The sequence below is a fragment of the Ornithorhynchus anatinus genome, chromosome 20, assembly GCF_004115215.2.
Source record: "Ornithorhynchus anatinus isolate Pmale09 chromosome 20, mOrnAna1.pri.v4, whole genome shotgun sequence".
Lineage (NCBI taxonomy): Eukaryota > Metazoa > Chordata > Mammalia > Monotremata > Ornithorhynchidae > Ornithorhynchus > Ornithorhynchus anatinus.
In genome coordinates this window covers 26,773,502-26,892,969 of record NC_041747.1, presented here as the reverse complement: position 1 = coordinate 26,892,969, position 119,468 = coordinate 26,773,502, and the positions used below count along the sequence as shown (strand labels likewise).

Here is a 119,468-nt window from a genome sequence, read left to right as displayed (position 1 = left end):
TCTTGAGGAAAGATCTGTCCTATTAATTTGAAACATTCTTTTCCTGGATAATACCCTAAGAAGCATCCTTGAAATTCTAGTCAGAGGATACCTTTCGGTCCTAGTGATTGATACATTAGTTACGGTTTTTATTAAACACCTGGCCAGTACTAAATGCTCAGATCAGTCCAAGACGATCAAATTAAACCCAGCCCCCCTCCCACAGGGAGCTCAAGATCTAAGAGGTGGGATCTTATCTCTATTTTACCGATGAGGAAAATGAGGCTCAGAGAGGTTAAGTGTTTTGCCCAAAGCCACAGAGCTGACCTAGGATTAGAACCCTGACTTCCAGTCCCACTGAGCAACACTCCCCTCCTTCCTTGAGGACTGTTGTATCCTTTCCCTAGTTGTCAGCCCCCTGTGGATGTTGCTCTTGCAGAGAGCAAGAAAGTAACCCCTTTACCCCAAATTACACATTTAGGATTACCTGGCTATCTCATTCAACTCCAATCACTATTGTGTTCTGCAGCTTTGTTTATAGCGTTATTCCTTCAGATTCCTTTATTTCCAGAACAGATCGCTCGCCTCACTGCCTCTCTGAACTGTGTTTGTCAGGGAGAAAATGAGCAGATGCCAATCTCTTTGTTCCACCTTCTGGATCTTGTCGAAATTTTAATTTTAGTTCCCGCCCTCTCCAGCAAGTCTGATGTGTCATTTGCCGTCTGTGCGAACAGCTCAGCCCTGCATATGAGAAGTTTGGAAGCAGCGTGGCTCAGTGGAAAGAGCACGGGCTTGGGAGTCAGAGGTCATGGGTTCGAATCCCTGCTCTGCCATTTGTCAGCTGTGTGACTGTGGGCAAGTCACTTCACTGCACATAGTAAGCGCTTAACAAATACCAACATTAGTTCTCTGTGCTTTAGTTACCTCCTCTAGAAAATGGAGATTAACACTGTGAGCCTCACGTGGGACAACCTGATTACGCCGCATCTCTCCCAGCGCTCGGAACAGTGCTCTGCACATAGTAAGCGCTTAACAAATACCAACATTATTATTATAATCATTATTATTAAACCTCCCTCTCTGAGCAGCAGACCTCTGGCTGTGCTGGAGGCAGATTCAAAGTCATCTTTCCTTGTTTCCAAGGACTGAGTTCTAGAGACGATCTCTTTCGTTCCTTGTGCAAACTCTCAAGACTGATTTAGAGCTGGCTTGCTGTGCGGCCTTTAGCAAGTGGCTTATTTCCAATTTAAAGGTGAGGCTCAGAGCAATGAGGAAGCAGTGTGTCCTAGTAATACTATTACTGCTAATAATTATGGTACCTGTTTAGCGCTTACTGTGTGCTAAGCACTGTTCTAGGCACTGGGGTAGATAGAAGTTAATCAGGTTGGACACATTCCCTGTCCAACAGTCCAACGCTGGGGGTCACACTCAGTCCCCATTTTCCCAGTGAGGTAACTGAGGCACAGAGAGGTTAAGTGACTTGTCCAAGGTCACACAGAAGACGTGGTGGAGTCGGGGATAGCCCTGGGAGTCAGAGAAGCTGGATTCTAATCCCCGCTCTGCCACTTAACTGCTGGGTGGCCTCGGGAAAGTCACTCAACTTCTCACATGGAGCTCACGGACTCAATCCCCATTTTCCCAATGAGGTAACTGAGGCACAGAGAAGTGAAAAGACTTGCCCCAGGTCACACAGCAGACAAGCGGTGGAGTCAAGATTAGAACTCAGGTCGTCAAAAGTGCTCCTATTTTTGAAAGGAACAGAAATTCCTAATACTCGCCCAGACTTGCAGGTATCAAGTTTCACAGGTGGCTACCCAACCCACCCACTCTCCTCCGTAGCCTCCCTGCACTGTAGGTCCGCTTGACTGAATCTGACACCGCTCTGGGGGAGGATGAGGCAGAGGGGATTTGGGAGGAATCAGCTTCAGCTGCCTTGGGAAAGGAGGGTGGCTGGGTGGGGGTGGAAGGAGTGGAGAAGGTAAATGCAGGTTGTGTTAGTTGTGGCCCGTGTAGACCTGTGTAAAAATGGTCCAAGAGGCAGGTTGCCTATCTCTGCCCTTCCGTTGCCCCCACCTCGACTCGGGAGCCGATGCCCTTTCCCAAGAATGGTCTTCTCTCCTAGCCGGTCCCCGAGGTCTATACCACCCACCCAACCTCTCAGGTCGCCCTCACGCTCCCGTCCATAGCTGACGGACTCTGCGGCCGCTCTGCTCCTTCTCTGCCGCGGGGTGGTCTCTGAGGGCGGGCAGGGGTTGACCCTAGGCACGAGGGTCTTCATCTTCCCCTCAAACCCAAATGAGGAACCCGACCGCCAGCAGCACCAGGTTGTGACGACGTTCCCCAAGACCGTGTTTGGGTCGAAGAAGGGGTTTGGACCCTACGGCCACTATGAGGGAGGACCAGGGGTGAGTGTCAACGTTTCCTTTTGGGTAGGTGGGAAATATGCAGTTTGACGTTTAGGGGGTGAGGAAAAGAGGGGTGGGGGAAGTGAGGGGAGAGGGAGAAGTAAAGGTCGGTGAGTGGAAAACAGAGGATGAAGGGTTGGGGAGAGGAAGAAGCAGTGTGCTCTAGTGAATAGAACATGGAGCTGGGAGAAGGACCTGGATTCTAATCCCGGATCTGCTTCTTGTCCGCTCTGTGACCTTGGGCAAGTCACTTCACTTCTCTGTTCCTCAGTTACTTCATCTGTCAAATGGGGATGAAAACTGTGAGCCCCAAGTGACACCTGGACTGTGTCCAACCTATCTTCTATCTACCCCAGCACTTAGTATAGTGCCTGACCTAACAAATACCACTAAGAAATACAAAAAAAAAGGAATCAGATAATTTACCCTTCACTGCTCAGGCTGCCTCCTCCTCCTTTCCCTCCTCCACTGACACTGCTGCCTGAGGAGTGGAGTTGAAGCAGCATAGCCTAGTGGAAAAAGCACAGGCCTGGGAGGCAGAGGACCTGGGTTCTAACCCCAGCTCCAATACTTGTCTGCTAGTGAGTTTGCTGTCCTCTCTCTGTATTCAAACTCACTTGACTGTACAGCTTGGCTGCTGGAGAAATCTACCCAGTGACTTCCCTCCATTGGAGAAGGGCGGCTTCTGTCAACCTCCCCCATCCTCAGTCCAGAAAGCATCCCAATGAGTGATAAAAGTGAAACTTACTAGAGTCGTCTAGAGTCAAACTAGAGTCTTCTGAATCAATAATTGAATGTATGAAGGAACTAAATATATACACAAGAGTACTGAGGATGGGTATAAATTCTTGTTTATCAAAGGCTAGAAATAGTCTATACTTCAGATAACTAACAGATTTCTTATATATTACATTGTCTCGTGAAAGGAGAAATCCTTTTGCATATCATTAAAACTAGTCTCAGGACATTTTTGATATTGGTACAATAAATATGAATGAGAGAGGCCTTGTAATTCCAAAGATCACCCATTCCCCTCTTCAGGCAAGCCAATAAAATCTTATTTGTTTTCTTCCACCACTGACTGTTATCGAGCTCTTTTACAGCAATAACCTCGACCGGGTCCCTTCACTCATGTCCCTATTTTCGACGGAGTAACGAATCCCCGAGGAGACCTGAAGAACCTGCATGTCTGGTCTTCTCGAGTGTATATTTCGGTGGGAGTCCTCACAAGGAAAAAGGAAGTGGAGCTTTGGGGACAGGATAGCTCAACATGGGAGGAAGGCTTGGAAAGAAATGGGGCGGAGATGATCTACTAATCTCAAAAGTAAGTGAAATGACTACAGATTTAGGGGAGGGGTGGAAGTCTGAATTCTAAAGGGGACTTGAAGAATTGTAATGAGATTGATCATGTGACACAGAGGACGGTAATAATAATAATGGTGATGGGAATTAATTAAGCTCTGCCTACAGGCCAATCCCTGTATTAATCCCTGGGAAAGACACAAGATCACCACATAGGATGCAGTCCAACAGAAAGGCCAACCTGGCGGGATTGAAACATCGGTTTGCAAATTTAACCTGTGATACAAGTGTATGCAATAATAATAATAAGAATGATGGTATTTGTTAAGCGCTTACTATGTTCCAAGCACTGTTCTAAGTGCTGGCGTAGATACAAGGTGATCAGGTTGCCCCAAGTGGGGCTCAAAGTCTCAATCCCCATTTTACAGATGAGCTAACTGAGGCACAGAGAAGTTAAGTGATTTGCCCAAGTTCACACAGCAGACAAGTGGCAGAGACGGGATTAGAAAACGCCCGATATGTTGTTGGGGTTTGTGCACGGTGGAAGCAAATTTTTGTCTGGCTGGTTTCACGGGCCACATCGGGATAATGTTCAAGTATATTGGTCACCAGGTTTGAGAAAGTTTTTCACCAGTGTCTCTTTAGTCCGCCAGGCTGTTTCTCCATTTTGATGGACTTTTCTCACTTTCAACGGAAGAAAAATCAAAAGGTCCTAGTTTTCCACAATCAATCAACCAATCGTACTTTAAGCACCTATGTGCCAAGCACCATACCGACAGCTATGATCGAGATATAAGGTACGATCCCTAGCCTCAAAGAACTTACGATCAAAATGAGAGAGAACAATCCAAAACCTTATCAAACACTCCCTCAGAATTTGCCTTTTCAATCTCTTAAATAAGTGGAACCATTGCAGATCACCAGTCAACCCCGGAGCTGGGAACACATTGATTCCCCAGATCCATACAGCTACGACGAGTGACCCAAGTTTCCCTCTAGTTGTCAGTGCGAGTCAGTGAGTCATGACTCACAACAGTAAAAATGACAATAGCGTACCTTGCGGCCTTACGCATCCGAAAATGTCTGTTTATTGTTATATTGTGCTCTCTCACGCTCTTAGTACAGTGTTCTGCACACAGTAAGCGCTCAACTACGATTGAATGACTAACCCAGCGACCCTGTGATCAGGGTGGTTGACCCAAAGAAGCAGCCACTCTATTATCCCTGGATATGAGCAATCTAATCCCGAGAAGCACACCATAATGATGGTGCCCAGGGAAATCTGGGTGAAACAAAAATGGAAAAAGCCAGACTCACATAAGCCACGATGAGGTGATGATACATCTGCATATATTTACATATTTATATAGGTATACAGCCATAATAAATGCATGTTGCTTACTCAAATCCTCTGCAAAGTCTTGAATGCATTATCTCTGACATCCAATCTTAAATAGCTCAAGCAGTACATCTAAAACCTCAGGTTTCTTCTCACTCAAGTGTTTCTACTGGGATCAATCAACAGTACTTATTAAGTACCTACTGTGTGCAAAACACTTGTCCCATTTTACAAAGTTGGGAACACACCAGTCAGTACCTTTGTCAAAGACAATATTTTAAAGTATATATTAACTTTATCTTCTTCTCTACCCCACTGTATACATCTGTCCCAGAAAGCATCTTATCTAAAATCTGAAATTGAAAAAGGACACTATTTCACTCCTTTTGGCAGAGATTACTATTAGCATAGGGATATTCTGCTCACTTAGTTGTCCCTAATTTGTCTGTTCAGGGCCTAATTTTAACTTCCTCTGTTTTACCATTAATGCCTGCTTCAGAGTAACCGAGACTAGCAATTCGGCAGTCTTTAGCTAGGAACGTCTCTGGGCAATAGCCGGAAACAGTTCTTGAAGTTATTTCACACGGCGCTATGGGTCACTCTGCCTCCAGCCAAAAAAACAGAAAAAATGCTATAGGAACTGCCGGGAGGCAGGAGACTGGGTTCTGATCCCATCCCTGCCACTTTTCTGTGCCTTAGTTGCTTCATCTGTAAATATACCTTTTCTCTCTCTTCTTTATAGTGTGAGCCTCATAATGGATAGGCACTAGGCCTGATCTGCTTCTACTGTAGCCCCCTTCTCCCCCCCCCCCCCCAGCTCTTAGTACAGAGCTTAGCACCAAGCAGGCACTTAAACACCATAGTAGTAATTCTCATTATTGGGTTTCATGCCCTTTGGGGGTACATCTGTTTGCATGTCATTTTTTAATTCAAAAGTCCAGCATTCTCCTGAGAGAGTAGCATCACAGAAACAGTTGCTGTGTTATTAACAAGAACACCTTGTCTGTTTGGAAGCAATGCGGCCTAGTGGACTGAACACGGGCCTGGGTGTCAGAAGGATCTGGTTTCTAATACTGGCTCTGCCACTTGTCTGCTGTGTGACCTTGGACAAGTCACTTCACTTCTCTGAGCCTCAGTTACCTCATCTGTAAAATGGAGATGAAGGCTGTGAGCCCCATATGGGTCAGGAACTGTGTCCAACCTGATTAGCCTGTATCTACCCTAGCACTTAGAACAGTGCTTGACCTACAGTAAGCACTTAGCAAATATCATCATCATCCTCTTCCCGGCACCTTTCTCGCTGTCACCAATCCTTTCAGTGCACTCCAAGTTCTGTAGAGGCCCACAGAAAAGGTGACCTGTCCAAAGTCGTGGGCAGGCTTGATCTCATGCCTGCCAGCATAGGATCCCTTCCCCCAATTCCTCCCTTCCCCCTCCTCCCCCGGTGTTTTTTCCACGGCAGGACAACTCCAGGTAACACCTAGTAAGGAAGAACCCAAGGGAGCCCTGATCCAAACGCTTTCCCTCTGTACTTGAATCAGGGGTGAAAAGAAGCAGAATGAAAATGATTTTTGAAACAAAACCGCCCCGCCGTTCATAACCATCTATAGGAACCCGCTGGGTGGCTTTAACTGTACCTGGGAAGGAGCGGTATCTCTTCAGCAGGGTAGGGGAGTGGGGAAGGGTTTTCCAGCCCACCCAGTAGCTGGGGGTCTGGAGAGTTCCCTATGCAGCTCTCTCTCGCTCGGCGCTGAGTGAAACCCAAGTCACGTTCCACTCTGCGTGTTCGCTGATATTTTGCATTCTTCTAGGACTCTGGGTGAGAAGGAAACGCTGCCAGACTTAACTGTTGCAGCCAATGCTGTCCCCCTTCGTAGAGGCAAGATCCACCCACAAGAACTCCCGAGAGATGCTTTCACCCCCAAGGCTGTCACCTCGAATTCTTCAGTAGACAGGCAGGCGCAGATATGCGCCCCGATGCTGATGAATAGGTCTAGTCTGATATATTACTAGAGGGAGGGTCCTGGGTTCTTGTGATATCTACTTTGGAGGGGGGGAAAGGGTTTTTCTCTCCTTAAGTAGGGGGATATAAGACTCGTGATATGACCTTGCAATGACAGAATTTTAATGTGCTACTGATGCAAAGCAATACAGCTGCTGCAGGAGCAAACTCTTGTCTCTCCCCCTTCCATGTTGCTATGCAATTATGCATTTATGCAGTGCTGTTTCTCTTCCAGACTGTCCTTACCTGGGGTCAATCAGCAGCTTACCAAAAACCTGTCCTCCAGATTCAGATTTCATTAGAAGCCAGAGCAAAATTTAGGCTGAGACACTTCAGCCGGGGAAGGCGGGAAATAGTTCAGAAGGTAAAATCTAATTATTGCATCTTCTCATCTTCTTAAATGCAAATGACCTGCAGAATCGTATGTAAGGCTCCACTACGGACCCGTCCGTTCATGGAAATATGATGTTTAGGTGGTCCTAAATCAGCCCCTCTGATTTCTCTTTGACTGGGGTTTTCTTTCACATCTTATTTTTTTTATTTGCTATTCAGTTTGGGAGGGAGAGCCCTGTATTGCCTATTTGCCATTCTCTTTCACTGTTTCTCCGGATAGAATTAAAGGAACATATTCCCCCCACCTCTTGGGTACATTTTGATTTATAATTTCTCCCTCCCATATGACCTGCTTTTTTTAAACTTTGGCCTACGGCTTCTCTCTGCAGTCTCCCCGTGAGGAATTTTCCTGGCATATTTCTCGGCAACTGAGTAGATCAAAAAGATGGAAAGAGACCAACCGCCACATTTGCAATTTTCCGTGGGACAGAAGTCTGGTAAAAGTTAATCTTTTTTTATCTCTGATGTAGTTGATTTCATGTTTTATCATCAGCCTCTCACTCTCCCAGGACAAGAAGCAGTTGGTTCCAGGTGAGTAGAAAATAATTACACTGACTTGGAATTTCCTAAAAGGGAGCAATCTGGTAATTTTCAATATTGATTTGTAAACTTGATTTAAATTAGGGAAATATTTTCCTGAAACTAGATTTAATAATGTATGGCATTTGTTAAGTGCTTACATATAATAACAATAATGTTGGTATTTGTTAAGCGCTTACTACGTGCAGAGCACTGTTCTAAGCGCTGGGGGAGATACAGGTGAATGAGGCCATCCCAAGTGAAGCTCACAGTCTTCATCCCCATTTTACAGATGAGGGAACTGAGGCACAGAGAAGTGAAGTGACTTGCCCACAGTCACACAGCTGCCAAGTGGCAGAGCCGGGATTCGAACCCATGACCTCTGACTCCCAAGCCCGGGCTCTTTCCACTGAGCCACGCTGGTACATGTGAGTCAAGCACTGTGCTAGGTGATATGGTTGGTACGAGACAATCAAATCCAGCAGTCCCTGTCCCATATGGAGCTCTTATAAAAACACTAGTGTTAGACATGTGCTTGGTTCAACCACCATATATTTTTTAATCAACATCATAATAATGCTAATGTAATAATAATAATAATTGGGGTATTTGTTAAGAGCTTACTATATGCCAGGCACTAAGTTTATGTGCTGGGGTAGATGATGATGTTGGTATTTGTTAAGCGCGCGCTTACTATGCGCCCAGCACTGTTCTAAGCGCTGGGGTAGATACAAGGTAATCAGGTTGTCCCACGTGAGGCTCACAGTTAATCCCCATTTTACAGATGAGGTAACTGAGGCACAGAGAAGTGAAGTGACTTGCCCACAGTCACACAGCTAAGAGGCAGAGCCGGTAGTCGAAACCACGACCTCTGACTCCCAAGCCCGGGCTCTTTCCACTGAGCCACGCTAGATACGAGATAACCAGATCGGGCACAGTCCCTGTCCCACAGAAGGTACATGTAGGTATTACAGTGACTATTTTATAAACATTTACAGCAATGAATTTTATTTACACTCTAATTAACACTCCTTAGCATATGTGTACTCAATACTTATTTTAACCTAGAATGTTGTAAATATTTTTAATGTTTTTCTCTCCTCATTAGAGTTCAAGCTCTTCGGGGTCAGGTGATGTCGCTTCTTTATCCTGTACTTCTCAAGAACCTAGTACAGTGCACCGCACCAGATGGGTGCTCAATAAATGTTAATAATGCTACCGCTTCTAGTCAAGAAGGCAATCCGGAGAGCTGTGGTATTCTATCCTCTGCCATACTGAAAGCTGGAAGCGGCTTGGCTCAGTGGAAAGAGCCTGGGCTTCGGAGTCAGAGGTCATGGGTTCGACTCCCGGCTCTGCCACTTGTCAGCTGTGTGACTGTGGGAAAGTCACTTCACTTCTCTGGGCCTCAGTTACCTCATCTGTAAAATGGGGATTACCTGTGAGCCTCACGTGGGACAACCTGATGACCCTGTATCTACCCCAGCGCTTAGAACAGTGCTCGGCACATAGTAAGCGCTTAACAAATACCAACATTATTATCCTGAAAGACATCACTGAACTCGGAATGGTTATTTATGAGAAGCAGCATGGCTTGGTGGATAGAGGATGGGCCTGGGAGTCAGAAGGACTTGGGTTCTAATCCCTGATCAACCACTTGTCAGCAGCGTGACCTCGGGTGAGTGACTTCACTTTGTGCCTCAGTTCCCTCATCTGTAAAACGGGAGAAAAGACTGTGAGCCCCATGTGGGACATGGACTGGGTCCAACCCGATTAGCTTGCATATACCCCCGGGCTTAGTATGGCCCATAACATGTGCTGAAAAGATACCTTTAATGAAGAAAACTTTGCTTGGGAAACTCGACTGGAGGGAGGGTGAGGTGACCAGGTGATTTACATCCTGCTGGAGTGTTTAATAAAATCCCTGCTCAGCTGAGGGGGGCGATTCATCTTCATAAAAGTCACTGTGTTGCAAAAGAAGCTTTCTAAAAATTAAGTCGTCTTACCCCATTGCATCATAATTCAAATCCATGATGAGGTGGGCGAGTCCCAAGGCAACATTCATCTAAGACTACAAGATGATGGTGCTCCCGTCGGGAACAAGGGACGGGGCCCGCGCTACAGGACAGACAACTTGGGCACGGGAATTCATTCTAAGTGATAGGGGCTTGCACAGTTTCACTTGTTCTGCCCCGTCTCTGCTAGGCATGTTCCCAGTGGGGCACGGGGTGCTACAGGCTGATCAGCTGACACAGTGCAGAAGACACACAACGACTTCTTAGTTGCGGAACTAATTTACGGCTGAACTGACCACAGCAGAACACCAAACCTCTGGTCAAGGGCCATGACCCGAAAGGCGTTTGATAATAATTGTGGGGTTTAAGTGCTCACTTTACGCCAGGCACTGTACTAAGCGCTGGGGTGGATACAAGCAAATCCCTGACCACATGGGGCTCCCGGTCTTAATTCCCATTTTACAGACGAGGTAACTGAAGCACAGAGAAGTCGTGACTTGCCCAAGGTCACACAGCAGACAAGTGGCAGAGCCGGGATTAAAACCCGGGTCCCTTTTGACTCCCAGGCCTGGGATCCGCCCGCTAGACCACACTGCTTCCCACGCTACTTTGGTAACCACTCCGGTCGTCGCTGCTGATTTTAGTCAGTGATTTTTCACCCGCTGGGCCTGTCCACCTCGCAGAACATCCTGGGTGGCTCTTCAGGCAGAAACGTTCCCACTAAGGGCACAGTCCCAACAGTCAGAAGGGGAACTAGAGCCCAGGCATCCTGATTCCCAAAGCCCTCTCTCTCCACTGGAAAGCAGCAGGAGAGAGCGGGCCTGGGAGTCACAGGACCTGAGTTCTAGCCCCGGCTTTGCCAGTTGCCTGCTGGGTGACCGCGAGCAAGTCACTTGGCTTCTCTGTGCCTCAGTTTCCTCAACTGTAAAATGAGGATTCAAAACCTGTTTTTCCTCCTACTTAGACTGTGACCCTCATATGGGACAGGGACTGTGTTTGACCTGTGTCTGACACATAAGCTCTTAAGTACCACAAGTAAGAGTCTAGCGCACAAACTACCTTTCTAAAGTGTAGATAAGAACACTTTTATCTACAAGATCGAGTTATCATCGCTCTTTTTGTTGCAACCAGGAAACAATCCAAATCCACCAAGCGGCAGGCTTTATGGTGGTTTAAACACCCGATCACTAATTATTCAATTATTTGCTCCAGGCTTCTATTGCTTGCTTTTAACATCAAAGGTATTTTTCTAAATCTTGTGATTTTATGTGACGAATGCCAGGGGGATAAATCATCTCAACTGGAGATGTATTCATAATGCTCATCACGCAAAAAAACATCGCTCGGTCCACTGTCTTCCCAGATGAAAGCTCCCCACGAATGATTCCATTGAAGTCTTGAGCAGAAACTGCCAGACTCTCTCCCTCTTACCTAGAAGACATTTCTATGATTTTCCCTGCAATATGTCATCCTTTCCTCCACCAAAGAGTTTCCGTCCCTCACGGCCTTTGGGGTGAACAAGCAGCTGATTCCTTGTCTTGGTAAAATAAGGGAACAGAAAAGCAACAGGGGCATCAGTGAAAACAGTGCCAGCGAAAAACAACCCCTGGAAGCTTTGGTGCCCCATCGGGGCAACACCTCTCCGAGAACTTAGAGCTCATTTTTGACATTTGATGCCCCGAGCCTTAATTCCCTGACTGCTGAATTGGACTCATACGAGATGAGCTTGAAGAGCCCCTAAGGAAGACTTGGGGGACTCAGAATTCTCCAAGAATCTGCACGGTAAATAATAATTATGAAACTTGTTAAGCACATACTATATGCCAAGCACCGTTCTAAGCCCTGGGGAAGATAAAAGTTAATCGGTTTGGACTCACAGTCAAAGTAGGAGGGAGAACAGATATCTCCATTTTACGGTTGAGGAAACTGATGCAGAGAGAAGTGAAATAACTTGCCCAAGGTCACACGGCAAGCAAATGGCAGAGCCGGGATTAGAACCTACGTCCTTCTGACTCCCAGGCCCGTGCTCTCTCTCCACTAGGCCACGTCGCTTCCAACACCGTTTCTTCCAACGCCAGCGCGTGCCGAATCCCAACAGGCTCACGTTGCTGGTGGGGCATTCCCTATTTCCCTAACATCATTCAAGCCAAAAGGCATAAATAAAATGATGGCAGAACTGAGTGTTTTTCAGAGGCAGGGCACTGTACTCAGCATTTGGGGGTAACTTCCCAAACACCTGCTCCCCTGCCTTCAAGGAGCTTCTGACTCAGGGACCTCTCTCTGCATCTGTTATTCCTAGCGGAGCCTGAAGAATTTGCAACAGCACTCCGCTTCCACTTCTTCCTCTAAAAAGTGGGAACGGTCAAAAGGGATTGGGAAGATTGGGAATCTTGGGGATAGAAGAGATCTAATAGATGAATATTGGCTCTATTCTCCCGCTAAACAAGGAAGAAGCCCCAGACGAAGCAAAAGGTAAAATATAAGCATGTTCATTGCATTTAGAGTCAAAGTCTTCGTTCAGCAGATACACTTTAAAGGAAAGGATGCACGCATACATCAAACAGGGTTATTAACAACAGTAGTGAGGCAGATTGATTATTGAAACAGTGTACCCGTATTTATTCAGAGCCCTAAGCTGCAGTGTTTAAAGCATTTAATATATTTGCCTGGAGTTATTTTTTTTTTCCAGTTCAAAGCCATCTTGTTTTTGTGCAAGCAATGAATGTCCTCTGACTTTCAATGAGTTTTTAATTTTCATCAATCTAGAATTTCTTCATCCGGGAGTAATTTAAGGAGGACTGAAGATCCTCAGGGGTGGTTCTTGAATATGCCCTCAAATCAACAGTGTGCAATTCACTAACTGTTTTCTTTTCATTCAAGTTACAGATTGATTGACTTTCAGAAAGCCTTCTGATCCTCTTTGGTTTCCAGATCAAATCCTCAACGTGTGTTGTTCTGCCATATTCCTGATAGTTCCATTTTAAATAATCATAAATAAAAAAAAATCTTTCTACTCTTTGGCACCTTTGATCGGTTAACTTGCGGCTGACTTTTAAAGTCTTTAAAAAAAATTGCACTCATTCCTTCCATAGAGTCCTGGGTTGAGTCCAACGACTTTTAGCTGAAAGACTCTTTGTTGTATTCAAACCTCGTCCCGTAGGAATTGTTTTGGTTACTCAGTTTGTGAAGGATCTTGGAAATTGAATTTGGTCCACAGCAAAAGACACCGACAGTTTTCCTGGTGAAGGTGACACAAAAAGGAGACAGTAGGAGGAAATTAGAAACCGCTTATGGTAAACTCGGTGCAAAAAGAGCGAGAAACAGCTTGGTCCAATGGAAAGAGCATAGGAGTAGGGGGTCACGAGACCTGAATACAAATACCAGTTTGCCACTTGACTGCTGTGGGGCTTGGGTATTTCTTCAGCACTTACTAGAGAAGCAGCGTGACTCAGTGGAAAGAGCCCAGGCTTGGGAGTCGGAGGTCATGGGTTCGAATCCCGGCTCTGCCACTTAGCTGTGTGACTGTGAGCAAGTCACTTAACTTCTCGGTTACCTCATCTGTAAAATGGGGATTAACTGTGAGCCTCACGTGGGACAACCTGATCACCCTGTATCTCCCCCAGCGCTTAGAACAGTGCTCCGCACATAGTAAGCGCTTAACAAATACCAACATTATTATTATTATTACTATGTGGCTGGAGTGGATGAGAGGTAAACAGGTTGGAAACAGTCTCTGTCCACATGGGGCTCACAGACTAGGTAGGAGGGAGAACAGGTATTGAATTCCCATTTGACAGATGAGGAAACTGAGGCACAGAGAAGTTAAGTGACTTGTCCACAGTCACATAGAAAGAAAGTGACAGAACTGGCATTAGAACCCAAAACCTCTGACTCCCAGGCCTGTGCTCTTTCTACTAAGTCACCCTGCTTCAAGTCACTTAACTTCCCTTTGCCTCAATTTTCTCATCTTCAAATGGGAATTCAATACTTATTCTCCTTATACTTTAGACTGGGATTCTCATGTGGAACAAGAACCCTGTCCTATTTGATTATCCTCTGTCTACCCTAGAGCTTGGCACAGTGCTTGGCATATAGTTAGCATTTAACAAGTACCACAATAAAGGGCTATCGAGTAATTTCTAAAGTGGTTAATACAACAGCTTCCATTATCTTCCAGCTGCAAATATCTCTTTCCCAATTAGTGACGTGCTTAACAGCCCTTGTCCTTATTTCAAAACAATAATCATTAGCTTAACTATTAAGCGGGGTTTTTTTCAATTAATAGCCATAGTATAAACTCTATGTAATATGCTTTAATTTTAAATAGCCTCTTCTTTGCATATGTTTCCATTGTCTAAAAGTATACAGGGTCAGTGACAGATTTAGTAGTATTCCCTTTTTGAGCAGTCTTTCTTTCATATAAAGGTTAATGAATCACTAAAAAAAGAATTCTGCCCTTTTCACAAATATGCTGGGTAAAAATTGTGAATAAATAATGCATGATAAGTGTGCGATCTGAATGGTGCCGGAGCAAATCCGAGGCATGACTATGTTATTCCAAATGGAAGCAGAAGGTGGCACTTGCTTGCTCCTCTTAGCCCAGATGCAGCAAGAATAAAATTCTGAGCTTTTCTCATCCTCCCTCCGGAAAAACAAAAAGAAAAAGCAAAAAAAAAACCCAACTAATAGATCTCCCCCGACCTCAGGTTTCACCGCCAGCTTCTACGGTCTAATCCAGCAGCACTGGAAACTGGGTTCCTCCCCCTTATATCCGTGTAGGCCAAAAAGCCCCTGGGAGAGGGATCCGTTCGTTCATCCGATCGTATTTACTGGGCACCTCCTGGGTGGAGAGCCCTGTACTAAGCGCTTGGGAAAGTACAATAGAGCAATAGAGAGAGATGATCCCTGCCCACACGAGCTCACAGTTTAGAGGTACCTAACAAGGTGGCAAGGGGTAAGATGAAGGGCTGGGAATTTCTCCCTACAAAGGGCAGGTGGGGGAGGGTGGGTTGGAATGTGTGGGTGTGTTTTTTGTGTGTGCACACACGTGTGCAAATGTGAAGGTGGGAGAAGAGGGGAGAGTGACGGCAGGCGCAATTAAGGGCCTGACGGAACACAAAAAAGCAGTGTGGCCTGATGGATAGAACACGGGCCTGAGAGTCAGAAGGACCTGGGCTCTAATCCAGGCTCCCCCACCTGTTGGCTGTGTGACTTTGGGCAAGTCACTTCCCTTCTCTGCACCTCAGTTTCCTCATCTATAAAATGGGGATTAAGACTGTGGGAAAGGGACTGCGATTAGCTTGTATCTACCCCAGCGTTTAGAACAGTACTTGACACATAGTAAGTGCTTAACAGCTATCATTAGTATTATTATTATTACAAAGAAAAATGCAAATATGATTTGGGTTGCTTCGATCCTGTTCCCAGTGCTACCAGGGGATAGGAAGAGAGAGTTTAATTAGAAAGGAGAGATTGGGGGAAAAGTGGGGAGGGGAAGGAAGGCATGTGCAGTGTGGCTCAGCAGAAAGAACACGGGCTTGGGAGTCAGAGGTCATGGGTTCGAATCCCGGCTCTGCCACTTGTCAGCTGTGTGACTATGGGCAAGTCACTTCACTTCTCTGTGCCTCAGTTACCTCATCTGTAAAATGGGGATGAAGACTGTGAGCTTCACGTGGGACAGCCTCATTCCCCTGTATCTACCCCAGCGCTTAGAAGAGTGCTCTGCAGGTAGAAAGCGCTTAACAAATACCAACATTATTATAATTATTGTTATTATGCACACCAAAAATAATCAGGTCAAATTATTGTTGGAGAAGCAGCGTGGCTCAGTGGAAAGAGCACGGGCTTTGGAGTCAGGGCTCATGAGTTCGAATCCCAGCTCTGCCACTTGTCGGCTGTGTGACTGTGGGCGAGTCACTTCACTTCTCTGTGCCTCAGTTCCCTCATCTGTAAAATGGGGATTAAGATTGTGAGCCCCACGTGGAACAACCTGATTCCCCTATGTCTACCCCAGCGCTTAGAACAGTGCTCGGCACATAGTAAGCGCTTAACAAATACCAACATTATTATTATTATTATTATTATGTGGAGGAGGCTGATCTTGAGGGAGTAGAAAACAGTAATTTGACCTGATTATTTTTGGTGTGCATACTATAAAAGGGACATTACATATTACAACATGAACCCATTCCCATTTTCAGAGGGCTGAAAGTAAGCTCACTGTGGGCAGTGGGACTTGTCTTCTAAATGTGTACATTGTACTCTCCCAAGCGCTTACAACAGTGCTCTGCATAGAGTAAGCACTCAATAAATAGAAGAGCAGCATGGAGTAGTGGTTAGAGCAGGGGTCTGAGAGTCTTGAAGTCATGGTTTCTAATCCCGGCTTTGCCATTTAATAATGTTGGTATTTGTTAAGCGCTTACTATGTGCAGAGCACTGTTCTAAGCGCTGGGGGAGATACAGGGTAATCAGGTTGTCCCACGTTTGTTGTGTGACCTTGGGCAATTCACTTCACTTTTCTGGGCCTCCCAGGTACCTTATCTGTAAAATGGAGATTGATACTGTTAGCCCCATGTGGGACGGGGACTCTCTCCACGCCGATTTACTTTTGTCCACCCCAGCACTTAGGACAGTGCCTGGCACAGAGTAAGCACTTAGATACCACAATTATTATTATTATTATTAAATACGATTGACTGAAAGGCAAAGGGAAACAACATGGGCTCACATTTTTGTTCTTAAAGGGGTCTCATCTAGAGTTTGCTAACCTCATTTTCTGTTACTAAGACATTTTCCAGTGACCAAAACCCAGGGAATTATCTTTAGTTCCTCAGGGATTAAAGGGAGTAGAACAATTGTCTTCTGGGGACATGATTACACGCCTAGAAACCCCACAACTAGGAACCAAGACCTATGGCTGGCTGATCATTTCCGAAAACCACCTCCTAGGAGAAACACACATTTTTTGCAATGGGAGAATTTCCAAGTTACTTCGTCCATTATCAGATCATGAAAGCAAGGTGCGATATTAGTTATATGAAATATTAGTCATACGAAAGTCATTTTTACATGAAATAGGCCAGCTGCATGCACTTTAAATATGTTCATGTCAGCTTACTAATGGTATTTTCTTATTTATGAATATACATGCAAACTTCATTCTATAATGAGAAGGGTGTGATTTACTCATTTGGTTTCTGGTGGCCAAGTAGGAAATAAACATCAAGGCAGAGTGCAAACTTAATGTATATAGATGTCTGGTGATAAAAACAAAAATCATAAGGTGCTTACTATAGCCTGAGCACTGGGGTAGGTACAAGGTTAACAGATTGGAGACGGCCTGCGTTTCATGGCATTCGCTATCTTATCCCCAATTTATTAATGAGGAAATGGAGTCACAGAGAGGTTCAGTGACTTGCTCAAGGTCACATAGCGGGCAGTGGCAGAGCTGGGATTAGAACCCAGGTCTCCTGACTCAAGGCCAGACAGTTACAACTGAGACGATTTGCAATAGTCAGAGTTCATGGTCTGTTGATGATAAAGCACAAACAATTCCCACCCTTTGAGTGTGTTTTGAAATCATTAGAACGTGGTACTTACTCTCTGTTACATTTGGCTATTTCATCAAACAGAAGTTTCCACCTAGGTCGTCCAATAAATAGTCTTGAGTTCAGGGCCTGGTACTTTTCTCCGATTATTTTCTGTCCAAACAAAATGTTCCATTCCACATGATTGGCAAATGTGAACAAGTCATTCATAATTATGACATCAGTTCTCTTGGTGGCCTGGCTCCCCGTAATAATTAACTTTCCCCGAAAGACAGACTAGCAAACCACAAGCCATGAAATTCAGTCACTTCTAAGCATCTCTTCCTCTTTTCCCTCGGAAGGCTTCTATCTTCTTGAATGGCAGTCATGGAAATCAGTGATATTTCCTAGATTTCATATTTCTCCTCATTTTGAAACAGCTGCAGCGTGAGACGAACAATGTCTTTTAATTACCCGTTCCCAAATCTGTCTTGGCAAGGATGTTTTATGGAAGAAATTGCAGCATAGAGTTGCCATCTCCAGTTCAATAGAAAGTAAAATATCTTAAATGGGCCCCATACATTTAGACAAGTGGCAACTTTGGAGCCAGGATGACAAGAAGCAAAGTGGCCTAGTGGAGAGAGCGCAGCCCTGGGAGTCAGAAGGATCTGGGTCCTAATCCCAACTTTGACACTTGTCTGCTGTGTGACCTTGGGCAAGTAGCTTAAGTTCTCTCCACCTCAGTTCCCTTATCTGTAAAATGGAGATTAATTCTGTGACCTCCGTGTGTGATGTGGACTGGGCCCAATCTGATTAATTTATATCTACCCCAGCGCTAAGTACCTGGCAGATAATAAGCACTTACATATCATCAAAAAGAAAAGTGTTATTGAGTTGTTTGCACTTGGTCTGTGACTTTTGGACATTTGATATTCACCCCAATGCCACAGCACTTATATACATATCTTTGAATTATACGCTATAAATTATTTATTGATATTAATGACTGTCTCCTCACCCCCAGACTACAAGCTCGTTACGAGCAGGGAACGTGCCTAATTCTGCTGCACCGTACAGAACCCAGTTTCTTAAAACTTGGGGTCCAAATACTGACTACCTCCTTAAGAAGGGGAACACTCGTCTTTTCCTAATCAAAGACCAGTAAGCGGTTCAACTCTAGGTGACTTCTTGTTTAAAGTACTTGCAGGAATCCTCCCCGCTACACGACTGACGTTATCAGCAAGAGGCTTGTGGTGTTGACAACAGACACCGGACCACATACCTGTATCCCGTCGGTCTGACTGAGGTACAGCTGGATGTTCACATAATCAGGTCGGTTTTCCTGCCAAAGCTGGAGGAGAGCAAAAAAAGCAAACATATCGATACTGTTCCCGTGTATATCGTGAATTCCCATTCCCCCGACCCCTTGCTCAAACCGTCCCTTCTGCCTGGAACTCTTTTCCCCCCTTCAACTCCTCCAGACCTTGGCTCTTCCCAGTTTGAAGCCCTTCTGAATTTCAATCTCCTCCAAGCAGCCTTCCCTGATTAATTTCTCTCCTTCCCAGGTTTTATATGCCTCTAACTATGACTTCAGCACTTCTGCAGTCGTCTCAATTATGAATTCTCTTCCCTATGCAGCACTTGGGGGCATATTGGCATTTCTTATTCCTGAAACACCCACTCATCCACTTTTCCTACTTCTTCCTCCTATCTGTAGAATTTTTATAAATGCCTGTCTTCCAAGCTACACCGCATACTCCCTGAGAGCAGGGATCATGTCTATTAGCTCTACCGTACACTCCCAAGAGCTTTCTTTCCAGGGGCTTAGTATAGTGCTCTGCACACGGTAAGTGCTCAATAAATACGATTGATTGAATGAATGAATGAATAGTAGGTGTTTAATAAATACTGCTTACTGATTTATTCATCCATCTCAGTCCACCCGGAACCGGAGCGGATACTTATTGGTAAAATGGGATAGGAGGATTTACACAGGAGTAAACTGATTTGAAGGGGATCAGCCTAAATATTCAGGGATGAGAATGAACTCTTTCAGAAGCCTTCAATCAACTCTGCTCCCACTAGATCAAATGATGCTGATTTACATCCAAGGAGCAAAAAGCATCAAGAAACCAAAGCCTCCTGCCCAAATAACGATTGGGAATAAAAAACAAAACTATCGACAGTCTGCGTTTTTCTCTTTGGTCTGCTTCTGGGTCACATTTCATTAACCAATCTGCCCTTCTCCTGTACGTAAACAGGCAATAAGAGAAATGACATAAACATTCTTTTCTACTCAATCACTATGAATTATTATTCACCATCGTTGACAGGGTGAGTGGCTATTTGTGAAGCAGGTTCTAGGGTTCATTTCAGAAAATGTACTATGCGTTCCAAGTTCTAAAAATTAAAAAAAGGTAATAATGGTTATCAAAGCATTGATGGGGTCAAAGTGAGGGAGGGTTGTGGGGATGAGGGGAGGGGAAAATGAAGGGGAAGGACAAGGGGTTGTTCACCTTCCCAGAACATTTTATTTCTCTGCCAAGGAAAATTTCTGGCCTCCCTGACATAGCGATGCCTGGTTTTACCATAACAGAGCCTTTGCTGTCACTGACCTCAACCAGATAAACAACTAGCTCATGGTCAAAAAATTAATTTTCAAAAACACCAAACTCTTCAAGAAAATCCCACAGGAAAAACTGTTCTTAACAGATTGTACTCTCAAGTCCAAAGACGCAACTCAATAAGAAGCAAAATAATGTGAAAGAGCCACTCGCCGACAAAACCGCCCATCTAAAATCTAGATTTCAGAAACATTAAATAGATCTTAAAACAATAAAAGTAGATGGGAAATAGAACTGTCCCCTGACACCGAGGGGAGGATACAGCTGGCCAAAAAAGGATCGATTGATCAATGGTATTTTTTGAGCGCTCACTGCATGCCAAGATCCGCCCTTTCCTCTCCACCCAAACGGCTACCTTACTATTACGGGCTCTCGTTATATCCCGGCTAGACTACTGTGTCAGCCTTCTCTCTGACCTCCCTTCCTCCTCTCTCGCCCCGCTCCGGTCTATTCTTCACTCCGCCGCCCGGCTCATCTTCCCGCAGAAACGATCTGGGCATGTCACTCCCCTTCTTAAACAACTCCAGTGGTTGCCTATCGACCTCCGCTCCAAACAAAAACTCCTCACTCTAGGCTTCGAGGCTCTCCATCACCTTGCCCCTTCCTACCTCTCCTCCCTTCTCTCTTTCTACCGCCCACCCCGCACGCTCCGCTCCTCCGCCGCCCACCTCCTCGCCGTCCCTCGGTCTCGCCCATCCCGCCGTCGACCCCCGGGTCACGTCCTCCCGCGGTCCGGGAACGCCCTCCCTCCTCACCTCCGCCAAACCGATTCTCTTTCCCTCTTCAAAACCTTACTTAAAAATCACCTCCTCCAAGAGGCATTCCCAGACTGAGCTCCTCTTCCCCCTCTACTCCCTCTGCCATCCCCCCTTTACCTCTCCGCAGCTAAAGCCTCATTTTCCCCTTTTCCCTCTGCTCCTCCACCTCCCCCTTCCCATCCCCACAGCACTGTACTCGTCCGCTCGACTGTATATATTTTCGTTACCCTATTTATTTTGTTAATGAATTGTACATCGCCTTGATTCTATTTAGTTGCCATCGGTTTTTACGAGATGTTCTTCCCCTTGACGCTGTTTAGTGCCATTGTTCTTGTCTGTCCGTCTCCCCCGATTAGACCGTAAGCCCGTCAAACGGCAGGGACTGTCTCTATCTGTTGCCGACTTGTTCATCCCAAGCGCTTAGTACAGTGCTCTGCACATAGTAAGTGCTCAATAAATACTATTGAATGAATGAAATGCTGGTGCTTGGAGCCTAAAGTAGCCAGCATGGAAATTTAAATCCAGCTTATGCCAGGTGACGGTTTGATAGAGGAATCCTCCGATTAAAGAGCATCGTTTGAGATTTCATCAACCCACCGTATAGCAGGATTGTGATTCCAGACCCTAACACGTGGATGCGGAAGAAGCAGAATGTGTTAGGGGACTAGAGAAGCAGCGTGGCCGAATGGATAAAGCTCCAGCTGGGAGTCAGAAAGACCTGGATTCTAGTCCCAGCTGTGCCACTTGTCTGCTCTGTGACCTCGGGCAAGTGACTTCACTTCTCTGTGCCTCAGTACCATCATCTATGATGTAGGGATTAAGATTGTGAGCCCCACGTGGGACAGGGATTAGCTTGTATCTATCCCAGTGCTTAGTACAGTGCCTGGCACATAGTGAACACTTAGCAAATATCATAAAAGTGGGGGGGCACACAAGAAGAGTGGAGTCACGGTTACTCAACAAAGTCCTCTATGAGATACTTACTGAACAAATTCTCTCTCTGCCTCTGTTTCTGTCTCACCTTCTTTTGGTTATGTATACGCACATATATGCAAATATAAAAACACATGGTCATCTTCTATCAGATTTGCTCAGGAGCCATCCTGGCATGAATTAATGCAAAGCTACACAGCCAAAGTCCTTATTTCTTAGGTGGCATTCTTGAATGATTCTGCCTTAGGAATTGGGAATCTGTACAGGAAGAAGAGTCCCTTTCTCTTTTAAAGATCACCTACCATGCCCCCAAAGCCATATATTTAGGTTTATAGTATTTTGTTATGGAAATCAGTTTACCATTTGGGTGGGCTGGTCCCCAGAGAAACCAACGGTAAATGTAGTTTGTTTCAAAAAAATTCACCATCAAAAAGGAGATGTGGCATTAATTCATGACTCTACTACAAAATTCACACTAAGGAGAGAATCTGGCCTTAGTTTAACCAAGTTACCTTGTTATGCAGCACACAGAGCAGGTCGGCAAACCAGCGAAAAGACTGGATGTCTCTGCACACCCAAATGAAATACAGTCTTCTCAGTTTGTATGGTCTCCAGTCATCCCTTTAAAATCAAAGTGATATGTTTGCATTAAGGATCACAAAGGCAAAAGATGCCTTATGTCCCTGCAAATCATTTTAATTACAGAGCAGTAGTTCAGCGAACAGTTTCAATTATTTTTGTGGCATTTGATGATAACGATAATGGTATCTGTTAAGCACTTACTCTGTGCCAAGCACTGTTCTAAGCCCTGGGGTAGATACAAGGTAGACACAGTCCCTGTCCCACATGGGGCTCACGATCTCAATCTCCATTTTACCGATGAAGTAACCAAACCCTGCAGAAGTTGAATGACTTGTCCAAGGTCACCCAGCAGAGAAGTGAAAGAGTCAGGATTAGAACCCAGGTCCTTCTGACTCCCATCCACTGGGATGTCTCTATTATATGGCAGAAGGCTGAAGTTGTAGCGGGTGATGAAATCTCCCCCATCGGGCTGAGCCTTCCTGAATGAAGGAATCGATTCTAGAGTTAGTAGCAGGCCCGGTGCCGCTCGCACTTGTCGCTACCAGTTGTGTTCCTGCTGAGGCACCCGAGTGCATCGAGTAAACAGGCAGGCAGGCTGTATTACAATGCTTGAGTTACCTACATTAGCCAGCTACAGAAAGAGCCAGGTCTAGCACCCAGATCTCCCCTTTAGACTGTAAGCTCCTTGTGGGGAGGGAACGTATCTACCGACTCTGTTATTTTGTACTGTCCCAAGCACTTAATAATAATGTTGGTATTTGTTAAGCGCTTACTATGTGCAGAGCACTGTTCTAAGCGCTGGGGTAAACACAGGGGAATCAGGTTGTCCCACGTGGGGCTCACAGTCTTCATCCCCATTTTACAGATGAGGGAACTGAGGCACAGAGAAGTTAAGTGACTTGCCCACAGTCACACAGCTGACAAGTGGCAGAGCTGGGATTCGAACTCATGAGCCCTGACTCCAGAGCCCATGCTCTTTCCACTGCGCCACGCCGCTTCTCACTTAGAAGAGTGCTCTGCACACAGGTTTCGTGATTCTCAGAGCAGCGCACTTTCCAACAGCAGGGCTTACTAAAAGAAGAAGTTTGCGGAATTCACCCGTTTCTTCACAGTCCTAATCAAATCTGTCTCTTTCACAGGATAATGATGGGACTATTTGCTATTCTTTGGCATAATGCAGCAGGGAAGAATTCAAAAGAATTAAGCTAGCCAGGCAGGGTTGTTTTTTTTTTCCTGACAGATTATAACCCTATGTGTGACATGAGATTGATTGGCTTTTGAAGGCAGGGACCATGTCAATCTCTCATCTCATGTTCCCAAGCATCTAGTACAGTGCTCTGCATGCAATAGGTGCTCAATAAAATGCAAAGAATGGATGAATGAAGAATCCAGGGTCTGTCTGCCTACACTGTTGATTTAGAACTTGGAAGATATACAGTGCTCCCTTCATTTGACTGCCAGGTATCCACACTCTCGGCCAACTCTGAGGCAAGGAAAGGGTAGCCCTGAGTCCCAAACCATCAGCCCACGTAATTCCCAGGAACATAACATGGTGCCTAAAAGTTCAGTGTGTTTCACGCAGACTCAGATCAAAAGAAGAGTTTCGGGTAGAAAATCCCTTTCAAAAATCCACCTGGCCCCGCATAAACTCGGTGTGAAATATGACACACTGAAAGCCCCACACTGACCTCAAATGAAACAGTTAATCAGGTTGAACAAAGTCCATGTCCCAGATAGGGCTCACAGTCTTAATCCCTATTTTACAGATGAGATAACTGAGGCACAGAGGAGTGAAGCGACTTGCCCATGGTCACACAGCAAGCAAGTGGAGGGGTCTGTTTTAGATGGTAAACCTCTTCAGGGCAGGGAAAGCATCTATAGCATCTGTTATATCTACCAAGTGCTTTGCACACAGTAGGCACTCAGTTTAAACACTGACTGATTCAGTGATCCATTCTCTTTCATGTGAAGGGTTTATTGCTTAGGCTTACTATGTTCAATCAATCAGGCATAGGTACAGACAGGTTATTGTGTGCAGAGCTCTGTACTAAATGCTTGGGAGAGTTAGTAGACATGTTCCCCGACCCCAAGAAGTTTAAAGTCAAGAGGTGGAGACAGGCATTAAAATAAATTGCACATATGTACATAAGTTCTGTGGGGCTGAGGGTGGGGTGAATATCAAATGCAAGGTTGATGCAGAAGGGAGACGGAGTAGGGGAGAGGAACAGAGCTTAGTTGGGGAAGCCCTCCTGAAGGAGATGTGATTTTTAAAAAAGACTATGAAGACCAGGGTCGGTGGTCCTATAAGTGCTTCTCCTGTTATGTTCTCTTCTCCCTGGGAGGGTTGTAAAGGTCATGAGTGAGATATTATTTAAAACAAAAAGTTGAGGAACCCATTTGGCAAAGTTTTATGTCAATGGGGTCTCAGTCTGCGTCTGAAGACAGCTTTCCTAATTCTATGATATACTCAGGAAGGTCTAAATCTCATCAGAAATAGAAGTTTTAAAAGTCTCTCTCAAATAATCAACTTGAAGGCTTGTCCTCAAGAACAAATACATTTCTGCTCATACTCACCCATGGGAGAGAAAGAGAATCCATTTCTGCCCACCTCAGTGCATTAGAGAGTCCATCGTGTTCTTCGGGCTGAATATATGCAATAAATGTTTGGATTGCAAATGGCACATCTAGAGGTCACTTTCCCATTACTCTCACAATCCAGGGAAATCTGCAGTGAACTTCTCCAGAGACAACTCTGCCAGATGCCCAGCTTTCTGAAGAGGCACGGGTGGAGGTGAACTGACAGAGGAACCGCTTTAAAAGCGAAGCAATGCGGTGTGGTGGAAAGAGCAACGGCCTGGGAATCAGACAACCTGGATTCTGATCCCAGCTCCTCCACTTAACCTGATGTGTGACCTTGGGTAAATCAATTAACTTCTCCATCCGTCATCAGCAAGATGGGGATTCAAAACCTGTTCTCTCTCCTACTTAGACTGTGAGCTCCATTCACGTGGGACCTGGACATCTTGTATCTATCCCAGCGCTCAACACAGTGCTTGGCTTAGAGTATGTGCTTAACAAAGAGTGGAATAGTATTTTATGATTACTAATAAAAAGGAAGCCTGTTTTTAAGAAAAGTATCTAATCAGGCATTGGATAAAATGGCTACAGTGAAAAGGATTTAAAGGGATCAAAATGACGTACAGCAGGGTGTTGAGTATGGATGCAAAAGGAGTCACTCCTATTCCTCCAGCCACGCAGAGGCTGACCTCGTAATTCAACGATTCCTCAAAAGGACTTCCAAATGGTCCATCTATGTAGACCCTGCAAAAACAAGCAGAGACTGGTTAGCTGACAAGAAATGGGATACATTCCATTTAGGACACGTGGAATAGATGGGACTCAACAAAACCATGCCCCTTTTTTCATGCTTCCAGCGTGGATGAGTCCTTGGGGAAAAACACGGCTCTCTGGGTCAAACCAGATTATGAGGGAGAATGGCTGTTGGGAGAGAGTATTAATTCAAAATTCAGAAGGCTGTGCCGGGAAGCAGAACTATCCAGCTGGCTTTTCTACTTGAAGAGGCTGACGGTTATAGTGGGTCCATGGGTGTGGGACTGAAAAGGTCATGAGAAACCCAAAGTCCTAGCTACATTGTGCACACACAAATACTGTCATCTGTGCTGCTGTCACGCTCGCTGTGCTTGAGGCTGTGTGAAAAATGACGAGGGATATCTCAGGATACAATTCTTCAGAGAGGGCACATCTAACGCTCTGAAGTCTCTGAGGCGGTTATAAATGAAACAACTCAATATTTCAACCTAAATTTAGGAGACGATAGTCTCCTCGATGAAAATGCAGAGTATCGTGCCACAGAAAACATCCGATTCTCAAAAGACTCCTCTCCCAGTACACTCTGAAAAGTAACGAATCAATGTTTGGAGGTTTTAGATGAATGCAGTTAGCAATGAGACTGTTCTGTCTTTACTGTTTTCTATTCATGACACAGGTCCCCTTGTTGGTCTGCCTGGCCCCAGGATCTTTCTCCAGTCTCTTTTAATCAGAGCACATCACACCTCACCTCAAAAAGTCTCCAGTAGTTCCTTATTACTTCTCACTTAAGCCAAAATCATCTGACCATCAGCTTCAAGGCTCTCCATCAGCTGGCTTTTCATCTACCTCCTCTCCCCTCCCACGCAAGCTTCTTCGAGGTCCTTTGCTCTAAACTCTCCCATCTCCTATCCACTGTACACACCTCACCCCCGCACATTCGTTCATTAATTCATTCAATAGTATTTATTGAGCGCTTACGATGTGCAGAGCACTGTACTAAGAGCTTGGAATGTAGCGCACATCTGGAATGCCCTCCCGGCTCAGAATTACCAAACCATATCCTTCTCCTCCATGGCTAGGAGGCCAACTCCTCCAGGAAGTAGTCTCTGATTAATGCACCCCACTGCCCTCCCCCCTTTCCTTTAGCCCAACCTCAGCATTCCTATACACTTAGTGAATTACTTACCAGCAATGTGTTGATAACTTATAGTAGTCATAGTATTTGTTAAGCACTTACTATATTCCAAGCAGTCTACTAAGCATTGGGGTCGATGCAGGATAATCAGGTCGGACACAACCTCTGTCCCACATGGAGCTCACAGTCTAAGTGGGGAAGGTGGGAAGAACAGGTACTGAATCCCCATTTTACAGATGAGAGAATTGAGGCACTGAGAAGTTAAGTGACTTGCCCAAGGTCACATAGCAAGCAAGTGGTGGGGCCCGGGGTAAGAGGCCCGGTCCTCCCACCCCCAGCCCATGCTCTTTCCATTAAACTACACAACTTTACCTATAAACCTCTCTATTCTCACACCATTATTTTCCTTGAGTCTTCCCCCATTCGATTATAAACCCCTTAGGTGAAGGATATGGTCTTGTAATTCTATATGATCCTTAACGTATAGAGAAGCGGTGTGGCCCAGTGGACAGAGCACGGGCCTGGGAATCAGAACCTTGGGTTCTAATTCCTGTTTTGCCACGGACCTGCTGGGTGACCTTGGGCAAGTCACCTAAGTTTTCTGGGCCTCAGTTTCTTCATCTGTAAAACAGGAATTCAATACCTGTTTTCCCTCCTACTTAGACGGTACAGTGCTGGACACACAGTAAGCACTTAAGAAATCACTCATCATTATTACAAAATGCCTAGCCTGGTACTGATGATTTGAATACCTCGTGAACAAATCCACCGACTTATATATGCCTCGGCACATTTCCTACATATGGGTATCTGCAGTGAATAATAATGTACATAATATACAAAATACTCAGTGACAGTTTTTTTTTTTCAAATGATGAAACATTCTGGCACATTTAAGACAAAGAACAAATTGTTTCAGTCCTGTTGCTGCCTCTAGCTGAACATTCTCGTATTGTAGAATTTGCCTGCTTCATTAATAACTAGAACAGGAGCTTTTCCTTTGCCAACTAACAGGTTTAAATACCACAGAGCTTAATGGGTTTCCTTCTCTCTTTTAGCATGTGAATAAAAGTGAGGTTGATGTTAGGGGTATTGTACTGGGGAAGAAAACAATTTCAGAGCTGTAATTTATGAGGAAGCAGATGTTCAGGGGTTTCTGTGACCACTGTGCGTTTTAGTGATAAAACTGCCATTTGCATGCATATTCAACTTTGTGCTTTCAGGAATTTTACCACCTGAGGTGACATTTCTCTAATCCCTCAGGGTTAGTTCACTCCAAATACACACCTCTCCTCTCCCTGAATCCGCCCTGCCCGCCATCTTGGCTCATTCAGTTATTCATTTCAGTCGCATTTATTAAACGCTTACTGTGTGCAGAGCACTGTACTAAGTGCCTGGGAGGGTACAATACAACAATAAAGAGTGACAACCCTTCCCACAATGAGCTCACAGTCTAGAAGGGCTAATAGGCAAGCTGAGAGAAGCAGCGTGCCCTGGCGGATAGAGCCCGGGCCTGTGAGTCAGAAGGAGCTGGGTTCTAATCCCCACTCGGCTACTTGTCCGCTGTGTGACCTTGGGCAAGTCGCTTCACTTCTCTGGCCCTCAGTTCCCTCATCTCTAAAATGGGGATCAAGACTGTGATTTCAAGACACATTTTTGCATTTCCTTGAATGTGGAAGCTAATGGAACTGAGGAGCAAGTCAGCCTTTAGCTGCTTTTAATTACAGGGAAAAAAAGAAAGGTTTCTCACCCCTGAGACAGCTCATAATTCACATGGTAACATGCCAGAGAAAAATAAATGAGACGATGGTGGGTGGGGAAAGAACCTTCAGGGAACTGAGCAAACGTGGTGAATTCCTTTAAATCCTCTCTGGAGAGAGAGGGTGGCACTTCTCCATCTCGTCCACGTACGCTCCCAAAATTGAATCGAAGGGGAGAGGAAAAAAAATGAGCTGGAGAATTGTGTCGAACTTTAATTAAACAGCCGGCATATTTTGCAGTGAAATCGGCTGTCGCAAATGGGGAGCGGGGGCGACGGGCCGAGCCTGAGAGAAAACGAACCAACAGCAGAAACCCGCTCCAGACAGCTGGCGGTGCCCTGGCCTGGCCTTCTGTGACCTGCAGCCCAGCCGGGGGCCCGAGGGCAGAATCAGAAGTAGCCTTCCCTGCAGAGTCGAGGGCTGGGTGTCCAGCAGAAAGTCACTTTTCAGTCAGAACCAGGGGGAGAAGGTCTGAGCTTGGGGCAAATGAAGAAACCCACACAGATGGCAATTGCAGAAAGAATAATGATGGCATTTGCTAAGGGCTTACTATGTGCCAAACACTAAACTGAGCACTGGGTACACACAAGATAATTAGGCCGAACACTGTCCCCGCCCCACTGGGAGTCTATGGAGGGAGAATGGGTATTAAATCCCCATTTCACAAATAAGGAAACCGAGGCTCAGAGAAGTGAAGTGACTTGCCCACGGTAACACAGCCGGCAACTGGCAGATCTGGGATGCGAATCCAGGTCCTCTGACCCCCAAGCTCATGCTCTTTCCACCGAGGCCACACTATTTCTCCTTTCTGCGGGGTGGTGGGTTTTGAATTAGAGGGTGGGTGGTTCGCCTTAATCTGGGCAGGGGGGATTGGAGTTGGACATAAACTAGGAGCCCCTGAGTACGGTACCTCTGCAAATACATTAAAACATGAACTCCTCCAACCCAGATGTCATGAAGGAATGCCTTCAGGGGATCCTCTGGAGAGATTTGAGATCATGCCTCCTTGCCCTCTTGGGTAAATTAATATTCATCACTTTTATTAATAAGCTCCATCTGACAGATTGTTAGAGACAAAAAAGGATATCTATACACACACATTTTATATATCCACATCCACACCTGTGGATCCACCTCCACACAGACCTTAAAATCATGGTTTAAATAGTTTATTTTTGTAGCAGAAACATTATTGAGCATCTGCTGTGTACAGAGCAGTGTACTAAGCACTTGGGGATATACTCCAGTAGTACGAGACACGGCTCTAGCCTCGGAGGAGTTTACGAGTTTGGCTACATGAAAACCCATCATCCAGTGACAAGCAGCATTGTCTGGTGGATCTAGGCATCAGAGGGACTGGGTTATTATTTTTACTAATGATAGCTCTTGTTGAGTGCCACGGGCCGTGCACTGTACTAAGCACTGGGGTAGATAAAAGATAATCAAATTGGACACAGTCCGTTCCACATGGGGCTCACAGTCTAACTAGGAAGGAGTAGGATTTAATCCCTGTTTTAGTCATTCATTCACTCAGTTCAGTCGTATTTGTTGAGAGCTTACTGTGTGCCGAGCACTGTACTAAGCGCTTGGGAGAGTACAGTGCAACAGATGACCAAAGTGAGGCACAGAGAAGTTAAGCGACTGGCCCAAGGTCACACAGCAAACACGTGGCAGAGCCGGGTTTAGAACCCAGGTCCTCTGACTCCAGGCCCGGGCTCTTTCCACTAGGCCACGCTTCTTGCCAGCTCTGCCATTCCCCTTGATTTCTTCCTAGGATTCAGAATGTCTCCATTCCAGCATCAATCTAGCTAGTTGCTCGGGATTCAGATTTCCACCGGGGCCTGGCAGGATGCCCAAATACTGTTCTTTTCAACCCCTGAAAGCTGCACTGAAGAAGAATGAGAGGATCCTAGACGAGGGTCTCAGAGCACAAGGTACACTAAAGTGCATCACGGAAGAAAATCTGAACTTGACTGAGGGGTGGCCCACACACCATCAAGGTCTCCTGGCTTTTCCTCTGGGGTCGGGACCAGCCTCACCTCCCCGGCTTCTCCTTCCCACAGTTGTCACACTGGGTTACGGTCAGAGCTTTACAGCGAGCAATTTCGGGGATTGCAAGCAGATGAAAATGACTCTGACTGGTTTCGGTGAGGGGTCAGATGTTCATTCTGGCAATGAGGGTAATTATTTCTCTTTGAGGACTAATTTTCTCCAGTACCGTTGTGGCTGACACGCGTCTGTTGGTGTTTTCATGCTGCAAAACAGCAACAGACACTGCAGGAGCTAGGGCGGCTATCTCTGTCCTCGAACATGAGAGGTTTTCCTTGGAGAGAAAAACAAGCTCCATTTGTTCTCTATTATTTTTGTTTCCTAACCATCAACACTGAGTCTGTGACCTAGTGGGAAGAGCATGGGACGGGGAGTCAGGAGACCCGGGTTCTTGCCCCCGTTCTGCCCCACTGGCTTGCGGTGTGACCTTGGCCAAGTCACTTAACCTCTCTGTTCTTCCATTTCCTCATCTCCTGAAGTGGTCAGACCGTACCTCAAACCATCGTATCGGATGGGATGGGCCACTGGTATGAACCCACGGTGGCTTGCTCGTGGTCATGTGACTCTCCCTCAGGCACTGGAGGACAAAAGACATTCAGGATTCTATTTTTGATTCTATTCCTTGATTCTATTTATTGTTATTGTTTTTGTCCATCTGTCTCCCCCGACTAGACTGTGAGCCTGTCGATGGGCAGGGATTGTCTCTATCTGTTGCCTAATTGTACATTCCGAGTGCTTAGTATGGTGCTCTGCCCCTAGTAAGCGCTCAATAAATACTATTGAATGAATTCTTCAGATTCCAAGTCTTGTTCTGAGACAATCGGGCCTCAGTTTCTTAATCTAATGGGTCCCAAGATACAGGTAGGGGAACAAGCCCTCAGTTAACCACCTTGTTAATGAACAGGCAGTTCAATGAATTCAAAGTGTAGCCATAAAGGAATGGAGACCACTTAGGAGATTCCGGAGATGCTAAGAGTGGAGCATATCACTGGTTATCAGTGTACCGGCCTAGACGAACTGAACCACTCTCGCTGGCTTTGGATGAAAATCAGTTACTCTCTCACAGGCGCAAAATCAGAACCCTCAGAAAGGTCACCTTTGAAGCCCAAGGACCACGGATAAACTCGCCAGCTTAGAAACCCCACCGGGTGCTATCAGATGTTCGAGCGTGTTTAAAGGATTTAAACACTGAAACACCAAAACTTCAACTGGGAGCCAAAGGAGCTCTCTCTCTTCAGATCGTGGCAGGGAACTTTAAATAAGAGCCCTGTGACCTGGTTGTATGAGTCCCTTCTGCATCTCTAATGAGGGCATTCTGACTGTTTTCAGCCCCTGCAGTTTTCTGAGCCTGCTTGTTAAAATCCCAATGAATCCATCAGCATAAATGGCTGAATCCCAGTAGACAAGAGCGGGGATTAACTTGACAAAATATCTGCTGAGGTTGACACACGGTGTCAAGTGAAATGAAGCTCCGCTAGGCACCGGTTCCAGCAGCCTAGCGTCTGCACTCCGCCACCGATTCTCCTTTGACAGCCGGGTGCCCTTGAGGTACACGGCCTGATACCTGACAAAGCAGGATGGTCTAGCTGAAAGGGCTCCAGGACCTGGGAGCCGGAGGACCTGGGTTCCAATCCCGCCTCTGCCGTTTACCTGCCGTGTGTGACCTTGGGCACGTCGCCTCACGTCTCTGTGCCTCTGGAAAATGGGGATTGACACCCGTCCTCCCTTAGATTGTGAACTTTGTGTCAGGTTCAGGGACAGTGGCTAATGGATTATCTTATATCTACCCCAGTTCTTAGCACAGCACATAAAGTGCTTAATAGATACCACAGTTATTATTATTATTGTCTGTGTATCTGCCACAAGAGATCACACGGACAGTGTTATAGGGTTATGACGTCCCCATCCCCATGATCAGAAATTCTCAAGACTGCACGGTACGTGACTACCAACTGTTAGACCGTACTCTTCCATGCCCACAGTAAACTCTCAATTAAATACAATTGATCGATTGGTCTCTCCTTGGATGAGGGAAGCCACTTACTTGGGATAATTCCTAGGCTGAATGAAGGGAAGGATTTCCGAGTCCTGACTAGAAGGAGGAAGTAGTAAATCCCGAAATCTTTCTGCAACCAAAAAAAAAAAAAAGAGAAAGAAACATCAGGTAGCACAAATTGCCAAACCATGAAAAGCTCTCACAGACAGATTTGTTTTTGAAGATGTGGTTTCCTCAGAGGGTGAAAATGCAAAAGTCATTGCACACAAACTTTATTATGTGACTTATTTTACTAGTAACTTTTCCCACCCTGAATGCCTTTTAAATCTTATTTTTTCAACTTTATTTTCATAGTCATGTTGCTCCATGGGCACTAAATCCTTTTCATTTTTACTGTAGCAATCATTATTTCCGGGAGGGTAAAAAAATGTTGAATGTAAAGTGCTAGTAAGCGATTACATTAAATATACAAAAATGTAATTCGTTAAAGTGCTGGATGTATTTTTTATTTTTGCTTGGCACAGATACCAAGTGGAAAGCTTTTTTTCTTCAGCCTCACTGACTTTAACCAAAGCCACTTATCAGTACAGACAACCTATATGAGCACAGCCAAAATATATGGAGCTTCCATGTCTATTACTGACCAGGAAATACGCAAGAGTGAGAGACTGAGAGTGAAAGAGAGAGCGAGAGAGAGAGAAAGAGGGAGAATAAAGTGCTTTTCATAAAACCACCAGCAATGAATCATATTTACCGAGTGCTTACTGTGTGCAGAGCGCTGTACTTAGCACTTGGGAGAGTACAATATATCAGAGTTAGTAGACACATTCCCTGCTCACAACAGTTGAAAACAGTTGCAAAATATACAACAAAGCTTCAGTTCAACAACTTTTCAAATCACTACTAAGAAAAAATAAATCTCTCCTGAAAAGAAAATGACTGATGTTTTTCAACTCTAGGTTTTAGATTAACATGCGGGTGGGAGGAGGGGCGATGAGGGGGAGACAATGAGATAAAACATTCCTGAATGCTGACAGCATGACACAAAACTGAAAATCAAATCCTTGGAAAGAAATTCTTTGCACCGCTCTTAATGGATAGAAAATGTCTTTTTATGGTACTTGTTCAGGGCTTACTGTGGGTCAAGCAATATTCTAAGCGTTGGGGTAGATACAAGTTAATCAAGTCAGACACAGTCGCTGCCTCACATGGGGCTTACAGCCTGAATAGGAGGGAGAACAGATACTGAATCGCTATTTTGCAGTTACCGAAACTGAGGCACAGATAAGTTAAGTGAGTTGCCCAAGGCCACAAAGCAGGCCAGGGTTGGAGCCGGGATTAGAACCAGGTCCTCTGATCCCAGGCCCCTGCTTTATCCATTAGGCTACGCCACTAGGGTATATACACCAGTGCTACGGGAACTTACCTTAGCCCTGACAAAAAAAAAACACATGTGCACTAACTTAGTTGAAATAGCTTGGGCCTGAGGGAAGAGTGAATATTAAAGTGCTTCGGGGGGACAGACCCAGGGGCACAGATGATGCAGAAGGGAGGGCTTAAGCAGAAAAATGTGGGGTTAGTCAGGGATGGCCTCTTTGGTTCAAGGATGACACAGCCAATAAGGAGACAGCATCCATAAGCGTGTCTTTGCTCAGAATATCTTGCACACATGAACATTTTACCACTAAAAGCAAAGCAGTGCCTAGAGGGTAGAGCCTGGGAGTCAGAAGGACCTGAGTTCTAATCCCAGACCCATCACTTGTCTGCTCAATGACCTTGAGCGAGTTACTTCGCTTTCCTGTGCCTCACTTACCTCATCCGTCAAATGGGGATGAAGATTGAGAACCCCATGTGGAATAGGGACTGTGTGGGACCTTGTATTTACCTCAGCACTTAGTACAGTATCTGCCACATAGCAAACACTTAACCACAATTATTACTATTCTAATTAGTAAAGCTGACAGTTCAGGACCCCAGAACTAGAACTCATCAGAAGGAAAGAAGGGTTTTCCCTACTTGAGTCGTATTTTCCGACAACTTTTTCTTTCGGTTGCATCTGTGGGTGCCTTTCACTGAGCAACAGTCCTCTGTTGCTATAGTAACATATGTATTTAATGACACACGGGGCTCTGGCAAATACAGTGAGATTCACACTGCTTATCATACCCACAGCATCTGGTTGCACAAAACTATATTTTGGTAAAAATGCCGTCTGATGGAATTGAGGCAGCACACAAATTTAATGAGGTGGCTGATAAAATCTAGGTTGCCTTGTCACCAAATTATTCCTTCCGAAATTGTTGAAAAACAAACAACTATTAAGATATGAGTGAAATCAGGCAGATGAAGAAATCAAATTGAACAATAAATAAGGCACCAAAACTATAGAGACTAAAAGGCAAAGTGTTCCATCCTTCTTGAGGCTCTGAAGGTACAGAGAATCCTCTTAAAGCACAGGGTTATAAGAAAATTGAGTTTTGGGAAAGTTGTATAATAAAGTTTCCAAAGTACCACAGTGTTTTACAGATGAGGAAACCAAGCACTGAGAAGTTCAGTGACACGCATAAGGTCCCACAGCAGGCAAGTGGCGGACCCAGGATTTGAACCCGGGAACTCTGGACTCTCAGGCCCATGCTCTTGTTCTCTCTTTTTTTTTTTAAACAATATTCTTTTAGTGCTTACTATTTTCCAGGTACTGTACTAAACACTGGGGTAGATGCAAGACAATAAGGGTGGACACAGCCCTTGTCCTAGATGAGGCTCACAGTTTTAATCTCCATTTGACAAGGCCTGTGCTTTCCCCACTAGATCTCACTACTTCTCCAGTTGGGGACAGCCCTTCCCAATTTGCTCCCTATAAACACAGGGTGAGCAGAAACCTCACGCACTCTCCTTCATGGTCACGGGTCCCTCCAGAGCTAACGAATACCCTCAATCCCACAAACTGGGTGCATATGCACAACAGTTTGACACAACGCAAAAGAGAAATGGGAAAAATATAACCCAATATAGCAGGTGTGCAATGCACTCTATCCCTTATACCCACAAACATGCACATTATCAAGGCTACTTTAAGAGTCATATTTATTTACGACTGTGTGCAGAGCACTGTACTAAGCACTTGGGAGAGTACAATATCACCAAGTACGGTAGACACTTTCCTTACTTTATATGACATCATTTTAAAAAAATCTCTTTCTGGCTATTCTTTTCTCCTTAGAGGATGAGCTCTCCTTCCTCCGTTCAATTTTCCTCCCAATTCCTTTGTTCTCCTCTAATAAAGAACTGCCTGATTCCATGGAAAATAAAAAGGAATTAATTTTACCTAACCTCTCTGGTCTGGTGAATGGTATTTTTAAACCAATCAGTCATCTTGTAGGACTTAAAATTAGATGATTCCAAATTTCACAAATGAAAAGAATTTAATGGACTCAAATTAGTCTCAGTGGAAAGAACCCGGTTGGGTCCTATTTTTGTCCTTTTGTTATTGCTAGTGGCTTGGTAAAAAACAGCCTTCCAGAAACAAAGTAGCCTACAGGAAAATTCAAAATGGACTTCTTAAACTAAATAATAATAATTATAGTATTTATTAAGCACTTACTATGCGCCAAGGACTGTACTGTGCGCTGGGGTGGATATAAGCAAATCGGGTTGGACACTGTCCCTGTCCAACGTGGGGCTCACAGATTGAAACTCATTTTAGAGATGAAGGAACTGAGGCACAGAGAAGTAAAGTGACTTGCCCACGATCACAAAAAAGACGAGTGGCGGTGCCGAATTAGAACTCATGACCTAAAGTGATCCAACAGATCCACGATTCTAGACGACTTTCACTTTAAACGTGAATACTTATTCTGGCCACCGGATTTAACTCAGAAACAACAACAGAAACTACTGTCTGAAGGATACATTTTCAAGGAAAGCAGAAATAGAATAGTTTTCGATTATGTACCTTTGAAGAAAAAGGCTGTATGTTCTATTTTTCAGAAAAAAATGCTTCCTGAACAATCGATTTTATTTATTGAGTTTTTGTGTGCTGTGCACTGCACTGAGTCCTTGGGACAGTACAGTCCAACAGAGTTGGTAGACACATTCCCTGCCCACAGCCAACTCAGTGGTCATTCTCAGTATGGAAAGCCATGTGGAGTAATCAGAATATGTTGTTTCTAAGTCACTTCCTACTTTCGTTCAAATTCTGATCGTTTACTGGGTATGATTATCAATCAATCGGATTTCTTGAGCACTTACTGTACGCAGGCACTGCACTAAGCAGTTGGGAGAGTACAATTTAACAGAGTTTTCCTTGCCCACAAAGGGCTTACGGTCTTGAGATTACAGGAAGAAATCACAATTTTTCCCAAGGCCTAAATGCATCCCATCTGAGTTCCTGTTGCATCTTGTAGAATCCTGAACCACTGGCATTGGAAATCTTTTGAATGGGAGGTTATCAGTCATTCCTCAGGGCCTACTGGATGATTCAAGTTCCCTGTGATAAAAACCATGACAAGGGAATGTGGGGAGCTTATCCTTTTGCTTTACAAAATAAAAATGAGCCTATTGAATAAAACACCCCATATTATGGCTTGCCTAGAAGCGATTATTTCCATTCTAACAGAAATAGGAATTTCATTAGAGCTATTGTGGAGATAGCAAAGGGAAGGTGCTCTCCACTAAATCACTGAAGCTTTTGTTCCTAATGATTAAAGCAGTGTGGGCTAGTGGAAAGAACCTTGGCTCTTTCCATCAGAAGACCTGGGTTCTAATTCCACCTCCATTACTTGTCTGCTTTATGACCTTGGGCTTTAATTTCTCTGGGCCTCAGTCCCTTCTAGACTGTAAGCTCATTGTGGGAATCCAAATCAGGTTCCTCAACTCAGATTTCTGCCCAGATCTGACAGTTTCCAGTCAGAGTGGGAAAAGACACAAAATGGTGTATTTCTAACCTGTTACTTTTTGGACCCTGCCCTTCTCCCCAGCCACCCAAGTTCCAATCTCCCTTTCAGTCCCTGTCTCCTCTTTGCCCTTAAACTCAAAATGAAAAAGTAGTACCTATGATCTCACTAACTCCCAGTGAGCTCTGAACAGGAAAAAGGAAGACACATGGCCAGAGAATAAAGTTCCCCATACAAATATTGCTGGTCAAAGCACTGACTAAATATAGCTTTTTGCAAATTTCTAGGGGATTGTAAAGTCAGAAGAGGGCTGGTTTAGAGTGTCAACAAATGAAAAGATGTGGGGGGTGGGGAGGGACATCAGGAAAATTTAATGGACTGTGTGGGAAGAGAGTAATGCAAATCTCAGTTCTGCCTGGGACCTTTTGACTTCAACAGCTGGGAAAGCAGAGCCAATAGATTATGTTGATGCTCAAAAATTGGATGATCCCATCTGACCCAAGATAGTGGACTGTGAATAAAAAGAAGAGTTGCAGACAGCAATGCCTCTTCTGTACTGGAGAGACATTCTATTTGGTGGGAAGCTCCTATCCATAGGTTCCTTTCTGAGGCTCACTTGGGCAACTACATATCTTTTTCAGACACAAGAATACCACCACGGGTGAGAAAACCAATTAATCAGCAACTTCTTTGTAAAGGAAGGAAAAGAGAAACACATCGGAATCCATAAAAAAACAGCTTGGTCACAAGTGCCCCTCTAGACTGCAAGGTGGTTGTGGGCAGGGGACATCTCTATCAACTCGATTGTACTGTACACTCCCAGAGGCTTAGCACGGGGCTCTGCATACAGTAAGTGCTCAATAAATACCACTGATTGGATGATGAGTGGTGAGGTCCATGAGAAACAACTGTTTTTGCTCTCATTATCTTGTCTCTATCCTAGTGCTTGGCATGGTGATTTGGTTCATAGTAAGCATTTAATAAAAACCATCATTGTTATAAGAAGGAAAGACTGTAACCAGGTTGAGGGATCCACATGGTCACCTAGGAGTGGTTTCTGATGGATCTTGTCTTGTTGCCAATGCCTAAGTCAGCCATTTTCCACATTTCTTCCAAGGATCAGTCGTTCTTTATGCTCTCTCTATCCCTCATCTTCTACCCACAGTACCCAACTCAACAGGATGCTAATGGAAGATTTTGTTCCCTTCTTTCTCTGCACTTCTCTTCCATCCTTGCTTTGCTGGATTTGAGACCTCTCCCCTCTTCTCTCTCTCCAAACCTGAGAACTAGTAAGGCATCCAATCAATCAAAAATACTTACTGAGTGCTTACTATGTGCAAAGAACTGTACTTGGGAAAACTGAAGAATTTGTTTCACTTGAGAAAATACAATAGAGTTAGTAGATATGATCCCTGCCCTCAAGGTCTAGTCGGGGAGACAGACATTAAAATAAATTACAGATAGGAGAACCAGCAAAGTATAAGTACGTAGGTGATGTGGGGCTGGGGTGGGGAGAGAATTGAAGTGCTTAAGGGGTACAGACCTAAGTGTGTTTTTGATGCAGAAGGGAGGGAAAATAGGGTGAGGAAGTGAAGGTTTCATTCTTGTTTGTCCCTGGATCTTGGTGGCAATTTAGTAGGATGACTGGATTGTTCTTGGTGGGTTTCAAACCCATAAGCCCCCATAAATACATAATCCACCTGGGAAATCAGGACACTGTAAATATTCACAATATTTACCTACATGCCCCTAGCTACCTGTGCTTTTCAACAGTGATGCCTGACAACTATAAAAAAATCCTTTTCCAGTATTTGATAATAAAAAGGTTCAGGAAAATAGATGCACTATTTACTTTTACATTTTTTTTAACCAAGCAAAAATAATTCTCTCAAAGAATTAACTGTTAAACCTAAGCGGCATTCAAACAGTTTTTCACCGACAATTAGATTGCCTCGGTTGGCCCAGTTATTATTGATAAGGTCAATGATTCCCTTTCAATTTTCTGAGCGCTGGAATAATTTCCCCTCCAATTTACCATAACAAACATACAAAAGAAAATATTTCTCAATATCAAGAGAATAATAGTTCTTTTCAGTTGTTTCCAAGCGAGAGTCCAATGAGGGTCATTCAATTCTGTTGTATCGTCTCAATTTGCCCATGAAATGTCCATTAGAATTTTCTAAACTGCATTCTTTTCCAACCGCACCAAAACCCAAATAGGAGCTAGATTTTGTAAATAATGCAAATAATGTAAATTAAATGGGAAAGCAAGGACATTTCAGATGTGTGTGGAGATTCATGGTTATTTGCACTAGTAACGTGGAGTCTTTTTACAGATCTTCCAATGTAAAATAAAACTAAAAGTTGGGTGTGCCTTCCATTGGGTTTGCACTTTATGGATGGTTTGCAATCAGAGTTGATTTCTCTAAACTCCTACATGTTCCCACACCATCACAGTAAAATAAGAGACAGGAGGAGAAGTATAATAAAGGACAGTAAAATACAGCACAACCAAGAAAAGCTGGTTTGGCCAATTCCAGCTCCTTTGTCAGACTCAGAAGAGAATGCAATTTGCACGGCATTTTTAAGGCACTCAATCACCTTGCCCCTCCTACTTACTTCCTTGATTTCTTACTCTAACCCAGCCCGAACACTTCATTCCTCTAATGGCAACCTACTCGCTGTACCTCGATCTCATCTATCTCACCGCTGACCTCTCGCCCAGGGTTTAGTACAGTGTCTGGCACCTGGTAAGCACTTCACAAATACCATTAAAAAAAAAAGATGGTTAGCAGTATGGCCTAGTGGAAAGCACAGCACTATGTGAGAGTCAGAGGCCGTTGATTCTAATCCCGGCTCTGCCAGTTGCTTGTTGTGTGACCTTGGACAACTCACTTGGCTTCTCTGTGCCTCGGCTACCTAAGCTGTAAAATGGGGACTAAATCCTCCTCACTTCAAGATAGACTGTGAGCCCCAGTTGGGGCAGGGACTAGAAGTTCCTTCTCAGTGTGAATCATGTCTATCAACTCTACTTTAGTGTACTTTTCCAAGCACAATATATACCACTGATGAGACTGATAGGTATAATTATGTCTAAAACAGAAAGAAACTGAAGAATTTGAAAAGATGGTGGGAGTTGGCAGATGAGAGAGAATGGTGGTGTTACTAGGAAACAAATACATGTTGGGTCTATAGGTTGTTCTTCGTTTATTAGCTTGTATGTACTCTGAGGCCAGAAATATTAGTCTTTGCTCTTGCTGTACTCTCCCAAGCACTTACAAAAGGGTTGTGTACACAGTAGCTACAGAGACAGCTAGTGGAAAGAGCATGGAGCCTGGGAGTCGGAGGACCTGGGTTCTAATGCCAGCTCCACCACTTGCCTGCTGTGTTATCTTAGGCAAGCCACTTAATCTCTCTGTTCCTCAGGTACCTCATCTGTAAAATGGTGATTTAGATTGACATGGACTGTGTCCAACCTGAACACTTCAGATCTACCTCAGTGCTTGGCACATAGTAAGTGCTTAGCGAACATCATTAAAAAAAGAATACCACTAATTATCAAACTAAAACAACTGTGCTGCCAATTAGCATCCCAGAGTCTTTTACTCACCTGTCCAGTCTCCTACTATTTTAAGATGGACTCCGAATGTTGATTTGGTTTCTGTGGGACACTAAAAAAAAGGAAGAAAATTCAGAATCATTTCAGAAAGATAATTGTTCCCATCTGAGATTAAAATGTATTTTGTAATTCTTAAAACATTTGGGAAAAAATCTGTACCAACAGGAAGAGAACTAACAACCTATAGATACTTATTACTTGTAAAGCAGTATAAAATCTTTCCAATAAGACCATCCCCAGAAACATATAAAGTCCTAAAAAAGGCTAAATTATATTTTTAGAAATAAATATTCAGAAGCAATAACATTCCTACATTTCTAAAGGTTATTCTATTCTAATGGTAGTTCACATAAACATCCTATTGCATATAATCACAATGGTCCAAATTCAGATTCCTCTTGCTATAAATTTTTTTAAATTCTAATTCACATTGGCAAAGGTGATTTTTTTTTCATTTGGGGGGTTAGAACTTCTACTGGACAGCTGAGTATACCTGATTTCAACTCAATAGCAAAATTGGAATGCGAAGTGAGAAAGAAAGGCAATTATATAGGAAAAGTGGGGAGAAGGAAGTGTGAAAGATGGAAGGAAGGGTCAAGGGGTAAAGGCTGGAGGGAGAAGGACGGGGGTAAGAGTGCAAATGCTCTCAGTTCAGAGCTGGCAGGCACTCTGAAAAATGTCCTGTTCTGACCAGTGGACAGAGGTCCTCTCACAATGTCTCATTTCTGTTCATTCAAACCTGCGTTAACCCATTTCAGTCTCTTGAGACCGAAAATTCTTCATGTTTTCTCACTCTGTCATAAATTTATCTTGAGATTATGAAACCGACACTTAAAAACCCTATATCCAAGAGATTGGACCATCCGTCCTAGACAAACTGAAAGAAATGTTGCTTGCCAAGAAAATTCAATGAAGAGAATTATGCAAGAATAGCTCGGAGCAGGCTTGATGTTCTATTGGAAACCCAGATCAAAGAAATTTAATTAGAAAAATGTTAAAATGAACTTAAATAACAAATATGTAGACCAACACACACTGCACAGGAACTTAATTTTTCTTTCATGCTCCTAGCAATTTACAAATCTGTTTCTAATCAGCACTTGGACACACAACTCTGATTTCTTTGATCATCCATATAGTGTTTCCCAGAAAAAAAAAAAACAGCCAGAACTATCAATTCCTACTTCATTCATTACTTGAAAATTCACATTTTAAATATTTGCGTTATATATTACCAGAAAGCCGAGAATTGGTATTTATTACTATTTTGTCTAAAATGTCTTTTTCTATAATGTATACATGCAAGAGTAATAATGAAATAAATACTGACATAGTCTAATAAATGCTTTGGCAGCAAGAGCCAATTAAGACTGGGATTCGCCAGTATTGTAGAGAAAGAATTTCTTCTCCCTTGCCGATTTATTTGAATTAAAAAAAAAACTCCAATGCCTTCATGATTCATTTTTTAAAACATCCCACTGAATTCACGTAATGTCCCAGATGGAAAGACCATCATTCAGCATTCCTGGAATTACTGTTATATCACTGGAAGAAAGCCACCATCATACAATTCCATGAGATAAAAATCTATTATCCTTGAAGATTTTCCATTTAAAAAACATTTAAGTCACCACTTTGACTAGGTATGGGCAACTGGAGAATTGAATTTGGCCATCTAATGTAGTAATGCCTCAAAAATGGGAAGATGAAAATTTCCATCACCATCAATAAAATCATCTTTAACTTTAATAATAATTCTAATAATGATGATAACAGTATCGTCGGTGATATTCATTGAGAGCTTAGTATGTGCAGTAAATATTAAGCGCTTTGGAGAATACAACATATGGGCAGACATGTTCTCTGCCTTCAAAGAATTTACAGTCTAAACGCCTAGAAAATAACAGTTTTTATTAGGCACTTACTATGTGCCAAGGACTGTGCTAAACTCTGGGTTAGGTAGACTGTAAGCTTGTTGTGGGCAGGGAATGTTTCTACCAACTCTGTTGTATTGTACTCTCTCAGATATTTAGCACAGTGCTCTACACACGGTAAGCACTCAAATACCACTGACTGATACAAGAAAATGAATCAATGTCCCAAAAGAGGTTCACAGTTTAAGTGGAAAAGAGAACAGGCATCGTATCCCCATTCAACAGATGAGGAAACTGAAGGTACAGAGAAGTTTAGTGATTTCCCTGGCTCAGTCAACCCATCAATGGCATTAGTCCCTCTGGACTGTAAGCTTGTTGTGGTCAGGGAAGGGGTCTGTTTATTGTACTCTCCCAAGCTCTCAAATACGACTGAGTGCTTATCGTGTGCAGAGCACTGCACTAAGCAGTTGGGAGAGTCATTCATTCCTTCAATAGTATTTATTGAGCGCTTACTCTTCGCAGAGCACTGTACTAAGCACTTGGAATGTACAATTCGGCAACAGATAGAGATAATGCCTGCCCATCGACGGGCTTACAGTCTAATCGGGGGAGACAGATGGACAAAACCAAGACAACTTAATCACAATAAATAGAATCAAGGGGATGTACACCTCATTCACAAAATAAATAGGGTAATAAAATAAATAGGGTAATAAAAATATATACAAATGAGCACAGTGCTGAGGAGAGGGGAAGGGGGAGGGGGAGGAGCAGAGGGAAAGGGGGCAAAGGGGGCTTAGCTGAGGGGAGTTGAAGTGGGGGCAGAGAGGGAGCAGAGGGAAAAAGGGACGCTCAGTCTGGGAAGGCCTCTTGGAGGAGGTGAGCTCTCCAATACAACAGAATTGGTAGACACATTCCCGGTCCACACAGTCTAGCACACAGTCTAGAGGGACCACCCAGCCGGCAAGTGGCAGAGCCAGGATTAGAAATCTAAGTCCCCTGACTCCCAGGTCTGGGATCTTGCCACTCGGCCGTGCGGCTTTTCCCAGCTTCTGAAATTCAGGCTTGAGCCCCGTTGCCGTTTAATGAATGAATTCTAGAGTTGCCATAATTTTACTCCATCCGATCCAGCCACGTAAGGGAAGAGCAGCATAACTACAGGAAAAAGCAGCACAGAAGAGGTAAAGCCAAGCCAGCTCACCCCAGCTGATGTAGACCGTCTTAGATTTTTACCCTGGGCGAAAAGGACGGGGGAGGGATTGTACACTCTAACGCCAATCAGTCGGAAAATAAACGTCTTTGAGAGTCGAATGCGGCAATTGCTTATCTGGTTTTCATTGAAAACTGGACTGAACATTCCTAAACAATGGGTTGTGAAATCAGAAAACAACCTAGAAATGTGAGGTCAGTGGTAGGCATGCTATGTAAAGAACACAGACAATAAGAAAATAACAGCTAGACTTAGGCCTGACTCATGGAAAATGAAATATGTGAAACTGGGTTATTCAAGTCTAAACTAATGAATCACACAACTTAGAAGACAGATGTCAAGGGGAGGAAAAAACTTTTGTATGTTTGCACGGAGATTATAAAAGCAGAAAGTATAGGGCCTCCTAAAAGAGTAAGGCTCTTAAGGGTTTTTAAAATTCAGACTTACCACAATGGGTACTTTTCTTGGTGGTTTCAAGTGAAATGGGATTAAGTTGAAAGACTATTAACTAGAAGCGAGAACTTAAATTAGCCTGAGGCCCCGGGATTTTCCGGCAATAGAAGGTCTTGAGAATGAAGTATGGTGAGCCATATGCTCAAAATAGATTCCCCAGCACTGCACCTCAGATTGAGCTGGCATTTTTTGGCATGTTAAAAACACCACAGGATACAAAATTGGAAAGTCCCACAGCCAGTCCTATGACCTCATCTGCCTGTGAACTGTCCATTTAGGATTGATTAAACGGTAAGTGGGTGAGTAAAACTCAGAGCAACAAATTTATACCTGCACTATTGGAAGCCAACTAAGTTAAAAAGAAAAATCCAGCGCGTGCTCCCAGAAATAGCTAGGAAGCAGTCCTTCCTAATCCCAGATTAAGGGAGAAATGCCTCTCTTTGGTCCAAATCCAATCCACGACCCCATATTCTTGCTCAATTAATCAATCAATGGTATTTACTGAGTGCTTACTGTGTAAAGAGCCCTGTGCTAAGCACTTGGCTGTACTAAGCATTCCAATCCGAGGCAAGGAATTAGTCAAACGGTCTCTCGTTCTCCCCCACCATGCATGTGGAAGGAAAACTGCACAGTAGTAGATATCCATATTGGACATGTAGGACTGAGCAGTGAAGGGCACTAAAGCCAGTTTTGCCACCGTAATAGCATTATTAAAACTCAGTTCTACCCTAAAAGAAGTGGGAAGATACGTAGAAAGAGCAACCACAAATATCTAAATGCTGATGAGGATGCTTTAAACACGCGACTGGAGCATTCAAACAAACAGAAGATACATAAAAAAGCAATGCAACATAGTAAGCACTGAAATACCACTAATTTTATATTACTATTCATCTCCAAGATGGAGAGGTTGGCCTAGTCAGCAACTCTTAGTGGAAAGAGCTTGGGTCTGAGAATCAGAAGACCTAGGTTCAATTAACAACTCTGCCTGCTGTGTTGCACTGGGAAAGTCACTGAACCTCCCTGGGCCTCTGTATCCTCATCTCTAATAAGAGGATAAGAAATATCGGGCGTCCTATATGAGTCAGGGTCTGGGTGGGATCTGATTATCTCGTATCCACCCCAGCACTTAGCACACAGTAAGCATTTAATAAATGCCATAAAAAAGGATGAGGATTAAAAGGCTTTCCAATGTTCAAACAGCTGGACCGTTACACTAGCAAGTATGGGCCTCAAAATGTCATTCTATCTAGTACCTCAGTGAAATTTCCAGACTAATCCAGACCAACTCTCTGAGATGCTGCCAAAGTCAGTTTTCTGACTACTAACAGATGCTATAGCAGTTCTCTTAATAGCAAACAGACAAACCTACTGCATTGAATAATTTGACTCTTCGAACTGTAAATTATCAGTGTCACTCCCAAATATCTACGTCTTGTAAAACTACTTTATAATTCCCACTTGTAACAGCCGGCAAATGAAAATGTTATCAGTACCATTTAAGTTGACTAAATCAAGACATCAGTTTCTTTTCTTAGACCAGCTATGTTTATCACGGCTGGAAAAGAACTGAGTTTCCTGCAATTGCTTAGCAGGTTTTAGTCCCCACGAAATAACATCAACCATGTCATCTTTGTGGAACGCCACTCTAAACTGCCTCAAAGACCCAAGTCATTTAAAAAGCTACGTGAGCCCACAGAGAATCGACAGCTAAAAACATACTGCTCCCAGGAAGCCGTTTCTTGTAAACAAGGAAGGCAGAGGAGACGTTTTAAAGACGTGGTCGAACAAAGCCTCGGCCCCAGTGCTGCATCCCAGATGAAAACTGGGAGTCAAATGTTGACCATTAAAAGAAGAGGAGAAAAAATTAGAGCAGGGTGGCATGCTGCTACTCACAAAGGAGTGGCTCTTTTTGAGCAAAAGCTTCATAAGGAAGGAGAGGCAAGGAGAAAGCAGCACCAAGCGCTGCGAACGTTCAATGTAGCACAAAAAGGGACAGTCTTTTTGTGTTCATAATTTTGCCAGGACTGTAGCCTTTTCAGTCACATGCACTCATAGAGGGGTTTCACCGTCACTGACGTCGTCAGCCTTTTTGACTACGAGGGGTGAGGGTATCTGTGCAAATGTATGGGGCTCGCAGTTTAAAGAAAGCATACAGGGGTGTGAACCCCACGTGGGACAGGCTTGTATCTGACCTGATTAACTTGTATCTACCCCAGCACCTAGAAGGGTGTTTGACACAGAGTAAGCACTAAACAAATACCATAATACGTGTGTAAAAAAGTTCTGAAATGAACAGCAGTGGTATTTATTAAGCACTTAGTAATAATAATACTATATTGCCCACGGTCACACAGCTGACAAGTGGCAGAGTGGGGATTCGAACCCATGACCTCTAACTCCCAAGTCCGGGCTCTTTGCACTGAGCCACGCTAAATGACCTCAACCACGCTGAATGACCTTGAACACTATGCTAAGCATCGGAGGATACAAGGTAATCCGATCAGAATAAGTCGTTATTCTTCAAAGCATTTGCAATCTAAGCAATAGGGAAGGCAGATGGCGTATCCCCATTTTACAGATGAGGAAATGGAGGCCACATGCGGAAAAGATCACAGCAGCCCGGTGACAGAGCTGGAATTAGAGTCCAGGACTCCTGAATTCCAGTCCCCTGCTCTCTCCACCAGGCAACTGCTGTCGATCCAACTCCAGGAGTCAGTCGGGTTATAGTGTGCAGGAGTGGGAAGAAACGATCTGCATCTGTACACAAGTGCACGGTGTTGGAATGGGTGAGTCCTGCAATGCAACATGAGGGTTTTCAAGAACACCACCCTAGTGTTATAGGAGACAGGGTAAACAACAATTTCATTCTCCTAAGCCAATATTTATCTTACTGTCTGGAGCATGGAAAGAGCATTAATTGTCCTAATACAAAGAAGGCGTTTAATTGGAACTCCAATGGAAACATAAAAAATCATTAACAGAGTTATCATTTTGAAGCCTCCATTCAACTTCACATAATATTGCTTCCTAATTTATGATTCCCCTGAGTGATCCTTGCCAAACATGAAAATATTGGATTTCCCCAATTTTATAGACTCTACATTGAAAGACAGGAAGATTAATTGACTTTAATAATGTCCCTGATTAATTTTTAATTTCCCCATTTAATATCCATCCCCCCAGCCCAACATACTATATATTTTATAGTAACTTGTTTCCTCCTATTTCTAATTCGTTTAAGTGTGTTTCCCCTGTGTTTTTTATGGTATTTGTTAAGTGCTTATTGTGTTTCAAACACTGTTCTAAGTGCTGGGGTAGATATAAGTTAATCAGGTCTGACACAGTCCCTGTCCCTCATGAGGCTCCCAGTCAAAGTAGAAAGGAGAGCAAGCATTGAATCCCCATTTTGCAGATGAGGAAACTGAGGCACAGAGAAATGACTCACCCAAGGTCACACAGCAGGCAATGGCAGAGCTGGGATTAGAACCTACTAGGTCCTCTGGCTCCAAGGCCCGTGCTCTTTCCGCTAGGTCAGCTGTGGGTCCTAACTCCACTTTGCTAGCTCAAGTGCTAATAACAGCGTTCCACACACAACAGGCACTCAATAAATATCCCAGTTTCCTTTACCCACTTTGACATGTGGTGAATGTGGGCCTAAAACTGAAAATAAATTTCTTCTTAAACCAATGAACACCTCTATTCTATTTCTCATTCCATTTCCCAACAGTCTGAATGTTCTGCCTTTTGGGAGACAATCTCATGATATTTTCATTTTGCACAAGGACCTTAGAGAAGCTGAAAGCATAAACTCCATCCCCACCCCCACTGCTCAAGAACACAAACGACTCAAATTATCTGTGAAACAACTGGAGTCAATTGGGAAGTTTATTGGTGTGGAATTTTTTTCCATTAAACCAAAGTCATTTTCCATAATAGAAACATTAACTTTTAGGCCGGAAAAACAAAAACTAAATCATACTATGATGGCATAAATGAAAAAATGGATGTAATAGTTGCCATTTGTTAAATCAAATGAAACTGTACACACACACACACACCCACACACCAATCAAAACACCAATCAAAAGTCTAGAGGCTACTGAGAATCCCCAGTTTGGGATTTAATGTCCCATTAGAACGTTGAAAGTCTATGGATCGAGTGAGTTATGCAATGCCATGAAGAACATTCATAGCAAATTTCACAATTTCTCTCCAATGTTCTTCATGGCATTGCATAACTTGGGCACTGTAAAATTTATCAGCTCGTAGAGACAGAGAGGGACTATGAAAAGAAAGCAGCTTGGTCTAGTGGAAAAAGTATGGGGGTGAGAGTCAGGAGATCTGGGTTCTAAACCTAGCTCTACCACTCAGTCGCTTGCCTGTTGTGTGACCTTGGGTAAGTCACTTCTCTGTCTCTCAGTTTCCTGATCTGTAAAATGTGGATAAGATACCACTTCTCCCTCCCCCTTAGACTATAAATCACATAAGGGACCGGATCTGTGTCCAACCCGTTTATGCTGAATCTACCCCAATACTCAGCATAGTGCTTAAGTACCACTATTATCATTAGTGATTATAAAAAAAGAATACATTTGCAGTGAACAACTAGTTCTAAAAAAACAGGAGCATGACAGTTAGAAGTAAAATAATAATTGCTTTTCAATTAAGGTACTGTTTACTGCCCTGCATCTGTCATTTTACTATTTGAAGGGGAAGAAAAATAATCAACGCAGAGCAGAACAATTCCTCAGAATAACATCTGGAAATTTATTTCAGGCTAGGTGCATGAAAGCAAGATTAATCTGGACATCTGAGTCAGGCTAATAATCCACTGCTTTCCATTTCAGCAACCATTTCTGTGTAATTAATGTTCTAATACAACACATTACTGAAGTAAAATTAGATCCCAACCATGAACTGTGTTTTTAATATTAAAATATTTTGGGGGTGCCATTTTTAAAAGATTCTGAATTTAATCAGCCTTAACCAACAAATACAAAGTAACAGTCCAACTTCCTACAAGTAATCGAATAAGTGAGCTCTCCATTATTTCTCAATCTGCATAAATCATTACTTGAGTGTGACTATGTAAAGTACTAATTATAACTATTTCAAATTACTTTATTCTTGTTCAAGGAAGAGGAAATTACATTAGCTCTATGGTAAGGAGTCTGTTTTCTTCTAGCTAAAAAAAAGTATTATTATAATCACATGTGTCCTTACAAGAATATAAGACTCCAGAGAAATGTGACACGAACTACATACATTTTAAAATGGTGGAATTATACCTCAACATCCTTAAAGGTGTGGGTAGGTATATATGCATATATACCTAGGTTTTCCATAGTCAAAGACATTCCTAATGATACAATTTACCTATTTCGTGTGTGTGGCTTAAGAGGCGAACATGGGACCTACGGTCCTGGCTACATTCTCATACAAAAAGACTTTGATGTTTGTGGTTCTGTTTCTTTTTTGCCTCATCTCTCATTCTTTATGAAGCTTTTGTTTGAAAAGTGCCACTCCTTTCTTGCTAGCAATTACATATATCTGTAACTGATTTTTTTTATATTAATATCTGCCTCCCTCTTTAGAGTGTGGGCTCGTTGTAGGCAGGAAATGTGTCTGTTTATTGTTATATTGTTCCCTCCCAAGTGTTTAGTACAATGCTCTCACACAGTTAAGGGTTCAGTAAATAAGACTGAAAACAGAAAAGGAAGGAAAAAAATAGTGCACCATTATTTGTATTGGAATGCTTACTCTGTGGAGAGCCCTGTACTAAGCGCTTCAGAGAGTACGACATTACAGAGTTGGTAATAATAATGTTGGTATTTGTTAAGCGCTTACTATGTGCAGAGCACTGTTCTAAGCGCTGGGGTAGACACAGGGGAATCAGGTTGTCCCACGTGGGGCTCACAGTCTTAATCCCCATTTTACAGATGAGGGAACTGAGGTACAGAGAAGTTAAGTGACTTGCCCACAGTCACACAGCTGACAAGTGGCAGAGCTGGGATTCGAACTCATGAGCCCTGACTCCAAAGCCCGTGCTCTTTCCACTGCGCCACGCTGCAACTGAAAACGGGGGGTTAGCTGTTGAGGACTGCATAGCGAACGGTAGATCCATTCGCTATGCAGTCCTCAACAGCTAACCCCCCGTTTTCAGTTGGGATTCAGGATTGTCTGAGAATCTGTGTTATCATGTGCTTAAAATGTTTCCTCTGCCCTCCTTCCTTTCTGTTTTCATTCGGCAACTCTTTGGGTCTCCTGCTGAAGCTCATTCCTCCTCACAAATCCCACCCAGAGTAGCATGATTATGCTGCCTGAAAACTAATTCTCAGAACTTCATTGTTAATGATCTTGTTTTGCCATTTAATATTGAGTAAGGCCCTTAAATGACACTAATAGGAGCATCCAAACAACTGGATTTAGCACATATAGAGGCTATAAGCTCCTCGTGGGCAGTGATGATGTCTACAAACTCCATTGTATTGGACTTTCCCAAGCGCTTAGTAGTCTGCTCTACATAGAGTATGTACTCAATAAATACCATTAATTGATTGATTGGTTGGCTCAAGTCTCAAGTCATAGATAATATTGGACCTCTATAGATCTTTAGTTTGGCTAAGATCATTGAAGGTTGTTGTCAACAGATATCCAAAACCCTAAAATGGAAATGACTTTCTACCATGCCGTTTGGTGCTTTCAAATATTTGGAGCTTTCAAATATTTTGTTATTTTTAAAAAACTTGCACATTCCAAGGAGAACTAGACCGATAAGAAGGCTAATTGAAAAATGACTTAACGATGTTCAGTACCAAAGAGCAAATAAATTTGACGGCATACAAGTTCTCACGAATTTTCATACAAAATCTAAAGAGAAAGGGGAAAACTGCTTCCAGTTTGAATAGACTATTCCTATGAAAAAAGGGGAGAACAATTACCTTTTTAATTTTAAATTGAACTAAAAAACCTATCCAATGTTCCCATTTACTTGTGTGACATTGAGGGAGCTGTACTGTGTTGCCTGCAGTTTTATTATTTAGGTGGCAATGAATGCTTTTTATAAAGAACTCTTGGTTTGATAAATGCAAATTTTGTTTTATGGTACTATGAAGAAGTAATAATGACTTCTTTGGAAGACTAATCAAAATGAAGGACTATCTGCTGATTCTCCCTCAGCTGCTCCCCCTTCCACAAACTGCAATAAATAAGACTAATTATCTATCTATACATAGATAGTCTTATTTATATATTTACATATAAATATAGATAAAAATAATTTTGCTTTCTTAAAGCAAAATACATGGGAGCCCAATGTCCTCTATATATTTTGTGTTCAAATAGGAAATACATAGACAAAAGTTGCCATGTGGGATCAGAGCTACATTATTTCATCTTAAAATACTATGCAACCCGCAGTGCTAATCCAGATGCTTGGTTCATCTACCACTTAGATTTACGTAATTTTCAGTGTGTCATGTGTAATTCCTCAGACTAGATTAATTAAAACTTGAGTCCGCCAGAGGAAAGGGCTGGAAGTCTTTCTTTGGCTCTTACTCAGTGTACTCTATTATTCTGTTTCTGGAATGAAAAGTTGACGTTGGAAATGCCAGGGTCAAAGCAGAGGGAATAGAAGTAAAGTAGAAAGGTTGGACCATTCTATTTTTCCCCTCAGTGTGGGAACCAGGTGAATGAACTTATTTTTTTCCCTTCATGAAATAAGCATTCTGTTCTTTTGTTATAATAATAACTGTGGTATTTGTTAACTGCTTAGTGTGTGCCAGATTCTGTACTAAGAACTGGGGTGGATACAAGCAAATCAGGTTGGAAAAAGTTCCTCTACCACAAGAGGCTTGCAGTCTAAGTAGGAGGGAGAACAGAAATTTTGTTAATTTTATTTTGTTAATAAATAAATGAAATGTACATCGCCTTGATTCTATTTAGTTGCCACTGTTTTTACGAGATGTTCTTCCCCTTGACTCTATTTATTGCCAATGTTCTTGTCTGTCCGTCTCCCCCGATTAGACTGTAAGCCCGTCAAAAGGCAGGGACTGTCTCTATCTGTTGCCGACTTGTTCATTCCAAGCGCTTAGTACAGTGCTCTGCACATAGTAAGCGCTCAATAAATACTATTGAATTGAATGAATGAATGAACAGGTATTGAATCCCCATTTTGCAGTTGAGGAAACTGAGGCAAAGAGAAGTTAAGTGATTTGCCCAAGGTCACACAGCAGACAAGTGGAGGAGCTGGGATTACAACCCAGGTCCACGGACTCCCAGGCCCAGGCTTCATCCATGAGGCCACACTGCTTCTCTACGTTTGTGGGCAAAGTCCTGTACTAAGAACTTGGGAAGGATACATTAGAAAATAGTAGGTATAATCCCTGTCCTCAAGGAGACGGTAATCTAGTCTGGGAGGCAGACACCTAAACAAGTCGCGAACAGTTAAAGAAGTTATCGAGAGAATAAAATTGAGCAATAAAATACAGAAACTCGATCCCTATACCCAAATACAGACCACATAACTAATCACCAAACTCCTTATTAGTAAACAAATGTCTCTCCTACAAAATTCAAAACACAGATAAAAACTTGGCAGAGCCTTTTTAGAAGCAATTGGTATTAAAGTTTTAAATTTATTTTATGGATTAAATGCACATTTTAGAAGTGTCATATTTTAATAGATTATTAGGCACACAAGGTGAGCTCCTGGAGTTAGCTTTTCAATGAATCAACCCAACTCAAATATAAGATAAGCATTTATTCCTCCAGCTGTGACAAGATCAGGAAAAAGATGCCAGCTGTGAGCTCATATTCTCCTCAAATGATGGAATTAAATATCTTTGGAGTTCACAACTACATCACCCAAAAGCCAATGGCAGGCCTATAGATGAATATTGCATTCATAGACTCTTCACTGGAAAATGGGAAAGCACAAAGTAAAAATTCTTACCATTGTGAGGGTAAATGGATGATTTTCTAATGCAGACACTCTTGGACAATGCAGAATAATGTACTGAAATGAATGACCCAAATAAAAATTAAAGACTGAAAAAATATATACAAATATTCCAAAAAGGCTGATAGTATTAATTTCCAAAACTTGCTCTTTAGTGAAAGGGCTGATTTTGAAGTGGCTGATTCTGAACTCACCTGGCCTGGCCTGGCTTTAAAGTTCTCTTTGATCATTCTGACTTCTATGACATTTGAAGGATGGCTTATCACAGAGATGATTGTCACCGGTTTATTGCTCCTGATACACCTGTAAAGCCTTTCGGCACAATACAGGCACAAAGGTCCGGAAATCCACAGCCATGTCTAGACAAAAATGAAAAAAACAACAACAACAAAAACCTTCAAAAAATTCTCATTCCAGATTTCACTGAGGACATGAAATAAATAATTCATCGAACGTCTCAGACTAGGAAAATACAGTTTGAAATAACCTCCTTTTCATTCAGTGATTTGTGGTTTAAGTGACATGAAGAGTCACTTAAGTGACTGATGCCCTTATAATCTCTATGATCTCACACTGCTAATAAACCTTCCACTGCTCTACAATCCTGGAATCAAGGGCAGGGGCAATTTAAGACCAGGTTTGGGTTTTCTATTTTTTTTTTCTATCTTCATCTACCCTGATGGTCTGTGAGGTAGGAAATGTGAAAGAGGTTATGCCAAGCCATGAATACACTGCATTTCCTAGACAAATGAGGAGTGGAGATTTACAGTAATAATAATACTAATGATGGCATTTGTTAAGCACTTGCTATATTCCAAGCACTGTACTAAATGCTGAGGTATATATAAGATAATCGACTTAGACACAGTCCTTGTCCCACTTGCGGCTCACAGAGTAATTAGGAGGAAGAAGAGGTTTCAAAACCCCATTTTACAGATGAAGAACCTGAGGCCCAAAGAAATTAAGCAATTTATCCGGCAGAGCTGGGATTAGAACCCAGGTCCTCAGACCACCAGACATGATTTTTCTATTAGGCCATGCTTCTTCATAAGTTTTATAAAGGGAAAGAAGAGTTGAGAGGGATAGAACACAAGATTCAACCCAAATAAAGAAACCTGAGAAGATGTCAGGACAAAGCAAGGATGGGCAATCCTGGATTAAGGAGGGGAAAGACATTACCTCCACCTTCAGCAAGTCAAATTTCTGAATGGGTCACTCAGCTGGATGGGGAAATGGCCAATTGAAGACCCAGGTTTTAAAGATGGAAGAGGGACGGTGTGAAGTGTAAGAATTAAGCACTGTGAATGGAAAAATCTTGTTCTGAAACTGAAATTTTTAAGAGAATAAAAGAATTCATTCTTGTGCCCCCTGAGTAATTTTAATTTCCCAACATTATAATAATTGTGCTATTTGTTAAGCATTTTCTTTGTGCCAACCACTGTAGTAAGCATTTGGGTAGATGCAAAATAAACAGATTGGTCACAGGCCCTGTCCAACACAGGGCGTAATTCTCAGAAGGTGGGGGAGCTACATATTTTATCCCCATTTTACAGATGAAGTTAATTGAGACACAGAGAAGGCTGTGCCCAAGGTCACACAGCAGGCATGTGGCAGAGCCAAGATCAGAAGTCGTAATACAATGAGAGAAGAAGCCCTATATTTACCTCTCTTCATACCGGACCTGATGTCACTTGATTTCTCAACAAAACATTTTTGGAGGGCGGTCCTCCTATTTTCCTAGAATAGCATGTCAGTGCAAATCCCTTGGGAGAAACTTCCACAGTTGCCAACAGCAGTTAGTTACAACAATTGTTACTAGACTTTGCCACATATCCGAGACCCAAATTGAATGAGGAATCTGACCTGAGGGAAATTGGCTTGGAACTGAGGCTCCTCCATGCAAATTTTGGCAAAGCGATTTTCTATCAGTGGTTCTGATTTCCCATATCTTTCTGGGAAAGGCTTGGGGCCGTATTCAGAAAACCGTTGAGAAAAATGCTCCGCTGGGTGAATATCCTTGTGGTGGGTTCGGTTGGGATTCAAGCAGCCGGGGGGATGTGTCTCTAGGTTGGTCTGATACTTGAGCAGCCCTCTGTAAAAAGGAAAAGGACAAACCAAGATTAAACATAGGAACAATGGAAATCAACCTATGCCTCATGAGTATTCTTTAGAAATGCTTAAAAGCATTCAAAGAGAAAAAAGAAATTGATTGGTATTAGCACTTATTATGGGCCAAGTGTTCTCCTAAGCACTAGGATAGATACAAAATTCTCAAATCAGACAATCCCGGTCCCAGAGAGAGTTCACAAATGACTTGTCCAAGGTCACACAGCAGAGAAGTGGCCAGTCAGGATTAGAATCCAGGCCCTCTGACTCCCAGGCCCGTGCTCTTTCCACTAGGCCACACTGCATCCCAACTGCACCTGTTCCTCTGACGAATGGCCCCAGATCTTACACTCCATGGTTGGCAGATGAAAAAAACACTGATTAAGGATGTGATCGATCTCAAAATGAATAATGTCTTGCTTGTCCTTCCTATGGAACACTTTTGGGTCATCATCAAGCATTCCTAAGGAAGAACCCAAGCTTCCTTCTGAATAACCTAGGATGGGGAAGTTGTTTCACACGATTTCTAGTAGAAGCCCGAAGGGAACATTCCCATGATGTTCCCGGGCTGTTTTATTTTAAGAAAAACCTATACATGTACAGTTTTCACTGGCTCTCAAAGATATAGCAAATAAAAATAATAAAACCCAAGAACGTGCCTTCCCCCTCTATATCCTGCACACAGTGTACACACAATAACAAATGGTCCTTCCCCTCAATTCACTGTTTGGTTTTCTTTCTCTCCCTAAACACAGACACATAACATGGAACACTGAGACCAGACTGGAGAACCAGAGACTCAAATTTGAATCTGCCCCATTTCTTGCTTTACAGCATGCCAGAGTGTTTTGGTTTCTTCATCAATCAGAAGAGTGTGGATGTAAGTGTGGTGAATAAAATATAATTTGGAAGTGATTATCAAATTCAAGGGAAGCAGCATGGTCTAGTCGAAAGTGCAAGGCCTAGGAGTCAGAGGACCTGGGTTCAAATCCAAGCTCCACCAATTGCTTGCTCTGTGATCTTGGGCAAGATAATTAACTTCTATGTGCTTCAGTGTCCACAACTGCAAAATGGGGATTCAATACCTGTACTCACTCCTACTTCTGGCATTCAATGGAAACGCTGCCCATTGACTAGCCAGATTGATAGTGACGGAATTAAGATGAAATCATAAATTGACTTAAGCCCATTTTGGCAGTGATGTGTAAACTTCGCTGGGATGTCGCAGAGATTAAAGAGCTGAAATTTTGAAATGCTATGGGAAAAATCATCTAGCTTTTTATGAGAAAGTATGGAAACAATTCTATTCCAGAGAAATTCTTCATGAGGGAAGATGTTGCTTTCAAAATAAACAAAAGGAAACATTTCTTCACACAGCGGGTGGTAAACATATGGAATTAGTTAACATGGAAACTTGGGCAGGCAGAAAATACCAGTAAGATCAAGAAACGTTGGGATGCATTATTCATAGACACATGGTCCACAATGGGTTACTGTAGCAAAAATTAGGGAAATAGAGGGAAAAGTTAGGAAATTTAGGATGACGGTCCACCCCCATCATTAAAAATGGATATCATGCAGGGCCATTATCACACTTTCTTGCAATCTTTCAGAGGAAGAATTTTCGACAGGACACACCTGTGGACTAGTTTAATTATGGTGTTGTGCTCTAAATTATTCTAAAGTGTGCTCTCAAACAATGAATTTAGGATAGAACGTGAAAAGGCCTCAGATCTCCTCAGCACTGCAACCTCAAAGATCTCTCACCAGCATGCCGGAAAAGTTACAAAACCTAAAAATATGTGGCCCCTTGGAGTGAAAGAAGGTTAAGATACCAAAGGATTCCTGTGAAAGAAGGACAGGGAGGCAATGCATTTTGTAGGCATTTTAAGTGACTTTATTTTATAAATGTGTCCCTATAAAATTGTTCGTTTACTCTGAGAGATCACTAGATGAATGTGTTAATATGTTTCATAATCTCCTTTCAGGTCCCGTTCGTTACACTTGATGAAAACCTAGCTGAAGGTGAAAAAGTCTAGTCAGAAAATCTGAACAGTTAGAAGTGAAGAAAGGTTTATCTGTGAAATGAGGGAATATTGGGGCTAATGCATTTTTAGATGGCGTTTACTTGTGCAATTGAGTCTCTTGCTGGTATTGCAAATGTTAACGCCATTACATTTGATCTAATTTTAGATTTGCTCAGGCCCCTCAGTGGGTAAGATTGGGAAATTCCATGTCACTTAATACCACTTTCCCAGAAATCTCCTTTTCCTAGAAACTGAAGAAAGGCCACCTTGTACCAAACATTGGGTCCAACTGACCCTGAGTTTACCACCATCTTGACCCACAGAATTTAACAAGGGGAGCACAACTACCAACTTTTCCAGAGGTGAGCCTTTTTTTCATTTCTTGGGTTTAGTTATTTAGTGCCTCTCTAGACTGTAAGTTTCTTGAAGGTAGGGTTTGTGTCTTCAGACTTTTCTGTATTCTCAGAAGCACTTAGAATAGTGCTCTTCATATAGCAATTGCTCAATAAAGTCAAATTAGTTGATGATGATCTGATCTAGCTATAAGACTGGTCTCTTCGTAAGACCTTCGACAAGGCCAACTTGGAAATTTTTATGGTATTTGTTAAGTGCCTACTTTGCGGGTTTTGACATCTTTCAACTCTCCAGAGAGTTAGGGGCCAAATGACAATGATGAAATACCCAGGACATCATTTTTAGAGAGGTTATTACTCTTCCAGGCGGAGTTACTGAACCAAAAGTGAGTAAAAGAAGCTCTAGACACAAGTTCTTCCAGGTGACAACAAAAATCTATCAGGCCTTGACAAGAAAAAAGGTTAAACAAATGGTAAACATTGTCCCACTGCCTTAAGCTATGCAGACAGAAAGCACTCTTGAACTATTCTCACTCGCACCACCGAATGCAATTTCTTTTGTATCCACCGTAATAGAGTCTCATGCTTTCTTTCCTTCTGCCCGTTGAGTTCCCTTAAAAAAACAATCTGTGGCTTTTGGTGCTTCCACAAGAACCCATTTCTTTCTAAAAATCATAGAACACACCATTTTATCTTATATTTGGATTAAAAAATAGACCTACAGTTGTGTCTGACAAGTTGTGCTTACTTTGCCTCTAGCCAAAAAAATAAAAATAAATGTGCTTCCTATAGTCAGGAAGATTAAGTTAAATTCGGCTTTTAGATCCCCTAGGAATGCACCGCTTCTGTAAAATGCTCAACTGAAATATTTTGCCTACTGAAGCATGTTTCTAAGGTTCCCCCAGATTCTTCCTTGGGTGGAAGAGGTTTTGCATAACCTAACATCTCTTGCACTTTGGTCAACTAAGAGTTGGTCTACAGCAAATAATCAGTACACTGCACCACATTTAGAGACAAATAGTGTGGCCTTAGTGGAAAGAACACAGCCTTATGAATCCGAGGACCTGGGTTCTAATCTTGGTCATGCCACTTGTCTGCTGTGTGACCCTGAGCAAGTCACTTAACTTCTCTGTGCCTGATACCTGTAAAATGGGGCTAAAGACTGTGAGCCCCACATGGGAGAACCTGATTACTTTTTATCTACCCCAGCATTTAGCAGAGTGCTTGGCACATAAAAAGCACTTAACAAAAACCATCACTATTATTATTACTCTCCCAAGCACTTAGTAGAGTGCTCTGCACACAGTAAGCACTCGATAAATACGATTGTCTGCAGCCCCCTCTCCATGATTCTTGGGCCGAGTCTTCCCATGGAGAATGATTCAAGGTTGTCCCCGCTTACTCCTTTTCTCCTCTGGTTCCAGCCTCATAGTCATCTCCATCAGATCACAGGCCAGAGAAGTGGAAGGAAGTGAAACTCAAATCAGTTCACTCGGTTTCTCGTCACCAGCTATATGATGAGGAGGTTCGAGCTATCAGCTGAAGAAGGAATTGAACTATTTCTCTATTTCAGTCATACAGTTTATCCCAGGTTGCAAAAACATGTCTAACAGCCAGCTGACTGCATACAGACATGAGAGCTGGAAGCATGTCCAATCTGAGCCTTCTCCGGTGTCATAGGTTAATATATATTACCAAAAATAAGTGCCAAAATCTTGCTCAACACTTAAAGCTTCAGGGAGATTCATGCTCCACCTAATATCATCTTACGTTCTGGAAGGGTACATTAAGGAAATCCACATCCTGCTTCTGAATGTTTTCTGTCAACAAATTATGTTTAACTTAAAATGAGATTAATTCCATTTTCGTGATCATGGTAATACATCACATTTTAGAACAAGACTGCTGGATCCAGGGCTAAACTGACAACTTGCAGAAAAATCCCATTAAAATTCAATGGAGTCTGAGATTTGAGGCGTTAATACTCCTCTCCTCCTATTATCTGTTGATTTATTGCCTAGTGGAAAACAAGGCTTCACTGCTGTCTTTGTTCTGCTTGTCATAATCTTTCTGTAATGATGCCTTGCAGCATTAACAAGACCAATGACGACTTCTCCAGCTTCCAGAGTATTTTTATTAACTCTTGGGCTGGGGCTGGCTTTTAAGCCTTGTGAAAGCATTTGGAAGTCAGAGTTCTATGTAAATGCGAGGCATAATTATTGCAATCTCTTGGATGTGCCTCATGGCAAGGACATAAATTACAAAGAAGCCAATTATTAAAATAGTACTAGTACGCAGCAGTTTGTCCACTTCATCATTCTCTTTTTGGCAGTGAGTTTCATTACCAAACTTGGAATCTACTACTGGTAGGAAAATTGAACTTCCTGGGGGAAAAAAAACCCCAAAAGCTATTTAGGCCATCGCAAAAATGTTAAATAAAGCTGAAAGGCTAATTCTTTTGTTTGAACAATATGATTTGTGACCCAATCTCATGTCCAAGTGAAAGAATAATCTATATCTGACATATAAATATGAATTGTTGTGCGCTGCTCAAATAACTATTTCTCTGAAAGCTATTATTGTGACTTAAGTTGCAGGATCGCCTTGGCAGTTTGACAGATGTGTTACTGAGTTAATCTCCATGCTTCTGCTTCCTCCCTTGGAGTAAACATGTAGAAAAATGATTTTTCCCTTTCCCAATGTGTTTGAACCACAGGTGAGGCTTAAACCCACGATGCACGAGTGAAAATCTTAATGGTCTGTACCCAGGCCTCCTTAAACTAAACACAGGGGTTGTGTTTTTGCAAAATCCTTCAAGGAAAATTTGTGCTGTAGGTCTTCACAGGGTCTTTTCACTGCATCCAGTACTCACTGGCAGATGAATCTCCCTAATTCTGTCAGCACTGGCCCCCTCCAAGAATCAGGAATCTGGATGACCCACATCCTGTCTCTGTCCTGGAACTCCCTCCCCTTTCATATCCAACATACTATCACTCTTCTCACCTTCAAAGCCTTATTAAAAATCACATCTCCTACAATAAGCTCCCATTTCTCCTATTCTTTCTCCCTTCTGTGTCATCCAAACGCTTGGATTTGCACCCTTTACTCATCCCTCCCTCAGCCTCACAGCCCTTATGTACATGTCTGTAATTTATTTTGATGTCTGTGTCCCCCGTAGACTGTAAGCTCCTTGTAGGCAGGGAACATTCCTACCAACTCAGGACTGTCCTCTTCTACCGAACACTGTATCTACACACAGTGAGAGCTCAGATTGATTGATTTTGTGTATGCTGGAAAAAAAAATACCACCAACACCATTCCCCTACCAGGGGAATAATGGTATGGAACTGTAGAATTCTGTTGGAGTAGAATGGGGAATGATGTGATGTCCTATCCATCCTGGTAAAGAAAGTTTAGCTCCCACGATCCATTCATTGGCTCTCGTTTTACCTTCATTTCACGCAATTGACTTGTTTCTTCTTGTATTTTAGGACTGCGCTAGCATTATCTTTCTCATTTAAGCCTCAGAGTTACAATCTCTGCCCACGCATCACTCCCATGCTGACGGCCGTGGGAGTGTTGAATGGGAATGATTACTAAGGCTAAGGAGCCACATCTCAGTAACAATGTGCTCCCTAGTCAACCTCTGCCTCAAGTTTATAATTGCTTTTTCCTTCCAATAATCCCCTTGGGCCCGGGTGAGGACTGAAGCCCATCATTTCTGCCCTGAGAGTCTCACAGCAGGAAATTTTAGAGGAAGAGTCCTGTCGTACTCTGAGAAGTAGAAAAAGTTGGCAAAAAGTACAAGTTGATTTAATAATGTTCGTATTTGTTAAGCGCTTCACAGGTAATCCCCATTTTACAGATGAGGTAACTGAGGCACAGAGAAGTTAAGTGACTTGCCCACAGTCACACAGCTGACAAGTGGCAGAGCCGGGAGTCGAACCCATGACCTCTGATTCCGAAGCCCAGGCTCTTTCCACTGAACCACGCTGCTTCCCTGATGAGACGCAATAGAGAGAAAGGAGGGGAATTTTTGTGACTCTCTCATTGCTACTTAGACAGGTTTGTTCTTTTGACTTAGGGAACTGCTTTCATTGTTCAGTCATTAGCTTATTTACAGATAAGGAAAGCATCATTGTCTTAATGTTTAAGCTTGCAGTGTCTTTGACAAAATCTTATCTGTAAGCTAAGGCAGGACTGTCTCCCTTACCGCCTGAATGAAAATGAAGGCAATTTTAAGATCTGGTTTAACTTCTATTAAAAACAAGTGTAGAGGGTCCATCCAGATCTATGGGAGTGGATGTAAGGAGGGCAGCCACATTATGGTTCCTCTAAACAGCCTGCCGCTATTATAGAAAGCAGAAGACTGCGGTGGGTGGGTTGAGGGTCTGAACAAGGATTGGCAATCGTTTTTTTTAAAAAACAAAAGTGTTCTTATGTTACAAACCTCTGCTTTTGGGGAGGAAACAGGGAGCGCTAGGAATCACTTGTACCCACCCGCTATTTCACTCCTTGTATTTCAGACTTTCTGCTTTTGGCCATTTTACATTCAACAACAACTGGGTTGGGGAAATGAACAGCTAAAACTAAAATTGGTGATTTTAGCGCCTCATTAAAGCTCTGGCCATGGTGATGGAGGAGCAGTGTTATTTTGTACTCTCCCAGGCACTTAGTACAGTGCTCTGCACACAGTAAGCGCTCAATAAATATGACTGAATGAATGAAAGTGACATTATTAACGAAAAAGGAACGAATGCCAAAGACTAACCACAGCATACAGGTGGTGGAGCCTGGATTAGAATCCAGGTCCTTCTGATTCCCAGGTCTGTGCTCTATCCACTAGGCCATGCTACTTCAGCAGATCTGAGTACTTCTCGAGAGAGCAGACTGTGAGTTGCTAAAATTCTGCTCTTGTACAGTGGGCATACATATACAACCCAACACACCACTACCATCCTTACAGCTGAAATAATTCTTTATTTAGCCCTGCTCCGTGAGATTTTCTCCTGCTGGTTTCAGATCAATGGTTTGGGGAATTATAGATTCCCTGGCTCTTTCACTGTTGCTTGGTTTTTAGCTACTCTGGATGTAGCCGTTACGAAACTATAAAACATGAAGAAGTCTATTGAAGGCAATTCTCCAGTTGTGGAGAGTTACATTGTTTCTAGAATTACAAACACAAACTTACCAGGGGTGAGTTCTTGGGCTCTTACAGTGTTTTAGAGGACCATGGGGGAGAATCTTTATATGATCTTTAGAGCCTATTAGCGGATATGGGAAAGTGCCTTCGGCATTTCATTTGAAAACACTTCGGTGTTGATTTGGTACCAATTTTGCAAGACAGTAGATGCAGTCAAGCAGATACTACCGCAGTGGTAGTTCAGGTCTCCAAAACTACCATTACCACTTCCAGTAAAGAAATTCTCAGGAGTTACATTTCTCTGGGAGAGTCATTTCGGCCCCCAGTTTACAAAAATAACTCAAACATGCCTGAAGTGTGACTTATTGGGATACTCAAAAACATGTGAGAGTGCCCAGAGGCATATTGGCAAGATCCGCTCATAATTAATTCCTTCTTCCTCTACTACATTGTCCTCTTCGCGATTGAAGGGTGGGACACGTTTTAAGCTCTGATTTTTACTTACCCTGAGACATGCATCAGCAGCAGCATGTAGAATACAAAGAAGAGATTGTGAGTATACCAGAAGATGTCAAAATTAGAAACCCTGGGTGGAGAGAAAAATAAAATTCTTTTTTAGAAGAGATATCTCCCATTAGAATACTGGTCTTTTAGACCTATTTCCGTGATCACACCATTACATGTTCCAGCTGGTAATTATCCCATGGTCACTCATTTTGTAGCAGTGGTCTGATTTTCACCACAAAGGCAGGCTGAAAGGCGTCAGGGGGGTTTGTTTTTTGAGTGGATGCAGATTCACAGGACAGTTGCCATTCGGCAACTGAAACACAGCCGCTGTGTTTTGCAATAAAGTTACCTCCTAAATAGATTCAGTAACGGCCCATCACGGCCTCAAAGGGTGTTACCAAGCTCCTGTTGCCAGGTAAAAGAAAAAGCGAGCAAGGAGAGATCCTTAAGGTGTCTGGCACATAGTAAACGCTTTACAAATACCATTTAAAAAAATAAACACGCAAGAGTGCTGAGGATATAAATAACTCTACATCTGTAGATGGCTGGAGAGATGAGAAGTCTTAGGGCACTGAGAGATTCACTAGGGAAAGCTTAATGGAGGAGGTGGGATTTTAGAAGGACTATGAATGTGGAAGGAGTAGGGGGCAGGTCTGTCTGATGTGGAGAGGGAGGAAGTTCCAAGCCAGGGGATTCACTTCATGTCACCTTCTAAGGGAAACTGAACTTCTTTAGGCTTCGCTGAACAGGATTCTCATAGAGTGCTTCGCAGCAGTTTTGAAGATTACACTTCTCAGTTGCAACAGAGTGTATAGTGCTGCATACCACAATGCTATTGGAAAAAGCACCAAAACAGCGAGAGGTTGGGAAGTCCAGAGGTACCCGATAGACTAATCATACACCAGGTTAAAGCCTGGTGGCATTTTTTGACAGGAAGTGGAAAATTAGGAACTGAAAAAGGAGTTTTGCTCCCCAAAACTCATAGTTGACAATGGCAGATGTTCAAAGTGTCCCTGCTGGTGCATCCTCATTTCCCGCCTGTTTCCTGCTCTAGATACCTGCAGGGCATTCTCCAAAATTTTCTAATGATTTCCCATTTTTCACTCTACTGAGAAAAACACAAAGATATGGATTGTGCCTTTTATAAGTGCAGTGCTTCAGAGTTACATTTTTCTCACTTTTAATAGCCCTGAGTTCATTGCTATACACCCTGTGGGTGCTGGCCAACTATTCAGTGATGATGGTTATTTGGAATGATATATGGCAACTACAACGCTAGTGTCCCCCGTCCCCGAAACCAGCTCACAACCCACCTAATGGTAGTTAATGCCACGTTTCCTATTCCGTAGTAAGAAACAGACCAGAAGCTTGAGGAAGATTTTGGTCCCTTTTTTAAAAAAAGATGCTATTTGTTAAGTGCTCACTATGTGCCAGGCACTGTAGGAAGTGTTGAGGTGGTTACAAGCTAATCGGGTGGGACGCAGTCCTTGGCCCGCATGGGGGTCATGATCTTAATACTCATTTTACATATGCAGTAACTGAGGCACGGAGAAATTAAGTGACTTGCCCATGGTAACTCAGCAGAAAAGTGACAGAGCCAGGATTAGAACCCAGGTCCCTCTGACTCCTAGGCCCATGCTCTTTCCAGTAGGCAACACTGCTACTCTTATTTTTCCCAAATGAATTTTCAAATCAGCTCCATATAGCGTATGATGTGGTTTTGATTGAGGACTCTAGACTGTAAGCTCCTCCTTCTAGACCGTAAACTCCTGTGGGCAGGGACTGTGTCTGTTACACTGTTGTACCATACTCCCCCAAATATTTAGTACAGTGCTCTGCACACAGTAAGCACTCGATAAATACAATTGATCGATAGACTGTAAGCTCCTTGTGGGCAGGGAACATGCCTACCAACTCTGTTATACTGCACTCACCCATCACTTAGCATAGTGCTTTACACACAGTAAGCGCTCAATAAATACAACTGACTGAACCATCATAAGGAGAATGGCCTAGTGGAAAGAGTAGATGCCTGGGAGTCAGAGGACTTTTGGTACTTGTTAAACGCTTACTATGTGCTAAGCACTGGGGTGGACACGGGATAATAAGGTTGGACTCAGTCTCTGTTCTACATGGAGCTCACAATCAAAGTAGGAGAGAACGGGATTTAATCCCCATTTCACAGATAAGGTCACGGAGACATGGAGAAGTTAAATAACTTGCCCAAGATCACACCACAGAGAAGTAAGCACTTACTATGTGCCAAGCACTGTTCTAAGCTCACTCTCCCAAGGGCTTGATCGGCATGCAGTCGGTGCTCAATAAATACCATCAATTGGTTGAATTAGAATTCTAAACTTTGTGCCCTTTGATCTTCAAGTTATGGCAACAAAGAATGGAATCTTTTAGAATGTTGATTGCTATAACACAAAAGTCCATGACAACCTCAATAAATCAACAAAAGTGGGAGGCAGAATCCAACAGCAATATTGAGCCTTACCTTATAAAGTATGTAGAAGCGGTAAACATTAAAAATAGCACCAACACCATGCAGACTCCTGTCAATCCAGGAACTATGAAGAAAAAAATGTACTTTGAGCTAAATTGCACTCAGAAAAGTACACAGAGTTATTATTATCTTTAAAACCCCATGGTACCTTTCTGACTAGCTCAAGCCATAATCAAGCAGCTAGATGAATTTTACCTCCTCTACCAGGCCGTTTTTACCAATTATCACAGTTTCTTAGCAATTCATGTAAAATAGATTTGATCTTTTTCCTTTTTTTAAAAAAAGAGGGGGGTCAAGTTTTCTTTTCTGTGGACCCATTCTGCGCTGTGAATATGTACCATTTCAGTCATTATTATACATCTACCCAGTCTGACATCCAGAATCACACAGAACAATGTCAACAGCTGAACAACGTGACTTTTGGGGATCATTTTCCCCATTTTTAATCTCTACCTAAGCTAGCTTGTTACCGAAGTATTTCATTTTGCATTGCAAAAGCCCCTCACTCCCCTTTTATTTTTTGGCTGTCTCTGCCCAAATAGAAAGCTCAGCCTTTTCAAAAAAGGCGCAATTTTAAAACTGGACAGGAAAATAGAGGATTTCAAGCAAACAGATTACTAGGCCAGCAGTTACCAAGAACATTTGCAGCCTCACTTTGTCTTGAAAGGGGTAACATGCTGAAATTAGTCATCTGACATTGCATAATGACTAAAATTGAACCCTGTGAACCAAACTTGTTTGGTGAAAAATGGAATGAATGAAACGCTTTCAGCTTCCAAAATCAACTTTCAGCCCATCTGACGGCTGACAGGTTCCATGCTGGCAATGTTAGAGACCCGGGTAGAGTCAATGTCGAACAGGATGGAAAAAGATGTCCGTGATGTATTTAAGAACAGCATCTAAGACCCAAAACATTCTGAATAGCAAATTAACAATTTTTCATCTCCCATGTGAGGGAGTAATAAATTCCTTGTGAGCAGGGAATGTTATATGTACCAGTTGCATGCTTCCCAATGCTTAGTACAGTGCTCTGCATCCTAAAGGCATTCAGTAAATAGTTTCTACTACTACTTCTTAGTCATTTCACTTGGTGATTCCACAGTATCACCTCCCAAGCGTCCTAAAATCTTGGTCTGCTTTTTATCAAAATAGCCCTTCAAAGCTGTTCATGACACAAGCCCAGATATTTCTTTTAAGCAAAATATTGTTTATCAATCCAATGACCTTTATCAAAAACACTGGCTGAAAATATCTTGCTCCACTCTAATGCCCGTCAGCAAAATATGACTTTAAACAAAAATATTTTGCCAATTTCCTCTCAATTCAACCCCAAAATATATATCTTAATGTCATGTCCAAAATGAATTTCTGACTCAAAATCAAAACTCCTAATAAATCTGAAATGTCTCCTGGAAGGCTGAAAGGAGAAAGAATTCATCAACTCTATTACTCAAAAAGAGACGCCTAAGTGATTTCATTTCCAAAATATTTATCAAAGAAATTTGCAAAAGAAAAAAAAAACCACTGTATCTTTCTAGTCTTGATATGGGTGTCTGCAACAGCCTTACTAGACAATTGGGTGGCAGGAATTCTTCCAGCTGAAAATGGGGCTTAAAATTCTGCCTAGGTTGTGAGCACCACACCGTACATAGATTGTGTCTACTCTGATCATCCTGGATCAACCCTAGTTTTTAACACAGGGTATGACATTTAGAAAGTGCTTAGTATGTATTATGAATAACTAAATAAACAAGGTTTTGTGATTAAATTTTCGAGGTTAATTCCCCATGTTTGAGGTCAAGGAAGTCCATGACTATGAAGCCTTGTGGTCTAAAGATCTCATAAATTAGAAGGTCGTGTTGATTTTTAGGTGTTTCTTCATGGCCTAAGGCAGAGGACTCATTCATTCATTGCTCATATTGATTGAGCACTTAACTGTGTGCAAAGCACCGTACACTAAGCGCTTGGGAGAGTATGATATAACAGACACACTCCTGCTCACATCAAACTCAAGGTCTAAAGGGAATACCTCGCTAGATGTCTAGCTGGGAACTCTCTGGATTACTCTGCCTCCCTGCTTCTCCCCTAGAGCTTCCTGCTGCTTCACAGCCTCTCCGTTCCCTCTCTGCCTTGCCTGGGGAGGTAGGGACTCAGTCCAAGAGTTGTGTCTCCATCCCCAGAACGCCATTTCTCCGAGCTGCCTGGAGAAGGGTCACTGTAAATGGCTCAAGCTACTGGCAATGTACCCATTAAATTTGATCGCTAATATGAGCTGTATCCAGCCTTAAAGGCTACCCCGTTATTAGGAACAACATGAGCCATCCATTTACTTGACATCTCTCAGAATGGTCTTGCTTCCCATCAGGCTTTGCCCATGCTGCAGGGAGTTCTTCCGGGAGCCTCTTTGGGGTTTCCCTCCCACCCTGCCTCCAGTCATCCCTCGGCAGCATCTATGGAAGTATCCTGCTGGCATCCACCTCATCCATCCATCTTCCCTCCACCTGTCACCAATGCTGGGTGACTGGGTAGGAGCGTGGGCCCACTAACTCCACTGCAGGAATACTCTGCTGGTGATCCCATCTCACTATTAAAATACAAAACTATTAGGTGTTCAAGAACAGAAAATATCTTGGAGAGATGAAAATCCAGTCTGCTTCCACAGACCTCCACTGAATGGAATTTCACAATATCCCTGGGTTTAGATTGCACAACTCATTTTATAAACACTGGAAAACTTGCCCATTCCAATGTTCTAAAGACCTTCTTTATAGTTAACTCAAAGTCTTTCTCCATAGTTTAAGTTCACTTCATCTTGCTGGGTTCAAGATGGAAAAATTCCAGAAGACTTTTTTGATACAATAACCTTCGTGTACTGCTCTTTGGTGTTTTCAAGACCTCCCTCCGCATTCTCCTCTCTAAATCAAGTAACCTTGGTTCCCTTAACCATTGCTCATCAGCTCCCCTTTCCGACTACTTTGTGAATCCTCTAAACCTTCTCCAAGACCTCCATTTCCTTTGGAAGTTTTAGAAAACGGAAGCAGATGCAGTTTCTAGAAATGCAGTTTTCTAGAACGAGCCTGATCATCATTAAAGACACAGATGGATTGTTCTCTCAGTAAGGCTCCCTTCTTTATAATGTATCCTAGATCCAGCTTTGCTTTTTCAACACCACCGCAACACGAGTAATTCATGAACCAACTGAGACCCATGATCTTTAGCTCATCTTCCGTCTCCATATGTACACCACCAGAACTTCATCTTGTTTTTGTTCCATCTGCTATCCTGTCCTGTACACACTATCCCCCATTATCCTATTCAGTTGGGCCGTCTTTGTTCCTGACCCAATTTACCCAGCTTATTTTCCATTCCAAGCATATCCAGATGCTATCTCCTGGTCCCAGGTTGAGAGTTGTTTATGTAAATGTGACAGCATTGAATACATTTGGTATCCATATTTGATGAAGCACTCGTATCATTTTTCATTCATTTCAGATTAACGTCTACTTCGTTCTCCATGCTACATAATTTAGAATCTGCCTGCTGTCTGAAGTCATATTCTCATCTAGCAGGTCAAATCTATCTCCCAAATAAACACCAACAACCCTCCCACTGGGAGAAAGTTGCCTTCTTTACTGTTATCACTGTGTAGGTTCTGTTTGGAAAATGGCACCTACTAACTGAAAAAATGAACCGGCTGGAGACAGCCACTAAAGCTGGAGACTTGCAGAGGGGAGCCCCATTGTTATGCAGAATCATTCTTTCATTCGAAGCAACTTCTTACTTAGAAAGAGGGGAAGTTTAGAAACTATTTCTCATTCCACCCCCAGGGTCTTCCAAACCCAGTATAGGTAAGCAAACCCAATTATGTAAATAAAGGCAATATTTTGATGCACATGAACTGCAACAAATGTTACATTTTCCTGTAGTCTCACACAAAAGTTTTATAAACCTTGATACTATGTAAAATGGATTTTTTTAGGATTCAAAAATTTAAGATGAATAATTCAAGGATTTTTCCCCCTATTTTTTCTCCCAGACAACACATTGCCCATCTAAGTCTTCAACTATGTATTTTTTATGATGAAAATTTTATCTAAAGGTTTCTGAATACTCTCCCTGTATAAACTTCCCTCTCTCATCAAGAGTATTTCCGTATCAACAGTATTTACTGAATGCCTACTCTGTGTAGGGTATTGTACTAAGAGTTTGGGAATAATAATGTTGGTATTTGTTAAGCACTTACTATATGCAGAGCACTGTTCTAAGCGCTGGGGTAGACACAGGGGAATCAGGTTGTCCCACATGAGCCTCACAGTCTTAATCCCCATTTTACAGATGAGGTAACTGAGGCACAGAGAAGTTAAGTGACTTGCCCACAGTCACACAGTTGACAGGTGGCAGAGCCGGCATTTGAACCCATGACCTCTGACAACCAAGCCCGGCTCTTTCCACTGAGCCACGCTGCTTCTCTGTGGGAATCACATCGAAGGGATATAAAATGAAATCCCTTATCATATCCCCTTAAGTGAATTTTAGTTTTGCGGTGCTCTAATGCAAGGTAAGGAAAGGAGGAGCAATGTGTTATTCTTGCCATTTGTGAGGGGCAAAGTTTTGAGAACTTTCAGTCAAACCTCCTTCCAAGGAAAAGGAAAAAAAATCTAGGGTGAGTTTGATTCTTATGCAGGTTGAAGGACAAGAGGGTTCAGCTTTGTAGGACTAAATGGTGGCAAGTTGTAATTTTTCAGACTTTTGTCCATGTAACCCACCAACACCACCGACAGCAGGCACAAATTCAGAACATCTTTGCATGGAAATAGGGAAGGGGGCTAGATGCTTTCTTGCTCAATCTTTTTTATTCAACCAAAAACTCGGATTTGGTGGATGGAGTCACTTAGTTACCTACCGAAATTTGGACTGAAGACTTCCTCCTTCCCAGCCAATCCCAACCCAATACAAAAGCAGAGTTGGCACGGAGTGCCGACACTTAAGGAGAACAGCATTCTGCTTTTTGGGAAAGGAAATGAGCAACTTCGCTATCACTGCTTGGAATTGGGAATTTTCGACATTTGCCTTCAAGGTGATTTCTATCCTTTCTTGGTGGGCTGTCACAGCAAATTCCACCAAAACTGTTGTGAATCCCCATCTGCCATCACCCCTCTCGAGCTCCTAAGTTAGGTGTGCGTGGCGGGGTTGGGAGGGAGGGTGGAGTGCAAGAATGTCATTGAACACAACATTGCTACTAAGCACAACCACCCAGGACAGGTACCATTTTACTAGACTTTCCTGAATCTGCATAGAAAGATAATATCAACTTACCAGTGGTGAAGAGGAGTTTCCTGGGATCCTAGACCAAATGAGAGAAAAAAATTATGTATATTATATATATATATATGTGTGTGTGTATATATATATTAGTGAATACATATTCACTATATATTTTAGTGAATATATACATGTACGTAGAGAATGTATATTTATATATACAATGAATATATATATTTATATGTGTGTGCACGTATGTATTTAACTCTATCACTGAAAGACTCCAAAGGAAGAAACCAAATATGAAATCCCTTCGATCCTATGGTTGTAATGCCCCTGATGAAAGATGATGTCAAAGCACTCGATAAAGCCATGTTCCTTTATCGTAAAACTTAAACACGATGATGATAACAAAAATAATAATAGTAATGTCTGTAAAACACTACTATGTGCCAAGTGACACACTAAGCACCGGGACTGACATAAAATGATCAGGTCAGAAACAGCCCCCTCCCACACGGGGCTCATAATCTAAGAGGAAGGTAGAGCAGGTATTTCGTCCACATTTTACAGATGAGGAAACAGAGGCACAAATAAGTTAAGCAACTTGTTCCAAGTCACCCAGCAGGCAAGTGGTGGAGCTAGAATTGAAATCCAGGTCCTCTGACTCCCAAGCCTGTGCTCTTCCCCCTAGGCCACACTGTTTCTCAGTGATGAAATCTCTAATCCAGAATGATTCAAAAAGCCATAATTAGCAGCAAAACCTAACCCAGCTCAGGGCACTGGATCTTCTGCATCCTCGAAGACTTCCAAAGCAAAAGGAAGAACATTCCCCAATTCCCTAACAAGGAATTAGGGAAGTCACCCAAGCTGCTCTGAAAGGAGGTGATCACCAAGCTTCCTTTCTCAGGAAAACCCACTAACACCCACCCCATTTCTAGGATTTAGTACAGTGGTCTGCACACAGTAAGCCCTCAATAAATACCACTGATTGATCGAAGGGAAAATATTTCACAAACTTCTACTCGAGATCAATTAGATAGGGAAGCTTGGTGATCTAGGATCCAGAAATGTAAACACACACGTCTGCCTTCTCTCTCTAAATCTGTGGGGCAAAGGACAGTCTTCCCCCTCCTGGTATGGTTGACATCCACAAATTTAAGATCTGCGACATCACAGACAAATTATGCTGAATCAGAAATAGGCCCTTGGTGGAAAACTACAAAATCCTGCAGAATTTACTAAGCAGGCACCCACCAGGGTTCCTATTTTCTGCTGAAAACCATCCAAGATGATAATTACCCGTATTTCACCTGAAGAAGAGAAGAAATAAAATCAGCATGACCTCTCTTTTCTTAAAAGTACTCTGAGGCAGATTTTCCAGGAAAACCATTGCACCTCACTAACCAGTTATGACAGTCGCAAGGAAAATCTTAAGGCCAAGACCACCCACCTCATCCCGATATCTTGCCGCGTTCAGTGCTGGAAAATCTTCACTGTAGTTCATGGAGAAATGCAGGGCGTTGAGTAGGTGAGCGACTACGTGCATTCCTGCAACAGAAAAAAGGGCCCAGAGGATTAGGATTTGCACAAGGGCAGACCTATGCTTCACTGCAAGAGTCTGGTTCACATTGGATGTAAATATCCTGGACCATCTTGACAGTCACTCTAGATCGGGAATGAATAAGCCATTACTTCATTCAAACGTATTTATTGAGCACTTACTCTATGTGGAATACGGTACTAAGTGTTTGGGAGAGTACAATATAATAAACAGACACATCCCCTTCCCTTAATGAGGTTACAGTCTGAGAGAGACACTGAACAGTGAACATGAACATTAGACAAAAAGGAAAAAAACCAACCAGTGGAATTATACAACAAACCAAGACTAGTTTTTCAAATTCAGTCACCCAGAGAATTTCTAACAGCTCCCAAATTTTGTCTTCCCATCTCCCCAACCCAATTTGTTCTGAGCCCCTTGAGTGCGGGGTGAGTGTCTACTAACCCTAGAGTACTCTCCAATGAGCTTACTACAGTGCTCTGCACACAGTAAATGCTCAGTAAATAACACTGATTGAGCGGTAGCTTTTGAAAGCTTCACCATGTATCACAGGGGTTTTCAATCCCAAGGTTCACCTGTCATCCCATGTTTCCTAGAACAGGAGGGTTTGGGAACCCCAGGAAACAAGGAGACTGAAAGAGAATCAGATGTTTTCTGAGTTTCAACGAAGTAGTTATTCTTTCAGGTCAATAAGACGCCATTTGCTGAATCACCTAACTGCTATACTTATACGAGGTTTTGGGTTCTAAGATGCCACATGCAGGAGCAAAATAATGATCCCACCCCATTGTGCCTAACCTCCCCCAGAAACAGCTGGTTAACTTCACAGCTTGCTAGGTCCCAGTTCAGTGTGAGAACTGCCAAGAAATTGGAAACTCAAGGGATCAAGAATTCCAAAGCATGTGGGGGCTCAAGGTCAAGGAAGTTCAAAGACCTGCCCCAGATCAGATGGCAAGAGAAGTCTTTCTAAAAAAATTAGTGTTCGGATTCAAGGGCTTTTTTCAATAAAGGATTCTCCACTTATACTAATAGCAATTGAATGTGATGGGGAAATTCTGGATCTGGTTCGGCACTTGTAACTAAAATTTCCCTGAACATTTTGCCCAGATAGAAACAAATGATGGTATTTACGAAGTGTCTGTGAATGCCTAAATGCTGGGGTAGAGGCAGGAGGGTCAAGTGGGACTCAACCTCTGTTCCACACGGAACTCACAATCTAAGAGTTAGGCAGATCTGGTATCTTATCCCCATTTTACAGGTGAGGAAACTGAGGATAAGTGACTTGACTAAGACTGCATATCTCAACTGAGATAACAGATCCCCTAACTCTCAATCCCTAGTGTAATAGTCATAACCTGCTCTAATCTATACTGGCTCTCAAATGATTTCTACAAAAGCATTTATTCTTCCAGGGCATGAAGGTTATTTGCCTTATCTTCACAGCCACAGATACAATTCTTCAGTGAAACAGTGATGTTCTAAGGTTTCAACTACACATTGTATTCATAACCAAATTAAAGATCCTCTAGATTGTAAGGTCATTATGTATCTGCTAATTATGTTTTAATGTACTCTTCCGAGTGCTCAATACAGTGCTCCGCATACAGTAAGAGCTCAATAGATACCACTGATGGATTGATTATCACCTGTATCACTCAACCTCCTCCTTCCCTCAAGATGTGACCCTACTAAAATGTAACAAAATACCTGAAAAGATGCAGATTGTAACACCACATGTGATATGGAACGTCCGGCTTTTATCCAATAATCTTCTTGTTTTCCTGCTTGCAACCTAAAAAACACATTTTTCCTTTAGAGTGCAATAACGAATACCCTTTAAATTTACTCTTCCTTTAAAATACTTACTGACTTCAAAACCAGAGAAGATCATTCCACCAAGAGAACACTGCGGACAGCTTAGCCACTGCGTGCTATGATGCAGTTATTAAAAGTTCCCTGGATCCCTGCCTAGATCTGACCTGCCTCCTAGATGTTGGGCTAAGTAGGAACTAGATGAGGGAAATGACACCTCCCAGGCACATATCCAAGACCAGAGTGACCAAGAACTAGAGGAATGTTTCTCCAAGCCAACCTATTCACTGTGCCTTGCTCTCATCTCTCTCATTCATTCAGTAGTATTTATTGAGCGCTTACTATGAGCAGAGCACTGTATTACACGCTTGGAATGTATAATTCGGCAACAGATAGAGACAATTTCTGCCCAATGACAGACTCACAGTCTACTGACTTCTTGCTTACATCCTCCCTTCTACCTCCATCTCCCTCTCCCGTCCTATCCAGCAGACCATAACTCTCCCCATCTTCAAGGCCCTCCTGGCATCACCTCTCCTCCAGGAGGCCTTCCCCAATTAAATTCCCACCCCCTCCCCACCCTATTTTTATTTTTAAATGGCATTTGTTAAGCACTTACTATGTCCCAGGCACTGTACTAAGGGGCAAGGTAGATACAAGGTTGGATACAGCCCCTGGGGCTCACAGTCTAAATTCCCATTTTACAGATGAGGTAGTTAAGGCACAGAGAAGCTAAGTAACTCTCCCATGGTCACTCAGCAGACAAGTGGCAGAGTCAGGATTAGAACTCAGGTCCTTTTGACTCCCAGGCCTGTGCTCTATCCATTAGACCATGATGTCCCTACTGCCACTTCTGCTTTTCTGTATTGCCTCAGCCCTTGCCTGGCCCCATCTCTGTAGCACTAAAGAAGCAGCATGGTCAGTGGAAAGAGGATGGACCTGGGAGTCAGAAGGTCATGGGTTCTAATCCCGGTTCCACCACTTGTCTGCTGTGTGATCTTGGGCAAGTAACTTCGCTTCTCTGGGCCTCAGTGACCTCATTGTACAATGGGGATTGAGACTGTGAGCCCCACGTGGGACAGGGACTGTGTCCAACCCAGTGCGCTTGTATCTATCCCAGTGCTTAGTACAATGCTTGGCATACAGTAAGCGCTTATCAAATAGAACAATTGCCATTATTAAAATCTAATAAATACAATTAAAGGAATTATGTCTACCAACTCTATTGTATTGTCCTCTCTCTGCATAGAGTAAGTGCTCTGTAAATAACACTGATCGACTGCCCAGTGGAAGAAGGTTGAGCAGCCCGCACGGGAGCCCGGATCTCAGTCCTGCAAGAAGCCAGAGGCCAGGAACTCTGAGGGCCTGTGGACTTGGAGCCACTGGAAACATCAATATTGGGAAGGCTGCAGTCGCCTGGCTCCAGGGTGCCTAGAGCAGGAAAGAACATCGGCCCTGTCTTTCTCTGGACTATCTGTTCCTATTCCTCTTGCTGTTTTCAACTCCCATGGTCTGGGCCTTGTCCACAATTTATTTCTCTTTTTTAGTATTATTATTAATAATTATGGTGCTTACTATGTGCCAAGCACCGTTCTGAATGCTGATATCTGTGTCCTCACCACGCCCAGATTGGGAGCCCCTCGGGAGGGATGAACGTTTCTGAATTTGCTTATTTTGCCCTCAGTCCAGCACTTAGCCCCAATCGAGCACTGAGTAAATACCATTATAACAGGTAGGCTACAGGCCCCGTAAGGTCAAGAGCCGACGAGCTCAGGGATGCCACGAAAGGAGCTGCCAGGCAGTCTCGATGCCAGGAATAATGGATCTTGCCACCCAAGGAAATGGCTATTTTCTGGACTGATTAAATGTGATGATTATAGTTAAATAACAGGACAGAAAGTACAGAGTCTCTTTGGCGATGCATCTACTCAGTGATTTCTCCTAAGCACAGAGCTACGTTAAGAGGAAAATTGATTTGCTAATTGTAACAACTGCCTTAAGAATGGCGGGCTAGGCAGCTTTCCCGGACATTTTCATTATCAGAACTCTCAGAAGTACTTTGGAGGAGTCTGACTTTTCAATATCAGATGTCCCACAAAATGACATAAAGTTATTAAACAGTGCACCTCTATGATCTAGGTAACAAATTACATCTTGAGCAGCCATTGTGTGCAAAACACTGTGCCAAGCACTTGGGAAAGCACACTAGACCCCAGGGCATGTTCCCCGCCCACAGGGAGCTTACACTCTAAGGAGCGGCAGCATGGCCTAGTGGAAAAAGCATGGCCTGGGAATCAGAGCACCTTAGTTCTAATCCCACACCACTTGTCTGCTGTGTGATCTTGGGCAAATCACTTAACTTCTCTGCGCCTCAGTTCCCTCACCATAAAATCACTCAGATGAAGCCCTACTTTTCCTCATTTCCCACTCCCTTCTGCGTCGCCTTAACTTGCTCCTTTGCTCACCCCTCCTCCCCCCCACCAGCCCCACAGCACTTATATCTGCAATTCTATTTATTTGTATTGATGTCTTCCCCCTCCACCCACCCAGCCACGCTCCCCAAGACTGTGAACCCGTTGTGGGCAGGGACTGTCACTGTTTATTTTTGTACTGTTCTTTACCAAGTGCTCTGCACACAATAAGCACTTAATAAATACAATTGAATGAATGAATGAGTTTGAGACTGAGCCCCATGTGGGATATGGACTGTATCCAACCTGATTATCTGACATCTATCTCAGTGCTTAATTCAGCACCAGGCAAACAGAATGCACTTCAATACCATTAAAAAAAAGAGGTTAGCATGAAAATAAAGTGACAGAGGTTATCATTTCATGAGGAGCAGTCCGAATTGCTGTCTTTAAGTACCGGCTGCGGGTCTTACGTTTCCTCACCTTCTGGGATCCTCTCAGGAAGGCGAGAAGGGTCCGGCACATGGGTAACAGAATGAGGCTGCAGTTGAAGTTGAGGACGGAGGCGGAAGCTCTGCTTAGGCACAATCCTAGCTGAACCAATAAGGCCAAGAGTTAGAACACAGTCAACGGCCAGAGGCCCCGCAAGTGACGCTTCATTAGCTCAACAGGGCTAACAAAGCCCACATTCAGAAATCCCCTGACCATGGTTCTCCTACAAGAGAACTCTCTCTTTGTTGCTGAATTGTATTTTCCAAGTGCTTAGTACAGTGGGTAAGCGCTCAATAAATACGACTGAATGAATGAACTCCCCCTACTCTGAGGAATTGACAGAGTAAAGGACTACAGTTAAAGAAAGAATATTTCCTTTCTTTAGGCCACTTCTTTCTCAAATATAAAACTGTTTGGGAATTGAAAAAAATCCCCCACAGAACAGGAAAGTATGATTTTCTTTTCCAGTGTATGAGTAAACAGGAAGAGGGAAGTGAAGAATCGGCTTGTCACCTAGATTCAGTTTCCCAGTATTTGAGGTGGGAAAAAATGGAGTTCACGTGTTTGTGGGTTACAAATTCATACATGTGTTTGGTGCAAAAATTGGTAACGCTTATTGAAGAAAAGTCTCAAAAGCCTACATTTGTTATTTTAAATAAAAAATTACAATATTTGCTGTTTTTAGAAAATGTTATTGTTTTTTTCTGAGTCTGCGTGGCAAAAAATAACTAGCGATATCCATAATTTAGTGAATTCATGATTTACTAAAGCTCCATTCTGCCCAATGAGTTTGCATGCCTAGTTCTCCATGTAATTTCTCCAAGGACTTAATACAACAGTGCTTTCCACAAGGTAGACACAGTCACTACTATTATTACTCATATTTCTCTTACCTTTGATAAGCAAAATATTTTAAGATCCTCTCCACTAGATTGTAAGCCCTCTGAAGGAAGGGATCATGTCTACCATCTCCACTGCCCTCTCCCAGATGCTTAGCACAGTCCTCTGCACACAAATGAATCCTCAATAAAATCATCATTCATTTCCCTTTTAAAGGAGCAAAATGAACCAGTTGAATCAAATCACTGTTTTAAATCCAAATGAAATAATCCTTCATGCACGAGGTGATGAGAATAGACTTCTCTTCCACAGGTGCAGCCTAGTTGGTTAGTTCAAGGGGGCTTTGGGTCCATTCAAACTGCAAGGGGGAACTGGGAGGACATTTTGGAAAAAGTTAGGGATCCTCTCAGGGTGGATGTCAAGAAAGACAACCAAATTCTACTGAATGAAAGAGCAAGGAGCTGGGTGAACACAGGAATAGCTTTTCACATGATCTTAGGTGCTGTGGAGAGAGGAGTAAAGGGAAGACGGAAGCTCCTTGACTTAACCAAAAGGCTAGGGTTCCTCGCATCTTGGCCCAACACCAAAGTTTTCAGGACTAAAAAATAGTCTCCCTACGTGGCTGGTGGCCAGAATGTTTTAAGTCCCAAGGATCCCAGGGGAAGGGCAGTGCCAGACGGGGAGAATTCCAACGACCAGAGTTCCCCTCCGCCTTTGGAGCTCTAGGTAACAGTATTAAGTGCAACGACTATGGCTATAGGAAAGGCAGATGGGGTTCAAAGTAAGATCAGCCAAGTGGAGATCACCACCGGGGAAGAACGCAACCTTGGCCTTGCACACAGAAAGTGCAAGTTTTTGGTTACATCATTAGTCTACCCGGGACAATCTAAGATGAGGGAATTTTTGGTTACGCCACGATTCTACCCAGGACCATCTAAGATGAGTGAGCTACGCCTCCCTGGGGGAACTGGAAAGGGGGAGAAAAATCACGGCTGATCTCTCGAGCGAAAACTCAACAGCAGGCCCAAAGGAATGGAAACCAGACAATTTCTTCATCCCAAAAACAAGCCCGTGTGACAGCAGAGGTTACAATTACACAGCCGGAAAGCAAAACACGGAAAAAGTAACTAGAAGTTCCTTCTGAACCATTTAAGTAAATTACACAGACATTATGAGTCACAAAACAATGTCAAACATTAAATCATAACAAATGAAGCCAGTTGTACCATTTCCAAGACTGTTGGCAAGACGCATCTTTTGTAAAAAAAAGAAATACACATAGTTGATCTATTACTTGACTAAAATCCAAAAATCATTTTTAAAGAAGTGCAAAGGAGTCAAGAAATTTATACCCTATTCATAACAGGAAACCGCTGAACTCTGTTTGAAGGGTCATTAACAGTAGACTGGAAGGCACTGCATGCTCAGATATTGACGATACCAATCCTGAGCCCACAGGATAATAATAATAATATGGTATTCATTAAGCACTTACTATGTGCCAAGCACTGTTCTAAGCGCTGGGGTAGATACAAGTTCATCAGGTTGGACACAGTCCCTCTCCCACATGGGGCTCACAAACTCTCAACCCCATTTTGCAGTTGAGGTAACTGAGTCCCAGAGAAGTTAAGTGACTTGCCTAAGGTCACACAGCTGACAAGTGGTGGAGCTGGGATCAGAACCCAGGTTCTGTTGAGTCCCAGGCCCGTGTTATATCCACTAAGCCACGCAGAGCACCTTCTAAGGGCAGAGCACTGCACGGGTCACCCATAAGACATACAGAAGTAAAGGATGGAATCCCTACCTTCAAAAAGCATACAATGTAATGGTATGAAAGGTGATAATAATAAAAAATAATATTTGTGAAGCACTTACCCTGTGCCAAGCACTGGACTAAGCTCTGGTTTTTAAACAAAATAGGTCCGATACAGTCCTTGTCCCTCATGGAGCCTACAGTTTAAATAGCAAGGAGAATGGGCCTTTAATCCCCATTGTACAGATGAGGAAACTGAGGTACAGAGAAGTGAAATGACTTGCCCGAGGCCCAAAACCGGGATTAGAACACAGGTCCTCTGACTTTCAGGCTTGAGGTCTTTCCATTAGGGCATGCCGCTTCCTATATATTATCAGCTACGTAGATAAATATTAACTATATAATAGCTAAGACCACAAGTAAATAAAGATTCCAGCAAGTCAATGGCTTGGAGTCATTTATGCTGCGGCTATATTCTTTTGCAACTAATTTTAAATATTAGCGATTATTAAGTGTCACTGTGTTCTATTCAACCTGTTTTAAATTACATAATCATCACTTAAATGTCGATATCAGCGACAGCATGGGTAATGGCCCGGGAATCTGTACTGAGTTGAAGATAAAATTCTGGGGAGAGAGGATGGAGGGGGGAGGAGAAGGCTCGGGGGAGGCAAGGAACGCAGAATGAAGAGGGTCTGTGGGGAGGACAAGACAGATGAGGAGATGGGGGAGTGTAGCAGCACGAGGGTGCGAGGATGGGAAGAGAAGTGAGAGAATGAGTGGCATTTTAACCAGGAGCCTCTACGAGAAGCAGACTAAGGTGTGGTCCAGTGGATAATAATAATAATAATGATAATGATGGTGTTTATTAAGCACTTACTATGTGCCAAGCACTCTTCTAAGTGCTGGGGTAGATACCAGGTTACCAGGTTGTCCCACGTGGGGCTCACAATCTTAATCTCAATTTGATAGAGGTGATAACTGAGGCACCGAGAAGTTGAGTGACTTGCCCAAAGTCACATGGCCGACAAGTGGCGGAGCTGGGATTAGAACCCACGACCTCTGACTCCCAAGCCTCTGACCTCTTTCCGCTAAACCACACTGCTTCTCTGTGCCTCATTTACTTCATCTGTAAAATGGGGATTAGGACTGTGAGCTCCACGTGGGTCAACCTGATTACCTTGTATCTCCCCCAGTGCTTAGAATGGTGTTTGGCACCTAAGCCCTTAACAAATACCATAATCATAATTATTATCAATTATAACAGTGCCTGGCGCATAGTAAGTGCTTAAGATACCGTTAAAAATTTCATTCGAAAGCATTTTTTCAGGAATGGGGTCCTTCAAAAGACTATCTAAATATTTTGATGGAAAAATGTCATGCGAATAGCCCCAGGCTTATCGCAGAGAATTAAAATGGCAAACATGTTTGCTTTGACAGTACCGGGAGCTGCAGGAAAACTATGAATGAGGAAACACAGCTAATGTGAATATAGAAACAGTTTAGGCAAAATCCAAAAATAAACCATCATGGCTGTGCTTTTTATGTAGTTCCAAGAATTTATGAATAGCCACTCAGGCCATTAGAAAAGTTTAATTTATTCCTAATGGTTTCCTTTCCATCTATTTCCATTTCATTGCCCTGGAGAGTTTGACCTAATGTGCAGTATATGACTCAATTCCACTGACGATAATCCAGAGGTTTAAAAGAAAACAATCTATAAAAAACTGCTTCTCAAATGCTGTCTGTGAGATAAGCCCATAATATAAAAAGGACATGAGAAAAGACGAATCACAGAATCCGAGAGCTAGAAACGATCTCCGAAAATCAGCCTCCTGGAGAGATGAAATCTGAATGATTCAAAATAGATGCTTTTAATAATAGTAATAATAATGATATGTGTTAAGCACTTCCTATGTGCCAAACCCTGTATTAAGAACTGGGATAGATACAGGATAATGAGAATGGCTACAGTCTCTGTCCCACAGAAGAAACAGCCTGGTCTAGTGGATAGAGCAGGGGCCTGGGAGTCAGAAGGACCTGGGTTCTAATTCCGGCTCTTCCACTTCTCTGTTGTGTGATCCTGAGCAAGTCACTTCACTTCTCTGGGACTCAGTTACCTCATCTGTAAAATGGGGATTAGGACTGTGAGTCCCATCTGGGACAGAGATTGTGTCCAAGCCAATTTGCTTGTATTCATCGCAGCGCTTAGTAAGTACACTGCCTGGCACAAGGAAGCGCTTAACAAATACAACCATTATTATTAGATGGGGCTCACTGTATTAATCCCCAAGATGAGGTAACTTGTCCAAAGTCACACAGCAGGTAAGTAGGAGAGCCAGGATTAGAACTCAGGTTCACCTGACTCTCAGACCCATGTTCTATCCACTGAGACAAGACTTCTCGGCCCGGTCCCGCACATGCTAAATCCCCAGACAGAATTGGGCCCAAAACATAACAAGTTAGGAGGAAATTACCTCCCCCTGGCCCTTGGGATCTAATATTTCCCACCAGCACAGGCTTGCCTTAATAATTAATAATAATTATGGTATTTGTTAAGCACTTACTATGTGCCAGGCAATTATCTAAGCGTTGGAGTGGATAAAAGTCTTGGGCCCAAATGGGATGTGGGGGATTATAATCTTTGGTCTGCGAAAGAAGCCAGCTCCGGCCATATAAACTCACTGGGATCCACACAGGGATCCGTCTCATAGCTCCTTCATGAGTTATCAAAAAACACCTTGGAACAATCATGTCAGCCAAAGTTCTGCAATAACGGCAGCCAATTCCTTGATAAAATTCACATTTGTTGAAGGATAGAAAACATAACGTCAAACATGCTGAATGAAACTTAAATACAATTTCACCCATGTCGCCAAGCAATCGTTTAGATTACATTCATAACACTTACTGATTTTTTTCAAAATGAAAAGTCATCAGAAAGCAAGCCAGAGTCTCTCAACATTCATCTTCTCTGGACCACCATTTGGAAGGTATTACATGCTCATGGCCTGCCGGCTAACAACAATAATAATAATGATATTTGTTAAGTGATCACAAGCCCATACAAGTTAGTCGGGTTGACAAAGTCCCAGTCAACAACAGACTCGGGGTTTAAGACTTTTGTGAGCTTCCTAGTCACTTCTTCAGGCCGTTTTCTTCACCCCATTTTGAAGATGAGCAAAGTAAATTATTAGAGCAGTTAAGGAGTTTGCTGTCAAAGCATTTCAAGGAGGATCTCTCCTTTGTGTTGAAAGAAAACTGGGTGTGAGTATCGCATTTGGAAAAATTCACTCTAGTTTCCTCAACACAATTATTTTGGGATTAAAGAGCAGTTAATTATTCCCTGTTCCCCTTAACCTGGGGTGGGGGCCAGGGCTCTGTTCAACTGTCATATCTAAACCAGCACTTATCACAATGTAAGTGCTTAATACCATTATTAATAATGAGATGAGGGTCCAGATCCTGCCAACAAGGAATAATTCAGTTCTCTATTGCTTCCAGATTTCACCAAAGAATCTGTTCCCCACAGGGGGAAAAGAATCAGGAATCGACCCAAGGTTTCCAAAGCTGCTTTGTGCTCGCCAGAAGAAAACCACCATCTAAAGACAGGACACTTGCAGCTTCATCCTTTTCATAAGTTTGCATCTGGAAGACGGGTGAGTCTCATAAGGCTCCCGAAACTCAGGGCTTGACCACCCTAAAGTGTGGAAGCTCCTGGAAGGCAGGGACTACTATCTTTTCTATTTGTGGAATGCTCCTAAGTACTTCTAGATGGTAAACTTCTTGCGGCCGGGGAATGTCACTGTTTACTGTTGCATTCTACTTCCCCAAGTGCTTAGTACAGTACTCTGCACACAGTAAGCGCTCAATTAGTACGATTGGATGAATGAACCTAGCCCAGATGCTCTAGCAATGCTCCTGATGATGGCGATAACGATGACGATGAAGAGGAGGAGGAGCTGAAGACTTGAACCTGATTTTCCAGCATCGGAGAACGGCACTGAGACGGGCTCATCTGACATTCGCCAAAGTCAGGCCAAGGGGATTTGGGAGCCAGTGAAAGGTGTAGTGGATAGAGCACGGGCCTGAGAGTCAGAAGGTCATGGTCAGCCCGACTCTGCCACTTGTCTGTTGTGTGATCTTGGGCAAATCACTTAACTTCTCTGGGCTTCAGTTACCTCATCTGCCAAATGGGGATTAAAGACTGTGCGCATCATGTGGGATAGGGACTGTGTCCAACCTGATTATCTTGCATCTACCCCAGCTCTTAGAACAGTGCCTGGCACATAGTAAGCACTTAACAAATATTATCATTATTATTATTCGCTGTGCCTCAGTTACCTCATCTGTAAAATGGGGATTGAGATTGTGAGCCTCACATGGGACCGGGATGGTGTCCAACCCTATTTGCTTTTATCCACCCTAGTGCTTAGTACAGTGTTAGGCACATAGCAAGCATTTAACAAGTATCCCAATTATTAACCTGAACTCTGGAATTGAACTTGGGGCAGCTAGAAGGTAGTTAACCAACTTCCCCTTCCCCGCCTCCCTATAATGTTACAGTTTGGCGAGCTTCTTCAGATCAAAACCTCCAAGTTAAACAGTCATTCAGTCAATCGTATTTACTGAGTGTGTGCAGAGCCCTGTACTAAACACTTAGGAGAGTACAATATAACGAACACATTCCCTGTCCACAATGAGCTTGCAGCCTAAAAAGTGGAGACAGACATTAATATAAATAAATAAGATTACAGACATAAGTAAAAAGAAAGCCATCCCTCATTATAGTTAACTCCAAGTTTGCCACATCTTCTGATCAGTCATATCTATTGAGCACTTACTGTGCACAGAGCACTGTACTAAGCACTTGGGAGAGTACAATAAAACAGAGTTGGTAGACACGTTCCCTGTCCACAAGGAGTGTTATGATGAACTGCCAGAGACGTGCTCGAAGTTTCAATGTCTTAACGATTCCAGGGAAAATAAGCTATACAAATTTAAGAAGACAAAAGAAACTTCATAGCCATTACCCACACTCGATCAATCTCGCAGTTCCATCGAAAACTACGAGCCTTTAGTCCAACACCCAGGGAATCGTGGAAAAGGTTGACGACAGGATCACTTAGTAGTTCTCATTATTGACCTGCCTATTGATATATTTCTTTTTTCCTTTTAGCCTGGCTAAAACAGGTATATAAAAGGTAATTTAAAAGCACTACAAAAGCAATACTAGGATAAAGAAATAAACTTTGGGTGGTATTGGCACATTCCAATGCTGTCAGGAGTTATTTTATGAAAAAAGAAACTCTGATGGTCAATATTCTTCTTGGATGTTTCTTTTAAGGAGAAACACCACATACCTGTCTTCACTGGGCCTAATTAATTTAAGGAAGGGCTGGCTTTTTCACCCTCTCCTCAGTATAAATCATGGCCTTATCAACGCTTGGATTGTCTTAACTGCGGATAGATTATAAGGGAAAAAAAATCAACATAAAAAGTGACATTCATTTTTAATCAAAAACATGACATTCCATGCACTTAGACATTCACTTTATGATCAAGAAGTGAAGAATTATGGTCTTCCGTTGAAAGGTATGAGCGCTAAATGGGCCACAGTAATTTGTCATTAGAAAGAAGTCATAGGATACTTGAAAGCACATTAGGCCAGATACCAACATCCCGGAGATTTCAGTTAATAGCCTTTTCAAGTATAGGGGGAAAAAGATTAATTCTTACACACAATCATAAAAGGAATGTCCCAGATAAGCCTTTAATGGGTTGCATGACCTTATTCTATGAAATGTGCTTTTTCCTTTTCACAGGAGACCAGGAAGAAACACGCAGCTGTGACTGCAATTTGCTTCCTAAAAGCCAAAATGGAAAAGTTTCTTATGGTCCCAGGGCAGAGTGAGCATCAGAGGAGACTGAGGGTAGCCAAATTCTTCTATCTCTCTTTCCTCTCCCTTCCTGGAACCCAAACTCTGAGGACAAATATCAAACCATTAACCACAAGGTACAGGTTTCCTTTCACGGCAAAAGCGGAACACAGTTGGAGGGCCCATAGTAAAAGAGAATATATCTCCTCTGTCAGCCAGCTGTGTGACCTTGGGCAACTCATTTAACTTCTCTGGGTCTCGGCTTCCTCATATGTAAAATGGAGATTCAGTACTAATAACTTATTCGTTAAGTGTTTACTCTGTGCCGAGCACTGTACTAAGTGCTGGGGTAGACACAAGATAATCAGGCCACATGGGGCTCACAGTAGTCTCAGTAGGTGGGAAAACAGTTATTGAAATCCCTCTAGTCTGTAAGCTTGTGGTGGGCAGAGAATGTGACTGTTTATTGTTGCATTGTACTTTCCCAAGCACTTTATATTGGGCTTTGCTCACAGTAAGCGCTTAATAAAAACAACCTAATGAATGAATCCCTCTTTTGCAGATGAAGGAACTGAGGCACACAGAAGTGAAGTGACTTGTCCAAGGTCAGATAGGCGAGAGGCCGAGCTGGGCCTCTTGTACGCCCATCTCAACCCAGATGCGTAGCTCACCTCCTCAAAGTACCTCAGGCAGATTAAAAAGGCCAAGAAAGAGTAGCCTCTGAGTATCCAAAAAAATGTTTCAAATAAGGTCCAGGATTCCAGAAAGTTATTTTCAGAATGACCACCTCAGAAGCAGCCTGTATAAGGACAAGCGAATAACTCCAAAGTACCCAGTGAACTCAAAACAAATGCCAAGGCTCTCAACTGCCAACATATTACACACAGAAGATAAGTATTTTGTGAATTTTGTGAAATACACTTGCCATCTCGGGGAAGACATGCAAATTAGTGATCTCAAAATCAGGTGTCTAGGGGAGCTATTCTGAATATCAGGATGGCAATTTAGGTTGACATTTTTGCAGAGGAAAAGTATAAAGTACCAGTGTGTCTTCCTACAGAATGTAAATAACCATCCAGTCCATCTCACATGGAGCGCCTGTGAGGATAAATCGACTTCCAAGATGATGATGATTGACCAGATTTCACAATTTCTGGACTCTTTAAAGAAAAAAAAAAGTAAAAATTTAAGCACTTTTTGGGTTAATGTACCTCAGCTGAGTGGGAAAAAAAGACAGTATTCAGAAGAGCATGAAAAGAAAGATTATCGAAGAATCGCCTAAATACACAGATGATCATTCAATCAATGGTATTTATTGAGCCCTTACTGTGTGAAGAGCACGGTACTCAGCACCTGGGAGAAAGTGATATAACAGAGTTAGTAGACAAGTTCCCTGCCCACAGTGAGTTTACAGACTAGAGGAGGTAAAAAACAAAAATCAGTCAGTGGTAATGAGTGCTTACTTTGTGCAGAGCACAGTACTAAGTGTTTGGAAATACACGATATAACAGAATTGGTAGATGCATCCCCTGTCCTATTTGAAAGAAACAGGTAAAAACCATACCTAATAAAGGAAAGGAAGAATGGAATGGGCTCGTCCATCATAAATGACAGACAGGCCTCAGTCCAGTTAAGAAAAGATTTTGGAACCAAGAAACTGCAGGAAGGGATCGATGATGGTGCAGGATTGCTCTGCAGAGCATCACTCCAACTCTCTTCACGCTGCCAATCATGTTCCCAGTGGGGCACGGAACGCAATGAGTGAGCAGGAGGGAAGAGGTGCCAGGCTGCAAGAATTTGATCAACTGCTTCATAGACCACAAGGCAGTTGCCAGTGTATGCCAGGCTGCAAGAATTTGATCAACTGCTTCATGGACCACAAGGCAGCTGCCAGTGTAGCTTCTGGAACACCTTCCCTCCCTTCCCTCCTCATATCCCACAGACAACTACTCTCCCTGTCTTTAAAGCCTTATCAGAGGCACATCTCCTCCAAGACACCTAACGCTAAACCTCATTTTCTTTTCTCTCACTCCCTTCTGCATCACCCCGATTTGCTTCCTTTATTCATCCCCCTTCCAACCACCTCCCAGCCCACAGCACTTGTGTACATATCTGTAATTTATTCATCTATATTAATGCTCTCCCTCTAGACTATAAGCTCACTGTGGGCTGGTCTGTTATATTGTATCCTCTCAAGCACTTGGTAGAGAGCGCTGCACACAGTAAGCGCTCAATCAATATGATTGAATGACTGACTAGCCATCTCGGTAGCTTCTGTGGTCTTTACCACCCACATTAGCTGGCTACTTTCAGGATCCCTGTCGAGCCTTCCCACAGCACAAGATGCTGGCTGGGCACTCAGAAAAGTGCTCTGCACCCAATAAGCACTGAATGAATACTATTGCAGTATTTGCTGAATGCTTACTGGGGGCACAGGACTGGAATTGGTGCTTGGAAGAATAAAAGGCAATAAAGTATGTAGACATAATCCATGCCCACAAGGTGCTTATGGACGAGAGGGGGAGATAGGCATTGAAATAAATTATTCATTCAATCGTATTTATTGAGCGTTTACTGAGTGCAGAACACTGTACTAAGCACTTGGGAAAGTACAATACAACAATGAATGGACACATACCCTGCCCACAACGAGTTTATTGTCAAAAGACAAATGGATATATACACATAGGTGCAAAGGCAATAAATCGGTGCAGATGCCATTCCCCTGCTTCTGGCTATGCCCTGGTCAGATGTGGGCCCGATGACAGAAAATAGCTCTAAGCCGGTAATTCTCGTTGGCTAAAAAACTCAAAAGAAAAAAATATCCCTGGGATGGGGGTAGGGGGGATATAGTGTGTCTGCCAATATTTGCAGTCATGAAATTTAATCTAAATCAAATAACAGCTGATAGTGAAAAGCAAGAAAACATCTGAAACATGAGTCACCCCATAAATTAGAACAACATATGAAAATGGCTCCCCCAGCAACAAGGCCATTCAGCACAGAAAGGACAATTCCATTCAACCTTCTAAATTACTCAAGAGGCTTAAATTTAGATGAAGTTCCTGGTTCTTGGACACATTTCATAAACTTGCTCTTTTTAAATCCAAGCAACTATACTGCAGTCCTAAAGAAAAAAACTCAGCTAAAGATTTTTTTTCAGCCTCACTCAAAATAATGATAAATGATAATGGTATTTATTACGGGATGAATACGTGCCAAGCAACTATACTGCAGTCCTAAAAAAAAATAAATCCCAGCTAGAGATTATTTTCAATTTAACTCAAAATAGTGATAAATAATAATGGTACATATTAAGTGCATCGTGCTGAGGGCTGGGATACAAAATAATCTGGATAGACATAGAGGAAACTGAGCAGCAGCATGGCCTAGTGAAAAGAGCAAGGGTCTGGGAGTCAGAGAACTTAATCCTGGCTCTGCCCCGTGACTGCTGTGTGACCTTGGGCAAGTCATTTAACTTCTCTATGCCGCAGATCCCTCATCTGGGGATTCAATTCCTGTTCTTCCTCTGACTGAAACTGAGAGCTCCATTTGGAAACTGTCTAGTATCTACTCCAGTGCTTAGTACAGTGCTTGGCACATAGTAAGGACTTCAAGACCACAGTTATTAGTATTAGTATTATTGAGGCACAGAAAAGTTAAGGACCTCACCTAAGATCACACAGCAGATAACTGCCAGAGCGAGGACTGATTCTTAGTTCCGTATTCCTTCCTTGCTGCCTTCCTGACTCATTTCATTCACTTCTCATTTCTGAGGACCCTTCCCCCATTTAACAGATTTCATGTTCATCGTTCAGAGCTTTGACCAGGGAAACAAGCATTTCTGAATGCATTTCTCAAGGGATACTGAACTATGGAGATATCTACTCACCCCCACCTTCACGACCTTATTGAAGGCACACCTCCTCCAAGAGGCCTTCCCTGACTAACCCCTCATTTCCTTTTCTCCCACTCCCTTCTGCATCACCTTGATTTACTCCTTTGATTCGTCACCATCTCCTCAGCCCCACAGCCCTCATGTACATATCTGGAATTTATCTATTTATATCAATGTTACCTATCTGGAATTTATCTATTTATATCAATGTCTGTTTACCTCCTAGACTGTAAACTCACTGTGGGCAGGGAACATGTCGGTTACATCGTACTCTTCCGAGCACTTAGTACGATGTTCTGCACACATTAAGTGCTCAAATACAACTGACTGAAGGCACTAACTAAACTAAGATCTTTGGGCTCCTCTCCCAGCTGTCCACTGGGCATGTTCATTGATCAATGAGGGAGACACTGTGGTGAGCCCTGCACTAGCAGAAGAAGAGAAGTGGTCAGCAAGGTGAATCCCAGCCCTATTATCAACAAATATTTATTGAGCAACCCCAACTGTGTCCCAGCGGAAAGGGCCTGGGACTCAGTGGACCTGTGTTCTAATTCCGGTTCTGCCGCCTGTCTGCTGAATGACCCTGGTCAAGTTGCTTCACTTCTTTGTTTCAGTGTCATCTGTTAAATGGGCCTATTCTCCCCCCTAAGTGGACTGTAATCAGAGACCGGATCTGATTAGATCACAGAGCACTTTAATACCTCACCCTTACCCTCTACCTTCCCTATTCCCACTCATTCTCAAGTCCCCAGTGATTGTGGCATTCACATGTCCAACCTGGCTTACCTCCTTACTACTGACAGGTGGGGAGTAGCGGGGAGGGGATGGAGTTATGGGGTAGGTGCTCAGCTGGTTCTGGGAACCTCGGCTGCGAATTCCAGCAGCAGGTTTGGTAATTTCCGCTACCGTGACGAAACAGAGAAAGGTGAGCAAGTAAGGGAGCCTTGAAAACTGAGTTCTATCTCCACCACTTCAGAAATGACCCCAGCTGAGCAGAAATGTCTATTCTTGAACCATCCCACTCCTTCCTCTAGACCCACACAGTCATCCTGAAGAGTGTGTGAATGTGTGTGTGTGTATGCATGTATGTATGTATCTAAGTGATTCGTATTATTGCCGTGGTCTAGTGGAAAGAGACAGGGGACCTAGGTTCTAATCCCGGCTCAGCCACTTGTCCGTTGTATGTGACCCTAGGCGCATCATTTCACACCACTGTGCTCAGTTTCCTCACCTGTAAAATGTAAAATGCCTGTTCTCCCTTCTCTTTAGATTGCGAGCCCCATGTGGGGGAAGGACTGTGCCCAACCTGATTATCTTTTATCTACTCCAGTGTTTACAATAATATTAATGATATGATTATTATCTCAATCATCCGGCATTAAGATATTCATCAAGCACTGGGGTGGATACAAAATAATTAGTTTTTAGACCTATACCAGGGCTCACAATAAGAGCCAGGAACAGAATGGCATCTCAACCCCATTTTACGTATGTAGAAACTGAAGTCCAAAGAAAACCTCATTGGAAAAAAAAATATGAAGAAAAGGATTTGATAAGCAAAATCCTTTAACAATCCAATGAATGATGACAAACATCAGAAACCCTTGAGAATACTCCCTTCCTGAGTAGTGACTCCCAATGTCTAACGGCTTGGCTTGCTAAAGTATATTCTGTACTATTTCTGCCTTCTGTGGGGATTTTCCTGTTCTGTGTCACTCCTAGCATCCATTGTTATCCTTTGCATATTGAATTTCCATTTCCCATTCCATTAAAATCTAACAGTCCCGAGACAAAAGATTCACGCCATATCACGATCCATTTGAAAACATCACTTTTTAAAGTGCAGCTTTTAAAACAATGCAATCTGCATAAACAGTTTCTGCTCCCTAACATAAGCTCTTTCATTCCACACACCTAAAATCATAGTTCAACCTGGAAATCAAAAAGCTACATTCCAAAGTTCAAACACAGCTTTCTGCTAACGTTAACACACACGTGTTGGCAAGACCCACATTTGACATCTACCTGCTCCAAAAGGTGTCCTTTTCCCCCCCCAGGGTTTTTGTGTAACTAGAATCAGTCCCCAAATCACACTGAGGGGAATCTGGGGACGTAAGAGAGGGAAGAAGGGCTTAGGATGAAAGATTTCATTAAGCAAATAATCACTTTTCATTACCTTGCTTTTTTATGAACAACCATCTTTTCCATTGGCTTTCTTGCAGACAGCTGAAAATCAGAGCTACTGGAGAATGGACCACTATCCCTAACCCAGGATTATTAAGAGAAGAAAGAAACACACTTGATGGGCAATCTTCACAGTCCATGAAATACAATCCTACCAAACCTAAAAGAAAATTGCTTCTCCAAAACACTAACTTTATTTAATGCAATAAATAATCCCTTGACACTAAACTCTCCCTCCAGGAGCCATGGTACCAAATTCCCTCTCTATCCCATGGATAAAATTACCTCCCCTTCGAAGTCCTTTCAAAAACCCACTACCTCCATGAAGCCCTCCTTGACAGATCCCTCCCATACAGCACTGGGTGCACCATCTGCTATAACTAACAACTCATGTACAATTTTAAGCTCCTACATATATTTTCTATTCATGCCCCTGCAGTTTATCTATACTTAAGTTCATGTGGTTACACGTGAATATCGCCCCCTTTAGGGAGAAAGGGACTGGTCTTCCACTTCAGCTTCTCTTATGATTTTCTTTTTGCACCAGGAAAAGATGCCCCCTCAAATAAGGACTCAGTAAATACCACTGATGATGCTGAAAAACAGTTTGATGGGGAAAAGAAATTGCCAAAAGCGCCAGCACTTTTCTCTTAGATCTTACACAAGTTCCTGATCTGCCACCTAAATCCAAGTCATTTATTGAAACCAACTTGAAAAAAGTGAGACCTCGTAAAGTTGTCCTGATCTCCCAGATGAACCTCATCTAGACTGTCTACGGTCCCACATCTAATCATTATGACGGTATATTATGTGCTTGGATAGTAGCAAGATAATTAAATCGGACAAAGTCCCTGTCCCACCCGGGGCTCAGCATGGGAAAAAGAGGATCAGAAAACAAGTATTTTATCCCCAATTTACTGGTGAGAAAATCAAGGCCCAGAGAAGTTGAGTGACTTCTCCAACGTCACGCAACAGGCCGGGAGCAGAGCCAGGACGACAACAACAATTGCCCACCCCAAGCCTTGTGTTCTGCCCGCCAGGCCAGGATACCTCCTCTCCTCACTAACAGGTAACAAGCTGAAGCAGTAAGTTGGCATTCTAAGTGTCTGCCTTTCCGAGGAGATGCTCTCAACCAGCTGCCCGGGAGCCCGGAGAGCTCACAATCCTAAGAGAACTTCTCTCCCCAAGGAAGCAGCAGCGAGTACCCTGCCTTTCAACCTCCATCCCTATATGGGTAAGTGTGCTAAATGAAGAAATAAGGGAAAACAAGATCGAGGATGGAATGGAAAGGAGGAAAGACAAGAGAGTGAAAAGTTGCTCTCAGAGCTGATCTCTGTTAAATCCCCTTTAACTGAAACCCGCAGATCTAAACTATTCGACCACATAGGTAGATTTGGACCAAGCTTTGCAAATTAGTTCAAGGGAGAATACACACTTTCAGACAGTTCTTCGAAGTCGTTTGTCTCCCTACACCTCTCTGGGGAAAGATGTGAGTCCCTCTATGGAGTCTACTCGTTGCCAACAACAAATTACAGCACAAGCTATACTCAGTATTTTATTAATCCAGACAGTAAACCTGACCCATGACATTGGAAACCTTCTCAATATCTCATAGCTACTAACACATCCCCCCAAAGATGCACACGTGAAGAGAATCGGTCTTTGGGGTCCGCACACACACACGCACGTGCTGGCTACAGTCACCATGCCTGAATATGTGTTATCTGTGGGACAGTGTCTGCAGCTAGTCCCACTTCCCATCCCCCGTTACCTTCCTCTTATTCATTTATTCCATTGTATTTATTGAACGCTTACTCTGTGCAGAGTACTTGGGAGAGTACAAAAGAACAATAAACAGACACATTCCCGGCCCACAACAAGCGGGGGAGACAGACATTAATATGAATAAATTATTTCCACAGGACAGATTACGTCCTTTGTCCATTTCGGGGACCCTTTTTTCCCTTCTGGATGGGTGGTGGTGCTGAGGAAAATAGATCTTCATCCCTTCTCACCACACTCATCACCCCCATTTCCTACCATCACCTGCTTGGTCACTTCGAACTCCTCCTCCCCCAAACTGCCTAATTGAGGCATCGTGGGCATCACACTTACCCCTAACATCTGGTACAGGTAATAATACTCCGGCCCTTGGTAATAAAGCAGGAAGGTTTTCCAGAAAAGTAGCATGTTGACAGACAGCCAGATGAGCTAAAACAATGATGAGAAAAACAAAACAAAACTCAATAAAACATCCGAGAGTGAGAAGAAACCACATGCCCAAACCAGAACACTCAGGGTTCCTTTCAGTGGAAGGCAGGGACAATTAAACCCACAACAGCCCACAAGCTGAAAACCATTATAAAACAAATTTTAAAAAAAAACAAAGGCAGCCAGACCTCACTCTGTCCCCTCCACCCGGCGGTTAAACTTTTGTTTTGTTTTCGACAGGTCTCCTGGGATCTCCTCCAAAGCGGTGGACCTGTTTTTTGGGCAACCAAGTAAAGTCACCCCATCTTCCTGCCTCCCCTTAAAATCTGAAATTAAAACAATGCCCCGGACAAAAGGAAGAGGTAAAGGGAGGTCTCTGCAGGACAGGCACCTCTCTTCCACCTTTCCCTTCCACCCCTGGGAGACCTGGGGCCCCTGAGCTGGAGAGAGAGGAGATGGGGGCTAGGGTCCCTTGCAGGAAGGGGATCCCCACAATATTCTGGTCAAAGCTTTTCTTTGTGCTTCCTAAAGAGCAGCCCCCCACTTCTCACACCCATGCACACGCGTCCCCCTCCCAGAGTCGAGGGGGGCTGCCCACCGTCCTACCAGGCAGAGGTGTTTAACCCCTTCGTTGGCCACCCAGCTCCTCCAGGACAGAGCCATGATCTCCCCCCTTCCCCTTCCAATCCCCCAGCAGGAACAGCTGCAGCTTCTGCAGCAGCTTCAGTTGTGCGCTCCAGCAGCCTGGAGGAGGAGGAGAAGAAGAAAAGAGGGACAGGAGAAGCTGAAGCTGGCAGGATTCAAGTCCTCCGATGCCTTCCGTCTGCGGGGGGGCTCAGCGACCCTCTTCCAGGCCCCCCTGGTCCTCTGGATCCTCTGGTCCACCGGCCCCCAATTCCTTTGTCTGAGGGCGCGCAGGCTCTGGATGCATCCAGCTGGGGAAGCCAGGAGTTGCAACAGGGAAAAAAAAAACTTGCAACTTAAAAGAAAAAAAAGTTGCTTTTCCTCTTCTCCCAGAGCAACTTCTCTTTTCCCTGCTGCTCCACCGAGCTCCCCTCTTTGTAGGAGTCGGGGAGAGCAATTGAGAGGCGGAAGGAGGCTTTTGTGTCTAGTTTCCCTCCCCCTAACCCTGTTCGTCCGTCCCCTTTCTCCCCCCTTCCCACCCTTCCAGCCCCCCAGCCCCGGGGCGAATGGGAAATCCTTCCCTGCATGGAGAGAGCTTTGTCGTCCAAGAGCTTCCTCCCACGAGATTCCCAGATTTTTCAAACAAGGGTGGCGGTGCGTGCCCCTGCCCTGCAAAAATTAGTCTTTCCTTCCAAACCTCCATCCCTGATAACCAATCAATGATAATCAATCACTGATCATCAATCGAGGGTATTGACTGAGCGTTCACTATGCACACAGCACTGTGGTTCTCGCCCCTGCTCGGCACGAGTTAGCGTTTTGTTCCAAACCTCCGTCCCTGGCAGGGCGCCCTCGCAAATCGATTAATAGTAACAATAAAAATGGTATTTGTGAAGTGCTTACTATGTGGCAAGCACTATTCTAAGCGCTGGGGTAGATAGAAGGGAATGAAGTTGTCCCACGTGGGGATCATAGTCTTAATCCCCATTTTACAGACGAGGTAACTGAGGAACAGAGAAGTTAAGCGGCTCTGCCCAAGGTCACACGGCTGACAGGTGGCGGCGGCGGATTAGAACCCCCCGTCCTCTGACTCCCAAGCCTGGGCTCTTTCAACTAAGTCACACTGCTTCTCTATCAATCAATGGTATCGACTGAGCGCTCACTATGCACACAGCACTGTGGTTCTCCCCCCTGCTTGGTACAAGTTAGTGTTTTGCTACGAGCCTCCCTCCCCTGCAGGGTGCTCTGGGACCGTCAGTGGAATTGATTGAGCGCTCACTATGTCCAAAACATTGTACTAAGCGCTTGGGGGAAGGCACTACAACAGAATTGGTGATAAAACCTACATTCATTGAAAACCATCCCTAGGGCCACAATCCATGGATCCATCTGAAGCCATGGACGTCCAGTCATCTATTCACCACCCGCACAGAAGCAGATGATGATGGTGTTTATTTATTATGTGTCAAGCACTGTTCTAAGCACTGGGGTAGATACGAGCTCATCAGGTTGGACACATGGGTCTCAGAGTCTTAATCCCCCTTTGATAGATGAGGTAACTGAGGCACAGAGAAGTGAAGTGACTTGCCCAAGTTCTTGCAGAAGACAAGGGGCAGAGTGGGATTAGTAGATCCTTGGGGCAGGAATTGGGTCCTCTGTACTTTAATCCATAGTAATGATTGAAAGCTCATTTCGCTTAGTACAGTTGTAGCTTTTGGGGGGGGGGGGGTTTGCCCAAACGCTTAGTAAAGTGTTTTGAACAGAATAAGCTTGCTCCCTTTATTCATCCCCCATCCCAGCCCCACAGCACATGTACATATCTCTAATTTATTTATTGATATTAATGTCTGTCTCCCTCTCTGGCCTGTAAGCTCGTTGTGGGTAGGGAATGTGTCTATTATATCGTACTCTCCCAAGTGCTTGGTACAATGCTCTGCACAAAGTATGCGCTCAATATGATTAACTGGCTGACAGAATACCACTGTTTGATAGATTATTGAACACAAACATTAACAGAGCTTTGGTGATCCCCAAGGCACAATCCAGCGCGCTGCACGCTTGTGCGGGAGCACATTCCCACGTATCCGAGCCAGATGGTATGGATGGGTGTTGATTGCGTGTAAACAACAAGACCTATTTGTTCACATGAAAGCCAGCATGTACTGGATACAGTTTTGCTCAGTAATAAATCCCCTCTGGTAAGAGATGGTAGTTACAGAAGATGATGCATAGCGCTACATAAAAACATTTTCCTCGGATGAACACGGAACTGAAAACATATTACATTGTCATTTCTTCCATTTACTTTAGGAGTTTCAAATCCCACGCACCATTTAGTATTATCACTCTTGCTGTCCTTGTTGTCTAGCAAGGCATAATAAAAATTTGCACCGTCGTTATTAAAAATAAAGATTCAGACATCATACCCATGCCAGGGCTGTTCTTGTTCACCTTCAAATTTACAATAAAAATGAATCCTCTTAAGGCGCTACTGCGGTAGAAAGTCACTGTGAGCATGTTGTAGGCTTAACTGCTGAGCCCACATTGGCCTATGACTTAGTGAAAGCCCTCGAAGGCAGCGTGGCCCGATTAGCTTGTTTCTGCCCCAGTGCTTAGTACGGTGCCTGGCACATGGTAAGTGCCTAACAAAGACGATTAAAAATAAAAAAGGGAGAATGGATTCTACTGCTACTGCTTTGCCTAGTGACACTGGAATTCTCTCTTCTCTGTCTATTGAGTTCCCATAGGAGCACAAAGTGCAGCAAGTAAAGAAAGGACAGGGTGGGCAGCATATCACAAAATGTACATCAAGATATGTTAGATGCAGGGTCCCTTAAGGCCAGCCACCGTCATCTCCACCATCCGCCTTACCCAACTATTCACCAGATAAAGTTGTCAAGCGAGGGTGGCCCATCCCACAAGTATGCCATTAACTCAAAGCCTTATTCTGTACAGTTAACACTCAATAAAATATGACTTTTTATGGTATTTGATAAGTGCTTACTATGTGCCAGGCACTGTACTAAGCGCTGGAGAAGAAGGACACTAATCAGGTTGGACACAGTCCCTGTCCCACATGGCTCACAGTCTTCGCCTCCCTTTTACAAATGAGGGAACTGAGGCACAGAGAAGCCAAGTGACTTGCCCCAAATCACACAGCAGACAAGCGGTGGAGTCGGGATTAGAACCCAGGTGCTTCTGACCCCGAGGCTCATTCTCTATCCACTGGACTACACTGCTTCTCATCGTCAAGACCGATGGAGAAGACGTGGACTTTGGTCATTTCATCCCGAATGATCCTTTTTGCATTTATGTGGCCTTCTGGATTTCCAAAATCGTTTACCTGAACTATCTATTCAGAGAAATGACCGGGGGATTTTTTTAAGGAGAGCGGAAGCTGGGGCTCCTTCGATATCTGTGTTCTTCCAAGCACTTAGGACAGTGCTCCACTCAGTAAGTGCTCAGTAAATACGACTGAGAGAATGAATGTGCGCAGAACAAATCGAAGGGACTTACTGAGTATTTGTAGTGCAGTGTACTACCCGCTTGGGGGAGTACACTAAAGGGTAGAGTGATTCCTATCACACTCCTCATCTCATGGCTTAGGCTAGATAATAATAATAATAATAATAATCATGGAATTTATTAAGCGCTTACTATGTGCAGAGCACTGTTCTAAGCATTGGAGAGGATACAGGTGATCAGGTTATCCTACATGGGGCTCACATGTCTCTTGCTATGTTGTACTCCTTTATGCACTTAATACAGTGCTCTGTCCTCAGTAAGTGCTTAATAAATGTGACTGATTGTGCCAAACCCTATAGAAAGCTTTGGGGTAAATTCAGATAATCAGATTGGACACCGAACCCAGGGACAAGAGCAATTATAGAACATAGCAAGAAGTCACTTCACTTCTCTGTGCCTCAGTTCCCTCATCTGTAAAATGGGGATTAAGACTGTGAGCCTCACGTGGGACAACCGGATTACCCTGTATCTACCCCAGCGCTCAGGACAGTGCTCTGCACACAGTAAGCACTTAAATACCAACATTATTTTAGGGGGCATTATTGATAACACTGCCAACCCCTAATCGAGTTCTATAATTGCTCTTGTCCCTGGGTCCGGTGTCCAATCTGATTATCTGAATTTACCCCAAAGCTTTCTATAGGGTTTGGCACAATCGGTCACATTTATTAAGCACTTACTGAGGGCAGAGCACTGTATTAAGTGCATAAGGGCGTACAACAGAGCAAGAGACATATTGCCTAGCCACAGGTGCTTACGATCTAGAGCAGACAGTCTAAATGCACATAATAAACAAATACCACTATTATTATTTGCTAAACACTGGGGTACACACATGATAGATCAGATACAGTGTCCAATCCATAAGGAGCTCGCAGTTAAGATGGAAGGAGAATAAATATTTCCTCCCCATTTTTCAGATGAGGAAACAGAGGTCAAGGGAAGTTAAGTGGCTTGTCCAAGCTCCCACAGCAGGGAAGTGATAGAGCCGGGATTAGAATCAAAGTCTTCTGACTCCCAGTCCCGTGCCCTTTCCACTAAGTCACACTGCCTTCCATGTCTTCCCCATCCTAGCGTTCAGGTAAATCAGGAGAGAGTCATTTTTTTCCCGCCAGTAAGAGGGAGGACCTTTCCTCTCTGCTCTACGAATTATCTCATAATCTTCTAATACAGTTTCTATCATATATTATTGATAGTATAATAATCATCATCTAATATTAACTAGGGAAGCAGCATGGTCTGGTGGACAGAGCACGAGCCCGGGAGCCAGAAGGACCTGGGTTCTAATCCCAGCTCTGCCACTTGTGTGTCCTGGGGCAAATCACTTCACTTGGTCGCAGTTCCCTCATCTGAAGAATGGGATTTAAGACTATGCACTTTACGTGGGACAACAGCTGTGTCCAACCCGATTAGCTTATATTTACCCTAAAACTTAAGAACCGTGCCTGGCACACAAGTAAGCACTTAAACACATTGATTATTATTGATATGGTTTGATTTTCCTTCCTTTCAATATCCTTATCTTCAGATGCACGTATCCCCTCCCTAATACTATTAGAAGTCTCCTTGGGGAAGTGTCATTGCCTTGAATACTTCCAGCCTTTCACTTTAATAACAGGATAAGAACAAGGCCCCTTGACAAAGTGTTTAATCAATATGGAAATGCTACTGGCAGTGGAAGACTGAAAAGTTAACTCGCCCTTCCAAAGAACCACCACCATGTGGCCCATTTGCAGGGATGAATGGTATAAGGCGGTACGAGTATTCCAGAGTATTACATGAGGCCATAAAAAATCAAGTCCTAAAAAACCTTTGCTCATACAGATTTAAAGGAGGGAAGATTGGTGGGTGGAGCGGATGAGCTGGCTCACTCATTAACGGATATATGAAAATGCAAAACAAGAGCACAGGTGGAGAATCTAATCAGCTCAGTTCTGCCTTAATAGACAGTGGAATGAAGGAGGGCGTGAGCTTCCACATGTTTTCCAGTCCATTATGGAATTTGCCTCTGACTCCCATGGCTTATTTGTTCTATACATGGACCTGTCTGATATAGTAAGTGAAAACTAAGGCTGTGGCATTTGGTAGTAAGTGGAGTCTTGCAAGTTACAGATGGGTTCTGACATTCCCTGTTGAACCCTAGGCCAGGGTAGACTTTCTCTCTGTGCACCAGGTTTGCTGAATAACTGGGCCTCGTGATCCAAGCTTGATTTGGACAGTGAGCGAAGTACATGCTTCAAATTCAGTCCATATGTGGGTGCAGAACTTTACCTTTTCTTAAAATGGCATTTGTTAAGCACTTATGTGCCAGGCACTGTACTAAGTGCTAGGGTAGATACAAGTTAATCAGGTTGAACACGTCCATGTCCCACGTGGGGTTCGTAGTCAATCCTCGTTTTACCGATGAGGTAACTGAGGCACAGAGAAGTGAAATGACTTGCCCAAGGTCACTTAGATGGAAGAGTCACAGTTGAAACCCAGGTCCTTTTGACGTCCAGGCCCACGATCTATCCACTAGGCCACGCTGCTTCTTCAGTTGCCCAGTTATCTTTTGGTTTGGGCTTCGTGGGAAGGTTACACCCAACACAACACCGCTCCGCTGAGCTCACGCCCTTCTGGATTTTACTTCCATCAATGGCTTCAGCTCAGCCTCAGTGATTTGCTTGGATCCAGCCCAGCACTTACTACAATTCCTTGTGGCCCAGAAATGTGTCAGTTGGCTTCCGTTGTCTTTTCCCCCCCAAACACTGAGTTCAGTTCACTGTACTCAGGAGATGTTTGAGAAAAACACCATAACTACTCTCCTAGGGTTAGGGTCAGGGCTCAGCTGGGCATGAAAACAAAGAACAAATTAGTTTGGCGGCAAGGTGGCACCTTCTGGCAAGGGAAAAGTGGGTGCCGCTGTTCAATTCAGCACCTTCTCTTCCATCATTCAATCCATCAACAATATTTAGTGAGCATTCATAGGCAGAGCACTACACTATCCCTACCCTCAAGGAGCTTACAGTCTTGCGCTGCCAGTTGGCTTTGCTTCTTAAGCTATCGGGATCCCTGCCAGCTCTTTTTTTTTTTTTTTTTTTTTTTACGGCATTTGTTATGTACTTGGAGCCAGGCGCTGTTCTAAGTACTGGGGTAGATACAAAGTAATCGGGTTGGACACAGTCCCTGTCCCTCATGGGGTTCACAGTCTTAATCTCCACTTGACAGGTGAGGGAACTGAGGCCCAGAGAAGTTATGAGTTGCCCAAGGTCACCCAGCAGACGAGTGGCAGAGCCTGGATTAGAAGCCAAGTTCTTCTGACTCCCAGGCCCCTGCTTCTCTCTGTCTCAGCGTGTTTTCCTATGACTTACACTGGAATTATTTTGTTCTAAAGAGCTTATAAAATCTTCAAAACATCTACTGGATCTATAGAGAAGTGATTCACAAGCTGTTTTGTAATTACTACAGCTCCTGTTATCAGTCATTAAAATAGAATGTAGCATTTTTAATGGTATTTGCTAAGTGCTTACTATGTGCCAGGCACTGTTCTAAGCGCTGGGGTAGATATAAGGTAATCAGGTTGGACACAGTCCCTGTTCCATGTGGATTAGATTAGATTAATGGATTAGAACCCACGTCCTTCTGACTCCCAGGCCCGTGCTCTATCCACTAGGCAACACGGCTTCTCGTCATATTATGATATTCATGTGACAATCTGCAACTTTCTGCCTCTTAGTAGCGATCTGGTTTTCCCTCATAATGTGAATCTACTGCCTATCCCAAATGCATGTCCTTAGCTTGAGGATGATACGGAAGCATATTACCAGTCTACTAGCCGGATTTGAAGTATCGTTATCTTTTGGTAAAAGAAAATTATTTACAAATAGCTTAAAGTCAGGCATTTCCTCCGCCTTGAGCAGCGTATCGATACATTTGCACCATTTCCTGTTATAGCCTCGTGCGTCCTCCTGTGGTAGTGATTTATAAATTTGGTCTGCTTAGCATCATTAGACTGTAAACTCCAGGAGGACAGGAATGAGGAGTCTCCTTACTATATGCTCCTTCCTGGACTGTCTCCATCCATCACCAAATCGATAATTTTTATTGAGCACCTACTGGGTGCAGAGTATCGTAATAAGCGCTTGGGAAAGCATAATAAAGTTAGAAGCCATGATCCTAACCCACAAGGGTTTTGCACTCCAGCAGGAGATATAGCTAAAAGATGATTTACAAACATAAGGAAGGAGATGAACTTGTCCCTTAAAGGATAAGTGACAAACAGGTGCAGCTGCGGGTCACCCTGACTCTACTCCGGACCGATTCGCAAAGTGCCCGTTAATCCCTAAAGCTTTTTCCCTTGCAAGGAGAATCCCAAAGTTTTCCATTTCACTTTTTTACCCCATGGGCAAATCTGTTTTGCAACTCAAGCATATGATTGCCCAGAAATGCACAGAGGTCTCCAGGCTCACAAACAAATTTTGGTTAAACAACAACTCTTCCTTTGTTTATTACTGACTTAAAACAGCTTGTCCTTATTTAACTTAATCTAATCATTAACATCAGGGAGCATGCCACCTTACAAGATGTTTAAATTTCTTCCATTAGAAACCGAATAAATATTTGAGGTGAGTTCATGTCATTGGGGTTTGGCTTATCGGTTTCCCTGATAGTTTATCTCCCTGTTGTTGGTTTCCAGACAGTGCAGATCTGATTCTCAACTTCAGCTTCGCCCAGAGGATCTACTATTCAGGCAAGAGATCAACTCCTCCAATCAATCAATGGTATTTCTTAAGCACTTACTGTAAGAAGAACACTCTGCTAAGCGCTTGGCAGAGCACAGTACAGAGTTGGTAGACTAGTTCCCTGCCCAAAAAGAGCTTACAGTCTAGAGGGAGTGACAGATTATTAATATAAATTACTTCTTGGCTCTTAATTTGGGACTTTGACTTTCATGTAACCACCCTGAGGGCAGGGATCATGTCTTCTCATTGTACTGCACTCTCCCAAGTGCTTAATACAGTGCTCTGCACACAGTAGGTGTTGGAACGCTTTTGGATGATTCCATTTATCCATCCATATCAAGTTAGGAGTCTTCGAATTCAACTGCACTTTCCCCAAGTCCTTAGTACAGTGTTCTGTGCACAGTAGGTACTCAATAAATGCTACTGACTGATTCCATGATCCATTCAATTTAGGAATCTCAGCACCCATAAAAATTTCCCAAGGTTTTGGGGGGAGATTTTGATAAAGTAAAGGGGCTCTGGCTGCCACTGAATAATCAAGGAAAATACAGAAAGATTCAAATTCTTTAGCGGCAAGAGCACGGGCTTAGGAGTCAGAGGACGTGGGTTGTAATCCCGGCTCTGCCACTTCACACACTTCTGCTGTGTGATCTTGGGCAAGTCACTTAACTTCTCTGTGCCTTAGTTCCCTCATCTGTAAAATGGGGATTAAGGCTGTGAGCTCCATGTGGGACAGAGGCTGTGTCCAACCTGGTTAGGTTGTATCTCCCCCAGTGCTCAGAACAGAGCTTGGCACATAGTAAGTGCTTAATAAATCCAATTAAATAAATTAAAGTGCTTAATAAATACCATGATAATTATTATTATTCAGATCATCTAGTGGGTTTTCTAACAAACTACACTTCTGCAGGCCCAAGATTTCACCTTAAATATCTTGATCTCAATAATCACCAGTTGTGTGTAGAGCACTTGGAAGGGTAGAATCGAGTTAGAAAACAAGACCATTGCCCTGAAGGAGCTTACAATTTAGTGGGGGAAGACAGACACTAAAATAAATCATCTGCAGAGGAGGTAACAGGATGTAAAGATCTGTAAACAGGTGCAACAGGTGGTGTGTGGCATATGTGCACTTAAATACCGTAATAATAGTATTAGTATTAACCATTGAGAAAAACAAACTCACAGATTCCCAACCATCCTCGACCTTTACAGAAGGTAAGAGCCTCTCCACAGCCCCATGGAACTACAGACCTTTCAAAAACTGAGACCTCGCTCCATTCCACCGATGTAGACTGATGCCCCCAAGACTGATAAAACCATAGACTTCTCAGAGTTCCTTGAACCCTACACTCAGCCACTGTTCAAACAACACAATGGTTCTAAGTATTTGATTTACTCAAGTACAGTAACTGGGGGAAGACAGCGGTGAATGAACTAAGCAGTCCCAGAAAACAACTCAACAATGACTCCTGCTTGGTCTCTTGGAAGTCTTTGATTTCTAAACGCTCTTAATGGTAATGGTGTTTATGACTACGGTCATTACTTAGCCTAGATACAAGAGGACTTTTCCTGCAGGTGTACGTACACTAGGCATGAGCTGATGTTAACTGGGGGCTTTCTTTGGAGACAGTTGGTGGAAATTGACAAAATGAAATGGAGTTGGATAAGGAAATAAGGAATGTCCCACTGAAGTATTGGAAAGAACATCTGCCCCAAGTGTTTCTCTGCCTGGGGAACTGGGGCAAAATTGCTTCTGAGGTAGCATAAGATAGTTCTCTTTCAGAACAGACCTAGCCAGGAAGTCTGGGAGAAATACTGGCTCGGGGAAAGGAATCATAAATGCCCACAGAATCAAGGAGGATCCCTTTTTCAGAAAGTACTGCGAGACCATCCATTCGTTCATTCGCCGAATCAATCAACAGTATTTATTGAGTGCTTACTATGTCCAGAGTACTGTATGAAGTGCTTGGGAGAGTAAAATATGACAGAAAAACGGGTGCGTTCCCTGTCCGTAACGAGCTTAAAGTCCAGAGGAACACCAAATGATGTTTAGGTGTCTAGTCTGTAAGTTCCTTTTTATGTATTTGTTAAGCACTTACTATGTGCCAGGCATTGTACTAAGCTTCGGAGTAAATACAAGATAATCCGGTTGGACACAGTCCCCATGGGGTTGACAGTCTTAATCTCCATTATACGGATGAGGTAACTGAAGCACAGAGAAGTTAAGGGATTTACCCAAGGTCACACAGCAGACAAGTGGCAGAGCAGGGATAAGAATCCAGGTCCTTCTGACTCCCATTTCCATGCTCTATCTGCTAGGCCCACTTCTTCTCAGGGGCTTCCTGGTGGCAAGGATCACGTCTACCTACTCTATCATATTCTTCCAAGTGCTTAGTACAGTGTTTTCTATTCAGTAAGTGCTCAGTAAATACCATTGATTTATTGAGGGGCATTTATTACATGCAGAGCTAGGAGCTTGAGAAGGCTCAATAAAATTTAAATGACAAGGAACTTGGTCTCCAGAACTTTTCTATCTAGGGCAGGTAACGTGTCGACCAAATCTGTTGTATTTTACTCTCCCAAGTATTTAGCTCAGTACTCTGCACATAGTAAGCACTCGGATATCATGTATTGATCTAATAGGGGAGGGGGAGTAATAGTCACACGGGACAGTTAACTAGGCCTTTGGAAAAATATAATAGAAGTAAACCATGGGATCCCTCTCCTCAAGCAGTTTATAATCGATTGGAAGCTCCATAGCTGCAGGGGTCACTCTGGGGATTTGGGAATTCTGGGGATATGTCTATATCTTTATATTTGATGTCTGTCTCCCCTTCTAGACTATAAGTTCTCTGTGGTAGGGGAATGTGCTTTTCATTATATTGTACTCTCCCAAGTGCTTAGTACAGTGCTTTGCACATGGAGTTCAATAAATTTGACAATTGATGAAATAAAATCATTTTACCAAACCACTGACTCCTAGATATACACATCCACTTCATTACTGTTGCTTTCTGGTGAGGAGATGTTGACCTCCAGAATAGTTGCAATTCATGTTTGCACCTTGATTTTATCACATCCTATGACTAGCTTAGTGGAGGGGGGGGGGGGCATTAGAAACATATTTTCCAAGAGGCCAATGCCAGGATTTTCTCCGCCAAGCTGGAATGATGAAAGGAGAACACACTAACAAATTTCTCTCATCCTCATGACACCAGAAGTTTGCATAGTCATGTATTACTCTAGATGTTCCTAGAAAGCAACAAGCTCTGTCATTCACAGTGATGACTCTTGATCCTAATGACACTGGAGACTGTTTGCGGAGCATTTAATATAGTGCCCTGCACACGGTAACCAGGTGTTGCTGCAATGTTCTCTCAACTGGGTCAAAGTAGTTCTGCGGATACCGTCCGGATGATCCAACAAAGCGGGGAATGAATAATCCTTCACAGTCATCCAAAGAAAATGAAGAGAAAAATAAAAATAAAGAGAGATAAGAGATGAGAAAGGAAAATGGACACGGTGGTGGGGGTGGCCACATTGGAGTTGGGAAACACTTTGGAATTTTTAGAAAATGCTTAACTAAAAGAACTGGAATAATAAATTTTTCTTAGTAGAGAACTACAATTTTTTTTTATAGGAAAGACTCCATGTACTCTCCTCAGAACTGGCCATAATTCATGTAAACAAATTGGAAATATGTTCTGGATGTCATTAGGAAATGATCTCAAGAATTCAATTACTGAGGATTTTTCAGGGCTAGAGAAAGTTGAAAAAACAGGCATGAACTTCTCAATAAGAATAGAGCTGGAGAAAAATCATCACTCTAATCGGAAGGTCCCACAATTCTTCAGACCAAAAAAAAAAGCTCAATCAATGGTATTTATTGAGTTTTATCTGAGTGCAGAGTGCTATACTGAACACTTGGGCAAGTACCAAGTACATTTAGACATATTAAAGTCAACTATTTACAGATATAAGAAAATTGATCTGGTTACCAAAACAGGGCAAGAGAGAAGACCAAGAGGGGAACAACTACAGAGGAAACTGGGAAATCAAAAGAAAAATGTATCAAATGTGAGGTCCTGGCTCAGGTCAGGTTCTCATTGATATTAAACTGCGGGGGAACTAAAATGATGAGATTAGATCTTAAGCTGTCAAGATGTAATTTGTTATTTGTTGAATAATTACCATCAAGGATGTTTGGATGTTTGTGTCTTGTTTTTCCTCATAGTGTATATAGCTCAGGATGCTTAGGAATTCAAGCTTCTTGAAAAAGCTGTCATAATACTAAAGAAAAAGTATCAACAGCCACCAGCCACTTTATAAGCAATAAACTGTGGCTAGAAAGAATTTGAAGTTTGTGCAGTCTATTTCCTGATCAAGTTGAATGTTTTGACTTTTCTGCAACAAACTGCTGAGCTATTACCATGAAGTACGTGACTGGAGTGCATAAATCAACGAGGTCTTCAAAACCAGTAAAAAGAATTCAGATGCTGAGGTGGGGCCAGCACATCTTTGAATTCATGTTTTAAGGCCTGGCAACCCAAACTTTGCTGACCTCTGACCGATCACCTGGAACCTATTTGATGCTTGGGAAATTGGGCAACTATCATTTCAAACCCTAAAAAAAAATTGTCCTCTTTCATATAGCTAAACCAGGGAACCACTGATGCCTCTGGAATCTACAGCCCAAGAAGGCGCAAGTGAAGTCACATGTAGTATTCCAAACACGCAACATAGAGCGATGATGTCACTCTTGCCATTTTGGGGCCACCCAAGCCTAGAACGTTCTCCTGACCTTGGTCTGATTTGTTTTTCCTGTATCTGCCTCAGTGCTTAGCATAGTGTTTGACACCAGTGAACACTTTATGTAAATGCCTTACTCCTAACCTCTGGGGCCCTCTGCGAGGGAGATAAGCTGGCCGTGTGGAAGATAATTTCATGGATTCTGTAACGCGTTCAAAAGGGTATGTCAGAGACAAGTTCATTAAGACTAGAGCTTCTTCTAGCACTAGTATGGAATAGGGGTTGATGGGCAGAGTTTCCCCTGCTAGGCAAGGCCAGCTCAACTTCACACAATATAAAGTTTCTTTATATATGCAGTCGGTTCAGCATCCTAGCTTCCCAGGAGATCAAAGAGCACAGATCATTATATTACCTTAATACAAACAGCAGTAAATTCTATTTGGTTTTCTGGTTCTGTCCATTATAAGGATCCGGTGGGCAAACACTATTGATAAATAAGTTAGGAATCCTGACCCGGCTTTTTCCTCTCTCAAGACCTTTATGAACCAAACTTCCTGATAAATAGATCAACAGATACCTAGGTAGAACAGAACAAAGGAGACAGAAGGATAAGGGATGTGCCCTCTTTGAATAAATGGCAGCTTGGCCAGACAAAATGGAGTCCAGGCCTAAAAGCCCATCACATTCCATCACTTGGTATTCTACCACTCCTGCGGACTCTAGTCACTAGAGTTACTTTTGTTCACTTAAACAAGGTGGTTAGGAGACAATTAAACAGGCCTAGAAACCAAACAGCTCAGAGGGAACGGTTGGACAAAAAGGGATTAATGCAAGCCCTAGACCACTGTGCTTCCACACCTGCCCCCAAACTCCTATGATTCTCATCAGTCCCAGCTCCTACTCAGAAAGAACTCAAAGTAGCTGCAGCGGGAGGCCTTCTCAACTTTTAGAATGTTGGGCAGGCCACTACCATAGATGGTTGTATTTATTGTTGTCCTTTCCTTAGGTATCTGTTGCCAAAACACTCTTAATCAGATTGTGAACTCCCCAACCCCCAAGGGCTACGGAGCCAAGTTCTTCTTTACCAGCATTTAATGCAATGCTTTACGGTGTTTTATTAATACACATTACTATTCCTCTAAATACTATTTTCTTAAATGGTCGGAACCACCGCTCCCTCCAACTTGGGTCTGGGGATAGCTAAAGCATCGTATGCTCGTCAAAAGTAAGTTCTGCCCGTCAGAATACTGGCTTGGAGGGGCTCCAAACACCAGCACTGACCCTGGGAAAAGTATATCACTTTCGCCCATGATAATCCTATCTGTCCCAGGCCGGACAGAAAGAGTTTCCCAGCTTCCTCTGCACAATTTTCCATAGGCATGTGAATCCTGCTCCCACACCAAAGTTGCTCAGAAGATGTGGGGGGGCTTCCAGTAGGTTTCACCTTGTTCTTTGCTTGTGGAGGGAGAAATGGGGATGGAAGGAGGAGGAACAGGTCTTGAAGGCTATCCTCCTCCCCCCACCATGCCCTCAACTCCATTAATAGCACTAAAAGTTCCCGGTTGAGTTAATTTCTCCTTACTCTCTGCTCCAGAGAAGAATACCCCATATGGAGCAGGAAGTGGGGGAGGGTGCAGGTCTGCCTATGGGAAATATATATTTTCTTAAATGCATTTTGCTATTTGGAAGCCACCGTAACTGTTTTTTGCAGTTGTATTTCTATCTTTTCCTGCATGAAAACAAAACAATTAAGGACAATTAAGAAAGAAGTAGCATTCTCTCTTATAGCTTCATCCTTAAAACAGCAAAAAAATAATCAAATTTAAACTGTGAATAAAGTACTTGTAAGAATTCTGGGGAGGAAGGATAGCTTCATTTCCATGGTGATATTCTAAACTTAAAGACGTGTTCTAAGATAAATCCTTCACATGTGACACGCTAGTCTTTTTCAAAGGAATCATCCCAAATACTGCTTTTCACAAAATAACTGTCAAGTTGTCCATGGATAGAGATGAGGTTATTTCATCCTCCTTATTTCAACTTGTAGAACAACTAAGCCGTAGCAGCAAGAGAAACACAAATTACAGGTAAATAAAAAAAAGCCACATCACCAACCTTTGCTAGATAAACAATCCCTCAAAACAGTGTTTGAAAGTATGGGCTGCATTAGAAATGCTGCCTTCCTAAAACTTTAGATATATGTATTCAACTGTCCCTTAGAATAAGTCTTTTTTTTTAATAGCATTTCAAAGGAGGCCGGTTGCCCCACTGAGAAGTAAAAATAAGCTGCATCCTTCCAAGGCATTTCTACAAGGAGGAACATTATCCAGGCTTATTTGACTATATTCTGATGGGCAGGCACAATAAATGCCTGTGGAATGCCAGAGGATCAAATTCCTATCTCCCGGGAACTCTGAGTGGGAGGGATGGGACTGACTCTCGAAAAGCCCAGAATGCAGTCCGTTAAACAGGTGGACACAGCCAAGAAGACACACCAAAAAGCATGAATCAAAGAAAACCCAGAATGAGTTTTCTTCAGGCCAAAGGGGTTATTCACTATAACCCCATTTAAAACATAAAAGAAACAAATACTTCATATTTAAGCTTTCTAAAACAAACCAGAAAATAGCACGTCTAACTAGTGGTTTCTGGATCTTTTAATTGAGTTATCAACGAAATTCAGTCCCCATGAAAATGCTACCCCAAAATTGTAATGTATAATTGTTTCTCAGTAATAAGAGTTTTGATTTTAAGTTGCATCCAAGCCCAGAGCCAGATGAAGTCCAGCTAGTGTGGGGATAAAAAAAAAAGCATACAAAATCTAAAATATTGCTTTTCATAATTCTTCCTAATTCTTTCCCCATCAATAATCTTGCTTGATCCCTCAGAAAAATTAGCCTCAAAAGAAGTCTGGTCCTACTCCTGGAATGATTAAGACTTTTCTAGCTCACTCTCAACTTTGGAGTGTCTCTTTGGGTTTCTTTATATTGGAAAAAAAAATTCCCCTTTAAGGTATCTCCCAGGCCTCTCTGCAGATATTATCATTGAACCCTGAAGCAGAGAGTGCTAATGATTAGAGAGTATTCCCCTTGGCTAATGGACGGGCGATATTCAGGATTAAAATATCCTACACAAGCATTCCCTGACTTCTCCGCTGAGACCTAGGCATTCTTGAAATCCATTAATATGCAATGACTCAAGTGTTACAAATCACTCCTATGTAAAATATGCCATACAAATGAAAAATTCAAGAAACCAAGCAGGCTTCAACTCGATTACCAAAACTTTCTTGAGACTATCTATAAAGGTTATAGTTTATCAGATTCTAGAAAGTTTTAAAAATTTAGTTACCTAATTGCACATTTTCATCTCCAATAAATGCTTGCAAAACTCCAGTTATGTCAGAGAACCAAAAAGAGATTTAATAAGAGGATTCTAGCTTATGCCTTTGTTAATCGACCTATGGTATTGAGTGCTTACTCTGTGCGGAACGCTGTGCTAAGAGCTTGGGCGAGTATGGTAGAACAAAATTGGTAGACAAATTCCTTACCCCCAGTGAGTTTACAGTCTAGAGAGGGAGACAGACATTTGTATGAACAATAGAACAATATCTCCCGTTCATAATCATCGCTCTCGCAACTTTTTTCTATATCCTTATGTGTACGCAAAGGCCAGGGAAGTATTAACCCATGAAAAATACACCGATTAGGGTAGGATATTAATTGCTTTTGCCTGTTGATCTCGTTCTATCTACCCCCGTCTCTTCTCTTCTACTTATTTTGTCTGGGTTGTCTCAACCAACCTGTAAACCTTTCGTAGGCAGGAACCAGAACATTGGACAAATCAGTCTGGGACCAGATAAACCCATACAACTTCTTTAGCAGTTACTAATGTTTCAACCTATTCATCATCATCATCAGAGCACTGCACCACGCCCTTGGGAGAATAATAAAAGGCAGCTTGTATCTTCCGGAGTCAAGGAGTTCGTGTCTAAAGGGGGAGAAAAACAGCAACAGGAATAAAACACTGAACTTGGAATAAAGTTCCAAATCAATGCTAAACTCAACACCTACTAGCTTGCCCAAAGAAAAGGAAAGAAGATAGGTAAACAGCTATTGTAGGGAGAATTGAAATAGGGTGATAAAATAATCAGGATAGAACAAGCGATAGAAGGCTCCAGGTACTCAGACAGTTGTGGTATAGCTTGACACGTGGGAGACCATTATGGCAGACAGCCCAGCCCACTATTGTGCAAAAAAGGAGAGATTTGGGTTTCTCTGGAGAAGCTAGGCTATTTTATAAAAAAAGGGACACACCCCAGAATTGGGTCTGTCCCAGCTAAACTATTCAGCCTACCTTGCACTAATCCCTAGCTGCTCTTGTTTGCTTCAAATGCTTGGAATTCTACAGGTGGACTGGTGCAAGTCAGAAATTGGTCAGGATAAGTCTTGGAGCCTCACAGAATCCTGGGACTCGTCACCTAGCTCTCCCAAAATGCTGAGGGACAAACACCATTCTTTTTTTGGTGTGTGTGTGCGCCTGGGCACGCACATGTCCCTGATCCACCTCATCAGGAGTTATTCGGTGAATGGAAAGCAGGACTTAGATTTGACCATCTTGACTTTCTGGTTCTTAACAAAAATTAGACAGTCAACACAATCCAATTGGCCATAACATGTGACAATTAGTAAAAACAGTATTGTGTACCCACTAGGAGCAATAAACTGCTTGAGGAAGTACCACAGATGCATGAGACATATTCCCTGCCCACGAGGTGCTTCTACTCCGAGAGAGGCCAACATAAAAATATTTACTAGAGGGGTAATCAGAATAAATCAATTAACTCTATAACTGATGATTTCTGAGCATAATCTTTATAAACTACAGCGTATTGCCTTTCTTAACAAAATGTCGATTCTTGCCTAGAAGAAAGGGAATTAGGTTTATGCTCTCTCGCCACTACCTAGACTGCACATTTTATGTGTTTTCTGGATCCAGAAAAGATTTCAAAGGAAGAGAAGCGGGATTCATTGAGGAAAAAAAAAATTAACCTCTCAAAAGATAAAGAAAAAAAAATCCATCACCGAGCAACAAGGACGGGGTCTCTTCTAGCTGGCTCTTTCAAGAGGGAGTCAGTCGGGCTCAGGGTCAACAACAACTACGTCCATCCCCTTGGTCTCCGGGGGTAATTTCAATAGAAAATGACAAAGTCAGCTTTTTGGACTAGCAGCCCTACGTGAACTGGTCAACAGGAAGAAATGCTTAGATCTCTAGTATGCAGGAAGAGATGTGGAACAATTAGTGGGAATCAACCCGCCATTAGTCACATTTAACACTGGAGTAATTGTCCAAGCTCATTAGAATCATTCAAGTTAATAACTCAACAGGATTAATCTGAATTTGAACAATTCCTCCTAGAGAGTTACTGATTATATTTTAGGGATAAAAGGTGCCTGGGAGTCAGAAGCTCAATGGATTCTTATCCTGGCTCCGCTATTTGTCTGCTGTGTGACCGTGGGCCAGTCACTTCACTTCTCTGTGCCTCAGTTACCTCATTTGTAAAATGAGAATTGAGAGTGTGAGCCCCACATGGGACAGGGACTGTGTCCACCACAGTGTTTAATCCAGTGCCTGGCACAAAGTAAGCGCTTAACAAATACCATCGTTATTATAATCGTTATTATTACCTTCCCCAACCCCCTCACAATTTCACAATTATTTGGAGTCACTGCCATGGAATCCATGTATTTGCAAGGGGCAGCTAGGGAGAGGGAAGTGGGGGTCGCGGGGCACAGTTTACATCAGGCAGGAGGGAGTACTGAGATGTAACATGATCTAGTAGATAGAATACATCAAAGAGAGAAGCAGTGTGGCCTAGTGGATAAAGTTGCCAGGTACTGTACTAAGCGCTGGGGCAGATACAAGCAAATCAGGTTGTACACCATCCCCGTCCCACGGGGGGCTCACAGTCTCAATCCCCATTTTACAGATGTGGTAATTGAGGCACAGAAAAGTGGTGGAGGCAGGATTTGAACACAGGTCCCTCTGACTCCCAGGCCCGTGTTCTATCCACTAGGCCATGCTGATCCTCAGAAACCAACAGGAATAGGCTTGCTCTCTTCTTATAGACCAGGAGGAATAGTCGGTCATGGCACAATATAGAGGAAGGGGTTGAAGAGATAAAGTTCCGTGGGGCTTGAATGCGAAGGATGTTCCTCTCAGAAAGAGGGCATTTTAGAAGACGTTGTTCATAGGTTAAAATTGAGAGCTCAGCACAGTGGAAGCTTTGGAGATTCCACAGGGACAAAGTTCATCTTGTCCTGACATTTCCATAATGCACTGCCCCATCACTTCATTTCTCCGATTGGCCCTGTCCCGGATAGTTTTAACCCAGAATGGGGATGCTGGAAGAGGCGAAAACAGGGGGGCAAGAGGGAATAGGAGGGGCACTCTCAGGAAATCTAAGGCTGGGGGCTCTAAGGGAGCTGTCTCTTTTGCCCAACTGTTCTAGGACCACCTAAACAGGAGATTAATTTAAGGAAACACTCCCGAAGCACACGGATGCCATCCCTGTTTACATTGGCTTTAATGATCTTTAAAGGGAATGCCCAGTTCATTGGGAAAGTTTGGTTAAATCATTAAAATGAAACTGACAACAGAAATTTAGACCAGAACTCACATATTAAAATCTTTTGAATATTTTTTGTGGGGAATTTGAGTACCAACTCAAAAAAGGGTCAGGGGGGCCTAGCAGAGAGAGTATGGAGCTGGAAGCCAGGAGACCTGGGTCCTAATTCCGGCTCTGCTAGTTAAGTGCTGGGTGACCTTTGGAAAATAATTTAACTTCTCTGGGCTTCAGTTGTTCCATCCGTAAAATGGGAATGAAATACTTGCTCTCCCTTCCCCTTAGATTGTACGACACCTCTGAGACAGGATTGTATCGGATCAGACGATCCTCTTTAACCCCGAAACGGCAAACACCTCCTTCATTTTTAACAGTATTAATTCATTAGCTAAATTGCGCCAGTTTCAAAATAACATTTTCAAATTAACCAACCATGTCTAGGGTCATGCTAACCTAAAATTCTGTGTTCATTATACCCATCTTATTATTACTGTTCTGATGAGCCGAGGTAACAGAAAAGGTCACCGTGGTGATTTGGGTATTAAACGGTCACTTAAATTATATAAAATTGTCTCATGATTAGAAATTATAAGGAGTTTACGGTAAAGACTCCAGTTAAAGCAAATTTATGAAAGTATGTATCTTCACAGCTGTGCTTCCTGTATACAATGAGGCACAGGATTTTATCCTTGTGCACAGATGGAGTTGACATGGCAAGCCAGAAAACAGTTCTGCAGTCAGAGGAAACACTTCCTGTTTCCACTTGGATTCAGTGTTTCAGTTCCGACCTTTGCTTCCTGCTAAGGCACTGCTATGGGAATGAGGATGGGAGAAAAAAAATTAAAAATAGAAATCAGGCCGAACGTAGAATTCAACCGACTATGGGCTGCAAATCAAGATCTAAATAAAATGCCATGGTCAAGACAGATCAACGGACTCGTCAACCCCGTGATCGACCTCAGACAATAGCAGTAATTGTAACAACTTTTTAAAAAACGGTATTTGTTCAAAACTATGTACCGGCCATTGTTCTAAGCGCTGGGATAGATACAAGATAATCAGGTTGGACACAGCCCCTGTCCCACATGGGGCTTCCAGCCGTAATCCCTATTTTCCAGATGAGGGAACTGAGGCACAGACAAGTGAAGTGACTTGCCCCACGGTCACGCAGCAGACACATGGCAGAGCTGGGATTGGAACCCAGGGCCTTCTTTCCCTCATTCATTCGTTCAGTTGTATTTACTGAGACTTTTCTGTGTGCAGAGCACTGTACTAAGCGCTGGGGAGAGTACAATATAACAATAAACTCTTCTGACTCCCGGGTCTGTGCTCTATCCACTAGGCCACGCTGCTTCTATTGCAAGGACGATGCAGAGAGGAGAGGGAAGAGGGGAAATGGGGTCTTCGTCAAGGAAGGCCTCACGGAGCAGATACATTTTTAATAGTTAAGCAGATCCAAGCCATCAATTTAACCCTGTAACTTGCAGAAGCAGGCCCCAGTTTTGGCAGACCAGACCCCCAGGTTCCCTTTGACCACAAATACATCGAATGTGTTTTCACAAGCAAAGGGTGTCAAGCCTTCCTTGCAGCTACCGGTGGTGGGAATAACTTTTCAGCAGCTTTAAAAATCTATCAGTATCTCTAACACATCCGCGATAGGATTTCGCCTATGGGAATCTCTCATTACATTATCCCTCAGATGTGCGACCATCTCAGGTCCGCTCGTTCTACCAAGCGTTATGCAGCACAGCTTGGTGTCGGAGGTGATTGCAAGGTATTCTGAGGTGGAGAGATGTGGAAGGGATAAAGTTGAGACGCCCTAGGAAGCGGGGTGACAGATAAGGAAACTGAGGCCCAGAGAAATTAGGGGATTGTCCAAGGTCACACAACAGGCAAGTGACAAATCCGGGATTAGAAGCCAGGTCCTCTGACTCTCAGTTTCTTGCTTCTTCTCTTGGCCACGCCGTTTCCCATGGTTCTAGAGTTGAAGTACAGACAAGATATTGAAAATATCAGGAAGCTTAAGCCTCAAACCTAAATCTGGGGTAAAAGGGTCCTTCTCAAAGCTAGGCTGGGTGTAGTGGATAGAGCATAGGCCTGGGAGTCAGTAGGTCATGGGTGCTAATCCTGCCTCTGCCACTCGTCTGCTATGTGACCTTGGCCAAGTCACTTCATTTCTCTGTGCCTCGGTTCCCTCATCTGTAAAATGGGGATTGAGACTGTGAGCCCCACGTGGGACAGGGACTGTGTCCAATTTGCTTGTATCCACCCCAGATCTTAGTAGAGTGCCTGGCACTTAGTAAGCACTTAAATATCACAATTATTCTGAGAAGCTGTGTGGCTCAGTGGAAAGAGCACAGGCTTGGGAGTCAGAGGTCGTGGATTCTAATCCTGACTCGGCCACTTGTCAGCTGTGTGATCTTGGGCAAGTCCCTTAACTAGTCTGTGCCTCAGTTACCTCATTTGTAAAATGGGGATGAAGACTGTGAACCCCACGTGGGACAACCTGATGACCTTTTCTCTACCCCAGCTTAGAACAGTGCTTGGCACATAGTAAGCACTTAACAAATACCAATTCATAATTATTCTTCTTAATGGATTTCCCTGCAAGTCTAAAGACTCGCCAAATCTTCCCTCCTGAGAGGGAGTGAGAAGCGAGGCTTGCTTCATACATAGCTGCTCCAGTAGAGTTTCAGACTGTTTGTTTTTTATAACTCCGGGGGTCAGACCTATCCTAGGGTTGTTATATACAGCATGTCCTTTGGCATTCTTAGCATGCACATGATGTGAGCAATGAAAATACTTTCCCTGCCAGATTCACTCCATTAAGTATCCCCCCGCTGTTGGTGCTCACAAAAGCACACACTGAAACATCAGATTAGCTACCCCTCTCCACATTGGTCCATCCCATGGTGGTTGACATTCAGGGCTTTTTCTGTTCTTATTTCTTCCTCCGAGTTTTACCTCCTGCAGCTAAATAGCCCCCATTAACTTATTCAGAGAATGGCAAGACACTAGTTTCACTAGGTGAAGCTACGAGGAGTACTCTAGGGGGAGAGTTCCAGAGTGAATCTCTAGTTTTAAATCCGATGGGCAAGGAATAGAACCCACTCCCTTTTGAACCGCCCGCACTGGGCATTTTGAACGCAGCAGGTCCTCTTGACGGACAGAGAGTGTTTAAGGCCTTCTGGCCTTAATGGGGATTAAATCCTAGTCATGTGGGATGGGGATCACATCCCACTGGATAACTTTGTAGATACCCCAGTGCTTAGAACAATGTTTGCTACATACGAAGCATTTAGATTAATTATTATTATCCCTACTTCCACTCTTTCCAAGACAAGCCTTATCATCTGGACAGATGGCAACATGGTAGAGGGGAAGAGGGTCTGCTCTTTCATTTTTTTGAATGGTATTTGTTAAGCACTTACTATGTTGCTATTATTATTATCATTATAGAAATCCTGAACAGAGCTAGACCAGCAGGCAAAGGTCGCAGGTAGCCCAAACAGATGGATGATCAGCACGAAAGTAGCTGCCAATAACATATCCATTTTTCAGTGGGAACAGACAATATATCAGATTTTGACTATGATTTTTAAGAGCATTTTTTTTTTTTGCTCTTGTGTTCTCTCAGACCTGCCTGAGAGAACTCAAAGGGAAAACCATCCAAAAAAGAATGAAGTTAAAAGCAAATTAAATCCCCACACAAAGAGATGGGAGAGGGTCGGGGGTTTGGGTTGATATCTGGTGATGTAAATTTAACAGAACTGTATTCTTAAATCTACCTTCAGACATAAAGAGTGAGGGCAGGAACAGGTGTAAGAGACAGTTTGGTCTAGTAGAAAAAGGATAGGTCTGGAGATCAATCAATCAATCATATTTATTGAGGGTTTACTGTGTGAAGAGCACTGTACTAAGCACCTGGGAGAGTATGACACAATATAACAGGCACATTCTCTGGCCACAGGATTTTAAAGTCTAGCGGTCAGGAGACCTAAGTTCTCATCCCATCTCTACCAGTGGCTTGTTGGATTCTCTGAGTCAGGTCATTCAGCTCTCTCTACCTCAATTTTACTCACCTTTGAAATGGGGATAACACCACCATTTTCTCCTTACCATGTAGTGATGTTTCAGCACTGATTCTTCTCAATGAATCATGTCCACTCTGAGGACTTGAGTTTTCAGGTCTACTCACCCACACAAAATTGTGGTAATGAACATGGGCTACTTAATGTAATAATAATAATAATAACAGTATTTCTTAAGTGCTTACTATGTGGCAGGCACTGTACGAAGCGCTGGGGTGAATACAAGCAAATCGGGTTGGATACTATACCTGTGCCATGTGGGGCCCACAGTCTCAATCCCCCATTTTACAGATGAGGTAACTGAGGCCCAAAGAAGTGAAGTGACTTGCCCAAGGTTACACAGCAGACAAATGGTGAAGCCGGAATTAGAACCCATAACTCCGACTCTCAGGCCCGTGCGCCATCTACTACGCCATGCCAGGTGAGACCACACCATCAGAACCTTTATCAATAATCAATATCCTCAACTGATTTTATCATGGCAAAGAGTGAAAACGGTCTTGGTAAACCACATCTGTATTTTTACCA

At 43.1% G+C, this 119,468-nt stretch overlaps 1 protein-coding gene across 4 annotated transcripts; it reads right to left on the bottom strand.

The window, feature by feature from the left end:
- Positions 1-12,424: 12,424 nt before the first annotated feature.
- NOX4 (NADPH oxidase 4) lies at positions 12,425-95,652 on the bottom strand. Of its 4 annotated transcripts, none has more exons than XM_029048519.2 (18): positions 95,212-95,652; positions 94,510-94,605; positions 77,832-77,942; positions 74,833-74,917; positions 73,015-73,112; positions 71,616-71,643; positions 66,291-66,363; positions 63,789-63,869; positions 55,518-55,746; positions 53,849-54,013; positions 53,649-53,711; positions 41,147-41,207; positions 32,693-32,774; positions 25,576-25,695; positions 22,305-22,413; positions 18,760-18,828; positions 17,551-17,651; positions 12,425-13,189 (listed from the first exon to the last, which is right to left on the bottom strand). In XM_029048519.2, exons 1-18 carry the CDS (start codon positions 95,266-95,268, stop codon positions 13,069-13,071), a joined length of 1,749 nt encoding a protein of 582 aa, XP_028904352.1. In that variant the 5' UTR covers positions 95,269-95,652; the 3' UTR covers positions 12,425-13,068. The 4 variants fall into 4 exon arrangements, with proteins under 4 accessions (XP_028904352.1, XP_039770907.1, XP_039770906.1 ...); XM_039914973.1 differs by having other exon boundaries at positions 95,204-95,223; XM_039914972.1 differs by lacking the exon at positions 95,212-95,652 and adding an exon at positions 94,794-94,876.
- Between the last annotated feature and the right edge of the window lie 23,816 nt (positions 95,653-119,468).

Bases quoted from the DNA above. Each gene is read 5' to 3' on its own strand.
- NOX4 (XM_029048519.2), bottom strand. From the start codon at position 95,268: ATGGCTCTGTCCTGGAGGAGCTGGGTGGCCAACGAAGGGGTTAAACAC. The intron at 77,943-94,509 runs GTAAGTGTGATG...TTATTGGTTCAG, and splicing joins ACCTGTACCAGATGTTAGGG to CTAGGATTGTGCCTAAGCAG. The intron at 32,775-41,146 runs GTGAGTAAAAGA...TTTTGGTTGCAG, and splicing joins AATAGTAGGAGACTGGACAG to AAAGATTTCGGGATTTACTA.